This window comes from Engystomops pustulosus, chromosome 3, assembly GCF_040894005.1.
Source record: "Engystomops pustulosus chromosome 3, aEngPut4.maternal, whole genome shotgun sequence".
In the NCBI taxonomy this organism is placed as follows: domain Eukaryota; kingdom Metazoa; phylum Chordata; class Amphibia; order Anura; family Leptodactylidae; genus Engystomops; species Engystomops pustulosus.
The window spans coordinates 37,434,320-37,578,498 of record NC_092413.1 but is presented as its reverse complement, the minus strand read 5'-3'; the positions used below and the strand labels follow the sequence as shown (position 1 = coordinate 37,578,498).

Genomic DNA, 144,179 nt, shown 5'->3' with positions numbered 1-144,179 from the left:
TTCCTGGTGCATGTAAGTGCTTGATCTGGCGACACAATTTTAATGTTATATCCGGCGCTCAGTCCGAATCAGTTGGATCGTCCTATGGCCCGCCCCCCAATTTCTGTTGCATGAAAGCCAGAGCAGCTGCACCAAAATCTGATCGTGTGTGACACAATCCCCTGTTAAATACCTGTCCCATCGCCGCAAATCCCGAAAACATTGGGAAGTCTGATGGAAATGCGACGCGCGGACCCTTAGTAAATAAGCCCCATTGAATATAAAAGGATAAGGGCGTTCATTAAACTTTATAACATGCAGTTTATGTATTACCTGTGGAGAACTCTACGGTTCACTTCACATAGAATTAAATAAAAAAATTCATTTTATTAGCTTTTTTTTTTGTTGTTGTTTTATTTGCTTCACCGCATACATAGTGTTAAGAATATGCTTTGTATTTTATATCATTTTAAAATCAAATAAAAATAAAGTTATTTTTAAAAAAATGAAATATATTAATTATGCAGATACCATAACTGAGAGTTAGTGAAAGAATATTGGGAGTTTTCAATGGGGCACCAACCGATGTTATTGGTAAAACAACCTATAGAGCGGTAAAATAGTATTTAGATAGAAAAACATTACTAACTTATTATTGGCTGCTAAATGCCTGAAGAAGTTCTCATGATCACCACACTTCCAGTCTTGCCAGGGGTCCTAGATTAGGGAAAAGTCACAACACTCTTTTTTTCGCTTACCCCTGTTCCAGTCCTCATAAAGAAAAAAACCTACCATCAAAATCCATCATGATAAACTAGGAACCCTTACTCATAGATTCAGGAACCATGGCTGGGGTAATCTTCTTATATTTGTTATTTTAGCCTTTATTTGAAAATCATAAAATTATGGTAATGAGCCAGAAAGGCTCTGGGGGTGTTACCAAAGCCCCACCGCACTCTGCACAGGTAGCAACACTGTCAAAGCTGCCCCCCCGGCTCCTTAGTACTTTCCTCTTCCTCTGCCTGTTGTAAACTCATAAGGTTGGAGGGAGTAAGTACTCCTGCACAGTGTAACAGCCTGAGAAGTTACAGCGAGGAGATGCTCTGGTAACTCCTCCCCATAGCCCTTCTGGCTCATTAGCATAAATTTAAATGTTGATTTTTAGAAGGAAGGAGGACATGAATAACAAATATAACATGATTACCACAGTTACAGTGCCTGAACCTATAAGAAAGTGCCCCTGGGTTATGAAATGTTCAGCAGCCTTCCCTAACTAATAAAATATCCAGCAGCAGCCTCACTTTATTAATGAAATCACCACAGCAGGGCCCCCCTTTGATAAAATATCCACAGTAGAGACTCCTTCTTGCTAATAAAATGCCTACAGTAGAGCCCCACTTAATGAAATGTTCACAGCAGAGCCTTTCCTTTAATTAATAGTCCACAGCAGAGCCCCCTTTTAATGAAATGTCCACAGCAGAGTTCAACCTTAATGAAATGTCCAAAGTAGAGCCCCACTTTAATGAAATGTACACATCAGAGCCACCCTAGTTAATTAAATATCCACAGCACAGCCCCCCTTGTTAATCAGACGGCCCCCCATTAATGAAATATATCCAGACCAGAGACCCTTTAAAAAAAAAAAAAACTTTCTATAGCTACCTACAGGATCTTTCCCCTCACGGCTCCATCCTATTTTTCTCCTGGCAAAGCTGGCTGAGGCACATCCTTGCCTGTGCGCACACATTATGACCTCACGTGGCCGTGATACGGCCGCGGCATAGTGTGTGCACGTGGGCAGGCACATAGACGTGCCTCTGCCTGCTTTTCCAGGAAGAGAAGCAGATGGAGTGGCAGGGAGAAGAAGCTGAAGGTAAGTATAGCGTGTTTTTTTTTTCAAAGTTCTTTGGCAGCGGCCCTGGACCCACCAGGTAAGGACCGCTGCTTCAAAGTATGTGTGCAGTGTAAATGGCCAAGAAAATAGACCTTAATTTTCAGTGCTCCCATAAACCTGAATGGAGATCGACTGTACATAATCGCATAAGCAGGCAACTCTTTTTTTGGCCCACCATGGGAAGAAGGTCAGCCCTAGTCTACCATGAAATGTCATTAATACTGATCAGTACACCCTTTCAGGTTTGGGTTTTCTGAGTTTGGCCAAACCTTTAACAAAAGTTCAGTTCAGGTATCCAAACACTCCCTGGTGTCAACCCTTTAAATGTCGGGGGGAAAGTCCACTTATAACAATTCAACATTCTGCATTTAAATCACCCTGAATAATTGAAAGATTGACACAAAAGATTGCCAGCACTTCTGGTGGTATTTAGAGGCTGTGAGCCTGAACACTGGACCTGAACTTATGTCTTAAGTCCGGATTCAGTAACACACAAAGTTTAGGCACGGATCTGAACATTGCGGTTCAGGTCTGCTCATCCCAAGTCATAACTGTTTCCATGAGAATGCCCCTTTAATAAGTATCTTTTTGGTGTTACAGGACCTGTATAACGCTTATCACCGAGTCCTCACAGCACAACGCTCCTGAACACATGTTAAGTGCAAGGAAAGTCAGTGAAGGTCAGGACTTGCCCACTTCTGCTATTGATTACATGAAGATGCATGAAATGATTTGGCCGGATAGCATGTATTTTCCTGCAAACCATGTGCAAGAGGAATAGTGCATTACCAGTATTAAACCGCTCTACTTTTCAACCTAAAAAAGCTTTCTTAAGCAAACAAAATGAAACATTATTCTTTTTGGCAGCAAGAGGCCCTGAATGATTTCAATCTAAAACACACTCTTGTTCAGATATTTTTGGCATTTCTCCATTCATCTATTCGATTCTTTGTAGAATATAAAGGCGGAAGGTGGAGGGAAAAAACAAACTTCCTACCTGATGGATTTTGCTGTCAAATCTGAGAAGTCTGCCAGAGGCTACCTTACTTGTACTGCATCGGTATACTCTGTATACTCCTCCCGCCACTTACTGGAGCTCCAAGGTAAATGGTAAAATCATATATATAACACAGATCTAGGAATATGAAGACCACCCGTCCTAACTCGGAGTGGTGGAGGACACCTATCTTCTAGGTTATGTACAAAACACCACCTCCACCTTAGAAGCCACCATATTGGATCAAGGACAAGTTTTTCCAATGGAAAGATACTCATGAGCCATATCAGAGAAGACCATGATTGTCTCAGAAATGGGCAGGAGGATTAGATGTGTGGCTCAAATGTTATCCTGACAAAGATTCTACACAGATTCTCTTTGTTTGAATTTAGCGCCTTCAGCTTTGTGTTCAGCATCATAGATAATTCAAATTGGATAGAGTCAATTGATTTCTGAGACATTCCTGGTCTTCTTTTATAAGTTACAGGACCACCTTTCCCTTAAAAAGACTTGCCCTTGTTTCTGAAATGAAAGGGTGGCTCGTCCCGTTTGTCCCCTCCACCCGTCCTGTGTGCTTACCCATGTGGTTTTGAGGAGTACAATAAAGAAGATTGAAGTTTTATTGGTGAGTACCAAGTTCTGTTCTTACAACTAAATAAAAATTTGTCTTTGGCCTTTTGACTCATTTTATTTAGATTTGTTTTTTCCTCCTGACATGAGTTGACTGTGCTAGGCTAAAGCGATGCAAAAATTATTGTTTTTGCTTCTCTTACTTCTCAAAAACTGTACAAAATACTGTAGACTGGTGTATCTACCTCAAAATGTTAGTAATAAAGTGTTTTTGTGTGTGTAAAAATACTAAACAAACAAAAATAGAAGCAATATATTATGGGCTTTCCCATAATTAAGGTGTAGCTATAGGAGTTGCACTGGACCCACAAGCTACTGTACTACTCTTTGATCTCCTTTGATGTCTCACAACATAAGCAGTGTAAATCCTTCAACCTTATCTGTACATTGAGATTTATGCAATATGATTCTTTCTTCTCTTTAAGGGATCATTAACCTTTTAATGTCAGTAGTAGTAGTAGTAGTCAGTATAAAGCCAAGTAACTGAGGCTATAGAGAAATATGCAGCTCAAAGGTTACAGTATTCTCCTTCTACTCCATCCTCACTACTCACTGGCTGTAAAAGGAGTTTAATCACATCTCACTATGAACAACACAGCATAGCCTTTAATAGATGTATACTGATAAATTTGTGCCCCTTACACATTAAAAAAACAAAACATGAAATTAAGTGTTCAACCCACCTGAGCAGCCTGTTTAGAGTATTCTGATATTCGACCATTCAGCTCCTTATGTGGTCTTTATGTGTGACTTTACAGATGGTGTAGGGCACTGATGTTAAACACAAGGCCTATGGGCCAAATCCAGCCTGTGGTCTTGTGTTATCCGGCCCGACTCTTGCTCCCTGTCCCTATGCTGGGCTAGGAAAGCTACATAAGGGAAGGGTACTTCAATACTCTCCTTTCTCTGCTCCCCCACAGTCTTCTTTTTTCTCCTGTGCACCAGCTCTGAAGTCAGACATGATGATGTCATCTCATCTACCAGCTTCAGAGCCGTTGCGTACAGCTGATGGGGGGGAGCAGGGAAAGGTGAGAATTTTTTTTTTTTTCTATAGACACATCAGGAAAGATTCTGGGGATTCTGGCTTCTGTGGAGCGGGCACTTTGGCTTCTGTGGAGCGGGCACTCTGGCTTTTGTGGGGCAGGCTCTTTGGCTACTGTGTGGGCGACACACTGTGGTTGCCCTTAAATTGCTGATGGTCTAATTGTAGTATTAATGCTGTTGAAATGTAACTACTAAGCAGCTCGAGTAGATACATTTATACTGTTAAAAAAAAAAACATTCAGCCCCTTTAAGGCAACCACGAGGCTGATGTGGCCCCTGAGGAATATGAGTTTGACTTCCCTTGTGTAGGGCTATAATATATACTGTAATGACTTTCTCTATTTCTTCTTTGAAGTTCTGCATGATTTGTGCAATGAACAACATTTGCTATTCATTCTGTGATATAAAAATGTGTTTTGACAGCTTAAAATATAGTCAGGGCGAGCGGCAGCGACCTTTGTCAACTACAGTCCTGAAATAGATTTTTCACTTCTTATACAAATACTTAAAGTCCAAAACTAAACATTGGTGCCACTTTTACAGTCAAAGAGCATTATACTACCAAAGTGTGTGAAATCCTGAAAGCCATGTAATGGCAGACTTTAATTTCGTCTGATATTTTACATCGTTTCACGGGCTGACAGAACAAAAATAATTTTGCTAATGGCGCTGTGTGCAAAATTTTATAGAAGATTGATAGGTGGTGTATATATAGATTGTACAGTGTATACACAGTATATACATGTACATAGATACCTTTATATTCATGGTATAATTATTAAAAATGAAATTAATATCTGCGAGACTAATATACACAGATCTGCCATAACAGTAAAATGCTAATTTTAAAGGAGATCTACCATTTGATTTCATGCAGTATGAACCAAACATACCTTGAGAATGTTGTAGCTACACTGAGGCAGGAACATGTCTTGTTTAATCCATTATGCTGAAAAAACAATTATAAAATTATTATAATGAGGCTCTGTCGCTCCTGTGCCTGGCTCCGAGTTTCTCCTCACCCTAATCCTTGCCTGCCCATCATAAGCCGAGAATACGTCATCAATGTTTTGTCCCTGGCAGGCCGAACTAATCAATCGCTGCAACATCCCCCAGCTGCTGTGTATGACTCATCCAGGTCAGTCCTGTCTGGACAGTTCAGGAAGCTCAGTGTAATGTGTATATGTAGGCAGTCTGCATGCAACCCAGCTTTTCCAAGGTCCTGAATTTTATAATTGTTTTTTGAGCAAAACCACTCGGATCAGGCATTAAACAAGATATGTTTCTGCATCAGCATTCTCAAGGTATGTTTGGTTCACAATGCATAAAGGTAGATTTCCTTTAATAGCGAACACGTTAAAAAATGTTAGATCCAGTGGGGTTGTTCCTGCCATACAGTCCTTCATTTCATGTGGTCCAAGGATAACTGAGGAACCAGTAATAAGGTTACAGACACCCAAGCACAGTGGAAGATGCATTTATATTTCAGGATTGTAGCTGGACCTTGAGTAATGTGGTATAATACTCCTGTGTGAGAGCTCACAGCACAGACCCTTTCCTTGCCTCGAGATAGAGCTGCAGCAGGCTAACTGGTTGGATATTACATTAGATGGGAGGGGCTTAAGAGCAGTTTGAATGCAGAGATCAAAGTCCAAGTCCACCTACAATACTGGAATATAGGGAATTTTTCACAGTCCAGCTGCTACTAACAACATACAAAAAAAGGATTTATAAATCGAGAGGGCATATACATAACACTGTCTGTAGCTTTGTTTGGTGCACACTGGTAGACACTTTAAACTACTTGAACAAATAATGCATTAAGCTTGCTGCACTTGATCGGTTTGAGTACCCATGTTGAACCCTGTTGGGAGCACAATCAGTAGCTACATGAGCATCAAGTAAAAAAATTAAGTAAAAAAGGAAGGAGACCTGGTCTGATGAATAAAAGGGCGAGAGGAGAAATATCAAAGATGGCATGCCAGTTTTATAGTAATTGTGCAGGAATTGTGACTATTTCCCTCCTTACACCACCCCCATGACACCACCCCCTGGCCACAGAGTGAGCCTCAAATTCCTGATCTGCGTCTTAGCTATAGCTTGCACCCGGAACTCATGTAGTATTGAGTGGCCGAAAGCTGGCCGCAAGATATAGGAGGAGTCTCTAGATATATTGCATGGGATGGCAGGGGCGGGGTTTACATAAAGGACTGGCACACCATGCGCCATACATTCCATACAAAGTTTTCTTATTCATCATTTCGACAATTTGACATTCTTTAGCTCCTTGAGTTCCAGACTATTAAAGCCGTAAATGATCAAACAGTTTTTCACGGCTTCATTATAGTAATGTATGGGCTTGTTTTTTGTGGCTCAATTTTCAGTTTAATGCCACTATTTTCAAATACAATTGGGAGAAATTCCTTAATGTGTTGCCGGCTCTGACAGTACAGAGCTCATCACCACTAGTTTTTCGCTGCAACAGATTCATCATTGTAATGATGAATCTTTCACAGTTTGAGACTGTCGAACATGGACTATTCTCTACATAGCGCCCCGTTTACAGTGACCACGCCCCTTTCCGGAAGACCCTCGACCTTTGCTGAACTAGACGGAGAAGGGGGAAAAATGTTTAAAAACCTTCATAAATTAATCGCAAAGTGGTTTTGCTGCAGAGCAAATCATATTATAACTCTTTTCTCTTGGTCAGTAGAGTTCTCGAGACATTAAATTTGCATTTTATTTATTTTTTCGTTTTATGACTAATGCCTCTTAGGCGTAACGGAAAGTAACACTTGGATACAATATTCACACAATCCTGCCATATTATTCCATTAGATACTTCTATACAGGGGTAGAAAGATTAATAGTTAATGATCTAGAACACTGAAATTGTTAATAATCCCAGTTTTCTGGAGCAGTGTAATGGTCAGTTATACTCTAGGGCAGTTTTAAAGTTTTAAGTTTGTCCCCTCTAAGAAAGCAATTGGGTGTACAATCCTTGACCATAGCTTAGTATGAAACCCTCTGGTACCATTTGAATATTTTACCATTGGTCAGCCTTTTCCATAACCTCAAACAGCAACCACCATTAACACAGTTGACATGGAAGTAATTGGCTCGCAATCTGTAACGTTCCTATGTTTGGAATGGAGAATTCCTTACACTTACCCAGCAAAAATATGAATTTCTGTAATCTATGGGACTTGCTCTTAATCTATTAATTGCTCTTGGTCTGCTAAAAACCACTGGGATTAAGTTGTTTTATTCTAGCACTTGAATGTTTCTTAGAGTAAAATATTAGCAGAATAAAAGTGATGGGTGGTCTGGGACACATAAGAGGTGGTCTGACCGTGAGTGGATTAAGACTGCCATGGGTCATGGGCTGCATCAATATTATAGCCTGTACAAGTAAAAAATTAACTTTTTACATATTTTACTAGATTTAAGATTCTTGGGCAATGGAAGTTACATTGCATTCTCAATATTAAATTTGGTGGGTGGTCCCTGGCTTGGCCCCAGGCTATCACCCATACCGCCTATATTATAGTCCCCCGACAGTTGGTCATTAGAAGCATGTGATGCTACAATGATACAATACTTGTGACGCTAATGGATTTGTCTACTGTGGTTTTTTCTGGATGTGCACCAGCTGATTTGGAAAGGAGTATACAAGTGCAAGATTAGTAGGGAAGCGAAGGTCTTCCAGATACCATATAATGCTCAAGGGTAGATAACTCTATAAAACACTTTTTTGTATAAAGATATAATATGATTGGTAGCAAACCTCCAGTGATCCACTCAGAAGCCTATTAGGATATGTATCTTAAAGGATCTGATTGGGCGATAAGTATTCTGCCATATCCATTCGACAAAAATTTGTAGATGCAAATCGTCCCTTACCGATTACCAGTGCATAGCATGGCCAATAAAGCTGAAGTGTGATGAAAAACTTTTCACAAATATGAAAAAGTAGATGAAGTAAAGCTTTCACCTGGATATCTACAGGAACAGGTCCATCTCTTAATTTGAAGTGGTACATAGTCCTCCCATTGACCAATCAACAAGCATTCCCAATAAGAGGCAATGTAGATCCAGTACTTTTGTGTATTAAAACCATTGATCCATTATTGTGTTGCATCCTAAAATGTAGTGTTACCAGTAGTTACAGAGGACAGAGGAGATGACAACATAGACATCACCCAGAGTTCTTTGACAGTCATAAAATACACTACATGCATTAACATTTTACAATCACAGGAGACCCCTTCCCAATCACAGTCAATTGGACCCATGGGTGCAATCAACAGTGCCAGGCTACATTCACATGCACATCCTCACCCAGCTACTACAGCATATGGCGGCACATAGCCGTCTATGAGGACTTATATCCAGTCGCAAATTTGCAGCCAGATGTATCTCCCGCTGATGGTCATGTGAATGCGGCCTTATGGAGAGATTTTCTGTGATTTTTAAAATAGTTTTAATAAAATATACTGTACTCAAACCTCTCATCTCTCCAACAAAGTCCAGCCCTCGTCTGTTCTACATAACATTGACTCATATGCTGACAATTAACGGATAACTTTTTAGGTTATGTGGTATTTGAACTTTAGTTTCAGGACAAGTGAGATATACTCTGTGTGTCAGTAATCTCCAATATAGATAATAGGCTTTTTTTGTGGGAACAACTGAAGGTCATATGCGATGAATGCAATGACTGGAAAACACGTTGATATATTTACTTAAGACTTTGTAATGGTTTTTTTCGTGATAGGAAAAGTTATTCTTTACTGTGTTTTACATAGTGCTGAGCAGTTGCATTTTTTTAGTTACAAGCTATTTTATTATCAAAGATGTATCAAGAGGCGGACAGACAAATGGTGCACTATATCTACTTCTTTAACAACCAGTATTGTTGCTATTGCTTTGTGGAAATACTAAAGGGTGAACTAAAATAATTAGTGTGTGAGGCGTGTCTGATAGGCACTTCATTGGTAATAACTAAAAATACTTAGGGCCAATGCAATACAGGATGTATCCTACAGAATCACAGTAGATGACAATAGATAACGATTACAAAAAAGACACAAAAAACCTAGAAATACTCACCTCCACTCCTCTTCTTCTTGATCCCGGAAGCTAGCCTTGATACACCGAGATCACCTAGAAAACCTAGAAACTATAATTAGCAGCACGGAGTGCAGGGACAAGATATCAGTCGCTCCGGGCTGCTAATTATGTATACACTTTCCACCTCTAGGGTGACCTCACCCCTTCAGGATTTTATTTTGGCCTCTAGGACATAGCCCCAGTTTTCCCATCTACCCTATGTCTCTACAAGTGGTTATAGCTTTGGAACGCTATAACATATCCAGGGGATTTTGAGATCGTTTTCTCGTGACACATTGTATTTCAAATAAGTTTAAAAACTTGGATGATATCTTTTGTGTATAGTTATATAAAAACTGAAAGCTGGCAAAAATGCTGAAAAATTCTTCATTTTCAAAGTTCTAAATGTTTTACTTTTAAAGCACATAGGCATAGCACCCAAATTAATTCATAACCTACTTTTCCCAAATGTCTGCTTTATGTTGCCATGTTTTTTTAAGATTCCATGTATTTTACTAGGATATTATGAGGCTAAGAATTTGGGTACCATTTTCACATTTTTTGCAAAATCATCTAAACCTATATTTAGAGGCATCTGCTCAACTTTCAATTGACTGTGAGAGGACTAAATAATAGCAAAACTCGTAAATTTCCCCTCTACGGGAACTACACCCCTCAACGTATGAAAAAGCAATTTTAAGAAGTATGTTAACCCTTTAAGTGTTTTATTGGGGTTAAAACTAAATGAAGGTGCAGTCTAAAAATTGTAATATTTTTCGACAATACATTCATATTGTATGGAAAATTAAACAATCGCAATGAAATAAATTAAAAAAGGCTCCACAAAGTTGATACTCAATTTGTGGTGGTAACTGCTGTATGGGCACACGGCCAGGCATAGAATAGATGGAGCACTGTTCAGACCAGATTTGCATTGTCAAATTGTATAGGCTATAATTTTTTTCTTTTTTTAATGTGGACATATTTATTTTTAGAATACTTATTTTTTGCCATAATATGTGCACTTTTCTGGTATATAATTTTGGGGCATCTATAGCTAATTGATAGGATTTTATTAACTCTTTGTTGGTGGATCAAAATTTGGTAAGATTTTGGGGGGGAGGTTGGCCGTTTTGATGAAAATTATATTTTGGGTTGGCACGATTATGAAAATATAAATAGATTTATATAGAGTTTTTCTTTTTCCCAAATTTTACTAAATAAAAAATAACAATAAAAAGTAATTTGGAGAAAATCGTGTTAAAGACTTATTGTTATATCTATTTCTTGGTCTTCTGCAGTTTATATTGCCCGGTTGAGAAGGTGCTGAATTCCATCTGGTGCTTTTCAGTCAGCAGTCTGAACAGTTCTCTAATTGCTAGACTGCTGGCTCTCTGTAATCCTTGCTCTGAACCAGCAAGAGTTAAGGCACTTTCAGAGCCCTGCCTCTCTCACCTGGAGCAAATGTCATATTCTCATATAAACCCAGTGTGCACCATCCTCCTTTGCTGGACAAACAGTTTGTCTTGATAGCTTTCTGTCAGTGCTTTGTTTTGCTATTCATTTGTACTTTTGTTTTTTTCTAATATTGCCTTACGCTCTTGACTATTCTCCTGTGTATATGATTTGTACTTTATTTGCTATCTCAGTTTTGACCCAGTTTGTCTATCTTTTTATGTTTCTACAAGAGATGAGTTAACCCAATGGTCCAGTTCCCCCAGAGCCCTCTTCATACATCCTTAACAGCTCCCTGATAAATATATATCCATCAGTGAGCATTATGGAGTTAGCGTAGGTGAGGAGATTAGAAATGTGAGTATAGAGTTTTTATTTTAGCACTTTTCCAAACCAATGTGTTTTTTTCATGTACATTTGAATGTGCATCATGGGATGCACTTTTTGTCGTACCCGAACATACAGGAAAATAGAGGGAATTGGGAGAGTGGGCACATGTTGCAGCCTACTCAAATCATCCAAACTACCAAAGCAATACCTTTAAAGGCTCATGTGATGTCACACAACTGCACAGCTCTGATTACTCATTATATTACTGTGATATAATAAGCTGTGTACCTGTGCGACGTCACATGTACATGGACCGGTTTTTATCAACAGGAAGTAAGTAATGAAGCTTCCTGTTGAATGACAGCAAGCAGAGCACTAGAAAACTATGAGGAATTGACAAATAAAACTCATTTAATGTAGATAGATTAGACATTTATTCACCTGAATAGATGAACAAGTCCACTGATACCATGTTTTATGAAATTTATCTGAGATCTTGGGATTACTCATTGTCAGATCCCCCATTTACGTGACCAGCTCCATTCTGGTAAATAGCTACATGATACTCACATTATGCAACATTGTTTGTGCATTTCTATAGGAACATCACCAGAGAGTGAGGATGCCTTAGCTGACTTTGAGTCAAATTCATTTATATGTCATTGTTGGTCCAGAACTGGTTCTCCCGTAGTCTAGGGGAGGAACTTATATGCACTTTTGCTTTGGAGGTACATTCCCATTATATTATCATGTATTCCCACTGATATACGAGTAACCGATCGGGATACAACCCGGACAATGTCGTTTTGATTTCGATTTTTTCTGTGTTCGTTTTCGCTCTATCTTTTCCTGTGATATTGCGGTAGGAGAATGTAACATATCGGGAGGTGATATATGCATATATTACATATATATATGGAAAAGGGGCGTTTTGTTGCCCGTGGGTTTGGCGTTTAATCTATGCAACTCATGATCGTAAATATGATCCAATTGCGAAACAATTATGTCTCTTTGATATGAGTGTATATTTGAGGGGTCTTTTACCAAGGAGAAGCATATTTACTTTAGCTCTTTTTATACAATACACAATGTTGATTTTAGGGTTAATTGAGTACGATTGTGCATACCGGAAACACACCTATTACGTCACTACGTACTTAACATATTTTCCCCCGAGGTGTTGTACTCTCACTTATGCCATGATTAAGGGTGCGTGTAGCACCTGAAACGCGTAGGCGTTGTCCCGCTATATGTAACAACTGGTGTTGCCATTGGGTTGTCAGTTTTTTATGTTTTAACCTTGGACGACAATAAAGACGAAAAAATTTTAACCAAGCCACGTCAGTGCCGGAGTGACTTTGTTTACAAGCTGCATCTCCACGTCAAGGTCCGGACGTACTCCACGTGCACGGCTTCAGGCAAAGGTGAGCCGCTATTTAAACCTATTTTTTCTTTATCTAAATAGCTACAATACTCACGCGATTAACGCAATTAGAATAAGAAAACACTTAGAAATTAGCTCACATGACTGTTTAAAATTTGTGCAAAACACAGGGAAAAGAAAGGGATTGATAGCAGGCATTTATAAATTTCTGCTTAAGGGGTACTCTGTGGGGCCCTCTCATAAATCACAAGAAAGGTGGGAAAGATGGGTAGGAACCATACCGAGGGAGGAGTGGGTTGGGATTTACAGAAACGCTAGGATAGGGTCGATAAATGAGAACCACAGACTAATACAGATTAAGATCCTCTATATATTGTATTACTCTCCTAGTGACCTGCAAAAGATGAAAATCAGGGGGTCGTCCACTTGTTATAAATGTGGAGAAGATGGGGCTGATTTTATTCATATAATCTGGATTTGCCCAGTAATCTTTGAGTTCTGGAGCAAAGTATTCCAGCGGTTGAATAATATTTTACAACTAACCCTGCTCCCGTCCATCTCGTTAGCTATTGTTGGTAGAATCAGCTCCGTTGAGACTGGACCCATTCATTGTGCAACTATTCTCAAATTATTGATGCTGGCGAAAGTACTTATTGTAAAAGAATGGGGAAGTAATAGCAGTGCGAAACTAACAATATGGAGGTGGATAAATTTATCTTTTAGGGTAAAAGAATATGAAAGAATCCAAGCGGAAAAGAGGGGTACAATGAGGAAATGGGATAGAACCTGGGAAAAATGGAAATAGATAAACTGGTATATGGAAAAATTCACATCTTTAAGAACCACCCAAAAAGTTAAGTGAAATTAATATACATCCTTCTTTGTTTTTTTTTTTGTTTTTTTTTCCTCCTGCCGGGGGGGGGGAGGGGGGAGGGAGGGAAGGGGGCTATAGAAATAATAGAAACTGATTCACTGAGGGTATGTCGAGAGTAAGATTGGTAATAAAACCTAACTTTTATTAATACATACTGATAAAAGGATAGAGACAACTAAATTATATGCGTGTTAAAAACATTAGAGATCAGATCCCGGCTTCAGATAGTTGTATGTCAATGCCTATAGGGATCTGAGAGATGTAGATGGGAGGCTGAGGCAGCTATCTGATGAGACGGAGACACTAGCCTGTACCTGTGCTGTTTAGGCACTAAACTCGCTAGGCTAGTCTGATATATTCTCTACCTAAAGCTAGCACTCCTCATGATAGTGTTATGATCCGACGCGTTTCCTGATTACATTCATCAGGGATCCGATATTAGATATTATGATCAACGAATATGATTATGTGGTTGACCACATTTTGGATAAGACACATATAGATGGCGTGTCCCCGCATAGATATCAACGGCAACCGCCTGCGGGGAACGCCGGGTATATATTGTTTAAACCCCACCCCCTTCGTGACGTCACATCGCGGTCTCTGACCAATGCGGGGGCGCTTAGGAGACGGGCCTCCCTGCATCAGTGAAAACCCCTTGTGTCAGTGGACAGTGCAGCCAATGGGTATTGACCAGGGGCCCGCCCGCCCCCGATCATGTGACCGGAGGCGGGACAGAGCCCGGTCATGTGACCGCACGTCAGAGCTGATCCAAAGGGACCGCCCAGACCGCGCGGTGTAGATTCCCATTGGCTGCTTGGGGCTAAGATGTAAACAAAGGTATGAGGCCGCGTATGCCCTTAGATAGTTCGGGCAAAGGGGGTAAAGTGTATAGTAACGAATAGGGGATAAAGAGTACACTCGTCTTAGGGTGTACCTGGCCGGTAAGTATGTCGTACACCTGTAAAAGCAGACGTTGTATAACGATAAGATGAGATAGGACGATAGGATTTAGTGTGATGCTCAGATAATCGTAGGATGTAAGAATATTGATTAAGCACAGAGAGGTATTCACAAGTCAAAAAGGTAGCCATATTCGATGGGAAGATGATCCGGTAGATGTCCCAGTGGTCTAAAAGGAGAGAAAGGAGAAAAGGGTGTGGAGGCAGACGGCGACGTAGGGACATCACAGGGAGAAACACCGCATCCCCCAATATGTTGTGAATCCTGCTGCTAGGGGACACATTTGTCATAGAAAACTCACAAACGACAGGTTTTCATTGAGCCCCTTAGGGTCAACTGAGTCCAGGGTAAAGATCCATTTGGTCTCTTTTTGTTGAATTAGCCTGTCCCAGTTTCCCCCCCGTTTTGGTGGTCTCACTTTTTCTATGACTTGGAACCGTAGCAGTTTCGGATTGCTATTGTGACAAGTGGCAAAGTGTCTAGCCACTGTGGTGTTCCGTTGATTCCTGATGTCCCCGACGTGCTCTTGGATCCTAATTTTTATAGGGCGATGAGTTTTGCCCACATAGTTTAGGGGACATGGACAAGTGAGCATATATACAGCTCCCTCCGTCCTGCAGTTCGAATAGTCCCGTATAGAGAACCTTCTCCCATTGCTAACGCTTTGGAAAGTATTCCCTCCTTGGACCAAAGGGCACACGTTACAGTTGCCACATTTGAAAGTCCCGGTCCTCTCTGACAGCCACGTGCGGGGTGCCTTTGGTGGTTCCAGATGGCTATGTACGAGCCTGTCGCGCAGATTCTTTCCCCGACGGTAGGTGACTGACGGGAAAGGTGTAAGGATGTCTCTCAAATCAGGATCCTGTCTCAAAATTCGCCAGTATTTTTCGAGGATCTTTTTTACAGAGTTGGCCTGTACGTCATAAGTACCAATCACGCGTAGGGTGTTATCTTCTTCCCGAGTTTTCGGGACTAGGAGCTCCTCACGTCTCGAGGTCAGAGCATGTTGGAAGGCTTTTGTGACTGTCCTTCTAGGGAAGCCCCTCTGGATGAGCCTGTCACTCAGATCCCTTGCTTGTGACCGGAAATCCTCCACATGGCTACAGTTTCGCCGAAGTCTGAGAAACTGTCCCTTTGGTATCCCTCTTTTGAGGGGAACAGGGTGACAGCTTTCCCAGCGCAATAAACTGTTGGTCGCCGTGTCCTTTCTATGTACTTTCGTCTGTAGGCGACCGTCGGTGGTCTTGGAGATACGGATATCCAAAAACGCAATTGATTGTTCCTGGATTTCACTCGTAAATCTAAGGCCCAGGTCATTGACGTTGAGGGCCTGCACGAATTTTTCAAACTTTGCGGGGGATGATGTCCATAAAATGAGCACGTCGTCGATATACCTCAGCCAGATGGAAATATATGATGTCCATCTGGCTAATTCCTCTGAGAATACTATGCGGTCCTCCCACCAGCCGAGGTAGAGATTAGCGTAGCTGGGGGCCATTGGGCTCCCCATTGCTGTCCCCCTCAGCTGGTGGAAGAGTTTGCCCTCAAAGAGGAAAAAGTTCTTCTCCAAAATAAATTTTAGGAGAACCCCCACAAAATCATTGTGTCTGTTGAATTGGTTGCCTCTTGTACTCAGGAAGCCCTCCACTGCCTCACATCCCTTATCATGAGGGATGGAGGAGTAGAGAGCCTCCACATCCAGACTGGCCAAATAGGTGTTCTCATCTACCGTAATCCCTTCAATTTGCTTGAGGACATCGGTAGTGTCACGGACGTAGGATGGAAGGCTCGTAACAAAGGGTCTCAAGATTTGGTCCACATAGAGGCTGATGTTCTGCGTTAAGCTGTTGATCCCAGACACAATGGGTCGTCCCTTCAGGGGGGGAAAGCCTTTATGGACTTTGGGCAATCCATAAAAGGTTGCAGTGGTGGGAAATTTTGGGAGCAGGAACTCATATTCTTGTTGACTGATTAAATGACAATGTAGGGCCTCGTCCAGGACCCCCTTGAGTTCCTTTAGGTATTTTGCTGTGGGGTTGGATGTTAGGATACGATATCCCTCATTGTCGTGGAGGATATTGACACACATGTTCACATAGTCCATCCTATCGAGGAGGACTATGTTACCCCCTTTATCCGAGGGTTTTATAATGACCTTGTCGTTCCTTTCGAGGTTCAACAAGGCCATTCTTTCCTCGGAGCTCAAATTGTTAAAGGGGTCGTGTATCACTCCTTCGAGGTTTTTTAGTTCCTCAACGACAAGGTCCACAAACACATCCACATGCGTGGATTCCACAGCTGGGTTTTTTAGGCTTCTTTCTTTTAGGGACGTAAAAGGGCCGAAGCCTGGTTCTCTCCCGGACTCCACCAAAAGGTCCATCATAGTATCAAAATCCCCCAAATCAGATTCGTCCACCCCCAGCTCAATGCATCGCTTACGGTCATTGCATTTGAAAAACTTTTTCCATTTTAGTTTTCTTGCAAATATGTGCACATCCTTGACCCATGAAAATGAGTCAAAGCGTACCGATGGTACAAACGACAATCCTTTTTTAAGGAGACACATCTCTGCTGAATCTAGAGAGTGTGAGGACAGGTTAATGATGCATTTATCACTATCCTTGTCGATATTCACTTTCTTGCTGCCGGTCCTTGATCCCCCCTCAGTAGGTATCCCGAGATCGGGGGGTTGTTGGCTAAAAAACCCCCCCGGTTACCCCTATTGGGCTCTCCACGTCCTCTTGGTCTACCCCTTCTACCACCACGCTGAGTCCTCCCGGGCCCCCTCGGTGATTGCGAGCTACCTGGGAATTCTGAGTCAGTGGTGTCACTTTCTGAGGTTGATATCTCTGTCGCTTTCTTCTGTGCGATTGGGATTTGGGTTTGTGATAGGAAGTCATACGCTCTCTTGTCTTTGAACTCCTGCAAATCCCGTTGAAATTGAAAATGTTTGCGTTCTTTAATTTGGGATGTAAATCTTTCAATCGACTGCTGTAAGGCTTTATCTTTCCTATCAAAACCCGCAGAGTCCTTTAGTGTTCTAACGTTAGCTATTTCGCTCTGCAATAATTCGCTAGTTTTGTTGAAAGCCACTTTTTCCTCTTCGAGGAGAATGTTCATCAGGCGTAAGGAGGATGCAGTCACCTCCTCCTCCCACCTGCTCTTTATATTGGGGGTCTTTAGTCGTGGAGAAGGGGTAATTGGGATTCTTAGGCCCCTAGGCACAATTTTATGTTTCAAATAGTTCTCAAGGCTCTGTATTTCCCACCAGGATCTTATGTATTCCTTATAGGTCCTGGTGAGAGAATTGAAAGCACTTTTTATAGAGATAGAGTGTCCCGAGGGGGGTAATTCCCCTTCAGAGAACACATTCTGTGCATCACTCGTCCAATTGTCAGTACAGGGATCCGCAAATACAAAACCGGCCATCCCCCCTGTGGGGATATGGAGACGATTTTCAAAATAAATTCACTGTGTAGAAATAAAGATTGTTCACCTCTCTTATGTTAAGCTTATTCACTGAGGGTATGTCGAGAGTAAGATTGGTAATAAAACCTAACTTTTATTAATACATACTGATAAAAGGATAGAGACAACTAAATTATATGCGTGTTAAAAACATTAGAGATCAGATCCCGGCTTCAGATAGTTGTATGTCAATGCCTATAGGGATCTGAGAGATGTAGATGGGAGGCTGAGGCAGCTATCTGATGAGACGGAGACACTAGCCTGTACCTGTGCTGTTTAGGCACTAAACTCGCTAGGCTAGTCTGATATATTCTCTACCTAAAGCTAGCACTCCTCATGATAGTGTTATGATCCGACGCGTTTCCTGATTACATTCATCAGGGATCCGATATTAGATATTATGATCAACGAATATGATTATGTGGTTGACCACATTTTGGATAAGACACATATAGATGGCGTGTCCCCGCATAGATATCAACGGCAACCGCCTGCGGGGAACGCCGGGTATATATTGTTTAAACCCCACCCCCTTCGTGACGTCACATCGCGGTCTCTGACCAATGCGGGGGCGCTTAGGAGACGGGCCTCCCTGCATCAGTGAAAACCCCTTGTGTCAGTGGACAGTGCAGCCAATGGGTATTGACCAGGGGCCCGCCCGCCCCCGATCATGTGACCGGAGGCGGGACAGAGCCCGGTCATGTGACCGCACGTCAGAGCTGATCCAAAGGGACCGCCCAGACCGCGCGGTGTAGATTCCCATTGGCTGCTTGGGGCTAAGATGTAAACAAAGGTATGAGGCCGCGTATGCCCTTAGATAGTTCGGGCAAAGGGGGTAAAGTGTATAGTAACGAATAGGGGATAAAGAGTACACTCGTCTTAGGGTGTACCTGGCCGGTAAGTATGTCGTACACCTGTAAAAGCAGACGTTGTATAACGATAAGATGAGATAGGACGATAGGATTTAGTGTGATGCTCAGATAATCGTAGGATGTAAGAATATTGATTAAGCACAGAGAGGTATTCACAAGTCAAAAAGGTAGCCATATTCGATGGGAAGATGATCCGGTAGATGTCCCAGTGGTCTAAAAGGAGAGAAAGGAGAAAAGGGTGTGGAGGCAGACGGCGACGTAGGGACATCACAGGGAGAAACACCGCATCCCCCAATATGTTGTGAATCCTGCTGCTAGGGGACACATTTGTCATAGAAAACTCACAAACGACAGGTTTTCATTGAGCCCCTTAGGGTCAACTGAGTCCAGGGTAAAGATCCATTTGGTCTCTTTTTGTTGAATTAGCCTGTCCCAGTTCCCCCCCCGTTTTGGTGGTCTCACTTTTTCTATGACTTGGAACCGTAGCAGTTTCGGATTGCTATTGTGACAAGTGGCAAAGTGTCTAGCCACTGTGGTGTTCCGTTGATTCCTGATGTCCCCGACGTGCTCTTGGATCCTAATTTTTATAGGGCGATGAGTTTTGCCCACATAGTTTAGGGGACATGGACAAGTGAGCATATATACAGCTCCCTCCGTCCTGCAGTTCGAATAGTCCCGTATAGAGAACCTTCTCCCATTGCTAACGCTTTGGAAAGTATTCCCTCCTTGGACCAAAGGGCACACGTTACAGTTGCCACATTTGAAAGTCCCGGTCCTCTCTGACAGCCACGTGCGGGGTGCCTTTGGTGGTTCCAGATGGCTATGTACGAGCCTGTCGCGCAGATTCTTTCCCCGACGGTAGGTGACTGACGGGAAAGGTGTAAGGATGTCTCTCAAATCAGGATCCTGTCTCAAAATTCGCCAGTATTTTTCGAGGATAATAGAAACTGGTCTATATTCATTAGTAGATTACACTAGGTAAAGAGGCTATATCTCTGTCTTTGTGTGTACTGTGCATAAAATGTTATATGGGTTTAGACTGGAATGTAAACTAACTTATAGTAAAGAAATTTTTGTATGGAACTTTTATATGTAAGAGATGCAAGAAACTCTGGGATATACATATGGTATGTGTTCAATTTTATGTGAAAAATTAATAAAGCTTTTCAAAAAAAAAAAAAAAACTATTTTTTCTTTATCTAAATAGCTACAATACCAGACACAACCCATTTTTTTTCTAGGAGTAAACAGTTGTGATTTTCTTATACTTCTATATACTTTAAATCATCCATAATTTTACTATATTACTCTCTCTTTCTCTCTCTCTCTCTCTCTCTCTCTCATTATATATTCTGTATATATATATATACAGTTTCACATACCATAAGTTAATCAAATGAGTCGGTGCAGGACTGCCTATATGTTATGAATACATTATTATTTACCGTTTTTCAGACTGTGACAAATGTAACATTTCGGAGTTCGAAAACCTTCAAAAACACTTCAAAACTGTTAGATCAGCAACAGAAGATTAGAGTATACAACACACTTTGAGGTTTCATAGCACACATGTGGGCAGCATATAAAAGGAGCAGACTCCAAAGTTCAGGACGAGGACAGCATCCAGACCTTAAAGCCTTTCATTGATGCAGTCTTGCTGTAATTTGCCATTTTTAAACAAATGTGTCTTATAGAGTTTCATGTCAGTTTTATAGTTGTAACATTGACCATATCCTATAAAGGAAAAGCACTAAGAAAGCCCCAGTAACTGCCGCAGCCCTGTCGGAAGCCATGTGCAATGAGATATTTGTTGACATAGTCTTACAAATTTCCAAGCTGTGACATCATTATTTCCTCCCCATTTGAAGTGTCACTAGCTCATAATCTGGATGTTGAAAGCCTCTGGGAGCAGCTCCCACTTTTTTCTGTTTACAAATGTAACAGTCTTTATTTATAGCTAAGTAATGGTGAATGTGGCTTAAAAGGGCTCCGTTTATTATGATTACTGCAAAAACCACTAAAAAGAGTTTTAATACATCCATAAAAGCTTTATTTTTCTGCTGTCTTGCATATTTTCCCTGTGTATTATTACTTTTATCACTTAACGCAGCAGACATATAGAGGGTGCGGGACATATGTACTGTATGTAAATGTATTACAATGCTACAACAGATATACAAAGTTCTATCAACCCCATCATAATTTCTATCAAGCCCAACCATCGGCAGTAAAGGGGGTGGCCACGGATAAGAAAGTTTAGTACGGTAAGTAAAAGTTCCTAATAGGTTTACCCATATTGCTCACAAGAGCCATGGGTCATGTCAGCAGGACACAGGACTTTCCTGTGACATCCCATCATTTTAAAACCAAAACAAAGCCTTGAAAACCTCTTGGATTGAGTTGGAGAAAATCTTTTAGCTTTTGATGTGGATTGACAGCACAGTGTGAAGAAGCACCGGCATCATTGATGCATTTTTCGCGTTGAATTGCCGCATGATGAAGTTCTTGTAACAACAAAAGTTTGCCATGTCTCAAATCCTTGAAATAAACAATATTACTGCTGGATCTAGAAGACCACAAGATGGAATACACCATGACATATGGTAAAGCGGCTGTAGGCCATGGTTTCCTCCTGGGTAGGTAACATCACATGGCAGCCAATTAAAAATTTGGCCAGACGACCTTATCTTAGCTTGGCCATCTTGTCATCTAGTTGATGGGCCTAATTCCAACGTGGGCTGGCACCTAACACTAGAAGGAAAGTCATTCACCATAAAATTTATCAAAATGCAAAAGTACGATTTTTAATTTTAAGAGTAAAATTAATTTTAATTTGTCAAATTGGAAGAATTTTTGCTTTACTAAGAGAAAAATAAATTTATAAAAAGTTTTAAATCAACATAAAGTCCACGTGGTAATGACATTTATATTACTATAACATTTTTTACTCATTCAGATTTAACTTGATGCTTCCATTTCTATTTCTGATGCCTTCTGTCGATGATAACATCACTCTCAGAGTTCTCACAATAACAGTAAAAAATTGTAAAAAGTGTAAAAGTAAAAATATCTTTTTATGACAGATAAATGACTAAAATCTAAGTACTGCATGAGACTTCACTGAAAGATCCCTTATAATGGTGGAGCAATTGCCAACATTCCCAAAAAAAAAGCTCAGGACATTTTTCTCGGCTCATCGTCAGCTTTTGGCCTTCACCATGCTCTAAGCTCATCCAGATCACCGCTCATATTTCACAAACAATATTTGCAATTGTTAAACATCCAAGTATGAATCAGATTCTCATGCTCTTGAATGTATCACCTGGAGCCAGGAATCATAGTGTAATCTCAAGCAGTTTGCATCACTGAGAACTTTATTTCAACACCTGACAGGATAGGGGTAAGAACTTGTCAAGCTGCTCTTGAGGTTTTCTTGCTGTACAAGAAGATCTGCAAGGAGTCTGTCAGTAATAGGCTACAAAGACACAACAAGTAATTGTTGTAATGATCTTATTATAATAAGGACCTGGAGATGTCAAAGCCAAAAGGAGTTAGTTTGGGATTCTATGATCTACTTACATTTACAAGCATGGCTAGATGTCAAATAGAGTTTGGTTATATCATTGTTTCGTTCCATTATAGAAAAGAGGCAAAATATCTCTGTCAATTACAAAGCTTAAAAAGCTTGTACCAGCCAAATATGTTGATAGCAGTGCAGGTAGTTTCTAGTTGTTTTTCCCTGATTAAGGAGATGGATAGATACCCACTCCAGTAGCCACAGTGCCCCCAGTAGATAGTCACTGTCATTTCCCAAGTAGGCACAGGGGTGCCCCCAGTAGCTATTAGTCACAGGGATTCTCCAGGAAGCCATAGGGATGCCCCCAGTAGCCATGAGGATTTCCCCAGCAGCCAGAAGTTTAGGGATACCCCAAGTATCCATAGGAATGCTCTCAGAAGCCAGTAGTTTAGGGATACCCCCAGTAGCCATAGGGCTGCTCCCAGAAGCCAGTAGTTTAGGAATACCCCCAGTATACAGAAGTTGTAGGGATGCCCCTAGTAACCAGTAGCCATATGAACGCCTCCAGCAAGGCAGAGGCGTGCTTGCAAATACGCCCCAACATGTAGCTTGCAGCCTGTGAAGGGTCTGATCAGCCCCACAGCATGTCACTACATAGTCACCCCATAACACAGATGAGCACTGAAGCGGTAGATTCTGCCTGGTTAGGCAGGAGTTAATTGTTTTGTGTGGTGTCATATGTGTCAGCCAATCACATGTGTTACACTCTGTTTCTGTAAGCTGAGATGTAATTGGAGGAGTAGCCACCACCTGACCAGTGGGAGTAACAAAAGCCCTGGTCAGAAAACTTCTAGAAGCAGAAAGAAGACTGGAGTTAATCCAGTGAAGTCAGTCTTAGGCTAGAGCTGACACAGCTCAGTTCAGCGAAGCTTCAAGGATGATATCTTAAGCAACCCAGGACACGCTGAAGCTTCCCACTAGGACACAGCTATCTCCCAGCCTGCCCTTTGCATCCAGGCTGATGATCCATCCTGTGGCTCCCTCCAACTACCTCTCCAGTATTCCACCATTTTGTTAAGGCACGTTGCTACAGTTCCTGTCGGTTCCAATAAAGAACTGTAAGTTGTTTTTGTTCAACGTCTGCCTCCGTCTGGTCCCTGCTACTACGCCTGTCACCATCACGGGCACCCTGTCCACCACACTGGGACTCATACTCCAGACCCCAAAGGGTTGCCCCAGAGAGAACCGCTATAGCAGCCTCTCCCTCATCATTTCTTGCCAACACCACCCTGCTGGAGACCTGCCAGGCTGTAGGACAGCCCTCCGGTCCCCATACCAAGCACCGTGACACTAGCGTGCCTAGGCCGCAACCGCCAGCCACTCCGGTACTGCGGGCTCTGGCTGTCTCCAGGCCCCAAGAAAAGGCTAGGCCCCAGTGGGGGATGTTGCACATCCATTTACTCACTCAGGTCTACTACATACATTCACACACACAGCAACACACCCAGTTTTGCTATACACGAACAGAGACCCCACAAAGTACTGCTATACACACACTCAAACTTCTTCTTACCCAGTCCCAGCTGGCAGCATGAGAGACCATGTAGTAATGCTGGAAGCATGTTATCAGTCACATACTTCTTACATTGATCAAGGTCCTGCAGAAACACTTGATGGGACCGCAGCTTGTGCATAAGCTCTGCTTTCTAGGAGATAGGGTGAAATGATTCATCAGCGCTTCACCTGATCTCCATTACAGCGGTCAGGAGGGTTTGGAAGTGCTAGATCCTCTTTACTTTTGGACTCATTTCTTGCTAAAAAGTGCATCTTATAGCCCGAAAAACATGATGCATTCTACTTTGTTTGTTTTGTAGCAATATGAGTGTTTGGTTTTTGTGGGACATGTTGGACAACCTCTTCCTGCAACTGGACGTAATAGTACTTCCTTGCGGGAAGGTGATTCCTGCACCAAGAAGTGCTATTACATCCAGCTTCTGGCACCAGCTCATTAGCTGTAAATTACAGCTGACACAGCATTTTAACACCCGCGATCGGAGCCGGCTCCAATCGAGAGTGTTAACCCCTTACGCGTGTAAATGTCTTCCCCCTAAGGATCAGACCCTTTGTGCTGCTTACTAGGGGATTCTAACCTCTTCAGGGCACTGCCCAATGCCAGCAGCAGCAGTCTGACTGTAGACTGTCTGAGCATGCCTCTGCATGCCAGACAGTTTACACTGCACCACAATACATTAGTATTGTAGTAGCAGTGTCTTGGACTTGAATCATTGGCTGATTAAAAATTTTACGTGCTCCAAAATAAGACTGCTAAATAGAACAACTCGCAAAAGATAAGTCCTTACCAGACTGTCAGCTGAAAAATAAAAAAGTTATGCCTCTGAAAAAATGGTGAAGTTATTTATTTTCTCCAAATTTGTTTTTATACAGTAAAATTAGAAATACAAATTAGGCATTTCCGTAGTCGTGGTGACCCATAGAATAAAAATAACATGTCATTTTTATGGTATGGAGAATGTCCAAAATAAAAGCAAAAGAATCTTACCAAAAATTGATGATTTTAATTTCCTCCACCAACAAAAAATTAATAACATTTCATCAAGTAGCTATAGATTCCCCAAAATTATGTACCAGAAAAGTGCATCTCATGTGGCAAAAAATAAGCCCCTATTTATCAACATTAAAAAAAAGAAAAAATGGGATTTAACTGTGAAATCACACTGGAGCACATTTACTTTCCCGGTCCCTGCGCGATCTGTGATCCGGAATGTCCAACTAGAATGAAGTCTGCCACGATTCACTACAAGTGTGCGCCCAATATCCTGCATGTGTCACTTCCCCACCCAGGTACACCAGAGTTCACCTTCTTCTTCCTGGTGCATGTAAGTGCTTGGCTTGCGACACAATTTTAAATGTTAAATCCTGCATGTTCTCCAAATTTGTCGGATCGCCCACCCTCCAGCACGATCCCCGAAAAGTTGGGAAACTCGACGAAAATGCGGCCGCAGGACCCTTAGCAAATAAGCTCCACTATGTTTAGACTAGTCTGAGAAGTTGGTGCTCATTTTCAGAAATTAAGAAGGAACTGGGAATTAGAGGATTCACAACAGAAAGAGAAAAAAAAAAGAAAGATCCGGGTACTTAAAGGGACTATGTCCCCATCTTTTGTAAATGAGTTGCGTTGAGTCACTAGTTGCTTTAGATCAATCATTTTTAGTTGTTAGACAGAGAACAACGATTCATATGGTCAATAAAAGCCAGAACAATTCACTGCTCTATTGAGAGGGGAGGCGTGAGCAGTGCTGACTAGAGATGAGCGAGCACTAAAATGCTCGGGTACTCGTTATTCGAGACGAACTTTTCCCGATGCTTGAGTGCTCGTCTCGAATAACGAGCCCCATTGAAGTCAATGGGAGACTCGAGCATTTTTCAAGGGGACCAAGGCTCTGCATAGGGAAGCTTGGCCAAACACCTGGGAACCTCAGAAAAGGATGGAAACACCACTAGAGATGAGCGAGCACTAAAATGCTCGGGTACTCGTTATTCGAGACGAACTTTTCCCGATGCTCGAGTGCTCGTCTCGAATAACGAGCCCCATTGAAGTCAATGGGAGACTCGAGCATTTTTAAAGGGGACCAAGGATCTGCACAGGGAAGCTTGGCCAAGCACCTGGGAACCTCAGAAAAGGATGGAAACACCACAAAAATGGACAGGAAACAGCAGGGGCAGCATGCATGGATGCCTCTGAGGCTGCTTAATCGCACCATTATGCCAAAAGTATGGGCAACAGCATGGCAATGACAGAGTGACCGAATGAGGCTAGATAGCATCTAAAACATCCAATAATTGACCCTGACACTATAGGGGACTATGCAGAGGCAGCGGCAGCAGCGGCAGGCTAGAGAGTGTCTTGGCAACATACCCCAAATGGACTCAGGCTTAAAACCAATGGGTGGCAGAGAGGAACCAAAGGAGGTGAGCAAGAAGCGCTCAAATAATATCGGTAAATGATAAAAGTTTGCCAGTATATTTTGTGGATTACACAGCAGGGTGGCGACAAAGTTAACAAGTTTGATGAGGAAGCCATGAAAACAACCCAAAATTCTGCCTGACACAGCTCGTTTGATAAGGGGACCATGTATGGAGGCAGTGAACTAGTAGTAGATTAAAGGTGCTGCAGTTAAAACTATGTTAGTTGGATCTTGGGATGGAGCTGGCGCTCCGCTGCCAGGCAAGCTTTCGCCAATCCAAGCCCCTGTCTCTAGGCTACTCCCCAAACAGCACTTCTAAGAACCTTTTGTATAAGATCAAGTGTAGTAGCGTTCTTATAAGTTTAGGATATGGCGGGTGAGGGGAATGTAAACAGATGCGCAAGAAGCGCTGAAATAATATTGGTAAATGATAAAAGTTTGCCAGTATATTTTGTGGATTACACAGCAGGGTGGCGACAAAGTTAACAAGTTTGATGTGGAAGCCATGAAAACAACCCAAAATTCTGCCTGACACAGCTCGTTTGATAAGGGGACCATGTATGGAGGCAGTGAACTAGTAGTAGATTAAAGGTGCTGCAGTTAAAACTATGTTAGTTGGATCTTGGGATGGAGCTGGCGCTCCGCTGCCAGGCGAGCTTTCGCCAATCCAAGCCCCTGTCTCTAGGCTACTCCCCAAACAGCACTTCTAAGAACCTTTTGTATAAGATCAAGTGTAGTAGCGTTCTTATAAGTTTTCAAACCAGAGGACAGGGTAGTTGGCCCTCCAGAAAAATTAAATACATAGAGTACTATAGCCAGAGCCAGTTGGCCCTGGCAAAAAAAATAGCCAGTTTCCTCTGCTTTAGTGTAAAAAGAGGAGGAGAAGGAGGACAATGAGGAGGAGGAGTGCATACATTATTCAGGTTCAGCTTCTTTCACCTGGTGGAAAATGGAAATGCGGAGAAATCCAGGCTTTATTCATCTTGATAAGCGTCAGCCTGTCAGCGCTGTCAGTCGACAGGCGTGTACGCTTATCGGTGATGATGCCACCAGCTGCACTGAAAACCCGCTCAGACAACACGCTAGCGGCAGGGCAGGGAAGAACCTCCAAGGCGTACAGCGCCAGTTCGTGCCACATGTCCAGCTTTGAAACCCAGTAGTTGTAGGGAGCTGTGTGTCAGCTACGTACTCCCTCACCATCTTTCTGTAAAGATCAGCCCTACTCTGCCGAGACTGGGGACAGGTGACAGTGTCTTGCTGGGGTGACATAAAACTGGCAAAGGCCTTGTAAAGCGTACCCCTGCCAGTGCTGGACAAGCTGCCTGGTCGCCTACTCTCCCTCGCTACTTGTCCCGCAGAAGTACACCCTCTGCCGCTAGCGCTGTCAGAAGGGAAATACTGTTTCAGCTTGTGCACCAGGGCCTGCTGGTATTCATGCATTCTCACACTCCTTTCCTCTCCAGGGATGAGAGTGGAAAGATTTTGCTTGTACCGTGGGTCCAGGAGAGTGAATACCCAGTAATCGGTGCTGGAATAAATTCTTTGAACGCGAGGGTCACGGGATAGGCAGCTTAGCATGAAATCTGCCATATGCGCCAGAGTCCCAACACGCAAGAATTGACTCCCCTCACTGGCCTGACTGTCCATTTCCTCCTCCTCCAACTCCTCCAACTCCTCTTCTTCTGCCCATACACGCTGAACAGTGAAGGACTGAACAATGGTCCCCTCTTCTGTCTCGCCAACATTCTCCTCCTCTTCCTCCTCATCCTTTGGCTATCAACAAGGGAAACTTCTTCCCGTGTCTCTTGTGACGAGCGCAAAACTTTCGACTTCATGCTGACCAGAGAGTTTTTCAACAGGCCAAGCAGCGGGATGGTGAGGCTGATGATGGCGGCATCGCCACTGACCATCTGTGTTGACTCCTCAAAGTTACTCAGCACCTGACAGATATCAGACATCCACGTCCACTCCTCATTGTAGACTTGAGGAAGCTGACTGACCTGACTACCAGTTCTGGTGGAAGTTGACATCTGGCAGTCTACAATCGCTCTGCGCTGCTGGTAAACTCTGGATAACATGGTTAATGTTGAATTCCACCTCGTGTGCACGTCGCACAACAGTCGGTGAGCGGGAAGTTGGAGGCGGCGCTGCGCTGCCGTGAGAGTGGCAGCATCTGTGCTGGACTTCCTGAAATGCGCACAGATGCAGCGCACCTTCGTGAGCAAATCAGACAGATTGGGGTATGTCTTGAGGAAACGCTGAACTATGAGATTTAACACATGGGCCAGGCATGGCACATGTGTCAGTCTGCCGAGTTGCAGAGCCGCCACCAGGTTACGGCTGTTGTCACACACAACCATGCCTGGCTTCAGGTTCAGCGGTGCCAGCCACAGATCAGTCTGTGCCGTGATGCCCTGTAATAGCTCTTGGGCGGTGTGCCTTTTATCGCCTAGGCTCAGCAGTTTGAGCACCGCCTGTTGTCGCTTAGCGATGGCACTGCTGCTGTGCCTAGAGCTACCGACTGATGCCGCCATCATAGTAGGCCTTTGAGACATGGATCGAGGTAGGCCCCGCAATCCTCAGCGTCAGCAGTATATGACCAGCCCCAGGGTCAGACTCGGTCCCAGCCTCCACCAAGTTAACCCAATGTGCCGTCAGCGATATATAGTGGCCCTGCCCGGCAGCACTCGTCCACGTGTCCGTGGTCAGGTGGACCTTGTCAGAAATGGCGTTGGTCAGGGCACGGATGATGTTCTCTGACACGTGCTTGTGCAGGGCTGGGAAAAGTAGTGGCGGCTGGGGACCGAATACCGAGGGGCGGCCGCCGCCATGAGGTTTCGAAAGGCCTCAGTCTCTACCAGCCTATAGGGCAGCATCTCCAGGCTAAGCAGTTTGGAGATGTGGACGTTGAGGGCTTGGGCGTGTGGGTGGGTTGCACTATACTTCCTTTTGCGCTCCAGCGTCTGGGGTATGGAGAGCTGAACGCTGGTGGATGCTGTGGAGGATCGTGGAGGTGAAGATGGGGTTTTCGCACGGGAGGTGTTTGGGCCGGGGTCCTGGGCAGGGGGCTGACTAGCAGATGACACAGGGGAAGGAGCAGTGGTGTGCCCGGCCGGAGGTGAACGGGCTTGGTGCCATTGAGTGGGGTGTTTAGCATTCATATGCCTGCGCATACTGGTGGTAATTAAGCTAGTAGTGGTGGAACCCCTGCTGATCCTGGTTTGGCACAGGTTGCACACCACAGTCCGTCGGTCATCCGGTGTTTCTTTAAAGAACCTCCAGACTTCTGAAAATCTAGCCCTCGCCACGGGAGCTTGACTACGGGAAACATTTGGCGCTGATGCACCAGCTCTGGCCCTGCCTCTCCGCCTGGCCCCACCACTGCCTCTTCCAACCTGTTCTGCTATAGGACTCGCCTCCGTCTCAGCAGCACTGTGTTCACCCGGCCTATTAACCCAGCTTGCGTCTGTCACCTCATCATCCTCCGATCCCTCAGTCTGCTCTCCCCTCGGACTTCCTGCCCTGACAACAACTTCACCACTGTCTGACAACCGTGTCTCCTCATTGTCCGACACCTCTTTACACACTTCTTCCACTACGTCAATAATGTCATCATCACCCACAGACTGCGACCGGTGGAAAACCTGGGCATCGGAAAATAGCTCAGCAGCAACCGGACAAGTGGTTTGTGACTGTGGGAAGGGTCCAGAAAACAGTTCCTCAGAGTATGCCGGTTCAAATGCCAAATTTTGCTGGGAGGGGGCAGACTGGGGGGAAGGAGGCTGAGGTGGAGGAGCTGGAGGAGTGCTGATTTCGGTGACATGGGTGGACTGCGTGGAAGACTGACTGGTGGACAAATGGCTAGAAGCATTGTCTGCAATCCACGAAATCACCTCTTCGCACTGTTCTGGCCTCAACAGTACTCTACCACGAGTCCCAGTAACTTGAGACATGATGAACCTAGGGAGTGTAGCTCTGCGGCGTTTCCCTGCTCCCTCATCAGCAGGTGGTGTCTCACCCCGCCCAGGACCACGGCCTCTGACCCCTGCAGTAGTTGGACGCCCATATCCACGCCCTCGTCCTCTACCCCTAGCCCTCGGGTTAAACATTTTCCAAATTAAAGTGTAAACTTTAAATTTTTTTTTTGTGTGTTTTTTTTTTTTTTGCTATCCTATTGCTATGGCTAGTTTCTAACCTACACTGACAGCACACAACTGGATTTTGTGCTGTGCCTGATGACTTTGAGTTATCAAAAGAAATAAACGTAAAAAAAAATTAATCAGAAGACTGTGCCTAATTCAAATCAAACCCCTAATAAATTGTCGCAAGTCTCCCAGCAACTTCCTCACAATATGGTACTAGCTGCACTATTAGTGGCAGCAATCCCAGCCACAAGCAAACCAAAAAAAGTAAAATATAACGCTATTGTAGGCCTAAGTAAGCCGTTGGGGTTGTCCTATGGCTATTTTCTAGCCTACACTGAAAGCACACTGCTTTGCCAGATTACTTTGAGTTATAAAAAGAAATAAACGTAAAAAAAAAAAAAATCAGCAGACTGTGCCTAATTCAAATCAAACCCCTAATAAATTGTCCCACTTCAGTGTTTGAGGTGGATATGTGTGTCACTAAGAGCTAAACACAATGGTCGCAAGTCTCCCAGCAAATTCCTCACAATATGGTACTAGCTGCACTACTAGTGGCAGCAAGCCCGGCCACAAGCAAACCAAAAAAAGTAAAATATAACGCTATTGTAGGCCTAAGTAAGCCATTGGGGTTCTCCTATGGCTATTTTCTAGCCTACACTGAAAGCACACTGCTTTGCCAGATTACTTTGAGTTATAAAAAAAAATAAACGTAAAAAAAAATAAATCAGCAGACTGTGCCTAATTCAAATCAAACCCCTAATAAATTGTCCCACTTCGGTGTTTAAGGTGGATATGTGTGTCACTAAGAGCTAAACACAACGGTAGCAAGTCTCCCTGCAAATTACTCACAATATGGTACTAGCTGCACCACTAATAGCAGCAAGCCCAGCCACAAGCAAACCAAAAAAAAGTAAAATAAAACGTTATTGTAGCCCTAAAAAGGGCTGTTGGGTTCTTGCAGAATCATTCCTGGCTAACACTATTCTAATAGAACACCATAACGCTTTCCCTGACCAGCAGCAGCTCTCTCCTTAGCGGCATCCAGACAGAGAATGATCCGAGCAGCGCGGGCAGCGGCTAGTCTATCCCAGGGTCACCTGATCTGGCCAGCCAACTACTGCTATCGACGTGTAAGGGTACCACGTGATGCTGGGTGGAGTGCAGAGTCTCCTAGCTTGTGATTGGCTCTGTTTCTGGCTGCCAAAAATCACAACGGCGGGAGATGCCATTTTCTCGAGCGGGCGAAGTATTCGTCCGAGTAACGAGCAGTTTCAAGTACGCTAATGCTCGAACGAGCATTAAGCTCGGACGAGTATGTTCGCTCATCTCTAGCGCTGACGTGTGCCCATTGTTACTAGCTTCTTCACCTCTAAACTAGGATATCTCTAAATTAAAATGAAAGGAAATTTACTCTGGGGAATCCACTTTTTGAAGATTTCCCCCTATGTGCTCTTGCGCATGCCCTAAGGCAGTGATGGCGAACCTATGGCACTGGTGCCAGAGGTGGCACTCCGAGCCCTTTCTGTGGGCACTCAGGCCATCAGCCCTGGACAGAGTTCACCAAACAGGAACAAATCCATTAAATCTTCCTGCAGTCCTAGGCAACTTATGAGATGCTGAGCTCAGCACTATTTTACAGCGACACTTCATTGACTGTTTGGAACTGCTTGAAAAGTGAGAAGATGTTCATAGAACTGCATTATCTATGGAGGTCCTCCTGCTGGACCCACCATTCTTCCTAAACAGAGAGACCCTGGAGAGAAGCTACAATGATAGTCTGAATTTGCCCTCCTTCTTTCAACTGTATTGGTGTCCTCAGGGGGCCGATACAATTAAAGAAGCGGAAGAACTGGTAGCGATAAGTTACTGCTTAAAATGGCACATTGGCACTTCATGGTAAATAAGTGGGTTTTGGTTGTAGTTTGGGCACTCGGTCTCTAAAAGGTTCTCCATCACTGCCCTAAGGTTTCTCTGGAAGCAGGGGAGCTCGGTGCTGAACTGTAGGACCCCTTTAAGGCTCATATAGGTTATTTAAAACTTTGTATGGCTATGTCCATCCATCCAATTGGGGTTCTTCCTGTACCTGTTCCATCGTCTGACCCCATTCACATTTATCACATTGTTAGGTGCCCTATAACTCTGTTTCCTTTGTATTATTCCTTCTTCTGGTACAGGACGACTGTCAGTAATTGTATATACTTTACTGACATCTGCTGGTTGGGAAAAATATTAATTTAATGTATTTATTTGCAAACCGGGGGAAAAAACCCAAGTGTTGAGCACCATACTGTTACGTGCTGTCGGTGATACGTGGCCTGGGTCACACCGTGAGGTAAATATTGTGTCTGAAATCCTGTTTTATTTAGCACAGAATGAAAATAAAAAATTGTCACCAGCTCCAAAACGTGAACATTAAATGTAAAATATGAGCGTATCCCTGGAAACTGTATGCGCTCATTTTATTTGTGTGTGGTCATTTTGCTTTGATGTCTTCGGAAGGTGAGGCGCCTCGGGAAGGGAATGATTGAGAGATGTAGGGAAGTGACTAAAAGCTACAGTAATGATGGAAAATTCATGAACAAACCACAGTTGACACACTAAGTTAATGAGATTTGACCCAGCAGGAAGAATTGCAAATTAAATAAACCATTAAAATTTCCATCATAGTTTGTGTTGTATGTCTTTCATTATGCAATGGTCCGATTACTGCAGCGTCATTTTCCATACTACTTTGAACTTTTTGAGTTACGGCATATGTTATACAGTATATATGGTGTATGTGATGGTCCATAGTAGAATATAGTACCTATTACCTGTCTGTAATAAAATTAAAGGGGTTGGTCACTATCACAGAACTTTACGTGGGCCCCAAGTGGGCCACCCATATATAACTTACCCTGGTAAAGTTTCTATAAAGCTACTGGGATTGGCAGGTCACATGACCTGCTTGCAGCAGGACTCAGGACTTCCCAGGAAGTTACCAGTCCTGCTGTATCATATGTGGTAGATGATGTCCTAGTAAGAAGTTTCATGACTTCTTTTATTATAACTCTATATCCTGCAATTGTGGAAATATAGTTATGAAGAGTTATGCTATTTAGCCTGAGGTACTTAGGCTACATCGCCTGAGCACCTAAGGGAGCCTAGTATTTTAATTTATGCACACCTCCTGTGGCACCCGTCACCTATCAATGCGATTGAGGGGGGAGTTGGGGGGGCTATATGGAATATAGAGTTATGATAAAAGAAGTCCTGAGGAACAATGTTCCTCAGCAACTTCTTACTAGGAGACTTCTACCATCACTAAACTGATAGTAGATGTCCTTTAAGCCTGAAAGATTAAATTCTCTTCTTTAATATGAGGGCAATTGTTGTAATTGCTGTAGAGCTAGATATATATGGGCACCTAACGTGACACTCCCACCTAACGTGACTTAAGGTGATTTAAACTTTTATGTTTTTTTATTTATTTTTAGATTTTGAAAAAAAAATTAGATTTTTTTTTTACTAGCTACTGGCAACATTTTACGAAAAAAGAGGGAAATCTAGAAATTATATTTAATACCGTACCTGAGGGTGCTGTTAGTTTAGTTTAAGGTTAAAGGTTCCCCTTCAAATACAGAATGATATATCTGGCCCATTATGCTGTATACTGTAAAAGGGATCAGAGCCAGTATGTTCAGTATGTGTTCTAGGAGGCCTAAAAATATTTGTAAAAAATTAAAAATGTAAGAAAAAAAAAAGTTCCAATCACCTTGCAAAGGTTGTAAACCAAAGAGTGAAAAAGTTGCCGACATCAGAATTTGGCAAATCAAAAAAGTATTTTTGTGTACAAAAAGAAATAAATTTGGTATAGAATGAAAAGAATGAAAAAGAATGTGTCATTTGCACAGTGAAAGTCGGTAAAACAGAGCCCACAAGAAAATGGTACAAATTAATTTTTTTTCTATCTTCCCAGTACATTGTATAAGATTTTACATATTGACTCTGGAAATTACAATTTGTTATGTAGAAAAGTTATGTTTTTGAAAGGAGGGGAGAAAAGACTAAAATTTAAATAGAGCAAGGGATTAAGTAACGTTTAGTGCATAATAACAGTAGTATAACAAACCTAACATAAGTAAATGTATTACATGCGGACAGTACCAAAACCATTCTTACTACATAGATAAAGCTGGAACCAAGCTTACTACATACATACACCACCAGAACCAAGATTACTGCATAGATATGTTACCTGTACAAAGATTACTAAATAGATGAAGGATGAAAGATAGGAACCAATCTTACACTCATAACTATGCTATATAGTTTTCATAAGTTTTTTTTTTTTTGATTTGGGTCACTAAATCACCCACAGGCCCTTATGGACTGGTGGTTTAGCGTCCCTTAACACCCTGTATGTTTTTTTAGCAATTGTTTAACAAAAAGAATAAACTTTATACTTTCCCCAGCCTTGTTCCCTCAGCACCTGCATGTTGGGGCAAGTGAAGCCGACGTAGTACACGCTGGCGTCACTGCGCTCGCTTCATAAATAAGACGCATGGGCAGTGAAGCCAGAATACTGTCCTGGCTTCACATCTCGTATCACGAGAGAAGGTGCCAGTGCGGGATCATCCAGATAAGTGTTTTTTTTTTATTTTAATTAGGGCCACCCAAAGCTTATATACAGGTCAATTTGGGACTCTAAACCACAGGTCCACAAGGACCTGTAGTTGGTAAAGGGTCCCAAATCGACCTGACAGGTCTTCTTTAAATCTACAATGTTACATGCCATGACATGTTACATGTCTTCCTCCACCCACATTACTCCCTTGATGTTCTGTCTTGTCTGGATTTGAGAGTTCTGGTCCAATCGCTTCCTGGACTCTGTCTGCCCCAGGCTTCTTTCCTTTGGTAATATAAGTATCTAGTTAGCTTTCTGTGCATCCTGCTATTCTGTATTCCTGTAATCTTGCTTGTATTCAGACTATCCATTTGCCTTGTTTGTTGAGTACTACATATATTGTGCCAATAGTCAAACACTACCTCCCCCCGGACCCCTGTCCTGCAGATCTCACATCTCAATATCAGGCAGTACTTGATATATTAATAACAGTTTGTGATATTTATAAGTCGCCTACTGTAAATTCAGTATAGATCATTCTTTCCTCGAAGGGCTCTCCACATCCTTCAATAAATTCCACTGAACACAATATTCTTGTGTCTCCCTTAACCCTATTATCCCAAAAACCTCAAAAGCTTTAAACTCTTTTTGCAAATTTTCTGAGCCATGTTGATGATTTGATCCTACAGCAAAGTTAATATGAGCATAGTTCTAACACATTTCTTTTTTCCTCATCGGGGTCTTTACATACCATATAATGATTTCATTCAGTAGCTTCTGGCCAAGCATGGAAAGTGCTGGAAAAAAAAAATCCCACAGAGTTTAGATGACCTTTTCCTAACTTAAGATTTTTTTTCCTGTTTTTCTTTTCTGGTTTTTGCCAGGTATAACATAAATATTCATCAGCTGATATTTGCAGTAGTTGTGAAATTATAAATGAGGCCAAAAGGCTTCCCCACCACTCCATTTGCAAAATGGCAGCTTCTGGTCTTAGCTCACAGCCAAGCAACAATTTCCGAAATCCCCTAAGTGTACTCCAAGGCTTTCAAATTCTGTAAAGTTTTAATGTGCAAAGCAGACATTCTGTCTCTTTTATATTTGCCGTGGGATTACAGAAAAAAAATACATTACTTTTGCTTCGATTTCAGCTTTCTGAAGTCTTGACTTAATAGACAGATGCCCTGGCAGACGAAACTCGTTGGAGGAATTTTGAAATATGAATTTTTTCATCTTTACTTACTGTTATAATTTATGTCTATTGTGTCCCTGTAACTAAAAACATCACTTTAATTTTCTGGAAAAATAATATTTTCCTTTTTCGGAAAATACCCACTGAACGGATCACAGAATATTAACTCAATTATGTTTAATAAAATTATGGAGAAACGATGAACTCATGATGCATATTTTAGAAAATGGAAACTCTGTGTTAAGAAGGAATTAGATTGAATATTTTTAATAATACATTTTTTTTCTGTAATTTGCATAGAATTTACATCTTATTATATCAAGGGTGAAATATAAGGACATTGCTCTGAGTGTAATTATTCCTATTTATTCAGGTGTTTCCATTTTTTAATTCCACCACCTGTAAGCAAGGATAGGGAAGTCTAGACATGCACAATTACATTACGGAAATTCTAGTAGACCAGTTGTAAAAAGCTTTGAAATTCTTGCCTTTTCTTTGACATTTTATCCATTTTACCTGTTACTTCGGGGCAAAACTGTTAACTTTAGTTTTCCTCATGGAAACACATATATAACATTAACCAAAGTTACTAGAAAATAAAAATCTACTTATCTATCCTGTTTTCTCAGTTTCTTTTTCCTCAAAGTTCCGAATTGACGAATTATTTACTTTATAGAACGGTCTAATTTTTGAGCAAAATAACTACATTATTTGAACTAAGACATTTCTTAGAAGTCCATCAACTCTAGTATCCTAATTCAAGGGAAAAGGAACCCAACCGTCCAATGAAATTACACAAATCTAGTTGTCAGGATTCTGGATGCGTGGATCCACTGGACCACCACGGGAGATGGTACTAGCCGACACCTGGGACTGAAGTCTAAGTGGCACCTGGCCTTCACCAGAGCCTGTCGCAAAGCGAGATGGACTTGCTGCGGCAGGGTACCACCAGGTCTTTCCACAGGCGCAACAGCCGAGGTCGAGGTACCCTAGCAGGAGACAGTCTCGTGGTCAGGTCAAGGCAGAAGGTCAGAGCAGGCAGCAGAGATGCAAGGTCAAGTCCAAATCCGGGGTCAGCAATGGGAGGTCCAGGCAGATGGGAACGGGAGCACAGACACATGGGACACAGGAACACAACAACGCAGGAACACAGCAACACAGAGGAATTCTGGTAACACAGGAACACAGGAGCAGGAACACACTGGAACGCAGGAACCAGGAATACACAGGAATATCGCAGGGGAGCTTTCACAATGGCTTAGGCGCACAAAGATCCGGCGAGGCAGGAAGGGAGGTGCCTGATTATAAGGAGAAGGTGTTCGGCCAGCGCACCAACGGTGCGCTGGCCCTTTAAATTTCCTACAGCCATCGCGCGCACTCACCATTCCGCTGGGGAGCAGCAGCCAGGAAAGGTTAGGCCAGAGCGGGGTCACCCGGGGGGACACGGGTGTGCCTGCAATCCGAGACAGGGGTCTGTGAGCACCTGTGACACTGGTCTTCACCATTCCAAAGCTCTATGGGGATCCTCACAGGGGTTGGTCCTACTCTGGTCCTTTAATAAGTTGCGCAAGAAATGCAAAATTGGTCCTAGATTTAACAAGGAATACCCTGCTGAGCATAAATTCAAGCATGTCAAAGTAAAGAGTGGATATGACATTATGCGGCACATTTACTAAGGGTCCCCGGACCGCATTTCTGTCGGGTTTCTCGACTATTTCTGATTTGCGACACATTTAACAGGGGTTTCTGGAACACGTGATCAGATTTTGGCGCAAATCATGCGACACAAATCAGGGGACGCGGCCTTCGGACAACCCGACTGATTCGGACTAGGATTTAAAATTCAAATTGTGTTGCAAGACATGTACTCACATACACTGAGAAGAAGATGGTGAACTCTGGCGGACCTCAGTGGTTAAGCGACACATGCAGGATATCGGGTGCACGATCTTTATCCTCATCGGACAGTCCGGATCGGGGATCATGACAGGACTGGGTATGTAAATGTGCCCCATTATCTGGGACATCCTTCGTTGCAAATTGGCCCTCCTTGCTCATCTTGATAAGTATCTACTACAATGCTTCACACATTGACAGGTCCTTATGGCAAAAGACACATTGGGCCATAGTTATCAGGGCTTGTTCACCTGAAATCTGGTCTACAAACCCTGAAATAAACACGCACGGCCAGGAATTGCTCATTTTTTCCTCCTTAAGCCTCCTCCATACCAATTGGGTGTGGAGAGCCGTATAGAGGAATTGGCTTGTGGTGGAGTAAGCTGGAGCTGGAATTGCAAATTGCAAAAAATATATATATAATATATTTTCACATTTCACGAAATGTTACAAAGCTCAAAGGAGAGTAGAGGTGGGAGCAGACCCTGCCTCCTATGCTGACGCACCTGTGTTGAGAACATGAGGGGAGGAGCCAGAGACCTGTTTGGACTCATGTCTCATACAGGCCTGTCTGCAATGTTATAGGTATCTGTACTGATCTGCAGTAAACTGATTGTGTATCCTCTCCAGGACCGCCATTAGTAATTTTAGGGCCCCTAACTGGTTATTTTCTTTTGGGCCCCCCTGAATACATGAGTTTTCCATTATATACAGCAATGAGTGAACTCTACATTCCTGTACCCTGCATATAGACAGTCACAGTATCTATATACTGCTCCTTCAGTATATAGATAGCCCCAGCACATGCCCCCTCAGTACATAGATAGTTAGTTAGTTCCAGCACATGTCCCCTCAGTATATAGATAGATAGCTCCAGCACATGTCCCCTCAGTATATAGACAGCCTCTCACAGGTGCTCCTGCGAGGCATGTCTCGAGTCACAGGAGCAGGCCAGCCGCAGGCTCTCTCACCTCTCCTTGCTCCAAGGTTGGCTTCTGTAGTCCGGCTCTGTGAAATTTGAAGGGCCAGAACAACACTGATTGGCGCTGGTTGGCTGCTGCCCTGATAAATAGCCTGCCTATTCTTGTGCCCCCTGCTGTATCTTTGTGCCTTGTAGCCTAAGAGAAAGCTGTACATTGTGATTCCTGTGATTTTCCATTGCGACCTCTGTTTCCATTCCTGACCCTGATTCTCTGCCGCCTGTCTTGACCTTCAGCTATGTCCCCAAATCAGAACCTGTGCCGCCTGTCTTGACTTTCTGCCTGACCATGACTCTGATTCTGCCTGCCGATTCTATACCTCGCCTTGGCCACCACCACGGGCAAAACGTGGAGCAACCTGACGCTATCCCACCACAGCAATTCCAGCCCGATTTGTGGCAGGCTCTGGTGAATAGTGGGTGCCACTTTGCCCCCCAGGTGTTGGCTTACGTCATCACTTGCAGCGGTTCAGTGGGTCCACCTCCTCCGACCCAGTTCATAGATAGATAGATAGATAGATAGATAGATAGATAGCCCCAGAACATGCCCCCTCAGTATATAGGTAGGTCCAGTACATGCCCCCTTAGTATATAGATAGCCCCCCAGCACATAGCCCCCTCTGTATATAGATGGTCCCACAGCTAATGGCGCCTCATAGTTCCATCACAGTAAAAAAATATATATATATACTCACCTTCTGGGACAGATGCACTACCTGCAGCCACCTCTGCAGTCCCTTGCAATCCTCTTAAAAGATTCGTTGTCCTCCTCTCCATGACCCATGCACCGTTGCCTAAGGGTGGCGGCAATTGGATCATTCAAAGCAAGCAGAAACATTGCTGCCAGCATCCAGAGATCAGCAATGTGTGCATCTTAAAGACACACACAGCTCTGATCAACAATAGCGCTGGGGGGTGGGTTGTGGGCTCTGTTCATGCCCTTTAATTGCAAAACGATGGCGGCCCTCTCCATTGTTTTGAAAACTTGCTTTCGTGCTTTCAGGAGAACAGGAGCTGGATTTTCACCCTTCCCAATCATGACATCATCAGAGATACTTTACAAAAGATAAATCGCAGAGGATGTTGAGGAACTCATTTTTTACATATATTTAATTAAAAAAAGTGGACATGTGCTTCTCAATATTCATTACTGGATGTTTGCTCCTGTCTATTTACATCCACCAGCTAAGATCAGCGGTGATATCCCATTAAAGGGGTTTGCCCATAAAAGAAATTCTCAAATTTCAATCCCCTAGTGATTTTTATACAATAAAGAACACTTTTAATGTTTACAATTTTCCTCAGTTTTATTGCTCTTTTAGCTCATATCACACACTAGGCTAGTCAGTGTAAAATTCCAGAGTGTGGGGGGGAACTCTCTAAGCAGACACTTTATGATCCATCTAGTGTTGTGAGATGCTGTGTGCTGACAATGTCAGGTTCTAGGTTTATACACTTTCATTTAGCTTCTGAACATGTACTAGTATCTAGCACATAGAAAAAGAGAGATGAGACAGATCAGAGATGAGAGATGATGAGATCCATGAGTTGCATATAACACATGAAATTTTCCCCTCTGCTATATCTCAGCCACAAAATACACTTTAAGATCTGCTCTGCCTCCCTCCCCCTCCCCTGGATAAAGACCTTATCTGCTTGTAGCTTGTAGTCTGTGTGTGTGAGCTCGTCTTGGAATGCAAGGGTGGGGGCCTAATACAGAGAGGAGCTTAGCAGAACAATATGTCTTCCCGACCCTAAAGTCAGAAGATTAGCGGTCGGATCCCCGGGCAACCAGGGTACACCAGGACTAATAGAGACAGGTTGGAATTATATCTGTGAAATGCTGTATTTTTGTTAATAACAGTGAATTAGAGAATGTGTTATTTTTGTTATCCAGAGTATATTTAAGAATCTTGTCTTCATGAGAATACACCTCTAAGAAAGATCACTGCTGCAGCCAATGCTAACATAAATGGGACTGGGTCTGTTGACCTTTGATGTCAAAAGATGGGACTGTGTGGCCTGTGCAAGAAATGGTGTATTGCAGAGGAGTTAGTATGTTTTTATTATTTTAGCGTCCAACTTCTAGTCACCACATTTTTCACAAATACAGATAGTGGCACGTGACCCATAGAGCCCTACTAACTAAATAACAAAATGATTGTTTCCCTCACGTACCCATAAAATCAACTTTATTTTTTAACATTGCAGCCATGGATAGGTACCATCTAGGGATAAGGGCAATGCTTTTTAATAATAGTTTTTATGAAGCATTTATTTTGGGTGGGTTAATTTAAATGGTGGGTTCCCTTTAAAGATTCTGAGTATTTTTCTTTTCATAAAATATCGGATTGGGTTTAGTACAGGTACAGTAAGGACACATCTTCAAAGTGAGAATTTTTAAAGTGGAATAAGAATAGCAATGTGGATGTCATGTATCCACCCTTAACTCCCAGAAGATCAAACTTGGTTTTACTTGGTTTGATGAAAGCAGCTTACTACAATATCTCGACATGCCATAGTAGTATGCTTTTCTCATCAATTTCTCTCTATATGACCTAATAGTATTTGTGAACCACCAGAGGACCTCCCTCTGTGAGGCAGAGAACAGCTCTCACTCTGGTAGACTCAGCCTTTCCAAGTAATGTCTTACACAGTTGTCCTTTCATTTGAATGACCTGCCATGACCCCTACCACAGCTTCTCCCAGAGTTAAATAGCGAGCAGGTAGTATATGAAGGCAGAACCAAGGTAATCACTGGGGATGTAAAAATGACATCTTCTTTAAGAAAGGACACAAAGACCTCACTTACTTTACTATTAGTCTAGAGGATGTAAGTTTTGGCAATGTGAGCTTCTCTTTGCGGGTTCTAGGCAACTTGTCATTTAAAATAATTATCAAAAGATGAAAAGTTTGAAAAAATATGTTTTGATGTGAGTTCCCTTCTAAGCTTGTCCAATCATATATCCATCCCATTTTTGGCCCAAATGTACCCTAATATATCCTAAAGAACTATTCACTCTATAGTTGTAATAAAGATCAACATTTTGTTCATGGTCACATTCAAACTCCTATTCCAGTGGTGGCGAACCTATGGCACGGGTGCCAGAGGTGGCACTCAGAGCCGTCTATATGGGCACCCTTGCCATCACCCCAGGGCAGAGTTCACCGGACGGGACTCAAGGCCTCTTGCAGTCAAAGACAGCCCAGGACCCTAAAAGGAAGCTACAATGATGATCCAAACTTCTTCTCCTTCTTTCTACTGTATTGGTGTCCTCAGGTGCCTATACAATTTAAACCTGTGACAAAGCAGGGGGTAATAAGTTACTGCTTAAAGTGTGGCTTTGGCACTTTGCAAAAAATATGTGGGTTTTGGTTGTAGTTTGGGCACTCAGTGTCTAAAAGGTTTGCCATCACTGTCCTATCACTATACTAGTGTGTCCTTATACCAGCAGAGACCTCTAAACCCATACCAGCAGAAACCTCTAAACCCAAGTGCCATCACAACTGCTATTGACTTCTATTATGCACGGTCATGGTTTGGTGAGGACACCATGTCTTACTGCACCATGACCAGACTGGGAAGGTCAGTATTGCGGCAAGGGTGGCCGATTACCCTCTTTGCATCCCATTTCGGCTCACGATCATGTGCACGAGGCTGAAAATTGTATCACTGCACATTGTTTTCCTAAAACGTCATAAAGTAAAACTCCATTGATGGTTTGATCTTAATTTATCATCTGACCTGCGTATAACAAGTAGTTTGTTGTAGTTGCCCCTAGCTGGTTCAGGTTAGGACTACTCCTAGTGGCTTTGTTTAAAGTGTCTTTGCTGGTTTTTACTCTATAACCAATATAGATTGATGTAGACTACTCTTCAGCATGGTCACCAGGTTTCTACTTCTCAAAGTTGTCCTAGTTTAGGAGACAGGTGACCTAGGAGGTAAGTCAGAAACAAAATCCAAGTACACAAAGAACACGCCAAAAGCTGGTGTCAAGTAGAAATCAGGACAACCTTGAGGAGCACTGGCTTAACTGGAATCCTTCCTTCAGTAGAAGGTTCCCATTATAAGAAAGGTAACATGCCAACAGACATGGACTACCAGCACAATACTGTGAATAAGTCATCAATGAGGAAATAATTCCTACCCATCTAAATCCATTTAATACATTATTACTACAGAACCAAATACAAAAGTCCAAAACCTGTATTAGGCACAGTGGATGCCCTAATAAAGGATTGTCCATCCTCTTATCCAATTTTGAGCTAAACATTAGCTTAGGCTGCAATTCACAACCCTTACCCCTCCCCACTATCACTTATGCAGATATTATATTGCCTTTAGTTATATATCTCAGCCAAAGACAAACATATATGGACATGTGCAGTCATGAGGACAACTAAGGAAGAACTTTACAAATGGACACTTCCCGTATTCTACATACTAGACTAGAAGGCAAATTGATGTCTTTATTGTCTCTGTCACAATATGCATATTGTAAGAAAGTTGGAAACGCACAATAAATATATGAGTGTTATTATTTCAGGTCAGTTTAATACAATCCAAAGGTCCATAAGGAAAACCTTGGCTAACGGTTTGAGTGAACTCCTCATAAGAAAATGTAAAGCTTTGACATATTGTAACGGTATAACTTTCAACTCTGTCCCAACTTTGCTGAAGTACTTAACGGGGAGCCAGCTTCTGTGGTTCCTGCAATGAAGAGGCTATTTATAATAGCTTTCAATAAATTGAGAGCCAGTTTCACTTCAAAAGCAACTTTATAAGAGATATTCTTCCCCCGGACCTCAGCGCACAATCATGACTTCATACTCCGGCATTCTGCATGCATACTCTGTTTGATTCGAGTCCTTGGCAGATGCCAATGAAAGCATGCTTATTCCAGCCCCGTTACATTGAAGAGTTTCCTTATTTCATCCTCTGCATTCTCCGCAGAGCCAAAGGCTGTGCTATGTTAAGGCTTTGAGATGGCTGGTTGGCATTTCTCTCCACTTCCAGGGGAATTACCATACGGAGGCCAACAGGGGTTCATTTAGTTTGTGTTGTTCAAAGGATATAGAAAATCCTTTCTATGATTAGCCAATGTGATTCTTAGGTTTACTAGCGTGCTAACCGTTCTCACAGTTACTGTAAGCTTTCCTCTTACCTGTAGAAGGATACTGTATCACAGGAGTTTTTTAGCCCATCAATGATCAGGCCCAAAAAGGCTTTAGCACCTTAATTATGATCGCATAATAGTAGGTGTGAGCCACCCACAATCTGTGTTTTTCCCACACCACTTAAACGGAACCCATCACCACATTTTTAACAAATACAGCCAGTGACAGATTCCCATAGAGCCCTAGTAAATAGCCCTATAGTCAACTTTATAGTTTTACCTGGTATCTAAGCATGGCTACAGCGAGTCAATGTGGGTGTGGCCTCCTTGGGCTGAATCCAGCAGCTCCTCCCCATCCTATCTCTGTATGCAGCTGTAATGCTATGTGACCAGGGTGATATCATTGCAGGTCCTTCAGCTTTTTAGAACTGTACACCAAGTATATATCTCATGAAATCACAGCATATTGTATCACATGAAAGCACAGCAACGTGCATGGAGAGGAGTAGAAGTCCATGGTTTTATTTGGCCAGATATGTACATGGGGTACAAGTTGCTAAAATTGAGTAGCTTAAGGAACTATGATGATGTCACCCTGGTCACATGACATTGGCCACACCCCTCGACTCCAAAGATGCATAGATGCAAGGTTATAACTCTGATCTGAGGGAAACTATTTTTAGCTAAAAGCAGGGTGTCAGATAGTTACTAGGACTCTGTAGAAACCTGCCACTACCTGTATTTGTGAAAAAACGTGGTGACAGGTTCCCTTTAAATCTACCATCAGAATCAAGTATGAAAAAACTAGGGCACTTACTCATAGACCCAGGCACTGTGACTGTGGAAATATTTTTAGATTTGTTATCCATGGCCTTCTTCCTCCTAAAATCAAATTTGAATTCCCTTGTTTTCTTGTCCTTCCTTTTGTTTTACTGTTTATTACAAAGCTGTAATTATGTACCCAACAAAGCTGCCTAATATTGTTCCCCCTGAGAGGAGTTTCTGTTCAACTGTAAGGCACTTTCTTCTTTTTCATTGAAAAAACTTTGTTGAAACTAAAATCAACTTTTAAAATAATGCTATTGAAAAATCGAACGGGGTAGTTACCAAAGCCCCTCAATGATGTAGCTTCACTGGCTACCCTGTGCAGGGGCACGTCTCCCTCCCCCCCCCCCCCACCTGTTCCCTCTACCTTCTGTAATCTCATACAGTGGGAAGGGGAGACACGCTCATGCACAGTGTATCACCCGGTGAAGCTTCAGCATCGAGGGGCTCTGGTAAAGTAACCAGAGCCCTTCTGGCTTATGAGCATAATTTTAATTGTTTTTTTTAGCAGAAGGAGGCCTCAGTCATAGTGCCTGGACTTTTGAGTAAGTTTCCTGGTTTATCATGCTTGATTTTGATGGCAGATTTTATTTAAGATTCTTCTGTGGTTTCGAGTTGATGAAGACATTAGCTTGAAACTGCAGAAGAATAGCAAGCACAAAACTACAGAGCACTCCAAAATATATCCCCATTCTGGAGGATACTACTATTTCTCTCTATAAAGATTGTAGTATATGGTATTTGTGTTTTTCGTGTATGTAGGGGGCTGTTACCAGCAGATGAGAAGCTGGGGTGCTGATAATATGCAGTGGGGGCCCAGTGTTACTACAAGTAGGTGTAGGATATTTGATTGCAGTAGCCTATGGTGCCAGAATCATCAAAGGACTGGAATAACTGGAAATTCTATGTTGTTACTCTGCTGCTACTAAAGACCCCCAAACACCTTCTCAGCCAGGGGCCGGGATATCTCTGTGTAGAATCAACAACTGGTGTTGAGCGGACCAAAAACCCAAAGTTCAGGTACATACCTAACCTCGAACTTCATTAGAATCTAAGTTGGGCTTGGCTTAACCCTCTGACATTAATGCTGGGTGTGTAAGTCTTTAAATGCTGCTGATAAAGGAGGAGGACCCTCCCAAAAATGGCTGCCACAGGAACTTTAATGCTGCTGGCTACTTTGATGGCCGAACCTGAATTTTTACGGGTCTGCACATCACTATTAATGACCTATCTACACCTTTACACCATATTCCAAAAACACAGTATACAAAGGAGAAATTTGAAAAACAGTGGGACACATTTACTAAAGGTCTGTCGGACACATTTCCGGCGGGTTTCGCAAATGTTTCCTATTTGCCAAAATTGCCCATGCACGCAATCGGATTGTGGCGCATCGGAGCTGGCTTGCATGTGACACAAAACGGGGGACCGTGGCAGCCGGACAACCCGACTGATTTGGACAAACCGCGGAATTCAACTTTCAAAATTGTGTCGCAAGATCAGCACTCACATACACTGGGAAGAAGATGGTGAACTCCGGCGGACTTCAGCGGGGAAGCAACAGATGCAGGAAATTGGGCGCACGATCTTAGTGAATCGCAGCAGCTCCGAATCCTCGCTGGACATTCCGAATCGGTGGCATCAACGGGACGGGTAAGTAAATGTGCCCCAGTAGGTCACATCAAAAAAACAAAGTAATCTGACATTCACACAGACATTGGGGCAGATTTATCAAGCTGCCTAAGAGTAAGAATGTGGTTAATTGACCAATTACAGCTCAGCTTTCATTTTACCAGTGAGCTGTAATTGGTGGCCATGGGCAACTAAGCATATTCTAACTCTTAGGCAGCTTGATAAATCTGCCCCATTGTGTTTGAACATGTCCTAGCCTCTGTTTCAACAACTAGGACACAACCCCATATATTTCTGTGCTCACATACATGGCCGTAATATCTACTGACCTGTGTGAGAACCGACTGGCCAGGCTGCAGGTCCTACTCCTGCACTTCGATAATGAGGTTCTGCTGAAAAATTTCCTGATGATCTTCAGAAATGAATACGACTTCTAAAATATCTTATTTTAAAGTAAGATTAAAAAGAAAACAGGCGACCTCACCGAACAGTTTTCTACAAATCACCTTCTGTGGCAAGGAAAATATACAGCTCCATATGATACTCACATGTTAAGCATTTCTTTCAAGCTGAGGTTTGGTTCTTGTGTAGATTGGCCAGACTATGCTTACATGGTAAAATACAACTCCAAACACAACATTTAATATGTTAATGATGTCCCTCTTCTTCCATGGTATCCAGCCTGTATTATTACTCTCATATGTGATCAAATATGGAATAAAATGCTTCATATATTGGGGCGGCACAGTGGCTTAGTGGCATTGATGCTTGGCAGCACTGGGGTCCTGGGTTCATGTCCCAGGGTCAACATCTGCAAAGAGTTTGTATGTTCTCTTCGTGTTTGGGTGGGTTTCATCCGGATCCTCCAGTTTCCTCCCACACTCCAAAAGATACTGGTAGGTTGATTAGAGTGTAAGCCCCATGGGGACAGGGACCAATTTGACAAGCTGTGTGCAGCGCTGCATAATCTGTGTGCGCTATATAAATAAAGAAATTATTATAATTTATTATTATTACATAGTATAGGGGAGGCTGGATATGGTAGGAATTATGGTATGAATGCACATTGTTCTACACACATATGTTTACTTGTCATAGGTTCAGCACTTTTCTAAGCTGTAAAGTAAAATAAAAATACATTTAAAAAACACAATGGAATTAACAAGAACTGGAAACATCACTGTACAAAAAACAATGTTAATAATAATTATAATAATAATAATTCTTTATTTATATAGCGCCTACAGATTACGCAGCGCTGCACAAAGCATGACAAATTGGTCCCTACTTGCAAATCACTCACGCATTTCCTAAAAGGTTTATACACATGTGGTTCTTGAATTTATTGTTAACATAGATGGAAAGAAAAATGATTGTCTAAGATTTTCAAAATGTTTAGCAAAATTGTTTGTAAGGATTTATCTTATGAAAGTCAAGGAAAATGGGAAACTGAAATAGGAATTATAAATAAGGACTTTTGGGGAAATGTATAGAATATAATTAAGGTATTGTTCTCTATTAATCATAGAATATCACAGTTTAACATAATATTTAGATTGTATTATTACCCTTCCATTCTTAATGGGATATATGGAGAGGGATTTTTCAAGTGTAGGAAATGTGATTTGGAAGATGCAGACTTCTTATACTTGTTATGGCGATGTCCTAAGATATGCCCCTTTAGGGAGAGAAATTTTTGGGGAATTGAATAGATTGACTAAGATACAAATAAGCTTGAATCTCGGTAGTGCAATCGGGCTGGCCGGAACATCAGCGGAAAACAATAATGGGGCAGATTTATCAAGCTATCTGAAAGTCAGAATATTAATTTTACCAATGCTCATGAATATTTTAAAGAGGAGCTGTGATTGGCTGCCATGAGCAACTAGAAATCTTATGACTTTTAGACAGCTTAATAAACTGCCCCAATATTTTAATTATTATATATTTAAATTGCTAGCAGGACCTGCACCAGCACTGGGCATACCCAGGGAAGTGCCGGGGCCCAGAGCTGCTGGGGGGGTCCACATAAGGCTGGACATAAGAAATCCATGGGGGTGTGGGGAACTATATCTAATGAATCCATGGAGTGTGAGGGGGGCTTATATAAAATAACCATGAGGGGGAACAGGAAACTGTTTTAAAATTTTTAATTCTGTCACTGCAAAGGGGCCTACTGATGCTCCATTGACTAGGGGCCTACTGATGCTCCATTGACTAGGGGCCTACTGATGCTCCATTGACTAGGGGCCTACTGATGCTCCATTGACTAGGGGCCTACTGAAACCTGAAACCGACCCTGATTGCTAGCTTGTTGATAATTAAAACATGGGTATTTGAAATGGCCCTTAGCTATGTAGAATGGATATACATTATGAATTATGAAAAAAGATGGTATACAGACCTAGATAACATTAATTTATTTCAGAAAATGTGGCTCCTTTGACATGAGTCAGTGTGTTTTTTTTCTCTCTCAGTCCAGGTCCGGGGGGTGAGGGATGTAGGGAATGTAAGAATAGATATATTGAATTTGGATGAATATTGATGTAAAATGATGTATGTATAATGACAAAAGAGAATTAATAATTTTTTTTATATTAAAATATAATCTTATGAATACAAGATCTTATGAAGATGTTTAAATAATGGCGTGTATTATATATTATGCAATTTTGATTCCTCAATAAAAAAAAAATCCAACCAAGACCAAATCCAACATATATTGAGAACCTTGATTTGGTGTCAGATGTATACAATGGGAAGGGACCAATTCTTTAAAAAAAAATCGATGTTGCCAATGATATATAATAACAGATACTAGGGGGTCCTTAGAAAGAGGGACCGACACTAATTCATAACATTCCCCTTTTCTACACATACCGTAATTTGTACTGGAGTCTTGTAATTGCAAACCATAGTGTGAACATTTACATGAGTAAACAGATGATGCATAATAATAATTATCATAATTATATTTGTATAGCACCATCATATTCTGCAGCACTTTACTAACCATAGGGAACATATACAAATATAATATAACATTACAGAGTGCAAACAGTCATATGAACCAATAGGAGTGAGGGCCCTGCTCACAAGAGCTTACAGTATATGAGGACGAGGGGGTGACACTAGAGCTTACAGTCTATGAGGATGAGGGGGTGACACATGAGCTTACAGTCTATGAGGATGAGGGGGTGACACAAGAGCTTACAGTCTATGAGGATGAAGGGATGACACAAGAGCTTACAGTCTATGAGGATGAGGGGTGACACAAGATCTTACAGTCTATGAGGATGAAGGGGGTGACACAAGAGCTTACAGTCTATGAGGATGAAGGGATGACACAAGAGCTTACAGTCTATGAGGATGAGGGGTGACACAAGATCTTACAGTCTATGAGGATGAAGGGGTGACACAAGAGCTTACAGTCTATGAGGATGAGGGGTGACACAAGAGCTTACAGTCTATGAGGATGAAGGGATGACACAAGAGCTTACAGTCTATGAGGATGAGGGGTGACACAAGAGCTTACAGTCTATGAGGATGAAGGGATGACACAAGAGCTTACAGTCTATGAGGATGAGGGGGTGACACAAGAGCTTACAGTCTATGAGGATGAGGGGGTGACACAAGAGCTTACAGTCTGTGAGGAAGAAGGGGGTGACACAAGATCTTACAGTCTATGAGGATGAAGGGGTGACACAAGAGATTACAGTCTATGAGGATGAAGGGGGTGACACAAGAGCTTACAGTCTATGAGGGGGAGACACAAGAGCTTACAGTCTATGAGGATGAGGGGGTGACACAAGAACTTACAGTCTATGAGGATGAGGGGTGACACAAGAGCTTACAGTCTATGAGGATGTGGGCGTGACACAAGAGCTTACAGTCTATGAGGATGTGGGCGTGACACAAGAGCTTATGGTCTATGAGGTGGAAGGGGGTAACACAAGAGCTTACAGTCTATGAGGATGAGGAGATAAGCATGAGAGAATGATAATGAAGGGTTGTCCAGCTCAGGTCATTTTTATGTTATGAGCACCAGGTGATATAAAAATAATAAAATACCTATACTTACCTTATTTCCTCTCTCTGGTTTAGTATGGCCCCTCTTATCATCACTGGTCTCTATCATTATACAGAGGCTCATCAGTGAAGTCATGCCAGAAGCATGATCCTGGTGCAGCCGCTGGTGTGCAGCCCCCATGCGGTTGTGAGCATGGAGCCTTAGGTTGTAGCAGGTGCATTTATCAAAGTGACATCAACACTGAGCCTCTGTATACAAACTGTGATGGCCTGCACCGGATCAGTAACCATTTCTGAGATATTACTTTTTTCTTAGTTTTATACCCCCTGGGAACCATAGTATAAAAATTACTTCTTTAAATAAGATATAAAAGAAATAGGGTCTAGCAGTCTAGTTAACCTTTAATCCTCCACTTTTCTTATTACTTTCTATTTTCTTAAGAACTTTCTGTTTCCTATGCCTCATTCACTTCCATCTTCTTAATCATTGCTTTTTTTTTGTTTGTCCAGTACCAAAACTAGAGATGACTGAATTTCTTTTTGGTTCGCAGATTTCATATGTATCTGCCATTTTCAGTTACCAAATCAAATTTGAATCTTTTCGGGTGCAGGATCTAAGTGGATGGCGGCAGATGTGCATTCCGGCAGATATTCCGGATCGGGGATCGTAACTCGGACAGGTAAGTAAATGTGCCCCAGTATGAAGACAACAGTGGAAACCTGTTATTAGGTTAAATGGTGAAAACCCAATGACAGGTTTCCTTTAATCCAATTCCACTCTTGTCAGTTGGATTCTACTCCCTTTCTTTACAACTTTTATACTGTTAATTATTTTACCCACACATTTCCCTTATGTTTTCCAATTGGCTTAAAGGGCTTGGCCACTTTACCTTTATGTTGTAATGTAGCGTTGGGTGCAGGATATTAGATAATTTACCAATATACCATCTGTAAAAAGTTCTGCTCCGCTTTCTCCATATGTAAAGTGAAGCCTCATGTCTTTTACCTCATCAGTCAGACATTCCAGAGTGAGGGTCATGTGATCTCCATGAACAATTCTCCATGAACAATTGCCCTGCCAAAACCTTATGATAGTATTCATGAATACAAAATCAAAGTCCTGGCAGTGCTCCCATTTTCTTCATTACTAAACTTATTCACGCAAAGGACATAATCCTAGTGTACAGGGAAGGGTGCTGCACAGTGTAGACAGAGGAAAACCATTACACCAAAAAATTTGTTCCCGCCTCTTGTGCACTAAGAAAATAAATTTTCATCAGTGACGTAACTTGAAGCTAGTGGGCCCCAGTGCACAGTTTGTGCCAGGGTCCCGACTATAATGTATGGTTTATAGTACTAATCATTTCATATGGGAAAGGGAAACCTGATGGACCTCCAAAGCCTCTTGGGCCCGGTTGCGACCGCACCCTCTGCACCCCCTCATGTTTCGCCCCTGATTTTCATAAAAATTCCTTAGAAATAACATATCACTAGGAAACAGGAAAATTATATCTGTAAAGCATCTTATTCGATTCTGTTTTTACTTGTAATGTGATTTATTTAAATATGTCTATACAAATTCTAGAATGTTTTAAGAACAAATATTTTAATATAGCAATTTTTTTTAAAGAGTTAAGGACATAGCTAAAAGATTCCTTGTATCCTTTATACTGCAATGTTGGCATGTGAGCCCTAGACATGTTGCAGAAGTTTATTCTGGTATATATATGCCAGATAATCCTGTTAACCTGCCATGTGTCTGTACATTTGACTTCCAGGCAGTGTTTATGCATGACGTTCAGGATTTGGCCTAAATATGTGTCTGTGTGTTATCAATCAGAGAATACAGTGACAAAGACCTAGCCTGTACACCAACATGTGTTTTAAGAACATACCACCTCCGCAGTGTATTATAGCACATACATATAACAAGATACAAACTCTTTGGGGCACATGTATCATAGTTTGGTCTCTCTGAGGTGAATTGTAGATACTTTTGGTCGCTAGTTTTTGCACCTTATGTAGGATCCTGTCTTTTTACTTGTGATACATGTTCAGTTTTTTCTATCCTAGCAGGCGCAAATTGTGGCTTCTTTTTGAGACTTTTTGTTGCAAATGTCTCAAATCCACATGGATACAAGCCACGTGAGGGGGTTATATACAGGAGAGGACACAAGCCACGTGATGGGGTTATATACAGGAGAGGATACAAGCCATGTGAGGAGGTTATATACAGGAGAGGACACAAGCCATGTGAGGGGGTTATATACAGGAGAGGACACAAGCCACGTAAGGGGGTTATATACAGGAGAGGACACAAGCCACACGAGGGGGTTATATACAGGAGAGGATACAAGCCATGTGAGGGGGTTATATACAGGAGAGGAGACAAGCCATGTGAGGGGTTATATACAGGAGTGGACACAAGCCATGTGAGGGGGTTATATACAGGAGAGGACACAAGCCACGTGAGGGGGATATATACAGGAGAGGACACAAGCCACGTGAGGCTTGTTAATTTAGGAGACAGTTAATTTAGGATTTGAAGCTGTGTCCTGCATTTTTAAGCACTGTAGTCACAGCCCAGGGAGATGACGACATATGAGACTGCAGTCACAAGTTGCGTTTTGAAACCTATTACAACAGCTGAGGAGAGATGATTTGCCTAATTACATTACTGTTAACATTTACAAAACGCATAGTAAACGTGATGTGAACACATGAGTTAACATCATGTTAACTCATGTGTTTGGTAACACAATGTTAACGCATGTGTTAATGCAAGTGTTAGCAGCTGTGTAATTAGGCAAATCTAAGCTGTTGCAGTGCTTTTTTAAACACATGCATTAAACTCGAAGTGTGACCTCACACTTAGAATTAACCAATAACCTTAAAAAAAAATGTAAATGCAAAGATTTCTGAATTTTCAAAAAACAGGTTACTGTGCAAAATATCAAACATTTAAAGCATGTGAAATAATTCCAATTTACATGTTAAAATAGGGTCCATGAAAAAAATCCTTCCTTTGCACCTGCCCTAGACTAGGTGCAGATTTGCGCCTGAAAAGTTGCAAAAATAATCCAAAAAGTGATATATAAGTGAAAATTTGCATGGAACATCTGGGAAACAAAGATACATAAGGCACTGCACAAGGTGCAGACCAAGGCGTATTTGAAAAACGACAAAGTAAAAAGTCGCAAAAAAGTCGCAAATGTGACATAAGTCTAAAAAATGAGACAATTTGACTAGCAGAAATAGTGATACATGTCCCCCTTTGTGTTATTATTAAGCTATTATAAAGCTGCATTGTGAAAAATGTCTAAAAATACCTTACAGTGGAACTCTTTTTGGTATTGTAGTTTGTGCTCTAGAAACAGACTCCACAGGATCTCTGAAGGTGTCCTGCAATATCCCGCACTAGATTGTACATCCCTTAGGAATGTTGTCTGGGATAGATTTTTTTTTTAATTAGCCCTCGGTGATGTAAAAATTATAAAAAACGTATACTTGCTATGTTACAGTGTGATAACCCCATCAACATCACCTTTGATGGCCACATCAACAGACCACATTTGCTATAGCGAAACACAAGCTTTACCCAAAGGCTATAGGGGTAAGGAACACAGTCAGTATAACTTCTTTATTAATTTCTACCACTTAGGCCAGTAAAAAAAATGCTGGGCCCATACAGTCTGTCAAGACAAGAAAGAGGTACCGGCCCTCATCTTACCCAAAACCTCTACTTCTTCCTACTGGCCAGGCCCTGCACTAAACCTCAGGTGGCAACTGAACATCCCCTACTTTGAGTATGTGCAGAGAATAGATGACAAACAAAGAGACAAACAGACAGACCCAAGTGTAGAGAGGCAAATCATAAAAAAGCAGCGAGGTACAGAATCATAAGGCAAAGCATAGTCAATGAGAAAGTATGGGTCAGAGTACATAGCAATAAGCATAAGTGAGAAAATAGTATTACAAGTAGCAGAAGACCTGTGTAGCCAGCCCTGTCTGGAGTCAGGATTGGGTGTATATGGAGTTCCTGGATGCCGACCTGAAAACTGATAGGTTTGACCGTCCATAGCTCAAGCAACACCAGCAAAGCCTGCAGCAGGGAAAAACATGACTGTGAACTAGTCACAAAAGAACAACCCCTTTAACAATATTGTGGGATTTAACAGGTATCTTAAGAAGTTCATTAATGGTAGTGTAGAAAAGAAGAGCATAAAAAGGCACCAAATGCAACAAAGACTTCCACCCTATTTATGTGCATAATAACTCAACCTATAAGATTCATTCCTAACAAACTGTTGTAAAGGGGTTATGTTAATGTATAATTTTCTGGAGAAAAGTAACTCAATAAATAGGAATTTTTTTTATACAGGACACGTCCCCATTCACTTTGATGGTAAAACTTGTCAAAAACGCATGCGTTTTTTTAACGGACTGTTTAGAAACAGACCAAAAACGGGTTCAAAACGCCATGTGTGGTGGGATCACCTAGCCCAGGGCTGTTCCCTATCAAAATTTTTAACACCCTTAGGAAATTAGAGCAAAAAATAAAGAATAATAGACACACATGGACCTTTGTCTGGACCCGCTGATCCAGTGGAGCACAGAAAACCTTAAATTACAAGGAAACTTGCACTAAAAAGTTTTTTGAAAAAGGATATCCAAAAACATTTATTTTTTATTTCTCTTACTACTTCATAGGATTAATACTTAAAGGGATTTTCCCATTTCAGCAAATTATTGTTATTGTTTGTATTATAAAAAATTATACAATTTTCCAATATACTTTCTGTATAAATTCCTCATGGTTTTCTAGATCTCTGCTTGCTGTCATTCTATAGAAAGCTCCTATGCTTACTTCCAGTGGACAGAAATCTGACCATGGTCACACAGGTGCAGGGCTCGTTATATCACACGGCTCTGATTACTCTCTGTGATATAACGAGCCGTGCACCTGTGTGACCAAGGTCAGATTTCTGTCCACTGGAAGTAAGCATAGGAGCTTTCTATAGAATGACAGCAAGCAGAGATCTAGAAAATCACAAGGAATTGTTATATAAAGTATATTCAAAAATTGTATAACTTTTTATAATACAAATAATAACATCAATTTGCCAGAGTGGGAACACCCCTTTAATAAATTAAAACTTAGAGTTTAGACTAAGCATCACATAACATGATCCAATGATCCCATTCTGTTTCAATATGTTCTCGTTGTATTTACGTTGAGAATACAGAGAATTACGACTTAGACAAGTTAAGGAGAACCCAAGAGATCGTAAGTCTCCGATTTGTACAGTACTTACAAAGAAAAACATTAAAGGTAATGTAACGTCAAAATCTTCTGGACTCAAAGTCATGCATTTATGTTTCAGGATGTAAAGTTGAAGATGTAAACCTCCCCCATTCCATGTGAAACCCAGCAGACAACCTTGACCAAGAGTATTAAGCTAAACACTCCCATCGCTTGAAGGAGATTACTTTCCTTTGATAGATCTTGTGCAGATTGGACTGTGTTTTTACAGCCAGGATTTTCGTCTCTTAATTCCTTTTTAAGTAACAGCTTGGAACTTTTGAGTGAGCCTCGTATTTGTTCCACAGATAAACTCCAGAGTCCTGGGAGAAAGTCTAACTAACACCTGAGGTTCTTGATTAATGTTTGTGGACCTGCTGAAAAGCATCTTTATGGAGGCCATAAATGATGTCCTCAGTATTTCCAGACTCCTCTACAAGACAAGAAACACTAGATGTAGTGAGGAGCTGCTCTGCCGTAATGAATGACTTCAGGGCTCTGACTCATTTGTAGTATTATGTGTGGAAATATTTGATACTTGCACATGACCAATTTAGGCATAGTATATAGGTGGGTATGTTAGGATTAGGAGGTTACAGAACATAGAAGAGTCTGGGTCTTCTGCATGGCAATAACTCTCATGTTATGGTGTTCCAGGCACACAGTGACATTCCAGGCATAACTATAGATGGAACGTTGACGTATATCATATACATATGCATTAGGATATTAACGGGAGCTAATCCATGATGCAGATGGAAAGATGGAAACGGAAAAGAAGACAGGGGGACCTTATTTAGCCTGAGTCTGCTCTGCGAAAAAAATGTTGTTGTTTCCTTAAAAATTCTTTGCAATCAAATATTAAAACTTTCATGTAATCTTATATCAGAATTCCTGTACAGAATAAAGTTATCAATTTGAAGAAAATTTACCATCAAAATGAAGCATGGTAAACCAGGGCCACTGAGGCCCCTTCCACACTTGAGTTGCAGATCATGTCAGAGTTTGATCAGGGTGCGATCAGGGTTTGGTTAGTGAAAAATGCACATTTTGCATCAGAGTGCAATCAGTTTTCAGTCAGAGTTTGTTCAGTGTCTCAGTTTTTCAAGCGCGTTTTTGATGCAATTTCAATGCAGTTTCAATGCGTTTTTCACGCGTGAAATGGACTCAGGACTGAGCTCTATCTTTTCTATTGTAATTGATGCGTGAAAAACGCATTGCACTTGCAAGTGTCTCAGAGTGCAATGCGTTTTTGATATATCTCCATATACTTGTATGGTGCGTTTTCACGCGCGTGACTTGCAAAAGTAGAGCATGTCGAGATTTAAACGCACGTTAAAAAAACCGTGCGTGTGTGCGTGAAAAAAAATGCTAATCTGAAAAGACCCATTGGTTACAATGGGTCAGAGTGCAATGCAAGTTCTGCGCGCCAAAAGCACATACAGAAAACGCGCGTGAAAAACGCAAGTGTGAAAGGGGCCTAATGCGCGTTTAAATCTTGACATGCTCTACTTTTGCGCGTGAAAAACGCGGCAGCTCTGAATCCTCCATTGTGTTGATTCAGTAGTAGGCAATATAGCAGGTGTTGGATGCAAAATATTCTCTGCGAGGGTTGAAAAAGCACCTGACTCCTAATGATAACTCCCGGTGGCTGACACAACTCTACCGGTCACAGTACAAATCTCTGTTTATCTGTTGCTGGCCTTATTGTCATGGCTGCTAGTTTGATTTGATAAGATGGATCCTCTATTTCAAGCAATAGCCGCCTGCAGAAGACATTGATAGAGATTTAGGCAGAGCTAGAAGGTTTTCATGCTGCTCTTCTTTTAGGGAAGGGAATAACAGAAGTTAAATACTGAACGTGAATGGAAGCCCATCTGTTAAAGGACAGTTTACTGACAGTAGATGCGTCCTAGTAAGAAGTTACTGAGGAACATCTTTCCTCAGGACTTCTTTTACTGTAACCCTATACAAGGCTCCCTGAGGCGCTCGGGTCACGTAGCCTGAGTGCCCCTGGGTGATTGCATAACTTTTATAACTCTATAATTTTGCTATTGCAGCATATACAGTTACAATAAAAGAAGTTGTTCCTCAGGAACTTCTTTCTAGGACACATCTACCATGACTAAACCAATAGGACGTAGATGTCCTTTAAAGGGAACCTGTCAGCAGAAATTGACCTAATAAACCACTACCAGTATGTTGTCCAGTGGCTGAATACCTTCTAGATGATGTTCCTTTCATGGTCCAGTGTGGTGGCATAGTCCAGAAAACCAACTTTGAAGTGAGATGTAAATTGATTGTTTAACGTCAAGGAGGCAGAGATTGTGACCTGGAGTCAAGCTCTCTCTTCCTCAGAAAGCCCCCTTTACTGTAATGTCTGGCCCTGCATCCAATGACATCACTAACCAGATCTCCTGGGGTCTGATGCATGAAGTCAATCCCAGAGGAGGAGGTGTTCAGAGCTCCCCACCCTGACTTCAGTGTTGAACTCTCCTCCTCCTTCACTTTATACAACTAATTTACATCTCGCTTCAAAGTTGATTTTTCTGAATGATTCCACCACACTGGACCATGAAAGAAACAAAAACTAGAACATATTGTGCTTCCTGACAATGTTCTGGTAGTGATTTATTAGGCAAATTGCTTATGACAGGTTCCCTTTAACTTTCTTAGACTTACATGCATGGAAGGTCCTTTTATTATCCTTCTGTTAGTCATAACGAAAAAAAATAGTTCCACATTATTTTTGAAGCATGATGGAAGGGATCCTTCTGTGCATGCAGGTCTAGGGGAACTGAAATTAAGTAGAAAGGCATTAATTTCCATCAGTATTCAGTATTATTTACCATAACAAAAGAGTATGACATGAAACCCCCAACAAAGGTGTGAACTGTATCTAAAAATATTTGATACTGAGATAATGTAAACTTACACAGGATGGTCTGAAAGTGGGGTCAAAGTCATTGATACCGGATGATAAATCTAGAATTTTGTTCCAAATTTTGTCCATGCTTTTGGTGCAAGAATTCTGGTCAATCAACCTCAGTAAATCTCTTCAGTCATTTAACAGTACAGAACACAATAATCCAGAACATTGTTTTCATGTAAAGACATAAACGCCAACAAACTGCAATATATATAGTATCACTTTATTATAGCATCAATTTTATTGGTCTTGTAAAAATACACAGAAATAAAATATCTCATCTCAAACAAATTGTGCCTTTTTGAGCCATCTTCTACATCACTGTCTTCAGCCACTACTGGCTTTGCATTTGTATTTCATAAACCCAGTCTCTGGCTTCCATTTTATAGTCTATATTTTAGAAGGAATTTGATCTTTCCGAACTAAAGACCTGTCTATTTCTTTCACGTTGCAGCAACCTGGAGAAAAATAGGGAAAATTGTGTAAATAGAACCACAGCTCACAAGAACCCTGGTTTGGATGAAAATACCTTGTAACTGATTAGATTTCATTGCTTTTCCAATAGTTGTACAAAACATAATCTATGGGGGTATTTATTAGGGCTTATTGCTAGCATTTATGTTACTTTGCCATTTCCGGTGGAGGATCATGAAAAGTGGGGGGGGGGGGGGGGGGGCGGCCGGCCAGGATGTGGGTGCGGTCAGGCAGGGACGGTGGGGGTGGGTGTGGCCAGCGGGAAGTGGGTCTGGTAGGGCCTGATGTAGAGATAAAGGATGCACAGGTCCCCGTTGAATACATCAAGAGGTTGGTGTCTCTTGATGTATCAGGGCTGCGCTGGATGCTTGGCGTGGGCTATCATACGTCGGCTTATGATTAATTACCCCATATGTATTTAAAAAGAGAAAGTGTAAAGTAACTTAATTACTAAAAATGTATATCTACACCAGTTCTAGGAAGTGTAATTTGTTGACTAATTCATACTTTATTACTTTACCCGCTACACCCCCAATTGCGGGTGTTAACTGTTCAAATGCTGCCAGAAAATTTTTGATTAATGCGTCAAATGCACATGATGCCATTTTAGCGACTCCTTGATGTCATTTGGGAGTGCCAATCCTCCCCTAAATGGTGGCACACTGCGTTGCCAGCATGTAAGTGGTTGGATCCAGTAAATAGTTTTTCAGTTATTGATGGTATTTTTGCGTTCTGGACCAGGTCCTTTTCCAGTTTTAAGAAAAGAATAAAAAATTGGAAATACCTTATACACCAGTGCCAGCCTCTTTTTCTTATATTTTAGTGAATTTTTGGTGACCTAGTGCCAAGCACCCCATTGCTTGCAGCGCAGTGTATTTTGGTTAAACACACGATATGTCTGTGTAAGAGCGCCATCCATCTCTCTTTTATACCTTTTCCAGTTTTGCTGTCAAAGGAGAGAACAATGCCTACCACTGCCTACTTGCCGCAGATGACAACTTATCTACAGTCCCTACTCTGAGTAAGTGCTTAGAACAAGGAACAAATTAACAGAGAGACAGAAAGACAGACACAGGTGTAGTAAGAATATTCCAGTCAAAAACCTAAATCGACCTTTTTAATTATTCTTAGTAAAAGCTACGTTTTGTGGCTTTTGCTTTCTTCCTGTGAATGTATTACTGTGCATGAATAGAATGGCAGTCTTCAGCTTGCTATGTACCAGTGATGGCGAACCTTTAAGAGATCGAGTGCCCAAACAACAACCAAAACCCATGTATTTAGTGAAAAGTGCCAACACAGCAATTTAAGAAGCAATTTATTGTTCCCTGTTGTGTCAAAGCTTTCAATTGTATTGGCATTTGGAGGTTACTAATAGGATTGAAGTATGGAGGGGAAATTCAGAATATCAGAGGATCCTACTAGTGTCCCTCTGAATGCAGAGCCCACAGCTGGAGCTCCAACCTGGGACTTCAGGAGGAGGCCTTAAAGGACATCTACCACCAGATTACTGGTGGTAGAGTGTCCTGGTTAGGCTGCTCGTTCCATCTAGGAGATGGGGGGATACTGTTTTTGACATGTTTTCTGGCATCTTTAATAATTAAATATGAACTTTGTAAATGTGCTGAAGGCACTCAGGCTGACTGCGCCCGAGCACCTCTTGGCTTCGCCGCCTTTTAATTTAGGCACGCCCCCTGAGCAAGCCTTCTCCTGTCTCGGGAACTAGGAGAGAGCACACGCACCATTCTCTCCACACCCTGGCTCTGAAGTCAACCACAGGATCTCCTCCTCCCGTGGCAGGAGGAGGCTTGCAGCAGGGGTGTGCAAAAATTAAAAGCCAAAGAAGCCAAGAGGTGCATGAGCGCCATCAGCCTGAGGGCCTCCAGCTGTTTTACAAAGTAAATATTTTGTTATTAAAGATGCCAAAAAAACAGTCCCCCATCTCCTGGTCGGAACAAGCAGCCCAATTAGGACACTCGACCACCAGTAATCTGTCCTTTAAGTCCTGTCTGGAGAAATCTATGCTGGGGTGATAGCCTCAGTGCCATGGGTTTGCCACCATCACTATATGCATAGAAGCCGGAAAAGCTAAAGAATGCAAATATTTACAATTTTTTAAAAATATTTTTAGGAGAAAATACATCCAGTTCAGTATAAATCTCCCCAAAGGTCTCAATTGCCATTTAACTGGTTGAGGAGTATCAATACGATTTGGTTATGGGTTCGGTTTAGCAGGTAGACAGTTTCTAGAATATTTCATATTCTTATCACTAACGTTGTGTATTTAGCCAACCCCAAATGGTGTAGGTCCCCTTTAACACAAGAAATTACAGTAAAAATCAAAGTTTTATTAGTTTTGTAGCTGTCTTGTCTTTGAAGAGATTAAAATAACTACAAAGAACTTGCTTTCAATGAAGAGATTAAATCTTAAGAACGGTAAATAAATAGGTTAAAGTCGGAATTGTGTAACATGTCAGTCATTACCTGAAAACTTTTGTCTTGGGTAAAACCATTCCCTGAAATGTGACAGAGGAGCTTGACACCTACTTTAAATCCTCTTTTAATTAACTGGCCAAGCAAAGTGGCTTTATGGGGTATTACATGCTGAATGCCAGTCCTAATCGCTGCATGAATGCATCACAAACTAATTAGGAGGAAGCTCTGGGGAGGAATTTTTATGGTGGCCCTTGTGTTGTTTTACATATAGATAATATAGGTTCCGGTTATTAGCATAGAGAAGGCAAGAATGGCTGGTATAGGTCTGCACAACAGTATCGCCGATCATGCACATTGGCGCATACATGGCAGTATCCATGATACCTCTGTACAATGTATACAGTGAGATGGGGCGTGCCAAAACATTTGTTTGGAACACACGGAAAATCAGCAGATTTCCTAATGGTGTCTAAAAGTGCCGGAAGATGGAAATGTGCTGCAACTTTAGATTAGTTCAGTCTTAGTTTACAACAACTATTATTTATCTTAGTTGCCAACAAAAAACATGCCATGATCTCATCACATCATCAAGTTCTGACCCTTTTTCCGATTAGCTCCGCCCCCTTGACAATGGACAGATTTTCATAAGAAGTTTGCTCAGAATTCTTAAACTGTGACTCATGTCTAACTAGTACAGTACAGGCTCATTCTTTAAGGCAGACTATCGCAGAATATCATGTCCTTCCAGCCAGGTCTATGAAGCAGTATGCACTTAGTAGGAACCTTTCAACAGTTTTGACCAAACAAAGCTGCAGACTGTATTAGGTAGGGGCCCTGTAGATTTGTGTAACCATATCTTTATGTGTGTTGTTAATAGTAGCAGGAATATAAAAAAATGCATTTATATTCCAGGATTGTAGCTGGACTCACTTTGCTGTGTTCTTTAATTTCGGCAGTTATACTGCTCCTCCCCTCTGCTATAATATCTAAGCAGAAACCTTCTACAGCTCTTACTCAGAATAAAGGAGAGAAGCTGTGATGTGTTCAGTAAAAAGATTTCACACACACGTTTACCCCTTTACTGCAAGTCCAGCTACAATACTGGGATATAAATCCATTTCAATGCTGTTTATGTTACTAACAACAGACAAATAGGTATGGTTACACAGATCTTTAGGACAAATTCTTAACACTGTCTGCAGCTATGTATGGTCAAACCCAATGATAGACCCCCAAGAGTCATTTACAACACATCGCTCCATCAGTTTCTTAAGTTTCTTTATTTACTTATTTTACATAATTTATATTGAATTTGGAAACATCAATATCCATTTTACATTACACATACTGTATATGTGTACATAATAAAGCCTAGTTACCCATACACAAACCAGACATTTCCTCTAGTAACTGGACCCTACAAAAAGTAAATTATATTAACCAATTCATGCCCAGCCAATTTAAGCCATGTATGACCAAGTGATTTTTTTTAGTATTTTGCCATCATCACATAATCCCTGCAATGTCTGCACAACGGGCCACACTAATAGCTGAGAGGTTAGGGAGGGCTGAGGAAAAAAAGAATAAATGATGTAGTGCCCTGAGATCGCACTGTGTGACATGGAGCCCAGAAGTGATTTGATCCCAGACAACCCCTTTAAGCCTTAGGTCAAGCTAAGTATAAAGCTGAATTCACTTATTTCAATCAGTGAATATTACTTTGCCATACCTGAAAGAGTCATTGCTAGATGAAATTCTTCTCTGAGTATACCAAGAACCTCTTTCACACCGTCTTCGCCCTTGTGTTAGAAAAGAAAAGCTCACTTGTATCTTATATGCTGATCATTTCAATACACTATATATGTCTATATACAGCTACTATACCTGATAGGCCAAGCCCCATAATACAGGTCTTCCTACAAATACTGCCTTGGCACCCAATGCTAAAGCCTTCAGAACATCTGTTCCTTTCCTTACTCCCCCATCAAGGTAGACTTCTGCCTTCCCATCCACTGCTTTCACAATGTCCTGGAGAACATCAATCTGTAGGGTAAAAAGTAAAGAAATTACTAAAGTACAACAACCAACTGATATCTAATGAAGAAAATTATACAGGGTCCTTGTAGCTGGTAAAAAGATTTCATAAAAATGTTCCAAAATTATGAACTGAATAAATTCTAAATACATGTTAGCAGGAGCTCATTGGAGAGAACAGAATTGTTAACCTGTATGCAATCTGCTCGTAAGCTCCACCTAGTGGAGGTCGTGATCAACCTTGTTTAATATATATTAAACTCATTTGGAGATCTGGATGCAAAAGGTTCTACATGTGTAGTCACCATTACATTTTCAAAGTTATTGACTAAAGTTTTTCTGAATACAAATTATATTATTGCAAAATGATCTTGAGGCTGCTATTTGGATCATTTCTACTAAGTGGCCACACACAATCACATTAACAACGCCCAGTGTAGTACAGCCAAAAGCGGAAATTCTCATAATCATTTAATACAAATCTTGGGGTATGTTGAGCAATGAGGAAAAGAAAAGGAGGGCATATCCGTGCAGAGGTTTTAGAATATCCACACACTTACTGTGGCTGGGACTCCATCCAATTGACGTGCTCCGTGGTTGGACACCAGGATGCCACTGACTCCGCGCTTTACAGCTTCTCTAGCATCATCCGCTGGAAAGAAAAAAAAAATGACCCCACTTCTGAGATATTTACTACTGACAATGAAAGGTATTGCAGCTTTGCCATGTTCACCTGAATGGGACAAAGCCTCAATACCCTGCACTGAAAGATTATGTTGGGGCCACTTATGAATGGCTTCTCCAAGAGTTTCCTTTTCTCGTGATAGGCCAACAATGGTGCACATTTACTAAGGGCTTTGCGCCAGTTTTCTGTCGGACGTTCTTTTAGGTGTAAACTGCGTGCACAGGTATTTAAGAAGTGTCTGCACCACAAATGTGTCGCACGCGACTGTTCTGTGGCACAGTTGCACTAGGCATCATGCCACACAAATTAGGGGGGCGTTCTGGCGCTTAGTCGAACTAAGCACTGTATTTAACATGCAAATTGTGTCACACGCCCTATGTTACAGTTCACCACAAGAAAAGTTGGTGAACTCTGTTGGTGCCAGTGCAGGGAGTGCTAGATTCATGATTTGTGGTGCACCTTCTTAATACATCTGGTGCAGCAAGCATTATATCACGTGCTTAGTCCGAATCAGTCGGGTTGCCTGATGGCCACGCCCCCCGATTTGTGTCGCATGAAAGTCGTCGCAATGGTGCCAAAATCCAATCGTGTGCACCAAAAACCCCTGTTAAATGCGGCGCAAAACGGAAATAGTCGGGAAACATGACAGAAATGCGGTCCGTGGACCTTTAGCAAATGTGCCCCAGTGTCTCTCTGGATTTGATTGCCAGGACAATACATCATCATAGTAACTTATTGTGACAATTCATAATACAATTGAGGCTCCTCCATTGCTAAAATGAGCCCATAGACAATATGGTGCCTATTACTACAGCACATCTGATTCAGTTGGCGTTGACTGTGGAAACCACAGTTCCATGATGATGCCAAATGGTAGTGGACCCAGATGTTGGCCTCCCTAGGCCATTGGTTTTGTAGTCCCTTAAACTCAAAAGTAATTTGTAGAAACTTTTGTGTCCACAAACAAATAAAACAACACAAGTGATCTGGGGTAGGTGAGCCTTCCAGGCCATGGAGTCAGGCACAATCTTGCCAGGGGTCATTCCGAGCCATGGATGCCTACAGGAACATTACATTCCAGATTGCCATTGAATCCACTAATAATGAATATAATAATTTTGTGAATATTGTGACTGTTTTACTGACCTCTAAGAATCCCTTTAGCTACTATGGGTAGAGATGTCAATCCTTTAAGCCACTCAATGTCCTCCCACTTGATAGAAGCATCAATAGCTTGGGATACATACACCGCCAAACCACTGTCATCTCCATAGCCTTGTTTTGATGAAAATGCCAAGTCTTCGGTCTCAAAATTTTTCATCCTTTACATGTCAAAGATGCAGACAGACAAAAAAGGTAACACATAGATACAAGGGAAATAGAAGTTGAAATAGTTGTAGACCATTTGCAGTTGATATTTAGTGCTTTAGGCTACAGTTACAAAACTTCATGCAAGAACGAGTGTCAGGAACAAGACGCAAGAGGAACCAGGAACTCTTGGTATCATACATTACTATAAGGGGGAGTAAATTGTGGGCCAACAGAGGGTGCGGTCACAACTGCGCCCAAGAAGATATGGGGCCCATATGGTGTATCTTTCTTATATGAGAAGACTAATACTATATACAACAATACATTATACTTGGGGGTCTAGCCCACATTTTGCATTTTTGGCCCAACACCTTCAAGTTACGCCACCGATTAATATGATGCTTGGAGTCCCCTCCTCCACACACACACACATATTGTCCTGTCCATGAAATTTGACCACCATATGATCCAGCATCGACGGACTGAGCACCTTTGTGCAATACCTGACTAAAGACTCCTTTTGACTTCAGGTCCCCAGTGATGGCACTGTGTTATGTTAGGGAGACATCAGCCCCTCACCAATCACATACTGATAGCCTGTCCAGAGGATAGCCCACCAATAAACATTTGTGAATAATCCCTTTAAAGAGGCTGTACAGGAAAAACGTATGTATCTTGGATAAAGCACCATGCTTGTCCATGGGTGGAATGAAGCCGAGCAGAAGTTGCAGTCACAATCTGTTGAAAAGCAGGTACAAGCAATAACCAAGTATTCTAATACCTTAGATGAGGAGGTAGCTGGAACCTATTGCGCACATCATCAAGTCTCCTCCCTAGATAAGGAGTGTCCACTGTTAGGAAGATTGCTTTGTATCCATATTGTTCCGCCCTCCGCACCAGTGACTTTGTTAGGTTGCGATCTTTGTAGATGTACAACTGCATCCAGCGTAGACAGTCAGGTGCTGCCTCAGCAACCTCTTCAATGGATGAGGTGGCCCAAGAGCTCAACATCATTCCTGTTCCAACTGATCTACAAGCTATTATAACAAAGGACTAAGTTTAATATTGATGCAAGTTAAAATCATTCCAAAAAATTAAGTAAGAGAGCTTATTTGCATATACTTCTCCCAGAGGAGAACTGCAGAGGAGAAAATACATATAGTAATGGATTATCTATATCACTTATGTGCCGATATGAGAAAAGAATCTCAATGGGGCACATTAACTTACAGTGTCAGGGCGATTTGGGAGAGTAAACCTCAACAGGTCCTCATGGATGGATGGTTTAGTGTCCCAAATTGCCCTTTACCAAGTCCCTCATTGGGCGCTATACGAAAAAAAAAAAACCTTAATACTTAGAAGTCCAATGACATGCGTCAGACCCATCTTTGGTGCTCCCCACAACTACATAGTACTTCAATGAAGCCGGAACAGTACAGCCAGCTTCCCTACAGCGCATGCGCAGTGAAGCTGGGGTGTAGTATGCCAACTTCCCTACGTGACGGCACAGGAGTGGGGAGCACCTGGACAAGGTAAGTATAAACATTTTTATTTTAATAACGCGTTCATAGGGACTTGGTAAAGGCCATTTGGGACACTAAACCACTGGTCCATAATGACCTCTGGGTGGTTTAGTGTCCCAAATCGTCCTGACAGGTTGTCTTTAACTAAAGGTTCTTCTTCCGCCATATGAGTGGGTAAGGAGAACACCTTAGGGGAGATTTAACAAAAATGTCTCATGTAAGACTAGACATTTTTATACTGCACCAGATTCATCAAAGTTTCTCATGTACAACAAAATCTGAGATGTGTTTTCTCATTTTATCCTGCGCAAACATATAAATTTTAGGACTTAAACATTTCATGTTTAATGAACAGTTAACAAGCTTAACAAGAGCTGTTTTAAGTAGTTTGAGGGGTTCATTTTAAAATGGGGTACTTTTCTGGGTGTTTCTAAGAAATAAAACTTGTAAAACCCCTATTAATATAAATAGGCCTCTAAAATAATTGAATCTTAAATTTTTGTTTAAAAAAAATCTAGAAAATTGCTGATTGATTTGTAAGCCTACTGTCATACCAATAAAATAAAATAATATTAAAAATTACATAAACATAAAGCGGACATATGGTTAATGTTTGTTAATGACCTATTTGGGAGGTCACACTAACTTTATGATAAGTATAGAAATCAGAAAATCGCTAATCTTTCAAAATTTATAGCAAACTTTACATGTTTTCATAAACAATTGCAACACATTTCAACCAAAATATACCACTAAGGTGAAGTACAACACATCACATATATGTCTGCATATTATAGTTATAATTGCATATAGTGACACATGGCAGATTTTAAAAATCATGTCGGGTGAAAATGAGCTGGGACCTTAAGGAGTTAAAGGGGTTGTCAATGAATTACAGCTATAAGCTGGTAATGCGCTTAGAGCCAGAAGCAGTGGCTGAAAGAAGTAACTACAGCCAAATTTATCATTCCCTTCAATGGGAGCTGTGGTTGTAGTTACAGTATGTGGTCACTACAAAGAGCTTGAAGGCTAAACAGCTATTCATAGAGGGGGCAAATATGCCCTAAAAGCACTTTTACCACCAGGATGAAGCATTGTAAACCAAGAACACTGGCATACTGGTGCATGCCCCCTCTGGCAGGAACTGCTTAGCTTCTTATGTCCTGTTTTTTTTTTTAAAAAAAAAAGGCTTTTAAAATTATGCAGATGAGCCCTAGGGGGTCCGAGCTCCATAGATGTTAATGGTGCCTGGAACCCCTTAGGCTCATCTTACAAACAAGGGCATAAGAAGCTATAAGAAGAGCAGGTCCTGCCAAAGGGGGCACACACCTACATGTTAGTGGACTTGGTTTACAATCCTTCATCCTGGTGTTAGATGTCCTTTAAAGTAAACATTTTATGGAATGTTCAAGTGTTGGCATGGGCTTGGCATGGGCAATGCTTCATGAATGAGATATGCTTGTGATGTCCTGTAGTCTGGGCCTTGTGTTATCTAGAGTACCTTTAGGACAATACCAGGAGGACAGACTTACCCCGTACAGTTGCGGTCTCTCCATCAGGATGAGCCATTCTCTGCATTGCTGTTGCTCCTACACATATGGGCATGCTCACCTTCTGTCCTAGTATGGTTGTGGAGATATCAGTGGTAGAAACATCTCTTAGGACATGAGGATACAACCTCCATCTGACATCAATAAGACGTAAATCAAATTTTAGACATCGAACACATGTTTAGGGTTTGTTTTCACATTTTTCTAAAACTAAGCGCCTGTTTTAAGGACAAGTCAGTTGTGAAAGGATCTTTTTTTCCATTGCAGTTATTTTTGCCAATTCGTTAATCTTTGTGTTAATGACAAGAAGCAGTTCTGAGACTGAATCCAATTACAGAACAAATATGATATTATTGCTGTGTCACATTACTACCGAAGAGGGTCAGGTATTACAAGAACACTAGAGCGTACAACTTGTCAATGTAAAAATCGGAGCATTCAGGGACTATCGTGAACTAGCATAGGAATGACCGATTCTGGGTCAGACCAACAGATTAAGAACTATTGGCAACTATTCTAAATGCTAGTTGTTTTGGTGTATTGTATTCTGCCAGTATTTCAGAAGTTGTATGAGATATACAGGATGACACCTTATTATTTAAAAAACAAAATGGAAAATGACTAGTGTTCAGCAATACGAACTGCGGGTTCGGCCCAAACTACCCGCACTGTTAACATCCGAAATCTGTGCTGACACTGATTTTGGGCATTATGCCTTAAATGCTTCTGGCAAAGTAGCCAGTGGCATTGAAATTGCTGGACGCCCAGATGAAGTCATTGGGAGTGAAGACCCTCCGGCTAGGTGGAAGGGGTGAGTTATTTTATATACAGTGGTAGTAATATCATATGCCAGATCAGGACTAAGGCTTTTGCCGAAACACGTTGAGCGCTTTATATGTGTTCTTAACCGATGATGTGAGAAGCATCTGAAATAAAAGATTTTTTTCATGGAAGAAATTACTTGGTGATGTGCCGGATTTTATTCATTCATCTATGAACAAACCTCAAAATTTCTGAGCACCACAGGATTCTTCTGGTGGCAGGACATGTTTGAGCGGGCGTCTACACTATTGCAACTCCCCCAGTGTCGGACTGGCCCACCAGAGCATCGGAGAATCCTCCGGTGGGCCCCAGGTTCTAACACTTTATAATGGCCCCCAAAGATCTTAATTTGGAAATGAGTGAAGTAATAATTTGATATTATGATTAGAGATGAGCGAGCACTAAAATGCTCGGGTGCTCGTTATTCGAGACGAACTTTTCCAGATGCTCGAGTGCTCGTCTCGAATAACGAGCCCCATTGAAGTCAATGGGAGACCCGAGCATTTTTCAAAGGGACCATGGCTCAGGAATAAAATGTGTTATTTAATTGAAAAAGAATGTCTTCTGATAAGTGATCAGATGTATGCAAACATCTGCAATCTATTCTTCACTGTTCCGTGCGTATATTATCTCCCGACAAGTTAACAGATGTGAAGACAGTGAAGAATAGAATAAAAACAGTGAACACAGGATGATTTAAGTGAAAAACGCAGTGAAAAACACAGTGAAGAATAGATTACAGATGTTCTGCACATCTGCTTACTTGTTGGGGTGATACGCTGTCCCGGGATCCGCTCCTCTTCTTCCACTGAAGTCTCCCCGTGCTGCCCGATGTCTGTGTCCCCCGTGCTGCCCGATGTCTGTCTCCCCCGTGCTGCCCGATGTCTGTCTCCCCCGTGCTGCCCGATGTCTGTCTCCCCCGTGCTGCCCGATGTCTGTGTCCCCCGTGCTGCCCGATGTCTGTCTCCCCCGTGCTGCCCGATGTCTGTCTCCCCCGTGCTGCCCGATGTCTGTCTCCCCCGTGCTGCCCGATGTCTGTGTCCCCCGTGCTGCCCGATGTCTGTGTCCCCCGTGCTGCCCGATGTCTGTCTCCCCCGTGCTGCCCGATGTCTGTCTCCCCCGTGCTGCCCGATGTCTGTCTCCCCCGTGCTGCCCGATGTCTGTCTCCCCCGTGCTGCCCGATGTCTGTCTCCCCCGTGCTGCCCGATGTCTGTCTCCCCTGTGCTGCCCGATGTCTGTCTCCCCCGTGCTGCCCGATGTCTGTCTCCCCCGTGCTGCCCGATGTCTCCCTGCTGCTTGATGTCTCCCCGCTGCCCGATGTCTCCCTGCTGCCTGATGTCTCCCTGCTGCTTGATGTCTCCCTGCTGCCGTTCCGCGCGTATCTTCCGACAAGTAAGCAGATGTGCCGAACATCTGTAATCTATTCTTCACTGTGTTCTTCACTGTCTTTTTCACTTAAATGATCCTGTGTTCACTGTGTTCACTGTTTTTATTCTATTCTTCATTGTTCTTCACTGTGTTTTTTTAATTAAATGCCCGATCTCGAGCAGGGGAAATACTCGTCCGAGCAACGAGCCGTTTTGAGTACCTTAATACTCGAACGAGCATCAAGCTCGGACGAGTATACTCGCTCATCTCTAATTATGATCAATTTCATATAGGATTAATTCAATATTATCCAGTAGATTAGTACATCTTGCTGATGAGGCATCTTAAATTATATGATTTGTTTAATGGTATTTTATGGTTGAAGGGTGGGCCCTCAAGAGCGCCACCTCTGGTAGGCCCAACCTATGCCAATCCAACTCTGAACTCCCCTGAATTCCAGTGCACAGCTTCAGTACTCGAAATGCCACTGGCAACTTTGCCACCAACATTTAAAGAGTTCCAGTACTGATCGCCGGTGTTACTAGTTGTGGTGTACAGGTTTTTAACAGTTCTGCTCAGTGGCGTAACTACCACTGATGAGCAGCCCACCTCAATCCTCCTCTTCTGAAGTCACGTGAGGTCATGTGACGGGTCCTGACGCAACGACATGGAGGTGCAGGAGGTAAGTAAAATATGTATATATATTTACATGTATCTTTCTATGTATCTTGGTTTGTGTATATGTACATATATGCTGTTTGTATGTTCATGGTGTGTATATCTGTGTATTCAGTGTATATGCTGTATATTTGTGTATATATGCTGTATGTATACACCGATGGGGAGATCTATCTCTGCCCCACTGAAGTAATTGCAAATTCTTGCGCAATGAAAGAATTGGTGACTACAAATCTTGGTGTAGAGGTGGTAAAGAGAGGCGCGTCGGCTGGGAGAGTGGCCAAGTGTTTTTGAAAACCAACTTTTGTTGACTGATTTTTCCGACCTGGTGTAGTTTTGCCCGGCTGCCATTCCGCCTAGTGGATACATCAAGAGGCCTTGATTGCGTGGTCGGAATCATGATGAATCTCCCCCACGTGTGTACATGTGCTGTATCTACTGTATGTATGTGTGTATTTACTGTATGTGTGTGAACATGCAGTATATACTGTATGTGCGTATGCTGTATGTGTGTGTATGATGTCTTTGTACTGTATCCTGCCTGTATCTCTACTTCCTGCTCTACTACTACGTAGCATCTGGCAAAGCAATCACCCCCAAGAGATAAACATCAAAATTATACAAAAGCCATTAAATTTTAAAGGATAGTCCTACTTTGCGAAAAAAAGACATTATTTAAAAGGTCGTTGTTTAGATGAATGCTTCCTTAAATTACACTTGCTAAGATAAATTGTTTCTTCCCACTGTTTACAATGGGATTACATGACAATTACCACTAATTGATTTCTTCTTTGGATTTTATGCGGCCATAAAATAGAGAGGCCCATTTTAGTATCTTTTTTTATGATGTTTTAACATTTTAGCTTATCTCCCACACTTGCTACAGACAAGAGCCGCGATGTAACACCGAAAACATTGCACTGGGATGTCATAATAAGCCGTAACCCTCCAGAGACGATGACTTTTATGTCTCAGTTGATCAATGCCATGCCTGCCCTTCCATGCAAATACAGAGAGTTGCAAATATAATCATTACAGACTGGACCATTTACAAATGTTTTGATTGTTGTATAGTGATGACCATGGATGAAGAGTTTTCATGATTCGGAGTAATAATGTAGGTGTCTCCAGTTTTTTTGTTTTAACAAAACCTTGACACCTTATTTTAATATCTCATCAAAGCTGTATATTTGCCCTTTCCACCAGGAAATCCTCCACAGGGCCCATTAATGTGACATAAGGGTACCACATGGGACCCCCAGTTCACTAGAAATGGACCCCCAGCAATCTGGTGAATGGAGGCCCATTTTCACTAATGGGTGGAGCAATCTTCTGCTCTATTTAAGTAATCACAAAGACTTTGAATGGGAGTGCCTTAAAAACCTGATGGATATGCTTGGGGTCCTATTCACGTGATTGATAGGGTTCCCAGCAGTCAGACCCTCACCGACCAGAATTCTACTCCCTGTGCTTTTTATCCTATCCGGATAACTTCTGAACTTGGTAAAATCAACTTAAGCCCATTACCCACAATTTAGTCCGTTCCAAGAATTTCACTCCCATATATATCCCGGACCAAACCACAAATCACTGAACTGAACAGAAATGATGAGTTCAGTTGAATGATTGAAGGATCAGTGTTGACATATCTACAAGTTTCTCAGTTGAGAGAAAACTGTGTTACATCATTGGACACTACATGTCATGTGACCAGGGTGATGTCATCTAAGGTCCTGTTACATTTGCCTTATCTACCCCATATATGCATCTGATCACATGAAATTACAGCTACCTCGATGGAGAATAGGGAGGAGTAGAAGTCCATAAAGGCTGCTGTGATGCTGCAATGACACTGCCATTTGATCAGATACATACAGGGGTCGATGTTGCAAATGTAACTAGGTAAAAGACCTTAGATTACATCACCCTGGCCACATGACATGCCTAGAAGAAGCTTGGGATATAGGGAGAAGTAGAACTGTCATATCAGTAGAAAAAGTCTAAAAAAAAAAAACTGCCTTACACTCTTGATGAAAAAAAAAATTCTTGTGACACTTAAAGGCAACACTAACTTCCTCTGTATTTGGACCCTTTCCTGATTTTTGCCTGTGTTCTACCTTTTGGATGCATTTCTCCACTTATTCTACTTTTTACCCGCAGAGTCTCTGCACATTGTGCATAATGGTCAAAAAGCTGTCAAAATAATGACCCCTGGAGGGGGGTGACAGTCCACATTTTGGTAAACTGTGTTAGTACTATGACTTTAAAAAGCAAGTAAACGGTAAATCGTCAAATATTATTCCTCACCTTGAAAACGCGGCCACATTGTCAGCGAGGGTTTGTTGATCTTCTGCCCCTGATCGATAATAATCAAATACTGATTTTTTCAGAAAATTCTTGGCATGCTGCTCAAAATCATCCACGGTAATTAGTTTTGCGGACATTTTCAGTGACTATGTGCACAGAGCCCCTGCTACGGGTTATTTGGCGCTTGCTGTATGGGGTGAGAGATAATAAATAACCATTGCGGTGACATGTTTACATGACCTATGACAACCCTCCCTGTAAATGGATAAACACCGCTCTGCAGATACATCGCTTTTAAGATGGACTTTCTCCTTCACATACAATTGGGACATCTATCACTTGCAGATTGTAGTCTTTGTGGCTTTTTCTGCTTTCGCTGTTTTAGACAAGAAGTAGAGACTTTTATGTCCTGGCGAGGCGTTTGTGCACCTGTTCATGGCTCTAAGATGAGAAACAAGATTGGAGGTTCCATCGAGGATAAGCGGTCTTCCACATTGGCGCTGTTTTTCATATCCGTAGTTCAGTGATTTCCACGGATGCCTCACAAAGCCATTGATTTCTATGGATAAACATTGGTTTATTTTTTCACTGATCTGTTGTCCGTGGAAAAAATTGTGAAACCCAACCCAATCTATGGGTCAGCAAAAAAAAAAAAATTAGAAACCTTAAGTTTTTTTTCACTGATGAGGCTGGGAAACCATGTGTGATGTTTTCAAAGCAATGTTAAACCTTCAGGTTTTTTTTTGTGGACAGGGAGATAAAACGGATACAAAATGGAGACACAACAGAGACAAAACGTGACGGAATGCGCAAAAAAAGGCATTGGGGGGCATTTATCAAATATTTTACTTTATTTCTGCACTCTATTTTCCTAATTTTTATTTGTATTAGCATGTCTTTTTTGTGACAAATTCGCCCCGATCCAGATTCTTTTAGCCATGTGAAGTGTTAAAAACTAAAAATTTTAGCAAAAAAAGTCTGCAGGAACATGTCTAGAATGGGTAGTTGTGGGAAAATGTGCAACTTTTTGCAATTTTTTTTCTTTAAGTTGCCAATAGACTGCAAACTCAAAAGTGAGATTTAACAGGAAGGCAAACGTACCAAATCAGCGGGAACACCTGAGCATGAGTACAACACAAACCCAGCTGGGGTCCTGGATTCGAATCCCACCCAGGTCAACATCTGCAAAGAGTTTGTATGTTCTCTCTGTGTTTGCGTGGGTTTCCTCTGGGTCCTCCGGTTTCCTCCCACACTCCAAAACATACTGGTAGGTTGTTTAGGTTGTGAGCCCCTTGGGGACAGGGACCAATTGTCAAGCTTTGTGCAGAGCTGCTTAATCTGTGTGCTCTATATACATAAAGAAATTATTATTATTATAATTTTTTTTTAAATTCCAGAGTAAAGATAAATGATCACCACTGTGTAAAATTAAAAAGTTAAAACTTTTATTTTATTTTTACAGAATATCAGTGATTCCCAACTGTTTTTGAGCCAGGGACCAGCTAAACACAAAAAAAAAATTCCTAGGACTGTTGGCAGGAGAAAAATTTACAATGTTCAAGCCCCAGTTCCCAGTTATCATTATCTTAACCACTCCTCCTATCAAGCACAAAAAGTATAAGACCCCTGTTAATTGGCCATGCACTGTATAATGCCCCCTGGCATGACCCAACACTGTAAAATGCCACCCTTAGAGGCTCCTACATTGTATAATTCCCCTTTTTTAATGTTTTTCTGTGTAAGCCCCTTTCATGTTGGGTCCCTTTTCACTAGCACCCTTACTATAAAGCCACTTTTCTAAACCCTCTTATAATGCCCCTCTTTCAGAAAACAACCAATTTATGCTCAATTTCCTGTACGGAAACCATCTAATTTACACCCCAACCACCCGTCTTCTTTCCTTTCCAGACAAACTAATGGCAGGTTAAGTAATGGCAAAGTAAGGGATGCTCAGCATCAATGAATGTCAGCGTCCACAGGATGCCGGTAGAGTCAATGTCACATACCTCGCATCGGGCGGGATCAAAGCCCAGAACTAAGTGTTCCTCTGCCGGGTCTTCATATGGTGGTTGCAGATTGTTACAATATATTATAAAATATCCATATGCTTTCTAATGGAATGAAGGAGACAAACAGAGGCAAAGTGATGGCCAAAACAATTCATTACTTATTTAATGGTGATTAATGGAAATTAATTGAAATAATAACCTTGCTTCTATCAACTCAATGATGCAACTCAATGCTGAGCCATAGAGGCATGTCTGGCAGTGGACCATCTCCCATTAAAAGATTACATACTTGCTGCAGAAATTTGTTTTGCCCCAAGCCACGCCTTTGTTACGCCTCACAGTATAATTACCCCTCAATGCCGTTAATCCCTTGTATTAAAGCCTCCTTTTACTGCATGCTCCTAGCCGCTCCCCTTTTTATTGAGCCCCTCCAGCAGCCCCCTCTTATTATTGAGCTCCTCCAGCAGCCACCCTCTTATTATTGAGCTCCCACAGCAACTCCCCTTCTTATTTTGCCCCCCATCAACCCCAATTCTTATTCCCCTAAGCAGCTTTGCCTCTTATTGTGCCCCACAAACAGCTCTCCCTCTTATTTTGCCTCCTCCGGCATGTTCCCCTCTTGTTTTGACACCCAACAGGAGCTCTGCCTCTTGTTTTGCCCCCCCCCCCCAGCAGCTCCACCTGTTACCCCCCCCCCTAGCAGCTCCCCCTCAGCAGCTCCTTCTCTTGTTGTGCTCCACCCCCCAAAAAAAACCTACCCCTCTTATTTTGCACCCCCAGAAGCTCACCCTCAAGCAGCTCCCTATCTTATGTTGGCCACATTGTGAAATAATAACAGATACTCACCTTTTCCTGTTTCCCCTGCTCCGCACTCCTCAACTCCTGCTTTATGCAGTAGTGAAGGCGGCAGGTCGGGATGACATCATCACATGACATCATCACATGACGCCTCTGCTACATACAGCAAAAGCAAAGTCACAGTGGTGGAGCAGGGAGCTTCCTTATGACTGTAATCAAGTCTGTTAGAGTCCAGAGGATGCTGGTAAAGATGATGTCCCGGCACATACCTCCTGCTAGGTGGAACAGAGCTTGAAAATTGGGACTGTGCCACTGAATCCGGGACATTTGGTTGGTTTGTGCACTACCTAACAGTAGCCTCAGAGAACCTGCACTGTTACACCCTCTTGTGGCAAGATCCTGTGTCTAAGCAAACAATATCTGTAATCATGTACGTATAATGATAATAATAATCCTTTATTTATATAACGCCTACAGATTACGCTGCACAGAGCTTGCCAAATCGGTCCCTGTCCCCATGGGGCTCACAATCTAATCAACCTATCTGTATGTTTTGGAGTGTGGGAGGAAACTGGAAACCCACGCAAACACAGAGAGAACATACAAACTCTTTGCAGATGTTGACCTGGATGGGACTTGAACACAAGACACCAGCGCTGCAAGGCAGAAGTGCTACCCACTCATCCACCGTAACTCATCCACCGTAACTCATCCACTCATAACCAAGATATTAATTCCGACCATCATTTATATCTATTTGTGCCTTTCTAGATTTTCTCTTTTGTCAATGAATGTGTCTGTTTTTGATAATAGTGAATAGTGACACATTTTTTTAGGCAGTCAGCAGTGTTTTCAGTGACCTGTGACGCAGTATAACGTGTCAGTGATCTAGAAGTAATCCATTATAGAAACAAAAAAAACTAATACCAAACTAAATTCACACAGAGACGGAGCATTGAAGTCTTTCCCAAGTACAATAGCGCCATCTGATGGATAAAATGCATATCTACAGAACCATCCTGCAATCCTACAGAATAATTAATACCGTAGAAAACTCAACATGAATCACATATAACTTACCGCAGGCTTTTTCCAGTAAAAGAACTCATCAGGCAAATTCAGATGAAGAAGTAAAGGGAAGAATTTAATTTACATTAAACTACTTTTCCCCTTCAACTTACAGTCTCTGCAGGGAAATGAAAGGACTGGGTTATATGGTCTCTCCATGTAATATATGGCAGTCAGCTGGAAAAACAGCAGAAAGTTAATCAACCCTGAGAAAGAAGAAAGTCCCCAGATGCGGCCTCTCCGTGCCCTCCATACCCCCACCCAAAAAAACAAACAGTAAAAGTAATACCAAGGAATCACAAATCAACTGTGACAATTGGGACCATGTTCCATGTGTATCAGCCCATATTTTGTGTGATCTCATCATCATGTAGGATTATATACAGTACAGCAGCAAAACCTATTCTCATTGATGTTCTTCTATGACCTAGTTCACACTTAGGGCTCATTCACACTGCTGTCTGCGGGGCCGTACATGCGCCCGCAAATTTGCAGCCGCATGTACGTCCCCATAGACGGTAATAGCGACATGGCGCACATGTGTGGCACCGATCCGGGCCGCACACCGCAAAAATATAGAGCAAGCTCTATCTTTCGGCGGATGTGCGGCCGTGTGCCGCTATTCTCTATGGAGGGAGGAGGGGGTCACCTCCTCCTCCTCTCCAGCACACGGCAGAATTGGCCACATAGAATAATACTCAACTTAGTGGCCTCTACATAATATAATTCCAGCCGCCAAACAGTTTAGTAATCTACTATCTAATGACCCATATGTAACACTCCAAAATTTTATTCTCAAACTGGTTATGTTTCATGATTTATTGTTCTTATCTGCTTGGCCCTAGCACTAGTGAGTCTGCAGGGAACATGCTATGCCGCAATATTAGTTCCCTGTTGTTGAATTGCTGAGCACCTAGGCCTGTACCAGGTGCCCTGACCCCCATGCACAAATTCTGTCTGTCTCGACCTTAGTTTAATCAATGACCATTTCTATGCCTGTCCCTTCAATGCTCCCATAGAGCAGCTACAATCCTGGAATAGGTAGCCATTTTTCACAGTCCTGCTGCTAACACAAGGATCTCATTTATCTTTAGTCAGAATGTTTGTGCATGCCTTTTTTTTGTGCTTGTGGGAGAGGGAGGGGGCGGCACAACACCAAAAAATTCTTGCGCAGCTAATTTTGCTAGGCGAGAAGAAAAGTCACAAATTTTGGCACAAATATGCAAATGCAACCAAAAAAAGTTGCAAGTATAAGAGAAAAAAAGAAAAGCATAAGATAAATGAACCCCCAAGCTATGGTTACACAGATCTCCTGAGACACTACCGAACACTGTCAATATGGTCAAAACCAAGTGCCCTAACTGAAAACCCACTGATTTATAACAAAGTACCAACGAGGCAATTTAAGCATTCATTTATAGTTTGCTGCTCGGTCACAGGTTTTGATCGTATCGTTGTCCTAAGGACACCAATACAGTATAAAGAAAAGGGAAAAATTTTATCAACATTGTTGCATTTTACTCTTGGGTGCCCTTGGGTGTTCACATGCACTTCTGTACATTTCTTTAGCGGTTTTTGTTGCATTTTGAAATGCATTGCAAACGCATTGGGAACAACACATATGATTTTATAGAATGCATCTTTCCTTGACGCGTTTCAAATGCATTTTTAAAAATGCCACGTGCCACTAAGAATCACGTGACCTGGAGTAAGAGCCCCATTGATAATCCAGCTCTTTCCACACCTTCTTGCCCCTCCTTCTTTCCACGTTCTTTAGTGTGCACACTGTCGCAGCAGTCAAACTCCACAGCCAATCTGCATCTAGTGGGCCATTGAGTCTGGCAACTCTGTACTGGGGTGATTGCCTGAGTGCCCACAGAAAGGGCTTTGAATGGCACCTCTTGCACCCATGCCATTGGTTCACCACAACTGCTCTATAACTATAACTTTTGCAAAAATTGCACACAATATTCCATGTGGTGTCTAACTAATCATTTATGCAAGGGATAAGCTATATTATTTTGATGCATGATCCTATTTACCTTGGCAGCAGCTGCCTGGCACTAGGTGCAAAGTTTGGTTTAATATCCGAAGATATACCCAATATGCAGGCCCGGCGCCAGCACCCTTAAAACCAGGGCAAGTGCCGGGACCCCGGGGTAAGTCTAGTCGCTATATGACACTGGTACAAATGATCACCATCCAGATCAATGACTTTTCTGCCTCTATGCTGCGCTCATCGAGAGCGAAACACAGAGTCAGAATCTAAAACTCACCTGTCCAGGTTCCCCCAAAGCTGAGCTCTGCACGGTATGCGGCGGCTCTTAAGCCCGCACACATGATGACGTCATCAGATCACTTGTGCCGGCTTCAGGGCCGGAGCATACGGGAGGTACCGGCCAAAGAAAGAAGGCAGCTGCAGGCGCTGCTCCGGGGGAACCAGGAAAGGTGTGGTTTTTTTTCTTTCCCGGGGGTCAGTGTGTCCGCAGGGGGAGGGGGGGGGTCTGTGTGCCTGCAGGGGGAGCGGGGGTCTGTGTGTCCGCAGGGGGACGGGAGATCAGTGTGTCCCCAGGGGGAGAGGGGGTCAGTGTGTCCCCAGGGGGAGGGGGGTCAGTGTGTCCGCAGGGGGAAGGGGGGTCAGTGTGTCCGCAGGGGGAGGGGGGGTCAGTGTGTCCGCAGGGGGAGGGGGCGGGGCAGTGTGTCTGCAGGGGGAGGGGGGTCAGTGTGTCCGCAGGGGGAAGGGGCAGTGTGTTGCAGGGGGACAGGGGGCAGTGTGTCCGCAGGGGGAAGGGGCAGTGTGTTGCAGGGGGACGGGGCAGTGTGGCCACTGGAGGGTGGCCCACAAAGGGGCCCATTTATGCTCTGTTGCCCAGGGGCCCGCTAAAACCTGGAGCTACCCCTGCCAATATGTTTTCAGTTTCATATTCTATTCTCAGATGGGGGAGATTTATCAGAAGAGTCTGAGAACAGACCTGTTCTAGTTCTATTCTATAGAATTCTCACTAAACATTGCTCATAACTTGTCACCATGTGCCACAGTAGTCACACCACAGAGGCACCATGTGAGGTCACAAGGGGTGTAATATTCAGTAGGTCAGTAATGCAAAGATTTTTTATAGGTCCTTTCCAAGTTTTATATATCTTTTCCGTACCACCACGAACATATAGCTTGACTTAATACATTATATATACACTAACAAATTCAAGGAATCATCTGAGGTGCACCAAATTCTGGCCTAGTAATGATGTGGTTATTGCTATTAGGATATGACATCATCCCACTGAATTAATTCTACATTTTAACTGAGGAAAAAAATTCTTCCTTTGCTTTCGCCGTATGGAAAAAAAAAAGACTCCACACAGACATTTCCTGCTCCATTTCCTCCTCAGAACATAGCGTCTCCTGTGTCTTTAAGAAGTTTCCCCTCCACTCTCGCTGTAACTTGCTTATAAACATGGAATTTTGCTTTAATAAGGTTACCGTGCGATTATCATAATGTATAACGTGTGGGCACAAGTAATAAAGCAGAAGAAGATGGATGAGTCAGTGCTGAAAACACAAAGAGAAATCATTACCGACTAGACACAAAGAAGCTACTGGAGAGAAATGGTCTAAGTGGAAGAGAAATGAGACAGAATTCAACATATTTAATCATTTATGTTACAAGAGGGAATTGATCCTTTAGGCTTAAAGGGGTTTTCCAAGTCTCTATACTAATGACCTGTTCATACGACTGGTTATACATGGGTGGGTTTCTCCAACAGCATCGGTCGGCGCGTCTGTGGGATATACAGGAACACGGGACTGAGATACAGAGGCACGAGAGAGCAGTGGTGCTGAAAAGGGTAAGTAGAGGTTTATTTTGTTTGTACATTAATCCTCTCTACTGGTTATAATCAATGGGGACTGTTTATGGGAAAACTCCAAATATAGAAGACATTTGGATGGATTTAAGCTTAAAGGGCTATTCTCGTCTGGGCATTCACATCCAGATTCATTAATCTGCCATATATAAACATTTCTTCAATTAGATGTCATTAAAAATTTTTTACCTGTGTGAAGATAATTTCTCATAAATGTAGTAATATGGTCCCTTAGAAACAAGACTGTGTCCTTGGATACAGCCACCTCTGCTGGAGGGATTGCACAAAGAAACAAAAAGTTTTTGTATATGAAATGTCTGAAAGTTACTGCATAGCCTACAGCCATCCTGTGGTAATGATCGCTGAAGCCGGATGGTCAGGCAGGACTCAATAGAGCATGTCTGGCCACTGCTGCAAAAATGTGAGGTGGTCGTATCCGAGAAAGCTCATTTCTAAGGGACAACATGACTACATTTATGAGAAATTATCTTCACACAGGAACATTTTTTCTAATAAAATCCAATTGAAATATTTACATATTAAATTTAAATGCTCAGATGGGAATACCCCTTTAAGGATGGAATGGTGTGTCCATTGCGCAGCTGTCGCATTGTGTCTCCTTGTCCCCCCAAAAATCTGAAGGTTTAACATTGGTTAGAAAACATAACACCTTCTTTCCCAGCCTTATCAGTAAACAAGTCATAGTTTTTTTTTTTGTGTACCCAAAGGCTTCTATTACCTTCCCTGCTCAGACCAAGCACAGTGCAGTGAAAAACAGGTTTCAAAAATGTCTCCACGGACAATGGATCTTTGAAAAAAGACAATGGGGCTCATTTATTAAAGGTCGGGGTGCGCCCTTTTGTCAGACTGTCCACCGTTGTCAGGGCTAAAACAATGCCAGTGTGAAAGAGCCCTTAGGCTCTATTAACAAGTCCGTGTGAGCAGTAGTGTCAGGAACAAAATGTGTGAAGGAGGGGATGAGCACTGTTCAACCCTTTTTTCTCCATAGGGACCTGTGCAGCTGCACCGCACATACTATAGGAATAGGACTATCTTCAGCGATGCGGCCGCACTGTGCCCGTGCTTAATGTACCACTGCGTTGGCCGTTAATTAGCTGCCATTTTTGCAGTTAGTTCAAGGCTGCCATTTGTGAACGTGTGAATGGACCTTTATTGTACTAGCCTGATCCTATGGGATGAAAACAGTAAAGTGGACAGGAGTCCTTGCATCATACAGAAAGATGATGCAAGGACGCCTTTTCTGCAGCCACTGTAACAACTCTTATAGTTATCTGTCACGGGTGCTCTTGCGAAACCACGACCAGCGTCGGAGGCGCATCCGTGCTCCTCTCTGTGCCCCCGATCCCCTGCCACAGCTCGCACCTATCCATGATTCAGCACTGGCCGGCTGTGTTCCCTGCCGGATCTTTGTGCCTAAGAGATAGCTTGGTTCCATGCCCTTTGCGATTATACTGATTTCCAGTAGTAACCTCAATTCCGTTACTGACTCCGATCCTGTGCTGCCTGTCCTGACCTACCTCTACGTCCCAGGCTCTGATCCTGTGCTGCCCGTCTCGACCTCCTAACTGTCCCAAACCACGAGTTTGCCTTATGTACCCCGCCTTGGCCGCCAGCACAGACAAACTCGTGCCTGTGAAACGACGTGGTGGTACCCAGTTCCAGCAAGTCCAATCTGCTTTGAGGTGGGCTCTGGTGAGAATCAGGTACCACTTAGACTCCAGTACCAGGTGTCGGCTTATGTCATCATCCGCGGTGACACTATCCCATAATTCACTATGATACAATGGGGCACATGTATCATTTGTTTTCCTTTGTGATTTTTTTTAAGTTGGCTAAAGTCTGCATACTGTAGCAGTGCTGTGCATCTTTCTAAATTTGCCGTTGTCATACATGTCTGTTTTTATTTCCTTTGTCTCCAATTTACAGGGGTTTTTTTTTTTAACTTTTTAGGTGCATGTATGGAACTAAGCATGGGCTCAGTTGTACTTCGTTTTGCACCTAAAAAGTCTCTAAATTGTACCTAAAAAGTTGCAAAACAAAGAAAACTGGTCTTGGAAAGATACATTTAGGAACACTGCAACAGACACAACCTTGGCATTGTCATTGCACCTAAAAAGCCCCAAAAAGAAGAGAGAAAAACAGATCAAAATAAAGATACACATCCCCCAATGACTGGCATCCACTGCACGTGCTTGGTCTGTGGGATTTGACAAGCAGCCGGCATTAGACATCTTCCATATCAAACACAAAGGTCCACATTTACTAAAAACAGTGCAAACTACACTATAGTGTGCAGAGCAATGCACAATTCACGAATCTGGCTTTTTGGTGCACCTTTAACTGAGGAAATTTTGTCTGACTTTGCATGATAAATCTGGCGCACGGTCCGACTGAGCACTGGAACGTCCCTTCAGTGCAGAAATTTGTCTGTTTTGCAGACGCGCCACAAAACATTCACGTGCGACACAAATGTGGCGCGGACACTTTTTAAATTCCTGTGCAAGCAGTTTGCGCCTAAAAGAATGTGCAAAGTCCTACAGAAAACTGGCACACCCTTGTAAATGTGAGGCAAAAAGTTTCCCTCTGACACCTAAAACACAAGAGTTAAACTTTCCATTCTATGTTTACGGAGAACAATATGTAACCCCAAGATAAACCCAACACCGGCAGCGAGTACAAACTGAGAACATCATTGTTTCATTCGGCGGCCAGCGCACTATTTTTGTCCCACAGACTCCCCAAACCGCAGTGTTCCTGTGGGCTCGACTACATGAAATAAATCATAGCAGGGGATGTGGGATGGCTGTTCTGTATTAGCCAGGTCACATCGTCTAATATAACACACCATAAAACCTCTCTTGTCCCGTAGTGTGACTCTTTCATACACTCTAATGTAGCTTGCAAAATGTTTTGTTTATTGCAAAAAAAGAAAAAAAATCCATGTTGGATCTTTAAAGCCCTGCGAGACATATTTCATGCCGGGCGAGGAGTGTTTCGAGTTTGCAAGGGCTTATTGTTTGTGCCACTGGTTCATGTCAGCGTGCATCTGCGCCTGTAAACAGAGGGCACATTTAGTTTTTCTCAAACTCTTTTTAACTCTCCTAACTATTAACTTCCTATCCCAACAGCTGTGGTCAGAGGCAACTGTTTTCCCATGCCAGTCTGTGCTCTGCGGTAATGCATGCCAGATGAGGCTCATATTAAACAGTAATAATATAACCTCTGAAACCGCTCACTTATCCCGCTCCGCTGCTCGCTTGGATTTTTTTTTTTTTTTCGAAGAAAAATAGTTTGATTTGAATATATTTTCTGTCTGCAAAGTCTAAAAAAAAAACCCCTAATCTAAAGAACTTTAATCCCTCACTTCACATTTCCTTGCCGAATTTTTAAATAAACCAGGTAGAGGTCACGGACAAGAGTTGTATTGTGCGAGCGCCCATGGGGCTCCAGCGATTGGTGTGGACGCAGAGCCTGAGAGTTTGACTCGTCTGGATCTCGCTTTATGCTTTGCAGGATTACTTGATTATAGTTACCAGGGAAGGTTATGATGTCAGAATGTAGAGGTAAAAGAAAACCTCCTGCGTATTGCACTCGGGCCGACTAAGGGCTCTTTCACATTGGCGCTGATGTTCAGCTTCAGTGGTGCATCCATTCTGATATGTCTCCGCTGTGTCTATGTGATGTATCCGTTTTTGTCTCCGTGTCCGCAAAAAACTTGGTTTAACTTTGCATTGAAAACATCACATCATTGGAAAAAAAAAAACAAATGTTGCATCCGGACCCATAGACTTCTATTGCCTTTGGTAATCCGCATCAGTGAAGAAAATAGGACGGGTTTCATAATTTTTTTTACACAAACAACGTATCAGTGAAAATACAACACCCATAGGAATTACTGGCTTTGAGGCGTCTGTGGAAATCACCGAACCACGGAGGGGAATAACAACCAATGTGTAAGAGCCTTAAGACTTATATGCGACTACATTTGTATAATCCCTCCGGTAACATAGTTGAAGTATTCCATCCTCCTTCTGTTCCTGCATCAACTGTAATCGAAACAAAACAAAAACAAAAAAAAAAACCCAGCCCATTCAAGTATATTAGTAACTTTCACATCCCAGCACAGAGCTTTTATTAAAGATCCTCATTGCCGCCCCCCCCCCCTTCTATGCCCATTATCTTTCTTCATAATTCCCTAACTGTGACTTCATTATACTTGTGCTCCTTTTCTGTGGAGATCTTTATGCATGTATTATTCATATGCTCTCATATTGTAGATATTGGCCCAGATTTCTCAAAACTAGTTGTGTCTGTACTATGTGCAGAGTGCGGCAGATTCACAAACACTGGCGCAGGGTCTTCATTAATCGGACAGCCCCTGCACTGCTTGGAAAGTGTGCGCCTTTAACATATGTGAGACACAATTCTGTAATAACTGTGCTGTACGGTCCGATTCAAAACCAGAAAGGCCCTTTAGGTGCAGAATTTTGTGGGGCAGTGGACACAGAGTAACAGCAAAACAAAAATGGCGCAGACACATAAATACATGTGCCAGCAGTTTGTACGTTCTTTTCTGTGCAAAGTCAGACATTAAAACGTGTTCACCAGTTTTCTAAATGTGGGTAAATGTGTGTGTTATACCAGTACGGTGGCATCACCACAAGTGGCATCTCTGTACTGTAACATTTATAAGTTCTGTACTGTGATATCACTCAGTGTATTATCCCAGCACTATGACATCATTGTGTGTATGATCTCCGTTAGGTGACATCACTAGCCCACATTTATCAAAACTACTGTGGTCTGTGCTATGTGCAGTTTGCCTGTGGAGTGCGGCAGGTTCACCAAAACTGGGGCAGGGTCTTCATGAACCCGGCGCCCCCTGCACTGTTCAGCAAGTGTGCACTATTTTTTTTGGTGCACTTTGTTCATGCTGCAGAATTGTGGCTTCAGTAATAAATGTGGCGAATAATGACTATTGTCAGGGCCGGTTTTTAGACAAAATATAACTATTTTATGAACAGTCAGTCAGTAAGAGGATCCTTTAGTCCTGCACAAAAATAACACTTTGTAGTTTACAAGCAATGGCATGCTAAGGTAATCTGTAGGAGAATTTTATAAGAGATGAACAGATGAGAGGTAGATTGATTATAGAAGAGAAATATGAAAGATGATATAGATGCAAAAATATAAAGTAGATTATATTAAGATAGCTAGATGATAGGAGATAGATACAGTAGAATGGAGATAGAAGATCGATAGATTCATAGAAATGATAGATAATATATAGGAGATAGATTGCTAAATAGAAGATATATAGATAGACAAAAAGAAATAATTAAATATATATATATATATATATACAGTATTATACAAATTATAGAAGATAGGCAACTAGATGGATAGATGATATATAGACAGGAGATGGATGAGAAGCATCTTCACCCGGGAATTCAACCAAGGGATATTAAAAGCGCAATACATCCTCTGCCCATAAAAGTCCACATACAGGAGGCCCTGGGCAAATGCCCACTTTGCCATCCTCTAACACCAGCCCTTACTATTGTTATTATAAAACTTACCCAAAACAACCGGTGCAGCCAGCCACAGTTCTCATACACGAGACCGACTTCAAGCATCGTATTCTGACAATTAGAAATCGGGAAAGGACATGATATGTTTTACCTTGTGTCATTTTGATAAAGTACGACTAACACGCGGGGAGTGTTGCTATGACAGCTTTATTGCAGTTCCAGATCCATTGTCATTTTCATTCACTACCATAAGATGGCGCAGTGCACAGTCCAAAAAGCTAAAAATTGTGTTTATTGCATAGAGAGAAAACAAAAAAAGCTACAAACTGAGCTAAGGATCTACTGTACAAATCTACTGTATGGTCTGGGGGTTCTTCCCAAATCCATGTGAACAAATAGAGCTAATCCACATGTATGTGCACAGTCTGACACACAACTACACCCAGGGTCCACGTGAGGTGATAGATATAGTCCTGCGCCTGGCCACGAAACGGCCGATCCGGCTCTAAAGCCAATGTAAACATCTCTCCTGTCGTGCAAGCGGCGATAGCAATCAAAAGCTTTCAAAGCCATTAAAATAGTTATAAAAAAAATAATCTTGTCGAAGAAAGATCCAGAGATCTATAAAAACAGGATTATTTCCATATTTACATGGTAAAAACACACACTACATCCCTCCATATCCTCAGAGAAACCTTAAAAGAAAATATGACAAAACAAAAAAATGTCAAGTAATTTGTTTAACAGGGACCTGTTAGCTTTGTGGACCTGGGGGGATACAAGAACTTACTAAAATACGAGTCACGTTATAAACTTGTCTTGTTCCCTCTTGATCTTTCTGAGTAGTTAGCCAAGTGGGTGTTACCAGTCAGAGATGCATGTCAAAGTAGACGGAGCAGGGACACAACTCCAAGAGGTAACACCCACTTGGCTAACTACTTTACAAATGACTACAAGGAATAACAAAGAAGTAGGACAACAAGAACACTCAATACTACATCGAGATTATTGAGAATTGTTATGTCATGGAAAAACACGGATTGAAAATGGCCAAAATTGTGAACGTAAATGGGTCCTCTTTACAGGGGTTGGCCACTTTGCCTTATGTTTTTTGTGATGTGTGAGTGTGGGGGGTTATTAGGTAATTTACCAATATACATCTATGAATAGTTCTGCTCTGCTTTCTTGATATGTAACGTGAAGCCTCCTGTCTTTTACCTCATCAGCCGGACATTCCTGACCATAAAATGGCCGCAGATGGAGGGTCATGTGATCTCTCACTGTCCATGAACAATCGCCCTGCCAGGACCTTATTCATGAATACAAGATCAAGGTCCTGGGAGGGCAATTGTTCACAGACAGATAGAGATCACATGACCCTCCATCTCCAGCCATTTTATGGTCAGGAATCTCTGGATAATGAGGTAAAAGACAGGAGACTTCACATTACATATCAAGAAAGCAGAGCAGAACTATTAATATATGTATATTGGTAAATTACCTAATATCCTCCCCCCACACTAACACAACACATGAGGTAAAGTGGCCAACCCCTTTTAAAAAGTGAGAAAAATCTGAAACGTCTACTCCGTTAAAAGTGTAATAAAATAAATGTAATTATATTGTACAATGATAAAACACTCCCTGTATGCAATTCTTCACAAGATCTCTGCTTGCTTTTAGTTAAAAGGAAGCATCATTCTTAACTTCCATGTAAACGACTAGTTCTAGTACTGCTATAAGTCATGTTACCAGATGTGCAGCCATGATGTGTCCTGGATCACATGGCACCGGCAGAAATCAGCATGCAGAGATCTTGCAAAACTGCAAGAAAATTCATATAGAAAATATCCTGGAAACGTATATACATTTCCATTCTTTACTGTAACTGGAATATTGCTTCCCAGAATTATAAAAACAGCGCCACCTGTGGGCTGCATTAGGTATCGCAGTGCAGCGCCATTGAGGCCAATGTGTCTGAGTTGCAGTACCGCATACAACCTGAGCAAAGAAGTGGTGCTGTTTTTTTTTTGTTTATTTTAAAGAAACCATTTGGAAATTTCTAATCCAGGACATCCCTTTATATGGTCAGTGCAAGGGGGAAAACGTGGATACAGACACCATTTCTGAATATTAAATATGTAAGAAGGGGAGGATTTATCTGTTGTTATTTCTGGTTGTGCCAGCTGTCTGCTCCTGCCCAGGCAATGTAATTGGTATATTGAGAGCCAAGTCCTGGGATAGCACCTATCAGTTCTATGGCTCTTCTGGTTTTTCTATTTTAGATAGATAGAGATATGATAGATAGATAGAGATATGATAGATAGATAGATAGATAGATAGATAGATAGAGATATGATAGATAGATAGATAGATAGGATAGAAATGAGAGTGATAGATAGAGATATGATAGAGAGTGAGATAGATAGATATATAATAGATAGAAAGGAAAGTGATTGATAGATATGATAGAGATAGATAGATAGATAGATAGATATGATAAGAGAGCGAGATAGATAATAGATACATAGAGTTAACCCCCGGACCCATAATAATGAAGTAGTATGTGCTAAAACTAATACTACTAAACCAGTACAGGTCACGGGTCAGGACTTCAGGTGAGGCCGATGTTTCGTGTCAGTCATATATACCAGGTTGTTCTTAATAACTGTGCAAATCAAGTAAAAATGTTCTATATAATAACTACATCCTACATCCTCCAGCGCCTGGAGAAAAGAACAGATAAAGGCTAATAAATCTTGGCTAAAAATATTGATGACCTATTCATCACTATCACAATGTCCACCTCCCAGCACCAGAACCCATCATCTTCTGCTGACAATGGGACAGGAAGCAGACAGCTCCATTTTCTGTGCAGTGTTCATGACAGATCCCATTTATTTGAATGGGAGATGAGATGCAATATTTCTGTTCTGCCACAACACAGAGAACGGCGCTGTCTGCTTCCTGTTCTATTCTCTAATTTACCAGCAGCTGAGAACAGAAGATCAGTGAAGGCGCTGGGGCAGGATCACACCACAGCGATATTTCGGAACCAATCTTTCAGATAAATCATCAATACTTTGAGCTTCAGAAACTTTCCTGGAGCCTTCAGCAATCCTGACTTGTCCATTTTGGCATTTCCCATAATGTAACAATCATATGGCATCTTATAACACTGTGTTATGCTGTTCCATTGTTATTTCTCCTATAAATACAGTAAATGGACATCTGGGTGTTACCAGATGAGGGCGGGTCTCTGTACACTCGGACCCTGTCCAATCAGTGCTGTAGGGAAACGCCCCCTTCGGATAGAGAATGGCAACACCCACTTGTCTGTTTGTTTACACACTTACAGAAGAAAGTGCATAGATCTACAGAAAGAGGCTTTAGAATTATTTACCAAAATGGAGAAATGAGGAAAGGTAACAGCTCCTCCATCAAGATTCAAGACTTACAAAAATCAATTGTTTTTGGAAAAATGAGGGATTGGTCATGTCATTTTTGTTATCAATCTCTCTATTTGGGCCAAAATAAATTCAAGTATCTGAATATATTCCTTGTGCTACACTTTTTATTTTAGATACTCTAACAACTAGTCCTTTGGGGGGGGGGGGTGGCCTTTGAGTGAAGTGGGGATCAAGACAAATTTTGGCACATTTTTCTGGCATATACTACGCCAATTAATATTAGGTGCAAAGTTAGATTAGACTTATGCCTGATTCATCATCCAGCATCAAACTGAACTTTGTACGGTCTTACTTTAAAGGGGTTGTCCACTTTCAGCAAATAACTGTTTGTGTAATGAATGGATGTACAATTTTCCAATATAACTTTCTTTATCCATTCCTCAGGGTTCTCTAGATTTCCGCTTGCAGTCATTCAAAAGGAAGGTACATTACTTACTTACTTCACTGTAACATTAATATTACATAGGTGCATAGCTCGTTATATCACAGAGAATAATTAGAGCTGTGTGATATAACGAGCCGTGCACCTGTGTGACATCACATGACCAAGGATATGAAAAGCTGTGCTCCCGTGGGACATCATATAACCTGGGATATGACAGGCTGAGCACCTGTGTGACATCACATGACCAAGGATATGAAAAGCTGTGCTCCCGTGGGACATCACATAACCTGGGATATGACAGGCTGAGCACCTGTGTGACATCAATTGACCAGGGATATGACAAGGCGTGCACCTGTGTGACATCACATGACCAGGGATATGACAAGGCGTGCACCTGTGTGACATCACATGATCAAGGATATGACAAGCTGTGCTCCTGTGTGACATCACATGACCAGGGATATGACAAGGCATGCACCTGTGTGACATCACATGACCAAAGATATGACAAGCTGTGCTCCTGTGACATCACATGACCAGGGATATGACAAGCTGTGCTCCTGTGTGACATCACATGACCAAGGTCTGGTGTTTATCCACAGGAAGTAAACAATAAAGCCTCTTATACAATGACAGCAAGCAGATCTAGAAAACCGTGAGGAATTTATACAGAAAGTATATAGGAAAATTGTACACAAACAATGCCAATTATTTGATGAAAGTGGACAAACCCTTTAAGACACTTGATACATCCGTCCACTATGTATAAAAGTTATAATGTGCCTGTTTCTGGCATAAAACGTATGATAGAAGCTTGGCCTAACTGATGCCAGCAGGGGAAATACAACAAGCATAACAAAAACCAGTCTTTGGTGTAAACTTAAACCAAGAAGAAAAGAACTTTAGAAGGTCTTGTGCTATGGACCTAAACACCTGGAGACAACAAAGCTACTGTAATAAAAAGAAGTTTTCATGCAAAATACAAATGACCCCATAAAAACTGCAGGAATAATAATGGAGATGTATCTTTGGTCCATATGGAGAAAGCTGTGGAGATCCAGAGGTCTACTGTCCGCTGTCCAAGGCTTCCGTTCTGCGATGCCTCAAGGCGCTCTGAGCCTCTGTCTCACTGGGCTGCTGCGGAGAACTCTGTTCTTCTTCATCTTCTTCTGGGTCAGATTTCTCCACTGCAGAGTCCTCCTCTGAATCCTTACCACCACCACCATCATTAGAATTAGCATCTTCACTGTCCTCTGCCTGTTCATCGTCCTTGTCACCTTCATCGTCGTCTTCTTCGTCAATGGCATCTTCATTGTCACTCCCATCCTTCAGTCCATCGGGGGTGTCCTTCTGATCTTCCGCTGAAACTTCCTCATCATCTTTGTTCATTTCTGCAGTTAAGTAAAATAGAATATGGGATTTAGAAATGTTTAGATGCGTGATATTAATAAAACAATTGCTAGTATAATACAGCGCCACCTGGTGTTTAAAGTGTATAGCAGTCTGCACGTCCATCTATTAAGCTAAGTGCTCTTCCCTGCAGAGCATGTCACATAATCCACTCTGCTCAATCCTGTAAAAACTTTTCATTTTTACCACCATTTGCGACAATGTTAAAGACGAGCCAGTCTCATGTCAGATCTCAAAAGAAATTTTGCCTCATTGTTGGCTTAGTCAAAACCAAATAAAACAAAATTTTTTTTGGCAGGTTTTTTTGACAATATTTTGGATCACATTACAACCTTGCCTGGATATAAAACACAAATGTTAAGTCCCTACAATAAAAAATTACAAAAACAAACACAATTTGGGAAAAAAAAAAAAAAAAAAAAATGGTACCGATAAAAACCAAAATATGTTCCACAAAAAAGGCTCAAAAATAAAATTAGGAAAATTTTTTTGTGAACTGTTTCTTTTTAATATATATATATATATATATATATATATATATATATATATATATATATATATATATATATATATATATATATATATACACATACATACACACACATATATATATTACACACACACACACACATACAAATACACACACAAATATTATTTAAATATATATACATAAAATATATAATATATAAATATATTTATAGTGCTCAAAACACATTAATATAGAAGAAACCTCAAAAAAAAATAAAAAAGTGTCAGATTTTTCCGTCAATTAAAAGGTAAGAAGCAAAATAATCTACCTCCAAAGGGTGCACGTAAGAATAATAATTCTTCATTTTATATAGTGCACACAGATTACACAGCGCTGCACAGAGCTTGCTAAATCAGTCCCTTCCCCAAGGGCCTCACAATCTAATCAACCTACCAGTATGTTTTGGAGTGTGGGAGGAAACTGGAGCACCCGGAAGAAACGCAAACACAGAGAGAACATACAAACTCTTTGCAGATGTTGACCTGGGTGGGACTTGAACCCAGGACTCCAACGCTGCAAGACTGTAGTGCTAAACACTGAGCCACGGTGCTGCCCTATACTATTAAATTTCACCTCTCAAAATCCATAACTTAAAAATCTCTATGAGGGTTTATGTTTTGTGGGTAGAGGGTGAAAAAAAATTACAAACTGTGTTAGGATAACCTCACGTTTCTGATTTAAAATTTTAAACAAGGGGGACATTATTCATACGGTGTCTCAGTTTCGCCTATTTTTGCGCCTGTTTTTTTCCTTTTCTTGTCCAGTGATTTATGAACAATTTTTTTTTGCCTTCGTATAATGAGTTTCTTAATGACCGCATATCCGAATCATTTGCGCCCAATTTTGTGCTAAATTGGTCTCAAATTATTCCCCTACAAAGTAGATCTCATTTGTGACCAATAATGAAGCTAGAATGAGAAACGGTCACAGAACCTTCATAGCTTCATTTTTGCACAAAAAAAACCTTAAAGATGCTGAATTGGACCATTTAACACAGACCGCTACACAAAACTGTGCACCTAAAAAGGTGCGTTACAGCGCCCCCCACATTTAAGTCCTTACATAATTTTGGCCTGTTAAGCAGAGACCTCCAGAAAAAAAATGGTCACTCAGTTTAAGCATATTTGATGCGCAAGAGTATTGAAGACCGTGCGTCTGCACATCAGGGAGGCAAACTGTACATCGTACACACTGGGGCACATTTACTAAAGGTCCGCGGACCGTGATTCTGTCGGTTTCCCAAATTTTTCCTTTTTGTGCCGGCTTGCATGCGACACAAATCCGGGGGCGTGGACGTCGGGCAACCTGACTTATTCGGACAAACCGCGGAATTTAAAAAGCAAATTGTGTCGCAAGATCAGCACTCACATACACCGGGAAGAAGAAGGTGAACTCCGGCGGACCTCAGCGGGGAAGCGACACATGCAGTATATAGGGCGCACGATATTAGTGAATTGTGGCAGCTCCGAATCCTCATTGGACATTGCACGGTGGGGATCGTGAGGGGATGGGTAAGTAAATGTGCCCCACTGTCTCACTAATGAGGGGCCATTGTCTTCTTTCTACACTGCATAGAGTCATTACACATTTATCCCTCACAAGTTTATTCACAGCATAGGGAACAACCAGTAAATCAGAAAAGAACTGACCATTCAGACCCCCGTGACCAAAAGAAAGGGGTTTCCCGTCCTTGATAAAGAGTTGGGAGTGATTGAAATAGCCAAGCACAATGCTCATGCATTCCCGTTTATGTGAGTACCGGAGATAGCCAAGTGCTCGACTACTTTTGTCGCTTCAATACAATGACGCATGGCCGACCTGCTACGCCATCAATCAGTGAGAACTGTAACCCCGTTCTCCTGATCGGTGGGAGGCCCTCGCGATTTGGTTAAGGACAGGAAATCTTGAAAAGCTGACCCACACTGCAACGTTCAGTCAGAAATTTGGGTTCGGTGTTCAATCATGGGTGTTTAACGTTTAGCTGTCGGGATTGGGGAGCAAAGATCCATGGAAAAATGGTGGTTTTGTTGGCTGCATTTAAAGGGTAACACCCATGATCTGTACCAGCAGCAATAGTGGTTTTAAAGGTAGAGGCAACATTTAAAAAAAATAATTGATGCAGCAGCACAGCCCCGCCCCCGATGCACCTAAAATCTGATTAGCATAAAAGTGAAATAAATTGTCCTGAAGGTCTCTTCTCAGTACATGGATGTGACCTCAGGGCCTCCATCTCAGATCCTCTGTATGAAGCTGCTGCACATATGGCCTCTCCTCCACAGTTATGTCCATATGAAACCCCCTGACAGCTTAAAGAAGGCCTTTGATGTTTCTATCAACATATGGGATCTGTAGAGAGGGCGAAGCAACAGATCATTATTCTGCCTCAAATAGGATACTTATGAAGAACGTACAATCTAAGCTGAATTGTCATTCATTATCTACAAACACAGGGATAAGGATCCTCCAGCTGTCTCCCGATGATGAACAGCACTTGGCTGCTACATACAAAGCAGAAGATCTGATGAACATACAGAGGCATCACCAAAGTTATGTGGTCTTATCATTTACTATAAGTTCTATCTCTGAGCACAGAGACACTGCAGAAATAGTACAAAGCACAAGAGAAGAGTGGAGAGGGGCATGACCGGCTGGATGAAGTGATGGGAAGTGTACAGGGCACCATGTGCTTGGCACATTCAGATACATGTATCCCATCTACAGACTGGTTACTGATGTACCGATTTATTAAGTCCAATCAGATGTAGAATAATAAAAGAGATATCATAAAAGCATAAAAACCATTACAATTAAAATATTCACACTATAGGGGTAGGAAACTCATTGACATACACCGTATTAGGGAAATCAACAAGAGGAACATGTTCTGTAGAGCCCCTGTGCTGCCCTAGACTACTAGAATATATAGTGTGGTGCTTTGTATTGCCTCCGGGGGCGCTGCAGAGAAAACTGACCACTTACCATTTAACCAAAGAGTTTTCTGCACGGATTAAAGTTCAACATTGGGGTTTAAAAAAAGGGACACATTATTTTCATATTAGGAGGTAAAGGACTCTTCCAAAAAGGTACACCTGGTCCAAAGTAAAGGGTAATAAACGGTTTAAAATCATTTTAGTTTAGAAAATACAGACCTCATCCAACTAAAACTTGCCCATCAGACTGCTGGGTATAAAAACGGACTACCCAGATTCTTGGGTGGCTTCATTATGAGCCAAAGTGTCATAACCTATCTATGGCCATCATGAACTTCAAAGCAGATATCTGGTTTGGGTTGAAAAGGGTTTGGAACAGACCGCTAGCACCAATCGTGGGTGTTACCGGAGAGGAGTTGAACTCGGTGCCAGACGGTCTTAAATCTGGGTTTGGGTCCACTTATCCCTAATAAAATCCATTCACTTCAACAGAGAAGATGTCCTGCACCTACCAGATCTCACCACTTGATACTTTGGTTTAGCTGGACAGAAGCAATCCGCAAGAAGAACCAGTATCTGCAGGGCGGAGAAATCAACAAATAGTTGTCAGTTCTACAATAGAAACCATGTACCTGCTCATGCACATAACCCCACTGTCATGACTTACATCCCCCTTAAATAAGTACAATCATTTTTAGAAGGGATCCCTCATATTAGAGGGAAAGGATTAAATACACAGCCAGAAGATCCTACTAATGTCAGGTTTCACTTAAAATGCTTAAAATGCAACATAACCCTTAGTCTTCTAGGACGATTCGTATTAAATTATTGGGGAATCTCACCTTACTGAAGCCAGTCACTGCCATTTCTCAATGGCTTGAGCAGAACGTTCCAAGACAGAAGCTGTCGATCACCCATGAGATCACAAGGTGTTAAAGGGAACCTGTCATCAGTAATTGGCCTAATAAACCACTACTAGTATATTGACATGTAGACATTTTGTTTCTTTCATGGTCCAGTGTGGTGACATCATCCAGGAAATTAACTTTGAAGTGAGATGTAAATTGGTTGTATAAAAAGTCAAGGAGGAGGAGAGTTTAACACTGAAGTCAAGGTGGGGAGCTCTGAACACCTCCTCCTCTGGGATTGACATTGTGCATCGGATTTCAGGAGATCTGGTTAGTGATTTCTCTGGATTTTTTTCACAACCTTTTAAAGCCAGCTTTCACCACACTGCGCTCCAATTTCTGGTGACAACAAACAGGAAATGCCTGCTCAGCCAATCACTGGTTGAGATCAGTCATACTGGAGCCTGTGATTGGATGAGAGGGCATTTCCTGTGTTGAGAAGAAATAATCAGCAGGAATTTAGTAAGAGTACAAATGGGGGTTGCAATGGATCCTTAAAAAAAAAAAAAAGGGATGGATACTTTTTGGGGTTTGGAATAAAACAGGTTTAGACTTATACACTGTTCAGAGGTTCAAAGAAATACTGTGCATAGTGAAGAGACTAAATAATCTTCTGTACTGTACTCACCAGACCTAGTATAAGTCCAATCATCAAGGTGGCCACAATAAAGATGATGTACGAGCCCCAGGCAGGAATTCCTAGAGGTCCAGTGAAGTAGTTGTGTGTTTGCTGGAAAAGAAATGGAGAAAATTTGAAAAAAAAAAAAAAAAGAAGAGTAATCTCAACATGAAATATAGAGCACTGGGGGGCCAGGACAAATGGTTGTTCGTCAACATATATTTTAAGTGTATGGGGACCATTATATATTAAGCAGTTTGTTCCTCAGACTTCTCTCCTGGTCATGGTCAGCCAGGGAATTGTGCTTGGTATTCGGATAGGGTTTCTTGGTCTGAACACTTTGATTGGAAACCAGCTAAAAGGTCCGTATGATTCCTCCGTTGAAGACTTTACAGACCCTCATAGTATCTTTAACATCCGTGGTTGATCCAGCTCTCAGCAGGTAATGATTATCTTCACCTAGTTCCCAAAGAAACACCTGAGGCTGCAATGGGCTGCTGCAAGGACTTTAAAAGGAGAGAAGATCCGGCAATCGACGCGTTTCGGCATATTGCCTTAGTCATGATCTAATTTTATTAAGAATTCTCATTCCCATCACAGCACAAAACTTTGAAGATCCAATTGTCATCGGGACAAATAGAAAAAAAAAAAATTGTCTGGAGCTACAATTATAAGATGGTATATAAATTCAACTAAAGAACAAATATAAATAACCTCTCTTATACATAACCTGGGAACTCCCTTGTGCTAATGATTTGGGCCAAGGGGCTACTCCGCTACTGCTTACCTGATGTCAATTTGGGATTTTCCAATGGTTTCGGAAGTTTGAAACATTTTGAGACTTTGGGGCTCATGTACTTACCCGTTCGGAGGAGTTCACAGAAAGTGCATTGTCCGACGATCATGCATTCTGCCGCGATTCACTAAGATCGTGCGCTTAATATCCTGCATGTATCACTTGTTCACCTTCTTCTTCCTGGTGCATGTAAGTGCTTGGGCTTACGACACAATTTGAAAGTTAAATCCCGTGCTCCGTCCGAATCAGACGGATTATCCCCTGGCACGCCCCCCAATTTGCGGCGCAGCTGCGCCAAATTCCGATCGTGTGTGACGCAAACCCAGTGCAGACACTTGTTAAATACCTGTGCAAGACGTGCAATCCTCAAAAAAGACGAACAGTCCGACGAATGTGCGATCCGCGACCCTTAGTAAATGAGCCCCTTTGTATCCATTTATATTTGTTTAAGTCTCGCATTTTTAGGACCAAAGTAGAAAAAAGTAATAAATACTGATCACACACGAAGAAGCTGTAGAAGATTTTAATTAGATTATCCCTTAGACTTGGAGAGAACGTTAGGTAGGAAGGTGGTATCTATTCTTCAGCACTCCATCCTCCACAATGGTTTTTAAAACCCTATCAAGAAATATCTAAAATTCTGGGTCTGGTTTGTTTGCAGCTGAGGATGACAGCGTAATGAAAGAGCCAAAGAAATCAAACAGAAAAGTGAAATTCTAAGTTTCCCTAATCAGTGCCTGGAGAGGTATTGCATCCACCGTACATGAGCTCAAGTCAATATCTAACTACGAGTCCAGTGACAAGTGGAGGAATAACAATCCTTGTCCTCCAGCGATGCTGTCTGATGGATGCAGGGAGGTCAGCCCATGTTCACAGTCATTAGGGTGATGATCTGACATGTACTTGTTTCCCAGCCGCTGAGAAGCAACATGTTACACGCCGCAAAGTCATCGGCCTGACAAGGTCGCTATTAAGCAAAGCGCACCGCAGCCATGTGGCACTTGTCATCAATTGTCTCTAGTTACCATCCACTGGGGGGTCTACTGCATGCAAGAGCAGGATCGCAATTTACGTGCCCAAGGAAAACCTACATGCCAGGCTAAAAGTGTGTACAGCTAGTACACAGAAAATGAATCGGGTTCACTCACTGCCAGGTGCACAGTCCAAAAGAGGGTTTTTCACTCCCACAGATTAGAAGCAGTAGATAAAGAGAAGTTGATCGTCACTCACAAAATCCGTTAAAATCGCTGTGCAGCTTTATTCATCCGATAATGGGTACAATACAGGCAAAGATTAGGATGTCATAAACATCTGATGCGTTTCAGACTATGACTAAGGACCTGATGGTCTGAAACGCGTCAGATGTGTACGACATCCTAATCTTTGTCTCTGCCATTTGCCTGTATTGTACTTATTATCGGATGAATAAAGCTGCACTACAATTTTGACGGATTTTGTGAGTGCCGATCAACTTGTCTTTATCTACTGCTCCTATACGTGTGTATAGAAGGCAATAGAGATGTATAACACCATGATGCTTCTGCAACAATGACATGGATTCAAAACATGTCCACAAGTGCGGATGTCATCTTCTTGGTTGTCAGGATATATGTCTGTATACAGCACACGACCATTACAACCACTCACTGGACTCAGCAGTACATAGCATAGGACTATTGAGGCCTGTGATTTGCTATGAAGCTGCTAACAGTGACATCGCTGATACAGACAAAAAGTTGTAAAGGGATTACAAGTAGATCGGTGAGGGTCCAACGGCTGGGACACCCACCAAATAAGAAAGGGAGACCCAAGCAATACAGAGAACAGGGTCTCGACCTCACTAAAGGGTGGAGCGGCAGTAAGAGTACGCGTCACGCTGTTCCGTTCAATTGTAAGTGGGTCGGATATTGGCCAGATATCTCAAGAACTCAGCCAAGTTCGATACAGTTTCCGTAACACCCTACATTGGAGTTCTCTCCGGATTGAGTGAGAGTAAGGCTCCGTTCACACAATTCTATGGATTTTAACCATTATTTCCCATCACACAAATGATAATAACGGAAGACTGACAGATCCGTTACAATATCTATTAATGGCAATGAACTTTCAATGGCTTCCATTAGTGTCCATAGGCAACACTTCTGACAGACTGCAGAACCAATTTTTGCTTCTAAAATAACAGAAGCCGGTTTCCAATTTTCCACTCAAATGACAGAAGCACCAACATAAGTACATGTTTATCGATAGCAAAGTATAAGTCCAGTGACAAGTACAGGAATCCCAGTCCTTGTCCACCAGCGATTCTGTAGGAAGATCAGCAACACTAATGGAAGCCATTAAAAGTCCATTGACATCAAACATTGTAGTGGATCTTTTAGTCTTCCCTTAATTCTAATTTTGTGATGGACGTAAATAGTGGAGGTCTAGATATAGGTGTGAACTGGGCATAATTCAGAATACCCCATTTGTGACATGTCCAAAGACAGATTACCCCTTTAAATGCAATGGGGGGGGGATGAGTATTATCCACCATGTGATACTCCCGATAGAGACTAGAGCCCCTCAGTAGATTGGGTGCACCAGGTCCAGATCTATGGCAGGATCCTGCAAAATGCTGTAATTCCTGTCCGTACAAGCCATAATAAATGCCTCCTAATGAAACCTATAATTATCTTCACTGGGAAATGAAATGTAAATAGCTTTTACACTAAAATCCTGCACTCCGGTGAGAGTAGTAGTACGAGAATATTCTGCTAATTATTTCCCTGAAAGTGCAGCCCAGCCTTTCTGCGGTGGACAAGATTACACGTCTTTAGCGTCTCCATCAGAAAAAAAAAACAGACATACAGAGAGCCGTGATGAATATCAGCGTGCGCTCCACAAACAAAACTCTGTAAAAGGGCAATTGTGAAAACACTGGAAAGCCGAGCGATTTCCGAAAGCTCCGGTGACAGTATCATCACTATAATACAGGGGACATGCAACGTCTAGGAAGGTCACTCTCGCACAGATAAACTATCGATCCGTCACATACCCCGAGGACAATAGACTGTGATGGCAATTTTATTTCCTTTTTTTTTTGTTGTTTTGTTATCTTTTTCCTTATTCGTGACACGGAGATAGACTGCAGGAGGGAATGGCGCAGCTTCTGGGCTTAGCTCATACAATTGGGAAATCAATAGGTCTGAATTCACCAAGTCTATGCTATCAGAGGCCGAAATTGACTGATGTGACAGCATAGACTGCCCTTCTGCTATTGTAGACCGCAATTCTATTTTTTTTAATCTGGTGCCTTATTGTAGCTTTTTGCAGATTATTTTGTTATTACCGCATTATGTTCCCTTCTTATAGATCTTCATTCTTATCTTTGAGTGAATTTGTGAAGAAATCTGAATTCTGATAATACAATTTTGGCCCATGCACAAAAACAAAGTGTAACAAAAATTAGAGGAATGGCAAGGATAGACACATCTTATCCGGAGGTCCTGCATCCTCTGGTTTCATGAATGGCCAAACCAAAAGAACCAGATGATGATGGGTCAGTGAATGGTGGGGCCCATCACAAAATCAGGCAATACTCACTACATGCGCTAATGAACACTTGGTTTGGCTTATTCCAAGTTCCCACACAGCAAATACCTCTAGAGGGGACTTATTTCTCCGAGAACGAAAAAAATAAGGCAATGAAATCCAACATGCTCATGCTTTCTGACCCTAGACATCTGCAGTTGGTAAAGAGTTGAGAGGTCACCCAAGACACACCTAAAATCATAAAGAATAATGCACATTACAATAGGAATCTGTCTCTCTTTCTTGGCGCCTCCCATCAGACAGTGCCCTGCACCAGACCTTGCGGACACTAGTATTATGCACCAAAATAGTATGGAAAGAGTTAATGGGAACCTGCCATTTAAATTAACCCTCCTAAAATAAATACTTCATTAAAACTATGATTAAAAATCATTGCCCAAGGTTCTTTCCCATGGCTGAAATGTTAAAAAAAATTATCAGTTTGTAAACTTATATGGAACTCTCCTTATGCGAGTCCAATTACAGTAAGTTCTGCATATTCATTGTTATGTCCCCACATAACCTCCCCCTGTAAGTGGGGGAAATGAATAAGCGTCCCCATATGGATTTCTGATCTGCTGTTCTAGTAGCTTTCAATAGGTCGTTTAATATGCCTTTAAGGATCTGTGAAGCTGGATCTTACATCTGCAATCAAATAAATGACATTTCCATCCCATTTGGAGAGGTTTTGCTCTTGAAGGGGTTGTCCACTTTCAGCAAAAAATTGATATGATTTGTGTAGGGAACAGTTATACAATTTTCCAATATACTTTCTGTATCAATTCCTCACTGGTTTCTAGATCTCTGCTTCCTGTCCTTCTAAAGAAGGTTTCTATATTTACTTCAAGTGGATAGAAAGATGTCCATGGTGATGTGATGGACATCTAGGTGCCCGGCTTGTTAGTATCAGAGAGCGTAATCAGAGCTGTGTGATATAACGAATATGCACCGTGCACCTGTGTGACCATGGTCAGATTTCTATCCACTGGAAGTAGAGATAAAAGCTTCATATAGAATGACAGCAAGCAGAGATCCAGAAACCTGGGAGGAATTGACAAGGAAAGTATATTGGAAAATTGTATAACTTTTCCTTACACAAACCATACCAATTATTTGCTGAAAGTGGACGACCCCTTTAATGATACTGGAGGCATCAGTGTGCAGGAGGTAGGGCTCTAGATATTGGCTTGTGGGCTGTTGATATACAATATCCCTGCTCTCCCCTCCATCATATTATATACTATGCGAGTCTGTGCCGTGTAGATGTAGGAATAATTACTCTAATCTGCTCTCCCTCCGGGTCACTATGTATCAAAATAAGTGATAAACAGCTTAGTTATACTGGAAGCGCATTACAGCAGGACGTGGCCCTGTGTGCGCAAAACCACATATAATGTGGAGCGCAACATCGGGGAGGTTTATATGCAATAGCAAAACATACATCAATGGATATAAATCTGCAGTCAATGGGGGTCATTTACCAAGGGCCCGATTCACGTTTTCCCGACGTGTTACCCGAATATTTCTGATTTGCGCCGAATGTACCTGAATTGCCCCGGGATTTTGGCGCACGCGATCGGATTGTGGCGCATCGGCGCTGGCATGCACGCGGCGGAAATCGGGGGGCATGGCCGAACGAAAACTCGACGTATTCGGAAAAACCGCCGCATTTAAAAACCGAAAGTGTGTCGCTTGGGAAGCGCTTACCTTCACCTGGTCCAGCTCGGTGTATTCCGGTGCGTTCAGATGATTTTCAGCGCAACTGGTGGACGGCGGAGGAACTACCTTCATAAATCCCGTCCGGCCCCGAATCCTGTTCAGAGAATGCGCCGCTGGATCGCGAATGGAGCGGGTAAGTAAATCTGCCCCATTATGTGTTGTGAACCAATAGTCCAGCGAACAGATTATAAAACCAGAATCACCTTCCAAAGATACATACATACTAGATATCCTTGTCTGATCCACCTTGTATGCTGATAAACGGGGTCACAATAGTATAAAATGTTATAGATTAGATATAATCTATAAAATCGTTACAAAGCCGCCAAAATGATCCTAAAACAGAACGGTTACCAATGATAGGGTGGAACATCATACATAAGAGTAATAAGGTAGCACATATTTAAATACAAGCATATTAAATATATCATTAAAGGGGTATTCCTACAGAAAAATTTTCTTAAATGTACTCAGGATCACTAAATAAGATTCTCTAATTCACTGTTAACAAAAATACAGCATTTCACAGATAGAAGTCCAACCTGTCACAATTTCAGTTGCCCCTAGACATGACCCTGTATCTTCTCAATTGGGGTAGGGCTGCCATCTTGCTCTCCTGTCTGATGCAGTGGAGCGGCTACAAGCCACCACCCTTGCATTCCACAACCGGATCACAGACACCGACTTCCTGCCGGCAGCAAACATATCATATCACATTGTGAGGAGCGGAGAGCTGCAAGCTACGGGAAGATAAGTACTTGATCCCGGGGAAGGGGAGGGAGGTACATCAGATAGTGTGATGGGGCAGAGATGTAGCAGAGCTGACTGTGAAATTGTGTCTAATATACATCTCATCATCTCTTATCTGTCTCATCTCTCTCTTTCAATGTGTCAGATCCTAGTGAATGTGCAGAAGGCAAATAAAAGTGTATATAAACCTGTACCCTGATAAATCTAACCACATTGTCAGCTCACAGAACTAGATGGATCATAATGTGTCTGCTTAGAGAGTCTCCGTCCACACCCTGGGATTTTGCTCTGACCATCACTGAGGGATAGGAGGTATAAACAGCAATAAAACTGAGTAAAATTGTAAAGTAATGGGTTAAAAATTATCTTTATTGTGTTAACATCACTAGTGGATTGAGATTTGATAATTTTCTTTCATGGGAACAAACTTTTTAAAGACCCTAAAATTTTTGTGTGTGTGTGGGGGTGACCCACATTAAAGTGAGTAAACTCCTCGGCTTCAAATGTTTTAGGATAAAAACACAGACAGGACCTAAGCTCTCCATTTAAATATCCAAAATATAGAGGAAAAATATTTTCATCCTGATATTTAAAGTGCTGTGGAATATGACTGTGCTATAGAAAAAAAAATCATCATTTTTTGTAGTATTTATTTATTTATTCTTTCAATTTGTGGATTTTAACTACTGCACCACCACTATCAGACGGTAGGTGGCGCTAATTTGCAAACAGAAAATTAGACATCCAGACAACGGGCAGGTTCACCAGAGATCTGTATACTTACTGCTGATAGGACATGCCAAATAAAGTCACATGCAATAATAAACAAAGAAACATGGAATATGATACAAAAAGACTGCACACAAGTTGCAGTCACATATTGCCCCCTCAGGCCCGAGGAAGCCAATGCAGGTGGCGATACGCGTGGGGTTTCTGCCCCAGCTCCCCAACTTGGACGGACTATTTGCTTCATCAGGTAATTGTACTGTTCAGGGCTTTGGGCTTTCTTGAGCACCTGCACTGTGAATAGTTTACTATCCCATTTGTGTATTTATCTCCTGTTTCTATGGTCATTGCTGCGGTGGGGTAGCTGGACTGCTGGGTCTACACACACTATCACATGCTATGCTTTCCCTACAGATGTCATTTTGGCAAGTTTTCACCTGTTTAATTGATTTTATTTATCTTGTGTGTGGTCTTTTTGTATTATTGGTACTGAATAAAAAGAACATCCATCGAATGACAATGGGGCACATTTACTTACCCGGTCCGTTCGCGATCCAGCGGCGTGTTCTCTGCGCTGGATTCGGGTCTGGCCGGGATTCACTGAGGTAGTTCACTGCTGCGCTGAAAAGCATCAGAAAGCACTGGAATTCACCGAGCCGGACCAAGTGAAGGTAAGTGCGTCCCAAGCGTCACTTTTTTTTGTTTTAAATGCGGCGGTTTATCCGAATCTGTCGGGTTTTCGCTCGGCCACGCCCCCACGATTTCCGTCGCGTGCATGCCAGCGCCAATGCGCCAAAATCCGATCGCGTGCGCCAAAATCCCGGGGCAATACAGGGAAAGTCGGCGCAAATCGGAAATATTCGGGTAACACGTCAGGAAAACGCGAATCGGGCCCTTAGTAAATGACCCCCATTAATAAACATGAAACAAACATCTCCTCTACTCAGCAGTTGTATGGAGTTTCAAAACCCAATGTAAAACGCCAAGTGCGAACGCAACCCAAGTCATTGAAGGGAAAAAAAGCCAGAATTCTCAAGGACACGTGTGATACATTTGTCAGGGACATGTATAAGTGATGGCCATGGAGAGAAATGACTGAAATCTTATTTTCAATGTTACAAGGGCTTGTCTGGGATCAGAAAAAGTTGTGGCCAGAACTTTACTCGTCTCTTTGCCTCTTCATCCTAACATTGAAGCAACAGAATGGAAGGACGTTGGTTTTTAAGGTTACAGCCGCCGATCGCTGCTGGGCACAACTTTTTTTTCTATCCTGGACGATCCCGTTATATACAAAATGTAACATTCTGTAATAAATTAAGAGGGAATCTTACCCGGATCCATCCTGATAAGTGAAAGAGCCCGGCCATCCCAGACATCCTACAAAGAAGAGAGTGTTACATGGATCACACAATCAATAGCCACAATTCACATTCAGCGCAGCCCATCCGGCTCTCAGACAGTAGCCAATGTGACTAGAGAGACGCATCCTGTGACTGCTAAATGGGGGATTACTAGATCTCAATTGCTGTTTAATAATCTGATCGGAGGAGATTATATATTTTAAATATCAGAGGCCAGGGCAAGGAAAGAAAAAAAAATTAATGAGTATACTTACCTGCTACTGCCTTTTATTGGCATTTAAAGAACCAGGAGTGAACAAGGATTAGGGTATGTTTTTTTCTCATCCCTCTTTTTCCTCGAAATATACTCTTAGTGATGGCCATTGAAGCCTATGGAAGACGGATGCAACATAATGCATCCACCCCGGCCTCCACTGCGCGTACACTCAGGGAGGACCCCGGTGGTCTAAGCTGTCCATATAAGACAGCACATCGGCACAAGTCTGTGATTGGCTGCTGCTGACGTTCACTCTTCATCCTGTCGAATCGTACTGTATTTGCACGTAGTAGGATAAATCTCAACCCTCTCTTTTATGGATTTGGTAAAAATCTCCCCAATGTATCCTTACAATAAAATTGCAATCTCATCCAAGCCTTACCACAGATTTACCTTCATAATTGTGAGTATGCCACGTGCATCTGCATGTGGCAACAGGGCATGGCTACTGACATTGTATTACTGAGTGGGCCATGGCTGCTGGGCATTTAATTATTGGTGGGGGGCCATGGCTACTGGGCATTTCATTATTGGTGGGGGGCCATGGCTACTGGGCATTTCATTATTGGTGGGGGGTCATGGCTACTGGGCATTTCATTATTGGTGGGGGGTCATGGCTACTGGGCATTTCATTATTGGTGGGGGGTCATGGCTACTGGGCATTTCATTATTGGTGGGGGGTCATGGCTACTGGGCATTTCATTATTGGTGGGGGGCCATGGCTACTGGGCATTTCATTATTGGTGGGGGGTCATGGCTACTGGGCATTTCATTATTGGTGGGGGGCCATGGCTACTGGGCATTTCATTATTGGGGGGGGGAGGGGTCATGGCTGTTGGGCATTTCATTATTGGGGGGGGGGGGGTCATGGCTGTTGGGCATTTTATGACAGATTAGCAGCTGCACTTCACACCCAAGGCTTATAACTTGAGACAATGCATTTCACAGTTTTTTGTGGTAAAATTGGGTGCCTCGACTTATACTCGAGTATATACGGTAAAAATGCAGTACAGGCAGTTCCCCGGGTTATAGGTTCTTTAGGTTTGTACATAAGTTGAAGCGAACGGGTGTATTTTATAATTGTAACCCTTTTTGTCCCTCAGACAACTGGAACTGCATAGCGTACAGTACAAATAACCCAAAGTGACTCCGTGTATCCCCCATGTGTTGCAGTTGGATGCAGTTGGCAGCGAGCGCTCGCACAGGCATTTCCTACAATTATGATCAGCAGGATTTTATTTTATTTGAAAAATTGATAGTAATCTTCAGACAAAAGACAAACAACGCAGCAAGAAATTGGGAGTTATTTTTAGGAAGACGAGAGAAACTTGGATTGAGTACAAGCTTTGTTATGATGTATGTGAGCCGCACCTCCAGTAATCCTGTGCTCACGGCATAACCAGAGGAAGAAAACTCAAAGAAGATAAAAAACAAGCGTCTAAACCTGAATATTAATTCTGTAGCCATGGGATCAAAGCTAAAAATTATACTACTGTAGTGCGGAGTCTAAAAGGAAATCAAGCATGATAAACCAGGGACCATTACTCATAGGCACGTGACTGTGATAATCTTCTTTGTTATTTGTTATCCTCGACCTAATTTTAAAACACGCCTAAAAAGGCATCTTTTAAAATTATGCTAATGAGTCGGAAGAGCTTCAGAGCTAATGAGCCAGGAAGGTTCAGAAGCTGTTATACTGCAAGCTTCTTGTTATACCTCCTCCCACAGGCAGAGGAAGGGGAAAACGCTGAGTGAGTCGAGGGGGAAGCAGTGTAACAGCCGGAGAATCCAGAGCACAGATGGGCAGTTGCAACACCCCATAAAGCCCTCCGGGTTCATTAGTTGATTTTAGAAGGAAGGAAGGAGACCATGAATAATAAATATAAGTCACAGTGCCTGGATCTATGAGTAAGTGCCCATGGTTTATCAGGCTTGGTTTTGATGGTAGATTTTCTTCAAAGGGGTAGTCCTGTTCAATTAAGTTTATATTCATAGACTATGCCATAGATGTCTTCGATGGGAGAAGTGCATGCGCTTGTCTAAACCTTCACATTTAGAAGAAAGAAGAAGGACATATACAATTTTCTATCATCACTTGCAGCCAGGTTTTCATAGCACACCCTATGTATACAGCTATAAGTACCCCTATAAAAAGTTATCCCCTTGAACAATACTTAGGAACAGGAATGAGTGCCTGATTACTGATAATAAGCTCCAATAATCATGAGAGCAGAGGACCAATGCACCCAATGTTAGTCCTGAGGAATCTGCTCCATTTATCTTTATGGGTGCATTGGAGATAAATTCCTAGTATGGCATTTCTGACATACAATGTGTACAATACATGATAGATGCAGGTCACACAGCTGGAAAACACACAGATCTTAAAAACAGAGGTGCGCTGACCCCCTCCCTGCAGAAGAAACATAAAGAGAGCTGCCTGCAGATCCATGGCATTGCAGAAAATGGCTTTTTTTCTTGAACGGAGCTCAAGTCTGAATTACTAACCCTACATTCAGCTGGAGAAAGGGTTCAAGGTTCCAAAAGGGAGACCTGCATCTCTCATCCATGTATGAAATATCCTGTGTATTTGTCATAAATACTATATAGGAAAACCAATGTACAAGGATTATTTCTCAATAGTCCCACAAAGAAGAAAGAAACGATTATGGCATTTTAATAATAATACATTTGTGTCTTACAAGATAGATGATGGCGCTTTCCACCGTGCCACCGGCTCTATAACCTTCCACTTCTCCTCCGCAATGAACGTGTGAAGGTCTTCTGCCATCCTTGAGCCATGATAACGCCGAAACTCTCCGTCCATAACACTAGGAGACAAGGAAAGAAGCCACAGCTGCAGTATTCATCCATTACTACAGGAGAAGTATAAGTTTACACAAAGCATATCACTGCCAGAGGTGGTGGGTCTAGATCTGAATCCTTATTAGGGTGACCGGTGGGGGTCTCAGAATCCAAACCTGGCTGAACAGATCCCAAGCTTTATAAAAACAATAGTTATCCTTTATACTTCTCTTTACTAACAAAGATACAGGCGGTCCCCTACTTAAGAACAACCGACTTACAGGCGACCCCTAGTTACAGACGGACGTTGTTGGTATCTTACTGTACTTTATCCCTAGGCTACAATAAACATCTATACCAGTTATCACTGGTGTCTGCAATTAGGTTTAGTGTTAATCCTGGTTCTTATGACAATCCAACATTTTTAAAATCCAATTGTCGGAGACCCAAAAAATTTTGTCTGGACGTACAATTATAAAATATATAGCTCCGACATACAAATTCAACTTAAGAACAAACCTACAGAACCTGTCCTGTACGTAACCCGGGGACTGCCTGTATTTGCATCTTTACAGGTTTAGCCATTTTTGGGTAAAAACTAATCAGAATTGTATCCAGAATGTGGTTCTCAAGATTCCCTTAACGTTTCAAGCTAAATGTCCAGTTCCATAGAACTTTTTGATGCAATGTTAAAGTTATTGGTCTTTGGATAATTAATAAATACACGTATATTCCATGTCCACTGCAGAGGTCGCCTCTTGGAATAGAAATGGTTTATTGGTCTCTAATATTGTGAATATTTTTACAAATAATAAAGTCTAGTAGGTAACAGATCCACTTACTGGTATATTGTTGGAAGAGTTGTGACAAAGAAACGACCGCTCAGACCTAGGGAAGAAAATAGGAATATTTATTATTGAAACAGTCAAAATCATCTGATTCATCACAATCTTTAGAGAGGCTTTCAGAGCCTCCAAAACAAATATTTGTTCATTTGTTCAGTTTGCTCATAACTCAGGGGCCAACTCTTCACCCATCGTCACCATCCCCCCTACCATCAGCTCCAAACCTCTATCAACTCCATTCAACTCCATCCCCCCCCAAACCATCAACTCCATTCCCCCCCCGAGCCATCAACTCCATTTCCCCCCCCCCCCGAACCATCAACTCCATTCCACCCCCCCGAGCCATCAACTCCACCCCCCCCCCGAGCCATCAACTCCATTCCCCCCCCCCCCGAGCCATCAACTCCATTCCATTCTCCCCCCCCCCACCCCAGCCATCAACTCCATCCCCCACCCCAGCCATCAACTCCATCCCCCCCCCGAGCCATCAACTCCATTCCATTCTCTCCCCCCCCCCCGAGCCATCAACTCCATTCCCTCCTTCCCCCCCCCCGAGCCATCAACTCCATTCCCTCCCCCCCCCCGAGCCATCAACTCCATTCCCTCCCTCCCCCCCCCCCGAGCCATCAACTCCATTCCCTCCCTCCCCCCCCCCGAGCCATCAACTCCATTCCCTCCCTCCCCCCCCCCGAGCCATCAACTCCATACCCCCCCCCCCGAGCCATCAACTCCATCTCCCCGAACCATCTACTCTACCCCACACCCCCGTTGTCATCAACTTTTTGCATCCTTTAGGAGCCACCCTAAGACACAGCAGAGTCTAATTACTATAGCTGGTACTTTAACTACAATGGATCTAGGCCATTTAGGGGGCAGCTGTCAGGTGGGTGGTCTTGGAATGCAGAAGACAGTCTGGCACTGCCCATCTGACTATAGAAAGATGAGATAAGATTACAACAATGTTGCAACCAATGGGAAAATAAGGATTCAAGAGTTTAAGGTTCATCTTTAGTGTATACAGGGGTGGTCTTTATGAAATTACCATCTTGTTGTGTAAAAAGTTGTATAAAAAGAGTTAACTTTGCCATTTGTCCTAAAGCTCAAAACAGGAATGAACAAAAGGAAGATGGTAATAGTGAGATAATAACACGTCCTTGAGTAAACTCTGCATTCTCAATGACAGCCGGTGCTGGTGAAACATCTGCTTGTCCTTGGAGAGATATCATAGACCCTGCCGGTGCTACATGATCTGTGGAGGACATCCTCCCTATCCTATTTCTCATTGACCTGATCTTGTAGAATTCTTCATGTTGCTTTGTTGCCATCATTGACTCCAATATCTAGGAGTTCATTAAAGGGGTTGTCAGGTCACAACAGCTTATCCCGTATCCACAGGACTTGGGTCTAAGTGATGGGACCCGCAGGGACCATGTATCCTCAAATGAGCCGAGCAGCTGGTAGTACATACACCTCCTGTTCTATGCATCACAGTGGTGCAGTACTCCACTACTTCTGCCATAGACCGTGAAAGAAACATCACTACGCACCTCCAACCTGCTCCATTCAACAGACCACCACTCCTACTCGTGATGCGTGGGGGTCCCACCACTGTGGATATCTTGTGAATATGGTAAACTTTAACAGCCCCTTTAACAACCCTGTATTGTGAGAGGATGAAGTTTGGCAGAAGCTCCTCCTTTTGCTGTCCGACTGGCCTCAATGACAACCCTTGACGTGCAGCTGCTGAGGCCTGTGATTGGTTGTAGCAGAACCACTCCTAAGGAGCCAGAACCGCATAGGAAGAGCTGACGAAATGGTCAGAGAAATTTACTCCACTAATTTTGACATCAATCTGTAAAATATCCAACACGTTACTACAGATAAAACCGTGAGCAGAACCAGATTGTCATTAATATGCAAGTTACTTCTCAACTAATTAGGGGAAAAAAAAATAATTTTTTAAAATATTAAGCTACTTGGCATTTTATAGAAATATGTTAAAGTGGATCTAATTTTTCTGATAAAATCATCAATTCTCTAGACTTCTTTCAGTGGCTGCCATGGAAACTGGAAGTCCCTGGGTTAAGGCACATAAACACAGGAATGTGTGACGGTTCAGCAAATGTCATCAATATAAAACACAATTTGCTAAAATTATAGTTTCTTTTTTTTTCTTTACATAGATATTTTATCATCCAACAATATTCCTGCACACCACCACATACCAGTATACAGATATACAGGCTCCCCACAGGGGGCTCTCCATTGTAATAATCCCTTTTCTTCATCTCCGTAATAATATGACTCTTCTCTGCTCATTTTCACACAACTTTTTTTGTTGTTTAGTTAAACGTGTAAGACAAGGCATAAAAGAAGACATTTTAGGAAGGACATTTCACAAGCTACCTGCGAATAGTCTTATGGGGGTAAAATTTGGTGACAAACTCCCTTTAAAAATATGCCTATTGTTTCCAACAACTTCAATGTAAAAAAAAAAAAAAAATTAAATATAACTATATATATATATATATATATCTACCTTTATCTATAGATATATATATATATATATATATATATATATATATATATATCTGAACGGACCCATTCAAGTTTGGTCGAAAGTTCTGTTTGGATACCGAGCCCAAGAGCTCGTCCCCATGGGAAACACCCGCGCCTGAAACTGGAAACGTTTGCAGGCGTTACCCATCAATTGCTACTGGAAAAGCCGCCTGCATTTGTGCGCTTCCATTTTCCTGAGGGTTGCCACCCCCCAGGACGTCATAGGGGAAGTTTATTGCGGCCGTTAACTAAAGGGAACCCGTCATCAGAAAGGTAATTTTTACATAATACCAGGTTTCAATAGCCTCTGGCATGTAGATTTCAAAAACCCCATTGTGGTGCATCTGAATAATTCCAGGGCTTTTTATTAGTTTCTTTTACCTGGCTCCCTGCCAGCGGCGTGTGGTGAGTCCAAGGGGAGTCATATGGCACAAGTCATCTTCTACTTGATTTCTCCTCCCCTCATTCTCACTCATTGCCCTCCCCTTCCCTCCCCCTGAGCTTATGTCAGCTCCCTGCCGTAAGCCTTTCTTATTTGAACTGCCAACCCTCCCCCCACCCCCTAGGACTCACCACAAGCTGCTGGCAGGGAGCCAAGTAATGTTAAAAAACAACTAAAAAGCACTGGAATTATTCACACAAAGGCATTTTTTAAATCAGAATGCCAAAGGCTATTGGAACATGTCATCTTGTAAAAATGACCTTCCTGATGACAGGCTCCCTTTAAATGTCACTGATAACATTAAAAGAATTAAGATCTTCGTCCAGTGCCAGCACGGATTGCAGGTGTAACCAGCAGGGGTTGAGCCGAATGCTAAATTTGAAATTCCTGTCTAAAGTCTGACTTACCAAACCCACAATGCGCTCATCACAATTCATGACCTATACTCCTAGTAATTCTGCACATGCACCCCCCCCCAAGCGGGTGTATGAGCACGAGTACTTCTGCAGCTGGCAGTATGGTGGCCAGGAGGAGCCACCAAGCTAAGAGAATGTGAACAGGACTGTACCTGGCTCTTCAGTCACATCCACCTTTGCCACTCTGACATCAAGGACAGGACTGCGTTTGGCAAAATCCTCCCACTCTGGCTTCATCTGCTGGCACGCAGGGCACCATGGAGCAAAGCTGAAATGAAAAAGGTTGAAAATATATGTAACTTTCTTTCTTTGTGTTTTTGTTACCTTGCCCCCCTATGCAGTACACAGATTTTAATTCAATGTCGCTTCACTACTGCACACATGCAACTACAGACAATATCATAGGAAACCCATTAACCTATTACTGTAGCAAGTTTATAAAAATTTGGGAGAAAACCTAAGGACCTGGTGGAAATCCACACAAAGAAAGGTAAAACATACACACGAAATACAGATCTTTATTATTTGGTAATTTTACACATTGTTTATTAAAAAATAATTTAATCGAAGACAATGTGGCAATGGACCTTCTTCAGCTCCAGGAACACATTGGGATGAAGATTGGCTGATTTGAATTCAAAAGGACTGCTGTGACAGGAAGGAAGAGCTGCATAACCCATAATGTGGACCACTGCAATCACCACACACCATGAAACGCTAACAATATTATATGCTACTATAAGGAGAATATTCCCTGTATAACAATATACAGACGAAGGCCTCAATGCTGCTGTGTGTGAGCCAGGCTTTTTACATGATTCACTTCCATTTACAGATGACTAGTAACTGAGGTCAGCAAAGGGCTGGAACTGTCCTCAAATATGAAATATTAACATTAAAAAGAATTCCAGCATTATGTAACCCGATGTGTAATCTGGTATAAAAAAAAAAAAGTATCTACATTTACCTTAACATAATGCAAAAGGTCATATAAGCCATAAAACACAAATACATCCAAAACAGCAAAGTACAGTAAAAAAAAACCTGCCTTGTTCAGGGCGTATTACATTCCAGTCGGTAGAATTGTGGCTGTTTGATAAGAAACCTGTCACATCGGTGATAAGCAACACACCCGCGCTCACACGGAACATTATTTCCCATCGTAGGGCTGATTCACATAGGCGTTTCTCTAGCTTGTAAATTTAAAAAAAGATGATCTACCTTAAGATAGATGATTAATGTAAAAATAGCAGGAGCCTGACCCCCATTCAGCTGTTATTACGTAAAGCAGCACAGTGCCACATAGGGTGTAGTGGCCATGCTTGAGATTGCAGCTCAGTCTCACTCTGATAAGAGCTCACACTTAGCTCTAAGGCTGCATTCACACTACAGTATGGGGGACGTATATATACGGCCGACGTATATGCGGCCGATATACGTCCCCCATACACTTCTATGGGCTCACGGCGCCCTACGGAAGCGGTACGGTGCAGCACACGTGCGGCACCGTACCGCTCCGTAGCCCGTGAAAAGATAGGACATGTCCTATCTTTACCCGTTTTACGGCGCCGTGCGCCATTACTTCCTATGGAGAGGGGCGGGGGTGAGCTGCGCTCACATCCTCCTCCTCTCCCCGCGCTGCCGTGTGCCCGCCGTGCTATGGTGCGGCGGGCTCACGGCAGTGTGAATTTAGCCTAAGATGGGAAATATAATGTTATTTCAATCGTTTTTCTCTAGGGGAAAAAAAAAACAGCTAGTAAATAAATAAAAATAAATAAATAAAGAGACCATTATTTCTTCAGTTATACATTCCCTTTAAGGGGTAGTCCAGAATCCTGTGAAATCTATCCCCAATTCTAAGTAGGTGATATATATATATATGAATAGCAGGTGTCGGACCCTATTAAGCTGTTGGAAGCCACTGCTGAACTTGCAGTGTCATACATTGTATAGTGGCCATGCCTGGTATTGCAGCTCAGTACCATTCACCTATACGGAGCTTAATAGCGAACAGATTATGTGACATCATGGGAAGTAAAAGGATGTGTGAACATGTAGCAAAGGGGTATTTAAGAAGTCAGACACCTCTATTACCGTATTTTTCGGATTTTAAGGCGCACCAAATTATAAGGCGCACCTTCAATAAATGCCTGCTAAAACATCTAGGTTCATATATAAGGCGCCCCGGATTATAAGGCGCACCTGATTATAAGGATGAATGACCAGCAGGTGGCAGACCTATGTACAGCTCAAGGCAGCTGTTGTCTGTAAGTACGGTTCATATATAAGGCGCACCTTTGATTTCCGAGAGAATCAAAGGATTTTTTTTGTGCGCCGTATAGTCCAAAAATACAGTACATTTTAATTAAAGTCCATACAATAAACTTATTACACGTTTTTTGTTTTTTTGTTTTTTTCCTAGTTCACTTGTCAATGTTCTAGTGACTACATGAATCCTAATCGGTCCCCAGAGTCACATTACACATGAAATCCCCTCCTGACAGATTTGGACATGTAGTAGGATTTACAGAGAACCCTGAACACGTCTGGAGCCACACTAACAGCTTCACTGCCAGAATCCTACAGCGCTCATCCATCCGGAAAACGTACGCAATGGCGATAAGGCGATCCGTGCCAATGCAAACCGTGCGCTTCCTACTTGCTATGGGCCCATTTGTGCTTATTTTAGGCTTTTAAATGAAATGAACAAGAGTAACCTAGGGCATGCCATCTGTAGGACGCGGCGCCAAGCCATGCCTACGCTAATGTGCTTTATGTAACACAGAATAACATGCCCACTGTGCCCAAAGTGATGCCCTGGATTAGAGCCGCTGTCCCAGGTCATGAAACACAAATAAAAGTGTGCCTACCCTCTTTTACTTTATTTGTCCAGAAAATTTAAAGGGATTTTTTTAATTTTTTTTTTTAAATAAATAATTATACAGGTGGGGAGGTAAATCTAAATTTAAAAACGTATGCTTTCCTCTGGCTCTACCGCGACACGCCCATCTGCGTTGTGCCCTGTTTGTTTACAGGGGCAGGCACAATGTGTTTTAACCCCTTCCACCCGCCAGGTGAGCCCATCCGTCCCCTTCCACCACACCTAATACAGCCTTAAATGCAATGGCACGGTGGCAGGGGATGGGTGGGTGTACCTGGCTGGCAAAAGTTGTCGGATCAGAGGGTACCTGCATCTGTAAACAAATAAGAGTGATGGAGGAGTTAAAAATAAGTTTGTTTTTTTTTACCGCTCTCCCTCCCCCCCCACTTCCTCCCTAAGGCCACCTGTATATTTTTTTAAACACCTGGACAATATGGAGTGATCTAAAGGTCATATGAACCAGAAGGGCTCAGGGGCGTTACCAGAGTTTCTCCATGCTGTAGCTTCACAGGCTGTTACACTGTGCAGGAGCACTTTCCACCTCCCCCCTACCAGCTGAAGCCACGGATAGGTTTCGGAATCTGCCGTTGTTTTTTTTTTTTCTTTTGACAGACATGCCATATATTCTGAGGGTCATCTACCAGAATTTTGCTTGGAATATAGGGCATTCTTTTTTTTATAGTTCGTTGGAGGCCACAGAGGGACAGCAGATATAATCCACGGCTTCACTTTGGGCACCGTGGGCCATTTTATTCTGTGTTATATAAAAATTATAAACCTATATACATTTGGTATCTCCAGTATCGCATACAAGCCAAGGACTAACCATCATTTGATCCACTACACAGAACAGTAGTATTCTATTTTTCTTATTTTTGGGGCATTTTTTTTGTACGTGGCATTCCGGAGCTGCAGCTATCACCCCTATTATTCATCTACGCTTTTGTACTGCATTCAGTGTGACAAATAATAGAAATTGGAAGAAACACATGCATTAAGAAATGCAGAACATTTTGGCAACCGGGGGTCTTCACTACCGAGCGGGGAAGATACGGTCAGACAGCGCAGCATTGGAGGAAACACGAAACAATGATCCCATGCCACAGCAGAGAAATCCTATTGTCAGAATAACAAGGACAAGAGTTTTTCCATTACGCTCCCTGTGCGCGGCTTCTGTGCCCCTGTAAACAGGCGCATGGATCAGACAGATCGCGGCTCGGAACATCAGCGGCGCCGGAGGTGGTAAGTACACGTTTATTATGTTCAAATAGGCCGCCCCAGCCTGGCCCTGAATAACTTCTTAAACCCGGATAACCCCTTTAACTTTCACATTGGGTTGCACGCCCTATGCTAAGGGATGGTGGGACAGTGCAGGGAAGCTCCAGATTAATGATTTCTGCCGCACGCAGCATTATACATGGATATTGCACTTTCAGAGAACTCGGGTGAACTTGCAAGTAAATGTGCCCCACAGTCTTTTAGGGAGGGGTCCTTTCAGGGAGGTGGTCTTCTGGTGAAGTGTGTATGTACACATACTGTGATGCTGCCATGTGTCCATCTTTTTATTCCTATGAAGGCGTTTTATAGTGTATGTAGACATGTTTTAGGGTGCGTTCACACTTGTGGTGCAGTAATGTGGGGGTTAACACTATGTCCACACATGTTAACATTGTGTTAACACATGCATTTTGTAAATACAATGTTAACAGCCATGTTATCAGGCAAATCTCCTCTTCTCAGCTGTTCTGATGGGTTTGAAAATGCATGCGTTAATGCCATGTGTGAACGCACCCTTAATATAGCTTTATCTTTGTGAAGTAGTAGATAACTATATGATGCAGATCTCCAGCTCTGTGTCTCCCCTGCCTTTTTCTTGTACTAGATTTCTGTATAAGTGGTAAATGGCGGCATGGTGGTTGAGTGGGTAGCACTTCTGCCTTGCAGCGCTGGGGCCCTGGGTTTGAGTCCCACCCAGGTCAACTTCTGCAAAGAGATTGTATGTTCTCTCCATGTTTGCGTGGGTTTCCTCCGGTTTCCTCCCACACTCCAAAAAAAAAAAACAATCATAGGTTGTTTAGATTGTGAGCCCCATGGGGACAGGGACCGATTTGGCAAACTCTGTGCAGCGCTGCGTAATCCGTGTGCGCTATATAAAGAATTATTATTATTATAACACAGATTCTGTATCCTGATTGGCTGAGCGGTTTGTGCACGTTCACATGAATGCCCTGAGTGCTATTGGCATCACTGCCCATAGCCGATGTCACAACCAGGAAGTCCCTCCCACTTCAGGAAAAGCTGAGTGATTTACAGATGGCTAATAGATATATGAGGCTCTTTATCTCAGGATAGGAATCCAGAAGTATGATACAGGTATCGTTGCAATTGTTGTCAAAGTCTCTTTGCAGCTGTGCCAACACACTTTTTTGGCAAGTAAATTTACAGTTACGCTTTAACGGCGCCTGTGTGCTCATTCATGTTGTGAATGTTAACAAAATATTATTTCACCTATTCTTTTATTCCACTTTTTAGATCAAATCTCACACAATCTAAACGTCTTTAAATGGTCCCAAATCCCTTTTTGTCCAGTACATACTCTACTCACGAAAAACTTTGCACATAGATTCAGTTTAAAGGGGTTATCCGGTTATAAAAAGTTACTTAGGGCCGCGCTGGGGAGGGCTTTTTAAAAATAATAAACGTGTACTTACCACCTGCAGTGCCGCCAATGTCCCGCGCTGACTGCCCCAGCCTGGTCCTAAGAAAATTTTTGTGCCCGGATAACCCCTTTAACTACTAAACCTGAAAAATTATCATTTAAAAGGAATCTGTCACATTACACGTAAAGACTAATTTGTACGCAGTATTTTATAGAGAAGGAGGAGCTGAACAAACAAGACACTGTGCACAAGATGTTCAGCTCCTCCTGCTCTATAACATGCTGCCTGCCTGCATATAGCACACTATGTACAATCTGCAGGCAGCATGTTCTAGAACAGATGGAGCTGAACATTTTATACATAGTAGGGGACACTACTAAGGCTTTGCGCCACACTTTTTTTGGACTGTGCCCGTTCTTCAATGGTAAAATGGCTCGCACAGGTATTTAAGTTGCAGGTGTTTAAGCTGCGCTGGCTTTTATGTGACACAATATAGGGGGGTGTGCCGTCATACAAACTGACTGATTCGGACTGAGCGGGGGATGTAACTTTCAAATTGTGTTGCAGGCCCTAGCACTTACATGCACCACTAAAAAGATGGTGAACTCTGTCGGACCTGAGTGGGGAAGCGACACATGCAGGATATCGGGAGCACGATCTTAGTGAATCACAGCAGAGTGCGTTATCATTGGGCAATGCACTTTCTGTGAACTCCGATGACCAGGTAACTAAATGTGCCCCAATGTCCTATCTGCAGGCAGCATGTTATAGAGCAGGAGGAGCTGAACAGCTTGTACATAGTTTCCAATCTACAGTGTACAGATTATCCAATCTGCGGGAAAGCAGGTTAAATAGCAGCAAATGTTAATTTTTTAGCAACCTGGACTTTTCTGAACGACTTCAATTAAAATTTGTTAAAACAGAAAAAGAACTCTGAGATTTGTATACAAATGCCCTAAGAAGTCACCTGAGGCCGAGAACAGTCACCTTCATCAGACTTCACCTAGGCTTGTGATGTTGTACCTGGATAGGGGACATGAAATAAGTCTTCTACAGTCTGAAGGTGGTGTCACACGTGGCTCTTTGAACCCATTTTTAGTCCGTTTTTAAGCATGTGTTTTCAGTCTGTTAAAAAAAAAAAAACGGACAAAAATGGATGCATTTTTAAAAAACGCATGCGCTTATGACAGACTGAAAAGCATGACTTAAAACGGGTTCAAAATGCCACGTGTGCCGCCGGCCTTAGGGTGTGTTCACATGCGGCGTTAACGCTTGTGTTTTCAAACACATCACAACAGCTGGGAAGAGGAGATTTCCCTAATTCCATTTACAAAGCGCATGCGCCAATGCCACGTGTGAACACAGCCTCATAGGTTCTAGAACAGTGATGGCAAACCTTTTAGAGACCGAGTGCCCAAACTACAACAAAGACCCGCTTATTTATCGCAAAGTGCCAACACAGAAATTTAATTTATGATTTATACTCCCTTCTCTGTCACAGTTCTCATTGATACCAGCACCTGAGGACACCAATAAAGCAGAAAATAGTCCCAGGTAGAGCTGTCACTTTAAAATAGCTCTGTCCTGGGCTGTCTGGGACTGCAGGAAGTTACCTGGAGTCATTTCTGGTGATGGCCTGAGTGCCCACAGAAAGGGCTCCAAGTGCCACCTCTGGCACCAGTGCCATAGGTTAGCCATCACTGTTCTAGAACCTTGTGATGCTATCAGGTGGGTGGTGGTTCTGTATCAAACACATAGAACCTGCGTTATAAATGTACAGAATCTTCATAAGTCTCCGATACTGTAGACATCAAACTACAACAATTTTGTACTGTTCTCGGAAATTGGCGATTTATTACATGGAAGGAGTTTTTTTTTTTTGGAAAAGTACAATGACGGACATTAACCCGTCTATGGATCCCTGATTCATATCAATCAAATCCGTTTGCAAAAATACAATGGACAATCTCGGGAAGTGAGATTTCTTTTTGTTGTGATGCTTTAAGGCCTCGTGAGCACAAAATAATGAAATGTCTCCCGCGGCTGTAACATCTCCTCAATCTGCCCTTTGGATTATGAATGAACATCTCCGAGATAAAACAATTTGTGCTACTTTACAGAAGGGGAGGGGGGAGAAAGGGAAACAATGTACTTCAATTTCCACAGCACAGCTGAATCTTAATCATACTCAGCCGTAGCTCCGAGCAACACATTTATTACCAGAACAATGCATTACCATCTCCATTCTTCTCCAAAGTCTGACTTTCTGCTTCTACCGACTTAACTCATTCTCATCTAAATGTGTCTGGAATAAATCGGGCTCCTATTTATAGTAGATTGTCCTCGAAATGTAGATTACTAACAGGGCGGGATGTCCTCCCATCTACATGACACTGCTGCGTCACCCATCATCTCAGAGGTCCCTGTATCCGCCTCCTTCTCCATGCTTTACACTGAAGCTCTGCCTGTCCCGACTGATCACTGCTGACCAGAAGCTACTGCACCAGTAGTATATATTCCTAGTACCCCGGCCAGGTGTATACTGCTCCTGCTAACTGGTGGCTCCTGGGTCCTAAAGTACATGTAGAAACCAGTGCGCTATAACATGTATCATGCATAGAGGAAAATATGTACAATCTGCTCAGCCCCTCTTGCTCTATAGCATGCTACCTGAAGATGGGTCACGATGTACAATCTGCTCAGCCCCTCTTGCTCTATAGCATGCTACCTGAAGATGGGTCACTATGTACAATCTGCTCAGCCCCTCTTGCTCTATAGCATGCTACCTGAAGATGGGTCACTATGTACAATCTACTCAGCCCCTCTTGCTCTATAGCATGCTACCTGAAGATGGGTCACTATGTACAATCTTCTCAGCCCCTCTTGCTCTATAGCATGCTACCTGAAGATGGGTCACTATGTACAATCTGCTCAGCCCCTCTTGCTCTATAGCATGCTACCTGAAGATGGGTCACTATGTACAATCTGCTCAGCCCCTCTTGCTCTATAGCATGCTACCTGAAGATGGGTCACTATGTACAATCTGCTCAGCCCCTCTTGCTCTATAGCATGCTACCTGAAGATGGGTCACTATGTACAATCTACTCAGCCCCTCTTGCTCTATAGCATGCTACCTGAAGATGGGTCACTATGTACAATCTGCTCAGCCCCTCTTGCTCTATAGCATGCTACCTGAAGATGGGTCACTATGTACAATCTGCTCAGCCCCTCTTGCTCTATAGCATGCTACCTGAAGATGGGTCACTATGTACAATCTGCTCAGCCCCTCTTGCTCTATAGCATGCTACCTGAAGATGGGTCACTATGTACAATCTGCTCAGCCCCTCTTGCTCTATAGCATGCTACCTGAAGATGGGTCACTATGTACAATCTGCTCAGCCCCTCTTGCTCTATAGCATGCTACCTGAAGATGGGTCACTATGTACAATCTGGTATCTTCAGGTAGCATGCTATAGAGCAAGAGGGGCTGAGCAGATTGTACATAGTGACCTCAGCTCCTCCTGCTCTAACATGCTACCTGCAAATAGAACATTATGTACAATCTGCTCAGAATCTCCTATTCTATAAGATGCTTCCTGAAGATAGGACACTGTGGGGGGGAATTCATCATTGTCTTTTCCGTCTATGTGTTGCGTTGTTTTCTGGTTGGACTTTGCTGACCCACCTGAGCCAACTGTCCCGATACCAATATTCTTACACGTGTCCTAGTCACAGCAAAGTCCAGATCTTAATTGTGGGGGGGAAGAAAAAAAAAAAAAAAAAAAGTTCAACAATCCAATATTTGTTCTAATTTCCAGCTCAGTCCTGCTCAACACACTCCAAGTAATTTAACAAAAAACACCCAATCTCTACAGTCAGGGAAGCCGACGTGACAACTTCTTATAACTACGTGACGGAAACCTCTACTCGTCAGCAATTTGTGCAAAACATTGCGAGCTCGGGTTCCCAGACCCGATCCCCAAACTTCATTAGAATTTCAAGTCTGGTGACTTTACAGACTGGTTGGGGTAGGGGTGTCTGAAGTGTTACTTCCTCTGCAGCCCGCAAAATATGACTCTTCTCTGCTCATTTTCACATAACATTGGAGGAGATTTTTTTAGTACGGTAATTGGTTGAAATTTCACATTAAAGAAAGGATTTCATCCATTACCTGGAAGGGTTGGTAGGTTAATGGGGTAAAATCAGGTGAAAAAGTCCCGTTAACTCCAGTATTCTTAATAGGGTCAACTCGGTTCTCTAAATATAATGTGCAAACTGATGACCTATTCTCTTTAGGTAACTATCAGACCCAGACCAAACATGCAGGATCCAGATTTTGAGTTTAAGAACATTATTTTTTTTTTACTTTTTCTATTTTTTTCCCCATTACAGATTCCTGTTGTAAGATTACATTACAGATGTAGTGTTTGTTAGGATTAAGGGACCGAGTCATTTCTTAAATATTAATCCCTGTAAATCTCAGGATGAAATCAATTTCACAATGTTTAGTCTTCTCGTATCGTCATGCAATAAGCCCAGATTTCTATTGGGTTCAGACTCCACAAAAATGAAAAAAAAAAATAAATTTATAAAATGTATTCTTAGAATTTAGATAGATTTATGAAAGAGAAAGATTGCTTAGAAGCGAATAGACAGCTATGGGCAGTGCAATTTACACCCAACTAGGAGCCTCTGCTGTGCCTACGTCAATCTAATGGAAGTGGATAGGAATATATACACTGCTGTACAGTGCACACGGAAAACTTAAGACCCTTTGAAATGTTTCACTCCGTTTTATTGCAGCCAATTGGCAAGAGAAAAAGAGTTTTGTGCTCCTCAATGTACATTCCACCCAATCTTGACACCAAAAATATTTACATTTCTTTTTTCTGATTGAAGGAAAAACAGAAATATCACATGGCCGTAACTATTCAGACCCTTTGCTGTGACACTTATATTTAAATTACATGCTGTCCACTTCCTTCTGATCCTTCTTGAGATTGTTCTACTCCCTCCATTGGAGTCCAGCTGTGTTTTATTAAACTGATTGGATTTGATTAGGAAAGGCACACACATGTCTATATAAGACCTCACAGTGTATGCCAGAGCATATCAGAATCATGAGGTTTAAGGAACTGCCCAAGGAACTCAGACATTGTGGCAAGGCACAGATCTGGCCAAGGTTACAAAAGAATTTCTGAAGCACTTAAGGTTCCTAAGAGCACACCGTCTTCCATAATCCTTAGATGGAAGTTTAGTAAAACAACAACTCTCCCTCGACCTGGCTGTCCAGCCGAACTAAGCAATAATTGCCAGCAGAAGTCACTGTGGCCATATTGAAACAGTATGGGATAGAGATGTGTTATATATACACTCACCGGCCACTTTATTAGGTACACCTGTCCAACTGCTCGTTAACGCTTAATTTCTAATCAGCCAATCACATGGTGGCAACTCAGTGCATTTAGGCATGTAGACACGGTCAAGACAATCTCCTGCAGTTCAAACCGAGCATCAGTATGGGGAAGAAAGGTGATTTGAGTGCCTTTGAACGTGGCATGGTTGTTGGTGCCAGAAGGGCTGGTCTGAGTATTTCAGAAACTGCTGATCTACTGGGATTTTCACGCACAACCATCTCTAGGGTTTACAGAGAATGGTCCGAAAAAGAAAAAACATCCAGTGAGCGGCAGTTCTGTGGGCGGAAATGCCTTGTTGATGCCAAAGGTCAGAGGAGAATGGGCAGACTGGTTCGAGCTGATAGAAAGGCAACAGTGACTCAAATCGCCACCCGTTACAACCAAGGTAGGCAGAAGAGCATCTCTGAACGCACAGTACGTCGAACTTTGAGGCAGATGGGCTACAGCAGCAGAAGACCACACCGGGTGCCACTCCTTTCAGCTAAGAACAGCAAACTGAGGCTACAATTTGCACAAGCTCATCGAAATTGGACAGTAGAAGATTGGAAAAACATTGCCTGGTCTGATGAGTCTCGATTTCTGCTGCGACATTCGGATGGTAGGGTCAGAATTTGGCGTCAACAACATGAAAGCATGGATCCATCCTGCCTTGTATCAACGGTTCAGGCTGGTGGTGGGGGTGTCATGGTGTGGGGAATATTTTCTTGGCACTCTATGGGCCCCTCGGTACCAATTGAGCATCGTTGCAACACCAAAGCCTACCTGAGTATTGTTGCTGACCATGTCCATCCCTTTATGACCACAATGTACCCAACATCTGATGGCTACTTTCAGCAGGATAATGCGCCATGTCATAAAGCTGGAATCATCTCAGACTGGTTTCTTGAACATGACAATGAGTTCACTGTACTCAAATGGCCTCCACAGTCACCAGATCTCAATCCAATAGAGCATCTTTGGGATGTGGTGGAACGGGAGATTCGCATCATGGATGTGCAGCTGACAAATCTGCGGCAACTGTGTGATGCCATCATGTCAATATGGACCAAAATCTCTGAGGAGCTTCCAGCACCTTGTTGAATCTATGCCACGAAGAATTGAGGCAGTTCTGAAGGCAAAAGGGGGTCCAACCCGTTACTAGCATGGTGTACCTAATAAAGTGGCCGGTGAGTGTATATATACACATACATACACACACAGATCGCGATAACGCCTTTACAAGAGTATGATGCTTGTAAAGGGCGATTTACTCACCCCAAAAAACACTACTTGGTGGTTTTCTTGTTAAACTGCGGGCTGTCAGCGCTTGCTGCAATCCTGCAAAGGAGCGCTGTCCCCTCCTCCCCTGCCGAGCCATCTTGCAGCTCTGATGGAAAGTCATGTGACCGCAGCTCAGGTCACATGACATTCTACATTGGCCACGGGTTCGAGCAGCGAATAGCCCTGCTCATCTCCATGGCCGTGTGCAATCATAAACACTAAGCCATCATGAGACAACTCAATCCTGTACTGTGACGGGGGCTGATATTATCAGCCCCTTATATTTACACCTGCCCCTGTATACAGTGAGCGGCTGCAGGGAAGGTGCTATATGCATCCTCTCTGCATGTCTCTGTATACAGATCACTGTTAGCAGTGATCCAATGGGCAGTTACCATTAGAACAAAAAAATTTTAAAAAGTAAAAAACACAAAAAAAAAAAGAAAAAAAAAAAGCATTATGTTCTCAATCCCTCCCAAAATAAATGAAATAAATTTAGCGGTGTCAGCCCCGGCTCACTCTGTTGGGGTTTGGGGCTGGCATCGGCCCGCTCTGTGGGGGGTCTGGTGACGGCATCAGCCACGGCCTGCTCTATTTCCAGGGCTGACTTTAGCCCCGGCCCGCGCTGTGGGGGCAGTCTGGGGCTGGTGTCCCAGATATTACTAAAGTTGTCTCAAGTGACTACTTAAAGGGCATCTACCACCAGGATGAATGACTGTATGCAAATGAGGAGCTCCTGGCTCCATAGGTGTTCATAGAGATTGGAGCCCCTCAGGTTAATTTGCATACAGTCTTTCATCCTGGTGGTAGATGTCCTTTAAGCACAAAAACACGGATCTATAACAATTTTCTTGTATAACTACATAATAATACTCTTTATCTGTATACAGGCAGTCCCCGGGTTACATACAAGATAGGTTATGTAGGTTTGTTCTTAAGTTGAATTTGTATGTAAGTCGGAACTGTATACTTTAGAATTGTAACCCCGGCCAAAATTTTTTGGGTGTCTTTCACAATTGTATTTTAAAAATGTTGGGTTGTCATAAGAACCAGGATTAACACTAAAGCTTTATTGTAGACATCATTTATAACTGTTACAGCTGATTATTGTAGCCTAGAACTTAAGTACAGTAAGTTACCAAAATCCAGATGTCCGTTTGTAACTAGGGGTTGTCTGTAAGTTGGGTGTTCTTAAGTACGGGACCGCTTGTAGCCCCATCATATTCCATAGCCCTTTACCAATCATAGGGGATATATATACAAATAAAATAAGACATTACAGAGTAGAAACATATGGAACAATAATTATTATATGACTATTAGTTATATATTTGAATTACTCCTCCAAACTCATATGCAAATGAGGAGGGTCGGGTCACAATTTGCCCTTTGAGTCAAGCTTAGACTTGCAGGGGGAGGGTCACTTCCCCCATCTTTGGTTTTATAGTAGCTACAAAACAACTGAAAGCAGTTTCTTCAAACTTGGTTCCAAATTAAAAAAAAAAAAACTAAAAGAAAAGAAAAAGACATAATAGATTTCTACTCCAGGAAGCAGCAGCAATAACCATAATGAGGCGGAGAACGGAGCACAATGCCCTCTGGTGTGTTTATTCCTTCACAGGCAGCAGAGAGAAGCCGCCGGGGAGAGGACTGGAGAAGACATGACGGATTGTTATGTACAACACCTCAGACAGAGTGTGAAAGATGTTCTCAGGAGATCCTACAGACAGATAATGTGGAGTCTCCAAGAGGGATACAGCCTGATGTCCTGGACATGGCAAGATATTTAAAGGGAAATCTACCATCGAAATCCATCATGATACACCAGGGACACTTACTCATAGATCCAGGCACCGTGATTGTGATAATCTTCTTATATTGGCTATCCATGGCCTCCTTCCTTTTAAAATCAATATTTATAAATATGTTAATGAAGCCTGAGGGCTCTGGGTGCATTAACAGAGCGACCTCAGTAGCTGCACAGACTGTTACACTGTGCAGGAACACGCACCACTCCCACTGTATAAGCTTGCATCAGACAGACGGATGGGGGAAGTGTGGAGGGAGCTGCTCGTTTGCATAATTTAAAAGTTGATTAAGGCCATGGATAACAAATATAAGATGATTACCACAGTCACAGTGCCCGGATCTATGAGGAAGTGTCTCTGGTTTATCAGGATGATTTTGATGGTAGATTTCCTTTACGTGGCTGCTCATTTCTAGCAATGGGAAAAATCACTGGATTTTTCCTAAAGGAAAATCTGTCTTGGAAATCACATTTTACTTTAAAATCAATTGGAGGCAGACATGTCTTTTTTTCCCCACAAGTGGACAATACGCTGTATCCCGATGCTGGAGGGCGCTGCGTGGAATATAGGGCATTTCTGTCAGACTCCCAACTTTGACCTAGATTTTCCATCAAATACTGATGTGTGAACAGAAAGCAGGCAGGACAATGAGAACAGGGTGTATGCCAGTGGCACTGGTTCAACTGGCACACCTGATGGGCAGTGCCATCTTTGCATTTATACTACAACGTCTAAAGCGCCACCTCATTTTTTTTTTTAAAGCAGAGTTGTGCCCTTTTTATCAGACCAGAAACCGCTCTTCACTTCTTTCACATCACACAGCAACCTCAGACCCAAACCAACCACCCCACGCGCACTTGCACTCGTCCCACTAACTGATGGAGCAGCAGGTTGCGATATAGTAGTATCACTTATATATGTATATGGTAGGAGCAATTAGACTCCCTAGGGTTAAAGTACCCTAGGGGGCTAAAAAAATATATATCACCCTTTCCTTAGAAGTAAAAATAAACAAAATCATAAACATGTTGTTCGGGACCGTCATGTCCCAAAAGTTTATCATAAAGATCTATCAAAATATAAAAACGGTTACGGTGAAGACACACGTGGCGTTTTTAGGCCGTTTTTTTTTTTTTTTTTTTTTTTTAAATTGTTTTATTATTCCATATAATAATACAAGACATTGTTTGCAACAGAATCCATAAAACATTAAAACATTACATGTCATGTTGTTAATAACATCCTATACATAAACTCCATCTACAAGAAACAACCATCCTATTGCAAAACACAGAATGTCCAAATCTTAATACGGATAATCCCCCCCCAAACCCCCCTCCCTCCCCACCCTCTACCGATGCTGGAGACGCTGAATGGACACAATCTATACACAGTGGGTTACAGAGAACCCTCTATAACCTCCACTGATTCCAACTCTCTTTAAGTCTGTTGCCCTTCCTATATCGTTTCTCGAACGCACATTCGTATGCTTTTATACGCTTAACTAAATTACTCCATTCATTTACATCTGGAGGCTTCTCATCAAGCCAATGTCTAACCAATACTAATCTTGCGAGAAAAATGATCTTCAGGGCCAAATCACTTTTTAATCTGTCGTCTAAAGAAATCGGTATCAAGCCCAGGAGCCCAAAGGTGGCAACTCGCGGGAAAGAGCATTGGAGCTGGGCCTCTAATCTCATAAATATCTCCTCCCAATAGGGGTTGATCTTAGGACAATCCCATAGAACATGTAAAATATCTGCTTGTGAACAATTACACCTCCTACAATTCGCATTTTCCCTTAAACCAATTTTAAACATTAGATCTGGTGAAAAATAAATTCTATATAAAATGTATAATTGTGTGCATCTGTGATTTAAATTAATTGTTGCTCTTACCACATTCTTATAAATATCACGCCACTGTGCCCCAGTGATAAAACCAACCTGGTTTGCCCATTTCAATTGAGATACGTGACTAAACTTCTGGTCTATAGTATACCTAAGAAGCCTATAAATATTTGATAAATTAATTCGTGTTACATCTAAATCTAATAGATCCATAAATTTACCCCCTATGTGTATCCTAAACCTCTCGTGTTGTGCCTCTTTCCTATAAGCGTGCTCGATTTGACGGTACCTAAAAAAATCCCTTTCCTCAAGCGTATCCCTCAGACACCAATCCTGAAAAGAGGGCAAGGTCCCATCTTCTTCCAACTGTTCCAAGGACGTAATTCCCTTTCTTTCCCAAAACCCAACATCATCCATCTTAGCTAGTTCCGAAAAGTTGAGATTACTCCACAGCGGGGTAAATTTAAAGCCTCCAGTAATACCAAATAACCTCCTAAGATCTCTCCAAATATACAACAATAGCCGAGCCAGAGGGAATCTCTTAGCGTTCAAACGTTTCAATTGGCCAGACTCTAATAGTGCCAGCATTGAATCAAATCTACGCTCCACCAGCGAAGTGAGCGCAAAAAATATATTAGACTGTCTATTTTCCAAAATAAACTGGGTCTGGGCTGCCAAAAAATAGTGATAGAAGGAGGGAAGCGACAGCCCGCCCCTTTCCTTATTAATCATTAGAGTTTCTTGCTTAATGCGAACCCTTTTCCTCCCCCACAGTAACTTGTTTATAATAGCACGAATAAACCCAAACCATTTCTTGCCTATCCAACATGGAGCATTAGATATTACATATAGAATTTGGGGAAGCAAAACGCTCTTTATAAGTATAACTCTCTCAGCACGATTTAATGGTAGCGTATTCCAAGTATTCACCTTATTTTTAATTTTTATTAATAAGGGCACTAGATTCAAAGTGATGTAGTCGTCAACCTTGGCCGTGATCTTTAGGCCAAGATATTCACATGAAGAGGAGATCTTAAGTCCAAAGAGCGAATAATTAGGATGAGGGTCCTCATCCAAAGGCACCATGATCGACTTATGGGTATTTATCTCAAAACCCGAAAACCTACCGTATTCCTGAATAACCTTTAGGGCCTTTGGGGCCGATATATCAGAATCTTTGAGGAAGAGAAGGACATCATCAGCATATAGCATTACCTTATCCTCAACACCAGCTATTCCTCCCCCCTCTATTACACTGTCTGCCCTCAGTTTTATTGCCAGGGGCTCTATGAAGAACGCAAATAGGAGCGGGGACAGGGGGCAACCCTGCCTTGTACCTCTAGACAACGTAAAGAAAGGGGAGAAATCACTATTAACCCTGATGCAGACCCTCGGGGATTTATAAAAGAGTTTAACCCAGTTCAAAAACAGGTCGCCCAACCCAAATCTAGACAGTACCTCCCAGAGGAAGTCCCACTCCACCCTGTCAAAGGCCTTAGAGGCATCCAAAGACAGGATGGAGCGAGACCCCCCCCGGCCCATCTGGAGACCCGCAAAGAGCCTTCTTATATTAGTCTTACTCTGTCGCCCAGTCAGAAAGCCACATTGGTCTTCATGTATCAGTAGTGGAGCATATTCTTTGAGTCTATTTGAAATTAACTTAGCCATCAGCTTGGCATCTGCATTGATAAGCGAAATCGGCCTATAGGATTCCGCCTCCAAAGGGTCTTTATTTTTTTTCCGAATCAAGACTATGCTGGCTTCATACCACGAGTCAGGCAGCCTGCCCTCCCTTTGCGAAGATTCCCAGGTCTCCACCAGAACGGGTAAAAGAATAGCACCAAATCTACTATAAATTTCTAAAGGAAGCCCATCCAAACCCGGAGCGGATTTACGTCTAGAGGAAGCAAGAGCCTCCTCAAGCTCTTCGATCGTTATCGGGCGCGATAGCGCCTCTACCCCTTCCCTCGAAATGGCGGGTATTTGAACCTTACCTAAAAAGGATCTTATATCGTCTATTGATACCTCCAGATCTGAGGTATATATGCCCTGAAAAAATTTTAAAAAGGTATCTCTAATCTCCTCAGCATTAGTAGTTGTATCCCCAAAGTTGTTTTTAATGGCTGTTATTCTATTATCCTCTTGTTGTTTTTTAACTTTCTGCAAGAGCCCCTTTGAAGGCACACCACTCTCACAATGTGCCCTTTGGTCCAAAAAAAATAATTTCTGTGTCGCCTTCTCTGCCATGAATCTATTATATTCCTCTTGTGCCCCAATAAAGCTGTTGCGCCGCTCCCTCGAACCACTCTCCAAACAGGCCCTTTCTTTTTCTTTCAGCTCTTTATTTAAGAGCCTCTCCTTACTAGCCCATTGCTTACGCAAATAAATGATTTCTGAATTTAATATCCCTCTAAGAAAGGATTTCAGGGCATCCCACAGTAGCCCAAGGTTAACCCCAGCTCTGTTTGACACAATAAATCTATGAAGCTCTTCCTTGATTTTATCCTCATCTGACAATAACACTAACCAATGCGCATTGAGCTTCCAAAACTTAACGGGCGCATTCCTTGATCCGAACAACTCGAGAACCATTGGAGAATGATCGGAGATGGAACGGTTATCATACCGCATTTTCCCTACCCAATCGATGGCCAAATCATTAGCCAACACTAGGTCAATCCGGGAAAAAGTGTTATGGGAACGGTTGTAGCATGAGAAAATCTGCTGTTCCCCCTTTAAACATCTCCAGACATCTCTCCAGCCCACTTCCTGGCAGAACCTAGCAAAGGGGGTGTCTCCCTTCTCTATACTTCCCGGATTTTTTTTTCCACCTGTGCGATCTTTCTCATCAGACATTACAGCATTAAAATCGCCCAGGATCAAAACCGGGCATTCACCCACCCTTTCAATAAACCGCAGTAGCTTTATCAGGACCTCGTATCTAAAGGGGGGAGGTATATAGACTCCTGCAAGAACGCATTTATTGCCATCTAGTATACCTGACAGGAATACATATCTTCCATCTGGGTCACAACTTACATCTAAGGCTTGAAAGGCAACAGATCTGTGAATCAAGATAGAGACTCCTCTAGAGAATGATGAAAAAACAGAGTTGTATACCTGACTGGCCCACCTCCTTTCTACAAGAGCCAAAGATTCCCTATCAAGATGTGTCTCCAATAAGATAACAATCGCAGGAAGTTGTTTAACAATGTAATCAAAGATAATGCAGCGTTTCAGGCGATCTTTAAGCCCTCTTATATTCCATACTAAAAACCTAGTACCCATTTATATCTGGACAAAAGACACGAAAAGAGACACAACAACATGCCCTAACCAAACAACATCCCCAGCATCGGCTCATCCCACCCCCCCAAATCCCACCCCCAAATCCCACCACCTGTTCTACCATAGTACAACTCTTCCTACTTCAGCCACTTTCCCGCCCCCCCTCCCCACCTACCCCCCATTGCTGACCCGAAATAGATATAATGGCCTAGATATTCATATTCAAAGACCTTTTCGATCCAACCAGTCTGAAACTTGTTCTGGAGTGCTGAAAAACTGGGACTGGCCTTGAAAGATAATTTTTAGTTTGGCCGGAAACATTAACGAATAAATAATACCCTTGTCTCTCAACCTTTTTTTTACCTCCAGAAAACTCTTCCTCCTCTGGAGAGTGTCCTTAGAAAAGTCCGGGTATATTGCTACTTTAGCCCCTTGTATTGTAAGATCTTTTAGATCACGTGCTCGTTTCAGTATCATATCCCGATCTCTCGAGAGTAATGTTTTGCATATAAGGGTACGGGGAGTATTCCCCGGAATATAGGGGCTTGTCGGAATTCTATGGGCCCGCTCAATATCAAAGTGCGGGGAGAGATGCTCCTTCCCTATTTCCTTCAGAAACCATTCTTTAATGTAGCTTACAGGGTTATCCCCCTCAGCTTTTTCTGGGACCCCTATTAATCTTAGATTCGCTCTTCTTGAGCGATCCTCCATATCCGCAATTTTCCCTTTCAGGGCCTTATTCTCTACCTCCAAACGTGAGGTGACTTTTTTGAGGGTACAGACCTCCTTCTCAATATTAGTAATTTTTTCTTCTGCCGTTTTTTGCTTATCTCTTAGCCTGTTCAGCTCTTCTCTCATAATGGAGACATCTCCTCTCAAGGCCCCAACCTGGTCTGTCAGCCCCAGTATTGCTGAGTTACAGGTTTTTATGGAGTCTAAGATCTCTTTTAACATTTCATTTTCACCTCCCATGTTTGCCTCACCCCCGTCCCGATCCTCCCCCTCTAAAGGGCCCGATCTCGAGCCCTGCGGTTTGGGATCTACAGTTTCATTTTCCAAGTTTTTCTGAATCGATAATCCTGTCCGTGTTTTAACTGGGGGGGATTTCCATAATTTATCCAACTTTGCGGAGTTCTCACCTTTAGCCCCTCCTTTCTCTTTCTCCTTGGGGGAGGATGTCCCCAAGGACTTCCTTGCAGCATTTTTAGGAGGCATCCCAGCTACAGTGAATATACCCTAAGTCACAATATTACAGAGCTAGGAAAACATTCGTGTGCCCAAGTTGAGGGGCCTATAAAACGGACCAAATATGCTACCCAATTGACAGTGAGCAATATTAACTTATTACAGTAAACAAATCACTTAGACAATAGGAGGAAAGGTCGAGGATTGACACAAGAACCACAAACTATTCTGTAAGCCGAAAGGGCTGATACTAAAACAGAGACATAGACAGAACCGGAACCAATCACCCTAAGGGAAGTAAGACAGTTTTATGTCCAGAGATAATATATCACAAATATTCCGTTGTAGCTCTCCTATAGTCTTGAGGATATATTGTCCCCGTGGACACCGGGTTATAAAAATCCGAATTGCCCTAACAAAGTTCAAACGGTTACATAATAGATGCAGATAGTTGAAATCGAACGGTCAGATCGCAAACAAGTAGCAGGCAGATGTCAATCGGATGTTAATATAGTTAGCAACAAAACAGAGTTAGTGGCGTATGCAAGCAAATGTCAAGCCGATGTTAGCACGATTAGCAATAAGTCAGAGTTAGCGCCATATGCAGATGAATTAGTATATGGGTGAGGAAAATTAAGGCCAGGTACATCTCACCCATCTTGACGAACCGCTACGCCCAGTCAGGCCAGGTACAGGCACATCTCACCCATCCTCGGCAATTGCATCAACACGGATTCGTCACCGACTTGCGGCCCAGGGACCAAACACGATGAACTGCTTACACCTTTTATCTCCGGTCGCGCCGTCATCCAGGAAAGCTCTCCAACCCCGCCGCCTCGGCGGCGATCTCAGAATGCACCCCTCCAGGTCAGCGCGTTTCCGGCACCAGGCATCATCGTATCGTCTAATCCCCCGATCGTCTTCATCACGTTACCAGCTCACCTCAGGACAGTACAATTTTCAGCGCCTGAGCGCCCGTGCGCCACACTTGCGCCACAAATGCGCCTGAAACGGCCGGCCTCCTTCCACAGTGAGCGGGGGCTCCGCTGCAGCCGCTGGATAGGGTGCCCGGACCTGCGCCCGAATCCTCCGTTCTCCTCCTCGGACCAGGACCGGGACCCGCGGCTCGAGTCAGGTCAGCGTGGAGAGCGGGGGTAGGGAGGACGGCGGTGCAGCGCGACGTGCACGTGCTGCGTGCTACGTCATGCCGTTACGCCCCCCGATGTCCTCTGTGTTTTTAGGCCGTTTTTAGTTATTGCGTTTTCAGATCTTAAAAAACGCATGCGTTTTTGTCCGGTTTTCTGAATTTGCGCAATTAAAAACGGACAAAAACACATGGGTTTTTTACGATCTGAAAATGCACTAACTAAAAACAGCCCAAAAACGGCCTAAAAACGCCACTTGTGTGTTCACCCTTATTCCCAGCAGTGAACCCCCGAAACTAGAAAAAAGCGCCCAAATGTCTGAAACACCACTTTTTCACCAATTCACAACATATTTAAAAAAAATTTTATAAAAAGTGATAGGTTGTACAAATGGTTGTAAAAAATGGTAGCAATGAAAACATCAACTTGTCCTGTAAACCTTACAAAGCTCCATAAGTAAAAGTATGGAAAAGATATTGGTGTCAGAAAATGTCAAAACAAAAATGGAGTACAGAAGGTTTTAGTTTTTTGTTTTTTTTTGTAATGAATTTGGTATCTTCTTGATCATATTGACCCAAAGAATAAAGTAGAAGTGTCATCCGGAGCACACACTGCAAAACCGTAAAAACCAAGCCCACAGGAAATGATGCAAAAGTTTTTTTTGGAAGATTTTCTCTGCATTTGTAATTTATTTCCCGCTTCCAAGTACACAGCATAGAATAAAAAATGCCATCACTGCAAAGTACAATTTGTTACACATAAAATATGGTCTTATGAAGCTCCATACATGGAAAAATAAAAGGGCTTAGGGTGATGGCACACGTGGCGTCTTGAATGTGTTTTTGGGCCGTTTTTTAAGCAGTCCGTTAAAAAATGCATCTGTTTTTGGTCAAAAACACATGGTTTTTAACACGTTTTTTGAAGGACTGGTTAGAAAACGGCCCAAAAATGCGTTCAAAACGCCACGTGTGCCATGACCTTTATGGATTTTTGAAGGTCGGGACTGAAAAAATGGAAACACAAAAACAAAGAAGGGGTTAATAAGGTTTGTGGTTACACTATGTATAGGACATGTGCTGCGGGGTCGGGTACGCTGCTTCCGCCTTTAGGTTCTTAAACGGCATATAGTGCCAAATTGTTGATCTGAAAAAGGAAATGAGTCATTTATACTATAAATCATTGTCTCACTTATCTTTGCGTCCTGTAGAACGTGCGCTATGGCGTCCATGACGTCGCTCATAGCTACGATAGGTTATTTTATAGCTGATATTAGGCCGACAGCACAAGACTGTGATCAGTCCATGAAAAAACGGAGCGTGCGCTGTACGGATGTAACCGACCACAATGCAGAGGACGGTGATATATAGTGATATATGACAAGGGGCAGATTTATATTAGGGTGATGTCACACATGGCGTTTTTGGTCCGTTTTTTAAACATCCTTTTTCAGTCCGTTTTTGGCAGTTTATCATGCGTTACAACCTGTTTATCTATTAAGATAATTGGGAAAAACGGACTAAAAACGGACCAAAAACGCCATGTGCGGCATCACCCTTAGTCGGATGCACATTTGTCGGTTGTATTTTAGTGACTTTCGGTTCTCTGGGGTATTTGCGCAATAATTTTGTCTTTGTATTCCTCCTGCTTCCAGATGTTTGTGCCTGATATAACATGGATTTGCACCTAAGGATGATACCACACATGGCGTTTTCAACCCGTTTTTGGTCCGTTTTTTAAAGCAGTCCATTAAAAAATGCTTGCGTTTTTTGAAAACGCATCTGTTTTTGACAGGTTTTACCAATTATCTTAATTAAAACTGATCAAAAACGGATGCGTTTTTAACACATGCATTTTTGACGGACTGCTTAAAAACTGACCAAAACGCCACGTGTGGCATCACCCCGAAAGGGAGCAAAGAATTGCACAAAAGCATGCGTCGGAAAAGCAATGGTATAAAATTTGCGCCTAGTGGGGGGAGATTTATCATCAAGTTTCTGAGGCAAAACTGCTCTAGTTGTCAATGGAAACCAATCAGAGATCAACTTTCACTATATAAAGAGCTGTGAGGTAATAAAAGCTGAGCTCTGATTGGTTGCAATGGGCAACTACAACAGTTCTACTCTAGAGACTTATAATAAATCTCCACCAGGCATAAAAAGAGCTCAGGGAAGGGGGGAACCCCCCAAGGAGTCCCTGCTTCCCCACAAAACTTACAGATACAGTTCTGACCTGCGGCAGAGTTCACCATGTGAACAGGTTCTTAGGCCTCTCCCTAGATGTGGAGGCTGAGGGTGGAGACGTGACGGAGGGAGTAGCCATTATTCGGAAAGTTTAGTAGCACTGGGGCCGGTTATCTGGAAGGACATTGCCCTTTATCATAGAGAACGTCTGTCACAGTAGGTGTAGGGTTAAAATAGGGCGCAGGACTCAGACACGGAGATAAGGAAGGTCTGGACAAGTCTCTGCACATATATAATATACACACTTAGTAGTCAGTCAGTAGGTGATCAAATAGAAGAAAAATATAAACTAAAACTAAAGCGACAAACCTACAGCGATTACAGGACATGTTCCCGGCCTAAAAATATCATCTGGATTTACCAGAAAATCCACGTGAGGCAGGAATACATCTCCTCCCTGTTCTGTGCACCCGAAACCCTTCTATAAAATAAGCCATCAATTTACAGGTGAAACTTTTTGAACCCCTTACAAACAGCGCAGGTTCGAACAATGGGGGTCATTAAACGCATCTCCCCCTTCTCGGAGCACTTTTTGCGCCTGCTGTGAGTATTTTTTGCACTCAAATATAAATTTGAATATATTTTTTGGGGTTTTGCTCCTTGTCAAATTTTTAAGCCATATTGTGCAATTTTTTTTTTTTTAAAAAGGCACAAATTTTTGTGCAGTTCATACCATTGCCTTTCCAAAGCATGGTCAGGAATGGCGGGTTATTGCGCAATTATTTGCACCCATATAGGCGCAAATCAATGTTAAATAAGGCGCAAATATCCGTAAAAAAAAGTGTAGGGCGCGACAACACACAACGCACACATGGCGTTTTGAATGCGGTTTTGGGCCGCTTTAAGCAGTCCATTGAAGACACGTGTTTTTGACCAGTTTCAATTAAGATAATTGGTCAAACCTGTCAAAAAACGGATGCATTTTCAAAAACCACAAGCGTTTTTTAACGGACTGCTTAAATACAGCCCAAAAAAGCGTTCAAATCGCCACGTGTGCCATCACCCTGAGGGCGCTGTCACACATTGCGTTTGCAAACGCAGACGCAGACCAAACCGCGCCCACCGGGCGGTCCGCGGTCCAATCGCATCGGCGGTTTCAATAGAAACATAGAGAAACGCCGATGCGATTGGACCGCGGACCGCCCGGTGGGCGCGGTTTGGTCTGCGTCTGCGTTTGCAAACGCAACGTGTGACAGCGCCCTAAGGGTGAAGACACACATGGCGTTTTTGGGCCGTTTTTACTAAGTGCGTTTTCAGATCGTTAAAAACGCATGCGTTAAAAAACGCATCAGTTTTTTTTAAAACGCATGCGTTTTTGTCCGTTTTTCATTGCGCAATTTCGGGAAAACTGACAAAAACGCATGCGTTTTTAACGATCTGAAAACGCACTTAGTAAAAACGGCCCAAAAACGGCCCAAAAACGCCATGTGTGTCTTCACCCTTAGGCCGCGGTCACACGTACCGCTAGGCGTCCGTTCATAACGCGACGCTAGCGCACAGGGGGAGGTCCTCAGCCCGAACGCACATGCGTTTCCAGAGAACCGCATGTGATCTGCTTAACAATCGCATGCATTTCCCTGGAAACGCATGTGTGTTCGGGCCGAGGACCTCCCCCTGCGCGCTAGCGTCGCGTTATGAACGGACGCCTAGCGGTACGTGTGACCGCGGCCTAAGGGTGATGGCACACGTGGCGATTTGAATGCGTTTTTGGGCTGTTTTTAAGCAGTCCGTTAAAAAACGCTTGTGGTTTTTGAAAATGCACCCGTTTTTTGACAGGTTTGACCAATTATCTTAATTGAAAAGCTAAAGCCGGCCACAATGTGGAAAAGATGTGTACCAAGAATGAAAACTTGGGCACCCACATGAACGGACCCACCCCTTTATTTGCATTTAGATAAATACAGGCAGTCCCCGGGTTACGTACAAGATAGGGTCTGGAGGTATGTTCTTAAGTTGAATTTGTATGAAGTCGAAACTGTATATTTTATAATTGTAGATCCAGACAAAAAAAAAATTTGGCCCCAGAGACAATTGGAGTTTAAACATTTTTTGCTGTAAGTATTATCAATAAATCTCCATTACAGACACCTTACAGCTGATTATTGCAGCCTGGGACTATAGTAAAGCATCCAGAGAGCTTCACCAGAGGTCAGAGGGGTCTGTCTGTAACTATGAGTTGTCTGTAAGTCGGGTGTCCTTAAGTAGGGGACCGCCTGAATTTTCTAAAAAATTATGGAAAATCAGGAGAGGGATGTCGGGAAGCCTAGACACAGTCAGTCTCCATGATGGGCGATTTGGTACTGATATACCCCCCTTTAATCGTTGATGACCCCTATAGATATCCTGCACCAGGCTCAGGGTTATGTGATGCCTATACCTCGCCTGTGGGGCGGGACACGGCCTATTGTATACATTACGTACACGCTGATTGGCCCGCAGCCTCCAGCAGGTGTCATCGCTGTCAGTGACCGCTGATGACAGATCCATTAGAGTGCACAATACACACGGAGGCGTTACCGCAGCGCACAATAGCCGCATATACTCACAATGTCACCATCCACTGCCCCTCCAGCACCGCGCTCCAGTTACCGGAGGTGACGGTCCTCACCGCTCCCTGCTCCTGTGTGTCCCCGCACAGCCCGGGCATGCAGCACAGCGCCCCGCACAGCAGTGCCCGCAGCACGGAGCCCGCCATCATATGATGTAGACTGCGCGTCACACTGTGCGATCAGGAAGTGCGCGGCTTAACCCCTGCACTGCCGCACACTGGAGGATAACCGCCTCCTACTGACAGCGGCTGCGCTGTATACACCCCTATAGATGTATATAGCACATTGCAGGGCGCCGTGCACACTGTAACGAGGGACGTGGCGGCTTCTGTCCATAGGAAAATAATGGGAGAAAAGCTGCAACTTTTAGGCGGGAACAGCAGGGTCTGCCGTTATGTTTGTTTCAGCCATAGGATTAAACACACGAGTGTCCTGTGACCTATAGATTAACCCTTCAGCCACCGTAGCCTTTTATCTTTCCATTTTATTTTACTTTCTGCCATAAAGTCTTCTGTGGTATGAGGGCTTCTTTCTACAAAGTACGAGGAAGCGGGACAGAAATTCAGAATATCATGGAATTGGAAAAAGAAATCACGTAACTATTAGGCTGCATTCACACTGCCGTATATACGGCCTATGTACATCCCCCATAGACCTCAATGGGTGCATGGCGCCCTACGGGAACGGTACGCTGCCGCACTTGTTCCGTACCCTGTGAAAAGATTGGACATGTCCTATCTTTTCTCGGCATACGGCGCCATGCACCATGTTCCTCTATGCGTCAGAGCAGCTGAGAAGAGATTTGCCTAATTACATTGCTGTCAACATTGTGTTTACAAAACGCATGCGTTAACGCAAACAAAACGTAATGTGTTAATGCAGCTTAAGGCTCCTTACACATGAGCAGAGGCTACGCCTGGAAAGGGGCCTGGGGATAGCATACGTTCGGATGGAGGGGTCAGCGCCCCTCCCCTCTACATAGGAAGCTGTTGAGCTGGGTTAAGAACGCTCCATCTTTTTTCCGGCGAAAGCACAGTATAGTGAAAAACAGGTGTTCGCTCACCATACCGTGCACAATGGACACCTGTTGCAGCCGTATGCTACTTGCCATTCATACAGGAAGCATACGGCCACTATAAACGCAAGGGGCCTTAGGTAGACAGAAGACGACTGTGGCCAGCCTATGAATCACAGAGCGTGGCGATGGACAGATTTCACGGACCAACCACAGTGCAGAGGACTGGTCTCAGAGTATTATAATGATATATGATGCAAAGAGTCCCTGCTTCCCCGCTGCACACTGCTGTGTTATGGAGAATAGATTCCTTATACCATATACAGTGCCTACAAGTAGTATTCAACCCCCTGCAGATTTAGCAGGTTTGATAAGAAGCAAATAAGTTAGAGCCTTCAAACAAGAGCAGGATTTATTAACAGATGCATAAATCTTACAAACCAAAAAGTTATGTTGCTTAGTGATATTTTAATAAATTTTAAACATAAAAGTGTGGGTCAATTATTTTTCAACCCCTAGGTTTAATATTTTGTGGAATAACCCTTGTTTGCAATTACAGCTAATAATCGTCTTTTATAAGACCTGATCAGGCCGGCACAGGTCTCTGGAGTTATCTTGGCCCACTTCTCCATGCAGATCTTCTCCCAGTTATTGGAGGTTATTGGGTGTCTCATGTGGACTTTAATCTTGAGCTCCTTCCACAAGTTTTCAATTGGGTTAAGGTCAGGAGACTGACTAGGCCACTGCAACACCTTGATTTTTTCCCTCTTGAACCAGGCCTTGGTTTTCTTGGCTGTGTGCTTTGGGTCGTTGTCTTGTTGGAAGATGAAATGACGACGCATCTTAAGATCCTTGATGGAGGAGCGGAGGTTCTTAGCCAAAATCACCAAGTAGGCCGTGCTATCCATCTTCCCATGGATGCGGACCAGATGGCCAGGCCCCTTGGCTGAGAAGCAGCCCCACAGCATGATGCTGCCACCACCATGCTTGACTGTAGGGATGGTATTCTTGGGGTCGTATTCCGTGCCATCCAGTCTCCGAACGTCACGTGTGTGGTTGGCACCAAAGATCTCGATCTTGGTCTCATCAGACCAGAGAACCTTGAACCAGTCTGTCTCAGAGTCCTCCAAGTGATCGTGAGAAAACTGTAAGCCTTGACATGACACATTGAAAGTGAAGGTACCATACGTGCTCGTCTAGAACGGAGACCATTGCGGTGGAGTACGTTACTTATGGTATTGACTGAAACCAATGTCCCCACTGCCATGAGATCTTCCCGGAGCTCCTTCCTTGTTGTCCTTGGGTTAGCCTTGACTCTTTGGACAAGCCTGGCCTCGGCACGGGAGGAAACTTTCAAAGGCTGTCCAGGTCGTGGAAGGCTAACAGTAGTTCCATAAGCCTTCCACTTCCGGATGATGCTCCCAACAGTGGAGACAGGTAGGCCCAACTCCTTGGAAAGGGCTTTGTACCCCTTGCCAGCCTTGTGACCCTCCACGATCTTGTCTCTAATGGCCTTGGAATGCTGCTTTGTCTTTCCCATGTTGACCATGTATGAGTGCTACTCACAAGTTTGGGGAGGGTCTTAAATAGTCAGAAAAGGCTGGAAAAACAGATAATTAATCCAAACATGTGAAGCTCATTGTTCTTTGTGCCTGAACTACTTCTTAATACTTTAGGGAAACCAAACAGAATTCTGGTGGTTTGAGGGGTTGAATAATAAGTGACCCACACTTTTATGTTTAAAATTTATTAAAATTTAACTGAGCAACATAACTTTTTGGTTTGTAAGATTTATGCATCTGTTAATAAATCCTGCTCTTGTTTGAAGTCTCTAACTTACTGTGTATTCCGGCGTATAAGACGACCTGGTGTATAAGACGACCCCCCTACTTTCCTGTTTAAAATATAGAGTTTAAGATATATTCGCCGTATAAGACTACCCCTTTTCCAACGCATACAAAACACCGGTAAAAATTAAAAAAAAAACAGATTTGAATTTAACATGGTCCTTTTTTTAATTTAAATTCTTATGACATGCAGGTATATAGCAGGAAAACTGTCGCTCATAATCATAAGGCATACAACAACAACATTACCATTGTCCATTTTACTGTAAATGTTACCATACTGTACCTTAAATTTTTATTTTATTAAATATTCCATGCCATGTACTCAGAAGCGGGAAAAAAATTCCAAATGCAATGAAAATGGTGAAAAAACGCATTTGCGTTTTTTTTTTCTTGTGGGTTTGGATATTACGTCTTTCATTGAGCGCCCCAAATGACATGTCTACTTTATTCTTTGGGTCGGTACGATTACGTGGATACCACATTTATAAAGGTTTTATAATGTTTTTATACATTTACAAAAATGAAAACCTCCTGTACAAAAATAATTTTTTTGATTTTGCCAACTTCTGGCGCTAATAACTTTTTTATACTTTGGTGATCGGAGCTGTGGGTGGTGTCATTTTTTGCGAAATTTGATAATATTTTCAATGATATAATTTTTAGGACTGAACAACCTTTTGATCACTTTTAATAGATTTTTTTATATTTTTCAAAATGGCAAAAAGTGCCATTTTCGACTTTGGGCGCTATTTTCCGTTACGGGGTTAAACGCATTGAAAAACCGTTATCATATTTTGATAGATCAGGCATTTTCGGACGCGTCGATACCTAATGTGTTTATGATTTTTACTGTTTATTTATATTTATGTCAGTTCTAGGGAAAGGGGGGTGATTTGAAATTT

General features: G+C 42.4%; 2 protein-coding genes across 2 annotated transcripts; both read right to left on the bottom strand.

Moving 5' to 3' along the window:
• Window positions 1-59,376: 59,376 nt before the first annotated feature.
• On the bottom strand, window positions 59,377-74,511 carry HAO1 (hydroxyacid oxidase 1). The gene is made up of 8 exons (XM_072139488.1): window positions 74,340-74,511; window positions 69,147-69,298; window positions 66,873-67,128; window positions 65,927-66,102; window positions 64,656-64,747; window positions 63,946-64,104; window positions 63,791-63,860; window positions 59,377-59,612 (listed from the first exon to the last, which is right to left on the bottom strand). The coding sequence occupies exons 1-8, from the start codon at window positions 74,474-74,476 to the stop codon at window positions 59,545-59,547; spliced, it is 1,110 nt and encodes a 369-aa protein (XP_071995589.1). The 5' UTR covers window positions 74,477-74,511; the 3' UTR covers window positions 59,377-59,544.
• Window positions 74,512-91,185: 16,674 nt separating this feature from the next.
• On the bottom strand, window positions 91,186-140,704 carry TMX4 (thioredoxin related transmembrane protein 4). The gene is made up of 8 exons (XM_072140491.1): window positions 140,410-140,704; window positions 114,282-114,397; window positions 110,710-110,755; window positions 109,765-109,893; window positions 106,777-106,822; window positions 97,894-97,995; window positions 96,870-96,933; window positions 91,186-92,879 (listed from the first exon to the last, which is right to left on the bottom strand). The coding sequence occupies exons 1-8, from the start codon at window positions 140,559-140,561 to the stop codon at window positions 92,554-92,556; spliced, it is 981 nt and encodes a 326-aa protein (XP_071996592.1). The 5' UTR covers window positions 140,562-140,704; the 3' UTR covers window positions 91,186-92,553.
• Window positions 140,705-144,179: the final 3,475 nt, after the last annotated feature.

Bases quoted from the DNA above. Each gene is read 5' to 3' on its own strand.
- HAO1 (XM_072139488.1), bottom strand. From the start codon at position 74,476: ATGTCCGCAAAACTAATTACCGTGGATGATTTTGAGCAGCATGCCAAG. The intron at 64,105-64,655 runs GTAAGTGTGTGG...TTTACCCTACAG, and splicing joins TGGATGGAGTCCCAGCCACA to ATTGATGTTCTCCAGGACAT. The intron at 59,613-63,790 runs GTATGGCAAAGT...ATTTTTCTCCAG, and splicing joins TCTAGCAATGACTCTTTCAG to GTTGCTGCAACGTGAAAGAA.
- TMX4 (XM_072140491.1), bottom strand. From the start codon at position 140,561: ATGATGGCGGGCTCCGTGCTGCGGGCACTGCTGTGCGGGGCGCTGTGC. The intron at 114,398-140,409 runs GTGAGTATATGC...TTTTCATTTCAG, and splicing joins GGGCAGTGGATGGTGACATT to CTTTGCTCCATGGTGCCCTG. The intron at 106,823-109,764 runs GTAAGACACAAA...TCTTCTTTGTAG, and splicing joins AAAGCGCCATCATCTATCTT to GATGTCTGGGATGGCCGGGC.